Source organism: Callorhinus ursinus, unplaced genomic scaffold (genome assembly GCF_003265705.2).
Source record: "Callorhinus ursinus isolate GAN/ISIS: 27379988/994484 unplaced genomic scaffold, GSC_fseal_2.0 scaffold2, whole genome shotgun sequence".
Lineage (NCBI taxonomy): Eukaryota > Metazoa > Chordata > Mammalia > Carnivora > Otariidae > Callorhinus > Callorhinus ursinus.
In genome coordinates this window covers 3,027,522-3,158,485 of record NW_027397064.1, presented here as the reverse complement: position 1 = coordinate 3,158,485, position 130,964 = coordinate 3,027,522, and the positions used below count along the sequence as shown (strand labels likewise).

The 130,964-nt window shown below is 48.2% G+C and overlaps 2 protein-coding genes and 1 long non-coding RNA gene across 4 annotated transcripts; 1 reads left to right on the top strand and 2 right to left on the bottom strand.

The window, feature by feature from the left end:
- Positions 1-11,916: 11,916 nt before the first annotated feature.
- On the bottom strand, positions 11,917-13,976 carry GBX2 (gastrulation brain homeobox 2). Of its 2 annotated transcripts, none has more exons than XM_025886609.1 (2): positions 13,454-13,976; positions 11,917-12,440 (listed from the first exon to the last, which is right to left on the bottom strand). In XM_025886609.1, exons 1-2 carry the CDS (start codon positions 13,974-13,976, stop codon positions 11,917-11,919), a joined length of 1,047 nt encoding a protein of 348 aa, XP_025742394.1. The 2 variants fall into 2 exon arrangements, with proteins under 2 accessions (XP_025742394.1, XP_025742398.1); XM_025886613.2 differs by having other exon boundaries at positions 12,248-12,440; positions 13,420-13,976.
- An 18,384-nt stretch (positions 13,977-32,360) lies between these two features.
- On the bottom strand, positions 32,361-93,486 carry ASB18 (ankyrin repeat and SOCS box containing 18). The gene is made up of 7 exons (XM_025887824.2): positions 93,220-93,486; positions 83,340-83,346; positions 73,647-73,746; positions 69,850-70,117; positions 50,121-50,625; positions 34,217-34,330; positions 32,361-33,495 (listed from the first exon to the last, which is right to left on the bottom strand). The coding sequence occupies exons 1-7, from the start codon at positions 93,438-93,440 to the stop codon at positions 33,310-33,312; spliced, it is 1,401 nt and encodes a 466-aa protein (XP_025743609.1). The 5' UTR covers positions 93,441-93,486; the 3' UTR covers positions 32,361-33,309.
- Positions 93,487-107,336: 13,850 nt separating this feature from the next.
- Positions 107,337-109,174, top strand: LOC141369986 (uncharacterized). The gene is made up of 3 exons (XR_012373598.1): positions 107,337-107,418; positions 108,184-108,373; positions 109,113-109,174. It is a non-coding gene; the product is annotated as an uncharacterized lncRNA (long non-coding RNA).
- The last annotated feature ends 21,790 nt before the right edge of the window (positions 109,175-130,964 follow it).

Sequence of the window (130,964 nt, the reverse complement as noted above, 5' to 3'; positions counted from 1 at the left end):
ATTTATTTATTTATTTATTTGAGAGAGAGAGAGAGAGAGAGCACAAGCTAGAGGGGGAGAGGCAGAGGGAGAGGAAGAAGTAGACTCCCTGCTGAGCAGGGAGCCCAGTGTGGGGCTTGATCGCAGGACCCTGGGATCATGACCTGAGCCGAAGGCCGACACTTCACTGACTGAGCCACCCAGGCGCCCCTGAGTTTGGCCAATTTTATATGTTTATTAGCAAGTAAAGAAAAAGTATGCATTCCTCTGCCCAAACCCCTCCAGTGGCTTCCTGTATCACTTGAAATAAAATCCAAACTTCTTTCCAGAGCCTCCAGAGCCTTCCACGATCAGATGCTTGGTTAGGACCTCTGGGACCCCAGTGTCCCACCCACCACTCTCCTCTTCCCCAGTTTGCTCCAGGCGCAGTAGTCTCATTGCTGGTCCCTCTGCCTGGATTGTTTTCCCCCCAGATCTGTACATTTCTTGCTCCCTCCTTCTTTCAGGGAGCTACCCACTGTCACCTTATCCACGAGGTTGCCCGTGACCTTCTTATCTAAAATAGCACCTCCCACCCCCGACCTCTTTACCTAGGCTTGTTCTCCTTCCTATCACCTACTTGTCTGCAAAACACCTGGTATTATATGACATTCACTTATTGGCTTGTTTAATGTCACTCTCACCCCCCAGAATGCCAGCTACATCCCAAGACCAGAACAGTGTCTGACAAGTAATGTGTCCGCATAAATATTTGTGGGATCAATGAGTTTGCTTTTCACCTGCCGTGAAAGGCCCATCCACGCCCCTTCCCAACTTCCTTTCCCTTTTACTCTAGTCATTGAAGTGGAAACATGTTTCTGACAAAGTATTTTTCCCAGTTGCTCCTGATATTTTTAATTGTTTTGTCTTTTTAATGAAAAGGAGGTTCCGTTTTTATATGTAGACAGCTTTGCTATTCTTCCCTGTGTCCTCCCCACTCAGCAGATAATTATTTAGCTAATCCTCTTTTCGAGGTTTTGAAGGTTTCCCTTTATACATTGAATTCTGTAATCCATCTGTAATTGATCCATGGTAAGGTGGGAGGTGAAGATCTTCTCTTTTTTCCCAATTAACCAGTTTTAGCAAATACCATATATGTAATAATTCTTCATTTTCCACAGATTTGTGGAACTTTATCATAGATTCAATCTTCATATATTCTAGAGTCTATTTCTGAGTATCTAGTCTGTCAATTATATAATGTAATCTCATGAACCCTAACGCTACGGCCAGTCTGTCTGGATATATATTCTGAATCTACCAATTGCTAGCTGTGTGAACTTGGGACCATTACTTAACCTCTCTGTGCCATGGTTTTGCCATCTGCAAAATGTAGGTGACAATAATACAAAATTGCCACTTTGTAGGTTCAAAATGCTAGCAAATACCAGCCATTTCATATGGTTAAACATAATACCTACCTCATTGAGTTGTTGTGAGGATTCAAGTAATTAATAAATGCCAAGTGCTCAGAGGAGGGCCCATCACCCATGGATGTCAGTTGTTTGCTCTTATTAGAGCAAATGCCCCTCCTCATTATGCTTCTCTTTAAAAATTCCCGTCTTGGGGCACCTGGGTGGCTCAGCGGTTAAGCGTCTGCCTTCAGCTCAGGTCATGATCCCAGGGGCCTGGGGACTGGGCCCCGAGTCAGGCTCCCTGCTCAGCAGCGAGTCTGCTTCTCCCTTTCTCTCTCCCTCTGCCTCTGCCCGTGCTCATGCTCGTGCACTCTCTCTCTCTCTCAAATGAATAAATAAATCTTTTAAAAAAATAAAATAAATAAAATAAAATAAAAATTCCCCAGCCACATTCATCTTTTTGTTTTTTCCAGATGTACGTTGGAATCATTTGCTCACTTTCACGTAAGTCTTCTGCGGCTCTGGTTGGGACTGCATGGAGGTAATCAGTTCATTTGGGGAGCCCTGGCGGCCTTAAGATTCCTGTGCTCTCCCCAGCCACGGGCTGGTCTCCAGCTGACTCCAGTCTCCTCCCATGTTTCTGCACAGAGCTGAGGGAGGAGCAGGATGAAGTACTGGGAACTCTCCCGCCTGGAGGGGGAGTCCGGGGGGGGGGGGGGGGGGGATCTGCCCTAAGGGCGGGGGGGGGGGGGGGAGCACAGGGGGTCATCTTACTAAATCATTATTTCAAGACCAAGGCAACCCTGTCAAGGAGAAATCACGTCAATGAGAAAATTTCCTGAAAGCATCACCGAATTCCTCCCGCTGAGGCAGGTGGAGGCGCAGGGATGTTGGCCTGCTGCAGGCCTCATCTGCTGAATTGCTCAGAATCTGTGGGCTCTGACCTCACCAAGGACTTCGCTAAATGTCTCCATATTAGGCTGTAAACCCCTCCACTTACTTGGCTGCCAGGTGGCTAGAGCAGGGTAATGCGGGGTGGAAGGACCATTATCATTAGTAGTAGTAGTACTGTTATTAGGAGCAGGTGGGGAGCGGGGCCAGCACAGCCCCCAAGAGCTCAGGGCGGCCTGGGGCAGCCCACCATGGAGGCCCTCATGCCCCCAAGACACACCGAGGCCATGGCTGTCCTAAGTCCCAAGAAGTGGGATGCTGAACCAAGTGTGTCTCAACCTTTGGGAGCGGGAGTTGTCTCTGAAGAGAGAGACTGCCCCCGAGGTGGGTTCGTTGTCAGCTCAAAGCCCAGGTGCCCTGAGAGCTGGGTTTCCACAGGAGCTAGCCCAGCTGCTCAGCTCAAATGGGTGATGTTACTCCTACAGCTTCCGAAGCAGGATGCGGCTTATCCGGAGCAGGAACGCTGGAGCCAAGGGGGCATCTGCGTGGAAGAATCGGGTGACCCCTGAGGGCACGGAGCTCTAGGCAGCGAGTCTGGGGGAGGCTTGGACACGAGCCCTGCTCTGTGGATTCCACGGGGGACCTGGAGCTGCCCTGCACAGACTCATTGCCCGGGGAGCTGGGAGAGGTGCTGGTGAATACCTGCTCATCCCACAGCCACTGCCCAGGCTCCTCCCGCCTGTTTACCCTTTTTGTCCATGCTGGCTGGGGATGAGAGCCTTGCCTTTAGCCTCAGGGCACACTGGTCTCTCCACAATCAAAGTTGCTGTCTCACCCTTGGCTCCAAGGGCCCAAGGGCATATACAGCACCCCCGACAGTCCTGTCGGGCCCCCCATGCCTAGCACAGTGCCAACAGAAGTACTCTCAACCAGGGACAGTTCCCCTCTCCTTGAGGGCACTTTTGGCTGTCAAATGATGGGTCACACCTCTGGCGTTCTTGGGACACTCCCACACCACCACAAACAAAGACTGTTGTGCTGGCCAATGTCTGGGGGTGGGGGGGGGGGAGGCGCTCTGCATACAGGTGATGCCGGGGTAGGCAGAGTGCAGCCTCAGGGGCGCCCTCAGGAAGCTGGGACACTACTAGGGTCCTCTCATCTCACCCCCAGGCGGCCTCCACTCCTTCTGGAGGGAGAGAGTAATTAGGGGGAAGAATGGAAATCTCCTGACTTTACAAATGTGACTTTGCAAAATGAGGCAGGAAGACAAATCTGTCTTCACTATTATTCATTAAGGAAAGTCCTTTATAAATCCCAAATTAACAATTTCTCATTTAAAGATGGGCAATTATCATTCTTTTCTGGCAATTTATAGCTTTCAAAATGCCGAAATATGAAAATTATTGGCGAGAAAATTCCAGCCATGGTCATGGAAAATGGGAATCCACTTCAAAACTATTGATAAACATTTAAAAAATGACCCATCCTCTAAAGTCTAAAACCAAAAATCACATGCCTACCCGTGAAAGGACTGCTTTAGTATATTTCAGATGACCCCATGAAGGTCGACACACTGGATGGCACAGAGCTCCCCGTTCCTGGAAAACGAGTCTAGCCAGATGGTATACAACCCGGAGATTCACTGACCAAGGATTGTGACACCATGGCGTTTGCATTCTGAGTTTTTCAATGCTCAGGCTCCTACCAGCTTTCTAAATAATCCCTCCAGACACCTCTGGAGGGAGATGGGTGTCTGTGCAAAGGAGTAACGGCAAATATTAGAAATGATGAAGGCCTTTCTGAAATGAGACTTCACGTCATTAGTCATGATTTACACATCCACCGAGACCTCCCCTGCCGGTGTCCTGCTGAAGACTAAGAACAAGCCAGAGGAGGACTCCCGTGGACAGCCATGCCTCTCTCCCCCAGGGGCTCCTGACTCTGGGGGGGGCTAAGGTATCCCTGCACATGCTGAGATGGTCTCCGTGGGTTAACAGAAGAGGCAGCCTGCTGAGGTCCGAGACTTCATTGGCCAAGGATGGGAGCCCAGGCGGTCTGAGCTTGAGGCTGTGTACCTGGCCCTCCGTGGGCTGCTACCGTGGCAGGACGTTACTATTCACCTCATCTGAGTTATATCATTAACCTCCCCAGAAACCAAGACATCTTGAAGGTTGTGACCCTTGTGCCAGGTCATCAGGTGAAGAGACAACGGTTCAGATGGGTGAACTGGTTTGATCCAGTCCAGCTAAGGGGAGTGTCTACAAGGATCTGCCCCCCCCCTTCCTGTGCCCTTTGCACTGTTCTGTGCTCCATCTCCCCCAAGATCTAGCCAATCCCAAGGAAAGATGCTGGACTCTGTGAAGAAAAAGGGAAACTTGAAACAGGACCAAAGTGCCCCCAGCACCCACCCCACCATCCCAGATCCACCAGCAAGAGTGCCGTCTGGAAGCCCTTTCCTTCCACCGGCCTCCTCTTCTCCCACCTCATCTCCAGCAGGCCTATGGCTCTGCCTCCGCCCCTGACTGGGGGGCCGACGGCCTTGTCCTCAGCCCCCAAGGCTTGTGCAGAGACAGAGATCAGGTTTTGCAGTGATCCCAGGACAGACCCCACTGCAAGCACCACCCAGCTGGAGGCGCCTTTCTTGTGGCCTAGCTACTACTGCAGACAGGCGGCCTCACCCCTGCCTCCCCCAGCAGCTGTGAGATCTGAGCGGGCAGGGACAAGCGCTGAGTACAGGGTGGTGTCATTCCTGATTCTATTTGCACTCTAGGCCCCAGCTACCCTGGCTGGAGCCCTGGGAGCGGTGTCGTGGAAGCTAAGAGGCTGAACCACCCAGCTTGGGTTCAGACAGGCTGGGCTGGGCTGACCCTGCCTGCAGGGAGGCCAGTCCAAGGCCTGGTGGGGTCACCCCCGCCCCCCACCACCGCTGGTTTCCATCGCCATGTGGCCGGGCTCGGTTTTTGTCATTCAGAGCCAGGGCCATGCTCCTACCCTGGGGTCAAGCGGCCACTTCCAAACCCCCAAGGCGCTCAGCTCCCTGCAGGGTCGCCACACCAGGTGCTTGGGCAGAAGTCGGGTTGGGGGCGGGGAGAGAGGGAAGGGGCAGGGGATCTGAGTCCGCCGGAACCCGGGCCCTCCGGCCGGGCTTGGGGAAGCCAGGGTGGGGGAGGGAGGCTTAATGGGATCAGGTTGGTGTAATCCCATTTCAGTCTTTGTCGTTCAGGCGGCCGCGGAGACCAAGCTGGGGGGCCGGGCCCTTTAAGACGACGTGCGGCCACACCAGAGACAGACCAGCACGACAAAGGCCCCGAGGGATCCAGTGGCGGGAAATCAGGAGAGGAAGGCGGGTGGAGGAGGGAGGGTGGGCACCCAGCATGACGTCTGCCTCCGAGGCTGGGCTCTGCAGCCTGGACACCAGGCCGCTCTCTCCAGCCTTGGGCGCGCCTTTGGGCAGGCCCTGCAGTATTGGGCGCAGGGCCCGGGAGAGTTACCCCAGCAAGGTCGGTTAGGGTCGAGAATGAGAATCACAGCGGGATGGGCGGCCGCGTCCACGGACGGCCTCCCGGGCTCCATCAAGCTCTGAGCTGCGGGGGCCCCGGGGTTAACAGATCTGCTCCTCTCTCCTTTAGGGCCCATGGGGTGCACGATGGATGGTTCGGGCAGAACAGCCTCTCCTCGTGGTCTGAGGACCCCTCCCTGAGCTGCCCTGACCTTGGCTTTCCCCCTCCTTAGCCCAGCGCATCGCGCAGCTCCGGGGTGGACACGTGGAGTCGTTGGGATCTGTTCCAGGAAGAGCACAGTGGGAAGGAGTAGGCCAGGGTCCGAGCACTGGTGGAGGTGGGGGTGTTGGTGGTGGGCTGCCAGGTTGGGAAGGAGGGACAGCCCAGAGGCCACACTCGGGGCTAGCTCAAAGGCCAGAGGGGATGTGATGGAGCAGGACATGGACCTCAGAGGGGGTCATCCCAGAGACTAGAAGGGGGGGGTTGGTGCCTGCATCGTGGAGGTCAGGGATGTGTGGGAGAGCACAGAGGCCAAATGCAGTGAGGGGACCTGGACTCTGGGGTAGGGGGGCCAGAGACCAGACTCTGCGCCTCCAGTGGGAAAGAAATAGGGTGGAGCACAGAGGTGCAGGCCCCTCCAGTGGGCTTATGGCGGTGGACAGTGTGGTCCACGAGTCGGAGGAGCCCCAAGGCCAGGCTCGAGTGCACAGTGGGCGCTCAGCTTCGATGGGCGCCTCTGAACGGCGTTTTTGGTTCCTCCAGTGGGGTGGTTCTCTTGGCCGTTGGGGATCCAGGAAAACGGAGAAGCACGGCAAGGCGGGTAGAGACGTAGCAGGGAATTGCACGACTCCACACGCTCACACCCCCACCCATACGCACTCACACCCGCGCTCACCAAAGAGCCCACTCCGTGGGGAGGGAGCACTCGCAGGGACCGCCGGTCCGAGCTAGAAATCGAGCGGCCTCAGGGCAGCTAGAGCAGCACGCGCGGGGGGCGGAGGGGGCCGTGGGGTCCTGGGACCCAGACGGGGCGGTAAGCCACTGCAGCCCCACCGGCACCGTGCCTCGCAGGGCGTCCATGGTTGCGGGCCTGTCCCCTTCCTGGGGCGCGGAGCTGGAGTGTGCGCCCTGCATCAAGTGCGCTTCCCACCCTGGTGCCCCCAAGCCGGTCCGCAGCTCCCGCAGGAGACTCTAGGCCCAGTCACCAGGTCCGCGGCCAGTCGGGGGGGAAATGCGCTCCCTGACCTTAAACCAAAGCCACGGAGGGCAGAAGTCAGCTGAGGTCTCTCACTTCTGAACTATTCAAAGAGGCAATCCATTTTTATGATGTAATTTATAATTTATGCAGGTTGTCTTCATACATATGGTGTTGCTTTTGTGTGTCGGGGTTTCAGGTGCTTTATTACTCTGACGCTGTGATTTGCATTCATGTTAGGTTACCAAGATCGTATTTCTCCTGTTTACACCATAAGGGCCCAAAATGAAGATTAATGCCTCCTCCCTTCGCCCGGGGCCGCTCCCCGTAGACCCTAGACCGCAGCTTCCCCCCTCGACCCCAGAGCCTGGCTCCCCGAGAGCCCCGGTGCTGAGCTTCCGGAGAAAGAGGCCCTGGCCTCAGGGTCTTCCAGGAAGCCCTGCCCTGCAGAGGGTCCAAGCAGGCCACCTGCTTAGGCTGTGCACGCTGGAGCAGAGGCCTGGGGTCTCCGGGGACAGAAAACAGGGGGGCGCATACAGGAGCCTCCTTCCCAGGGAGGCCATAGCTGGGCGTGGGCAGGCCATTTGGCTGCGTGGTCACTCCAGTATCCCACAGAGCCAGTCGAGGTGGACTCTACTGCTGGGCCGCCAGAACCACCCCACCCCCCCCCCACCCCCCCGCCGCCAGCCGCAGATGGCAGATGAGATCTGGGAAGGCCTAGGATCAGGGAAGGTGGTGACCAGATCCTGAGGTTCACCGGAGTGACCCACCTGACTTCCAGTACATCCAGAAGCCCCTACCAAGGGTGGGGGTGGGGAGGACAGCGGACGCCTCCACTTGGGACAGACCCAGGCGGAGGGAGCCGCCTTGGGGGCCCTCTGCCAGGCTTGCCCGACACAGCTGAAATGATTAAGCCAATTAAGCTCAAACAAACAGACGCTAGGCTAAGCGGGCTTTGACCCCGAGAGAAACCGCAGTCTTGGAATGCAGGTGCTTGGGCCAGCCATAGGCCGAGAGGGAACTGCAAAGGCTCAGGCAGCCATAGACTCGGGATGCTCTTGGGAGGCACACCAGACCTGGAGGGCCCCCACCCCACCCCAGTCCACCCCAGTTAGCTGAAAAGCTCCTGTGAAAGAATAATCCAGGGGGCTGAAGACTAGGAGGCAAAAGCTGGATGTAGAAGCATGTGCTAAATCTCAAAAATTCCCTCCGGAATGGGGTTGGGGGAGGATCCAAGCGCTGGTGGCCCAGGCTGCCCCAAGGATGTCCCCAGCCCCTGAAGAGAGGGGTGGGAGGGGTTGCTTGGGGGCCTAAGACCAATCTCAAAAGGGCTCTGCTCAAGAAAGTGTAGATGTGTTTTCAAAGTACCCTTGGTTCTCCAAAAGGCGGGGGGGGGGGGGGTTCACCCAACTCCCTGGGGAGCTAGGGCAGAGGGTCCCCGTTAGTGTGGCGGTTCCTTCACCCCCCTGCTACATACCCCTGTCCAGGTTGGTGGACAAGGGGTGCCGGCAGCCCCGGGGGGCTCTAGCGGATGGCTGGGGGCGCAGGGCCGGGAGCTCCCAAGCGTAATTATTTGATCTGCAGATGTAAGTGGAATTTATTGTAACAACAAATATAGTGATGTCAAAACCCAACCTTGGATTAAAGCCGGCAGCCAAAGGGGAAGTGTATTAATTTCCAACAGCATCTCAGGCCAGAGCCTATTAGAACAAGCTATTCTTCAGGCCCCCCCATCAGAATTAATCATTGGGAGTTAATTTGAAGCTCAGACAAGTTGCTGTTAATTTAGTGCAGGGAGGACGGGATGGAATAAAAAGCTGAGGTGCTGGCCGAGCCTCGTGGGTCTCATTAATCAGCCAGCTGAGACGGCCTGGCTTGATTACAATTTGCAAAAAAATTCATTAGGGCCCGGGCGATTGACAATTTTTCTCTCTGCCTGTGATGTGACTCATTAGGCAGCCAAATGAAAGCCATGATGACGGCCATGATGACAGCGGCCATCAAGGGCTGCTTGTTTATCTTCCTCCCCTCGGCCTGTCTCTCGGGCCTCGGCCTCCGCACCGAGCTCTCGGGGGCGCCCCGGCATTCAGGGGTTGGGGGGAGCAGCTTCCCGAGAGCGCAGAGGGGCTCCGCATCCATCCGCAGGCTGGGGGAGCCCTGGCCCTCTCCTTGTGCTTCCAAAGGGCGGGAGGGCCGGGCAACTTGGTGCCCCCGCACCCCCCAGCGGGGTGGGGATTCCTGAAGGTGGCCCCCAGTTTCTAGGGAGCTTCATTTTCCCGCGGGGTCCGTGTAGCCAAGGCTCTGGGTCCCTCTGTGCCTTCTATCCCTACCTTGGGCTTCTGGAGAAGATGAGTAGGAGTTACACCTGTTATGGTGTCAAGGTGTACGGGAAGTGAGGACACTCCAGGATCTGCCGCGGGTACGGGGCTCTCCATACCCAGGGTTCTTCCCGCAGGCCCAGAGTGCCGAGTGGGGGCGCCCCCGCCCGGGAGGCCGCCGCTCCTTCGGCTGGGACTCCACACCACCAGCCACAGTTCCGCCGGGGGCGCCTATCCATCCCGCCCCGGGACCAGCGGGCTCAGGGGTGTGGGGTGGGGGTGGGGGGGACGGGACGCGGTGGGGGCAGCGTCTCCGCTAGCCTCGAATGCGCGGTAGCGGCGTGTGGCCGGGGCAACCTGCCTCGAGCACATGACGCCAACGCGCGATCCGGGTGCGCTCGCCCGAGGGCCACTGGCGGGATCCCGGCGGGCGGCCGGGCCTGGCGGACCGGGCGCCGGGGCCTTTGCCCCCGGGCAGTGGCCCTCCGGCGCGGAGGTCAGCAAAAGGCCCCGGCGCAGCCCCCAACCGCAGGACCCAGGGCCCTGGGGGGAGGGACCTCAAGGAGCCCTGGAGTTCTCCGCGCCCCGCAGAGCCGGCTGAGGCCTTCGGAGGTCTGGCCACTCCGTCCTATTGTGCTCGAAAACCAAGTCTGGGCCATTTTCCGCCCCTGGAAATCTCGGGAACACGGTGGGAAACGCTGCCTTGGTCGCCTCCGTCCCTCACCTTGCGCGTCAAGTGCCGGCGGAGGCCTCAGGCCCCATGGCCCTCCGGCGCGGGGAGGTGACGGGCTGTAAGCCGTGTAAATTAAGTCAATACCAGTATTGACCAAGGGCGACATGTCTCCCCTTCTAGGGCTGAGATCCGTGGTGGGCACCGCGCGCGGCTGCTTTGGAACCTGCTCCCCACGCGGAAGGCCGAGGTTGGCGAAGCCTCTGGCTTCTTTCTCTTCGCCCTTCAGCCTGCAGGTTAGCGGGCCGCGCTCACTCTCGCTCGCTCGCTCCACGCCCCTAGAGCAACCCCGGGCCCGTCCACGACAATCTCCAGTGGGCCTGGCCCCGCGCTTCGGGGTCGGGAAAGGAGCGGGCGTTCTGGGCTGGGCTCGGGGGCGCGGTGCCCGGGGGTGAGGGCAGTGGGACTTGGGGGGTCGGGGCACGCCCTTCCCGCGCCCGGTGGGCCGCCCCGCCGAGGCGGGAAGCTGCCCAGCTCTCGGGCACCCTTGCGGACCCGGCCGCCACCCCGCCGGCGTTCCTCTCCCCTACCCTCTTTGTGCGGCCGACGGCCCCAGAGCCCTTGGGGTGGGGCGGTGGCCGGGGCCCGCCCCTCCGACCCCGCCCGGAGAGGGAGGTGCCCGGCCCGCCTGTGCTCGCTGCTCGCCTCCTCCTTCGAGCTGAGCGCGGCCGGCCAGCCCAGCTCGCTTGGGTGGGTTCCTGCTCCCGTTGCAAGATAACGCCCGGAGCCTGATTTATGGGCGCTTGGCCCAGCTTGGGGAGCGAGCACAGCTCCTTTTCCGACCGGGGATGTTGGTAAGAAAACGCGTTTCCTCCCTGGCAGGGGTCGGTTTAGAACATCAGGAGTTTGTGAAAAGCCGCCAATACCCGCACTCGCTTTCTCTCCTCCGGGCGCCCGCCTCCTCCTCTGGCCGAAGTTTGCCAGCCTTCTAGGTATTGATTAGATCATGCAAAAGGGGAGATGTTAGCTTTCTAAGATGAAAATTAGGTTTCCTTAAATTTATAACTCAAGTAGAGCTCTTGCTCTTCACTTGAAAACCTGGTAAGGTGCAGGGTGGCTAGTGTCCAGCCAGCCTGCAGAGACCAGGACAGCAGACCTTTATCCACTACTGGCCCCAGACCAGCCACCTGGTCATACCCTAGTAGTAGCCTCTAAACAGTCAAATCTGGACACACTTATGAGACCCAGAGATTGGTCCTTTTTTCCCCTTCTCTCTCTCTCCTTTTTATTATTCACAAGACTGCGATTGTTTAAATGTCATAACTTATAAGAAAATAAGCTACATTGAAATAAATTAAACACAACGGAGACGTGCTTCAAACATGGCTCAGATAGGATGTGCAACCCCAGGAAAGAAAGCCAGGCAAAACCAAAGCAAAGCAAATTTCCAGGCTGCCCAAAAACATCTGCTTTTCAGTCAACTAAAAAAAAACAAAAAACAAAAAAAACAAAAACAAAAACCAAGATAGAAACAAAAATGAGCGTAAAACCCATGGTTCGTTCTTGAGTGTCATGTTTACCTTTGGAAAAGTATGGAAAGGAGGCTGCTATGCATGGCGGATTACAGCAGAGGTTTTGTTTTCTTCTGGAATGTGAGTGGAGAATATTACTGGGTAGTTTGGTCCTATAACTTTCAAAATACTGCAGCTGAGATCCAGTTTATATAGATATATATGTACAAAGTAGGATAGTATAATAAATATTTAGTGTGTCTTCAGGTGTAGCTGTAGCCCCTTCAAAAGCAGTCTTTTAAGCCTTTTTAATGAATATACTCTCAATGTGCTTGGGATGTCCAAAGTTGAGGGGGGGTGACTTTGAGTTTTGCTTCAAACGTGGCAGAGGCCACCGCGGTTTCCTCCAGAGCTATGGCTTCTCCACGGTGGTCCAGGCCCTGGCTCTCCCTGCGCCCTCAGGGTCGGGCCTGCTCCAGCTGCTGATGCTGACTTCTGATAGCGAACCTGCTGACGTGGACGGGGATGGGGACGACGATCTTGGGGTTCCTGGAGGGCTCCCCTGTCTTGGAATTGGCATTGCCAGCCTTCACGCGTTTCCACTTGGCCCGGCGGTTCTGAAACCAGATTTTCACTTGCACCTCGCTGAGTTTGAGGGCGTGGGCGATCTGAGAGCGCTCGGTCAGCGAGAGGTACTTTTTGCAGTGGAACTCCTTCTCCAGCTCGAGCAGCTGCTCACTGGTGAAGGCAGTCCGCCGCCGCCGGTTCTTGCCGGTGGACGTGGTGCTGCCCGCGGCGCCGCCGCTCGGCGGGGTCTCCTCCAGCGCATGGCCGGGGTCTTCCTCCTTGTGAGCCGCCTGGCCAGTCAGATTGTCATCCGAGCTGTAGTCCAGATCACTCTCCAGCGAGAAACTCTCCTCCTTGCCCTTCGGGTCGTCTTCCACCTTTGACTCGTCTTTCCCTTGCCCTCTGACAGCCCCGACTGAAAGCAAAACCAAACGGCGTTTTATTACATTTCGCACACTGGCCTTCCTTTCCCCTTCCCACCCTCACTTGGGCCTTTTCCCCCCTTAGCGGATTGTCTTTCTATGACATTAACACATTGTGATTTCCTGGCCTTTGAGGGGCAAAGAAGGGGGGGGCGTGAGAAAGCTCAAAGGAGGAAAGAAGACAGTACAGACGACGGCCCTTTGCCCAGAACCATCACTCAAGGGGCCGCCAGGCCACGTCTGCACCCTCCCAGCCTCCGGCAGCTTAAGGCAGAAGTAACAGGAGGCGTGAGGCCCAAGAGAGCGTCCCCTTTGTCCCCAGGGTGGGGGCTGGGTGAGGACGGAGGGGGAAATTCATGATCCATCTTGTGCCCCCCAATGAAAATTTAGTGAACCTCAATTTACATCGCAGTCAAAGTGGGGACACAGGGAGGTACAGATCCCAGACCGTGTCTTTTTTTTGAGACAGATAATGTTGGTAAAAGGGAAGTTCTGTAGCCTTAGGAGAAGTTCCCACCAGACACCCCAACACACAGGCAGACGCACAACCTCCCAGGAATCCGCTTCTCCCGGGCAAGCCCAGTGAAGGGGTTTAATAGGTCTGGGCGCCCCCTTCCCCCCCCCCCAGCACACGCACTGCTGAGACGCACAGCCCAACCCACCACCCCTAAGGGCTGAAACCTATCCAGGATCCCAGGTCTAGGCACGCGGGAGGGGGGACAGACTCATCCAAATTCGCCTCGAGACATCAGCCGCCCCGCGCAGCAGCTGGCCCCGGGAGCTAAATGCCACCCCACCCCCTAGCTTGTTGCTCGGCTCTAAATGCCCCCCGGAGGCCTCGCGGCACGGCTCCGCCGCGTCCTCCTGCTGCTCAGGAGGGGGGAAGCCGGGGCGGGGGTCGGGAGGGGGCTCGGCCTCGCCCCCTCGGCCCCAGCGGGAACCCGGAGCTGGCTCGCCCCCGCCCCCTCCCGCCCCCGCGCCCGGGTCGCGCGCGCCGCCGACTCACCGAGCGACGCCTGCACAGCCTCGGCCGCGGAGAAGGCAAGCAACGAGCCCTCCTTGGCCAGGAAGCCTTTGCCGTCCTCAGTGTCGGCTTGCAGCGCCTCCGCCTTGTCGAAGTTGCCGCCACCCGGCAGCGGCTGCGGCGCGAACTTGCGGGCGGCCGCCGCCTCCTGGTGCTGGGGAGACGCGGAGAAGCCTCCGGGCAGCGTAGCCATGAGCGTGGAGGTGAGCGCCATGCCCTGCGCCAGGCTGGAGCAGAAGCCGGTGGGCAGGCTAGGGATCTGGTGGTGAGGGTGCGCGGGCGGCAGCGCGGGCTGCAGCGCGGCCTGGGGCAGCGCGGGTGGCGGCGGCGGTGGTGGCGGCAGCACCACCGGCCGGTAGGGCATAAACATGGGGTAGCCGGTGTAGACGAAGTGGCCAGGGCTGGGCTGCGGCGGGCTGCCGATCAGCGAGTCTATGCTGAAGGCGGTACTACTCCCCAGCGGGCGCTGCATCATCATCAGCGACGGCGGGAACGCTGCGCTCATAGACGCGCTCGGGAGAGGCCAGCGAGAGGCGAAAAGTCCCCGCGCCGCGCCGCCGCCAGGAAGCCCGCCGGGCGCCGGGAGCACAGCCGGGTGCGCCGGGCAGGGACCGGCTGGGACCCTGAAAGCAGGCGCCGCCGACCCTCAGTCCTGGGCGGGTTGCATGCCCGGCGGGAGCGCGTGTGGGCGGTGCGCGGGGTGAGGCCGTGCGCCCGGGAGTGGAGAGGGCACCCGGGCCCCGCGGGCACGCTGAAGCCGCTGCCCGCCGCCTGCCCGTCGGAGCCCGCGCGCGTCTCGTCTGCCACCCTCGGCCCCGGCTCGCAGCCGTCGGTGCGTCCGTCTGTCGGATCCGCAGTCCGTCGCCTCCCGCGGGCCGCTGGGGAGCGCGCGAAGCTGGCGCACTTGTCTTCGGCGGGCGCCGCCAGCACCTTTAAATCGCGCTCCTCTTTCTCATTCACATTTTGCCTGCTGCCAGGCCGGGCTTACCTCACGTGGGGCCGGGCGCCACCGCCTATTGGCTGCGCCAGGAGGGGGCGGTGGCGAAATCGGGACTCCGCCCCTTCCACCAGGGCTGGCGGAGAGCGGGCTGCGGGCGCCACCGGCGGAGCGCGCGGGCCCGAGAGCCGGAACCTGCGCCCCGAGCCCGCGCCGCGCAAACTTGAAAGGGGGCTGTTGGTTCCAAAGCTCCACGGCTCGAACCCCGCGGCCCGACAGCCTTGTCGAGGCCTCCTCCCAGGGCAGCTTCCGGAGTTAGGACGCGGCTGGGCCAAGGGCGTTTTATTTCTTCCTCAAATGCACTGGAACAAACCTGCCCGCGGCTCACCCTAGCGTTGGGTGCTGCTGCTGCGCCCGTGGTCCAGAAGAGGTTCCCGGAGTTGGGAACAAGGTCCTGCCCCTTCACATCCGCCCCTAGGGCCCTGGTCGGGAACTGGAAGGCCCCGGCCACCGGCGGGAGCTGGCCGGGTTGCTCGCTGCGCCCCCCGCGCTCCCAGGCGGGGCGGGGAGGCTGCTGGTTCCCCCATCCCGACCTGGGCCCTCCTGTGAGCGATCCCTTCTCATTTTTCATGACATTCTTAATCATCGCACCTATTTACACACTTTGCCTGCGCGCACCAAAATAACAGCCACGATAATTATGATAATAAAGCGAGTCCTTTATCTGCTCCATCCTCGGGGAGGAAGGGGGAGTTGCTGTGCCTCCAGATTGTATAACGTGAGATTATCCTGATGAAAGCTTTATGATGTTTGCTCAAATAAAAGCTGCGTTTTGTAAATAGGCGCTAATTAAGCACGTTGAGAACGGAGGGAGCGCTCACCCCGGCGCCGCCACCCGGTTTCCTGAGCGAAGACTCGAGCGCGCGCCGTTCCCCTTTGCCTACTGCAGGATGGAGCCAATTCCCTCAAGATGTTTCCCCTGTCTCAACAATGGTAAAACCCCAGAATTTGGGAGTAAGGGAACTGGCGGGGAGGGAGTGGGAGCTAGGGAGGTGCTTATCCTCTTCTCTATGACAAAAACAAAAACTTCCAGGGCTTGAATTTCTCTTTAAAAATGGAATCGTTCGTGGCAAAGGCAGCCCGCGCAATGCGCGCCAGCGCGCGCGGGGCTTCCACGCGCCTCCGGGGCCTGGGCTCCAACTTCCCGGGTCTAGACGTTCGCCCCGAACCGCTGACAAGCACCTGGCTCGCGAGGAGAGGAGAGAAGGGCATTGTTATGTCAGTCATTAAAAATCAGCTCACGCCGAGGAGCTAGTGGTTGGGGAGTTGGCCCGTGTTGGACGTGTGTTATGTATCACTTACAAGCACATTTAATTGGGAGATAAAGATAAATCGATCTTTATGAATTTATCGACCCTATTCTTTGAAGCTCTTCTTTCTCGCTCTTCTTTCTCCCGCTCTAACCCCAAGGCCCCCAGGGGGACGTCTTAATTCCAGACCGCCTCTTCAGCCAGGAACCCACTGCCCACCCAAAGGGGCCCGGAGGAAAGAGAGGAGGGTGCATCCCCGGTGCCCCAGAGTGCTGGGAAAACTCGCCGGCCCCGCCGCCAGCCGGCCTCCCCCTGCTCGCCGCCTCCCCCCGCGCCCCGGACAAAGACGTCTCGAGCGCGTTTCCCCACTCCAGGCCGCAGTAATAGATGGCTCCGGCAGCAGGCGGTTTAAAAGGAATTCATTAGGACGCTGCTGACTGCACCGCCTGCACTCCCTTCACGCCCAGACCCCGAGGTGGCTTAGGCGGCGTGAGGGGGAATCGTTGGAATCCGCGGGGCAGGAGGTGTCTGTGGGGTCTCTAAGCTCTATCCCTCTTTCTCCACTCCTACAAAAGAAGAAAAAGAAGAAAAGGAAAAGAAAAAAAAAATCGAAGCCCAGGGCAAAAGGCTGGTTTCTTTATGGGCATAATAAATACTCCATCTCATTATGAGATAGTTAACAGACACAGAGTCTCTGGTATGGTTACCTTGTTTTTTGAATACTAAGAAAAAATGTTCGACTCCTTGCTTGATTTACGTTGCTACAGCCGGGTCTTTTCGCCGCTTGACACTGGGCCTGTGTAAGCTGTTACTCATTTTACCTAGGCAGATTTGCCATTCACTTTGCTATTTCGCCGGAAAAATATTGTTCTAGGGACTTCCGTCGCCTGATTACCCTCCGAGAGAGACAGGGATTCCTTTGATTATTTTGGTGATAATTCTACATTTAAAGTTCAGCAAGAAGATTTAGGTCCGTTGAATTATAGCTACACTTGAAATAATTTGATGGCATATTATTTGCATCCATAAATTGCTGTGGAAAGTATTGACTGCGGGGGTTACAATACTAATCTTCTTTTATTAGTGAGTTCAGAGAATTCTCATCAATATGAATTTTATTTACTAGTGTGCTTTTTCTCGAATGCAATGCAGTGATATTTTCTCATCTAATGCTTAACTGCTCAGAAAACGACTGTTGGCGTCAAAAAAGGATTCTTGTGCTTCGCCGTGATTAACAAGATTCATTCGGGGCACCTCAGCTACCTGCAAAGCGTTCAGAGCGCGGGGACTGCGTATAATAAAAGCCCCTAGAGTTCTTCCTCGTCTCCTCGGAGAGATTTATGGGTAGCGAGCGACAGGTACATGGTTTATCCATCCTTTGGATTCCTACCTGCTTACCTCGGAACTGCCTCAAACTGCAGAGCCCTTGGGGTGACTGGGCTCAGCCCAGGCTGCGCAGGAAAACCACCGGGCGCAGATCTTTGCAACTTTGCCTTAAGAGGTCCCCCACCCCCAGCTCCCTGGGATTAGGAAAAAGGAAGGACACAACCGCAGGCACCTCTAGGTCCTCCAACTCTAGTTAACTTCTGCGAACCCCCCCACCCCCCCGCAAGGCTCCCGCGGGGATGAAGGTGGCCCACCCCCTGGGCACTTTCCTTGGCCGGTGCCAAGCTGGTGTCAAGATCGTATTAAGGCACTTAAAATCTCAGACGTCAGTAATACTGAGGGTAATTAAGTTGTATCCACGCTTCGGGGCTGTCCCAGTCAACGTTTGCATGCAGGTGTATGGAGGCTGAGTATAAAATGCTAAATGCACAAGTAAATGAATATTCATGTGGCAAACTTGCGTTGGCCCACCGAGTCCAGCACCGAGGAGGAAGCACCGCGAACCGCGCCTTTTCACGCCGCCGCCAGGGTGGAGGTCGTGGGCGGTCGTGGAGAAGGGGCAGCGTGGGCGCCCCAGGTCTCCGTGGGTGCGGAGACACCCGCAGACCTAGCGGGCCGGGTGCTCCCACCCGCCGCCCAGTCCCAGGAGACAGGGTGGTTTCTCTGGCAACCGTGTTGTTTTTATTTATAGAGACTTTGAGTGGCCTGATCATTCGGTCATTGCAGCAGCTCTTGCTCCTGGCAATCGTTGGGAAATAGCTTGGGATGGGTTTTATTTATGGAAGGGCAATTGGGATTCACACCCAGCAAACCCACAACAGTCCCTCCCAAGCCCAAGACGCACTTACAAAGGGGTGCTTGTGTAAAATTCCCCATCAGACACACCAATTTGCAAGTAGCAGAAAGCATTGAAGCCTCATCTTTTTTAACTATTTTATTCAGTCTTTTTTTTTTTTTTTTTTTAAATCTGAAAGCCCAAAATAGACTCCATGTGGTTCTAAGTGAAGTCAGCCCTTGGCTGGCTTTGAAATAGCTCCTGCAATTATGTAAAAGAGCCATTCACTAACAGGACGGAATTAAAAGGGATCTCGCCCGCTTCCCTTTCATTGCCAACTTCTCCTGTTTGGCTTTTCAAAGCACTTCCAACACGATGTCTTTCTCCAGGACAAAAGGCAGAACAAAAAAGTCTCCAAACTTGTAAATTGAACGTCAAGGGAACTTTAAACAATTTAAAGCCCATAAATAATGATAAAGGGGACTGGCAAAAAAGGCAAACCCATTCAATTAATAGAGTTTCCCAAGCAAAGATCAAGTGGTTTATAAAATGAAAGTCTTTGGTTTCATTATCCTCCTCCTTGACCATGCAGAAAGCAGGACAGGGGGTTTTTCTAAAGCGCCCTGAAGAAGAAACACTTTACGGGACTGTGTGTGCTGCGACATTCTTATGTAGAAAGTTTTGCTTTTTGTCCCCCACCCTCAAAGTAGCAGAAACAAAACCGCAAACCAGAAACGTGAGGGGGAGGAGACTTTTTTTTCCTGGTGCATTTTCTTGGGGTAGTTGGAAGATGTTCCCAGCAGGCCTGAAGGCCGGGAAACCTGACCCTTAACACCTGCGCCGCCCTCCACACCCCAGTGCAGAGCAACACGCGGAGCCACGGCCCTCTGGCCTGCGAGCGGTGCCCTCGTGGGATCTAGGGGCCGGGGTGAGGGGGTTCCTGCACCGCCCAGGAGCCTGGGGGCTGCGGGCCTGGACTCGCCGACCTGTCACCCTATCCTGGGCTCGGCTGCAGACCCCGGGCCTAGGCGTTCCAGGGTCACTTTTGGGAATAGTCGTACAGGTTGGAGTGGGGAGTGCGTGACCACTGGGGGTACTGGATGGCCCGGGAAGCCCCGCGCCCGCGCTCAACGCTAATCGCCCCGGGAATACCCAGCCCGGGGCTGGGGGGAGTGGGTAGTGTGGGGAGAAGGGGGATCTTCTGCAGGGACTGAGCCCGGCCGCCCCGGGGTTCCCAGCATGGGAAGAGGGCGCTCCAGGCGGAGGCCCGGCGCAAGCCGGGGCCCCAGGGCTGCAGCTGGGGGACGGAGGCCGAGGCGCAGACGACAAGGGACGGCGAGGGCTCTGGCTGGGCTGCACAGGAGGAGCGTCCACTTGGGTCCGGCCCGGGGCTGGCTGCTCGCGGGGTCCGGGAGGCCGTGCGGTCTGCGAAACCCCGGCCCTGGGGCACTGAGGGAGGGAGGCGCAGGCCGCGGGGCGTTTCTCACCTGGCTCTATCTCCTCGCATCTGCCCCCTCGGATTCCCGCGGCCCCACCTTTCAGGGACTTCAAACGACCCCCTGCCACCCGGCGCCCGACTTTCATCTCCCCGCACAGCGGGCATTGTTTGCGGGACTTCACAGATATGCTAATCCCGGGGCCGCGAAACAGGCGGCCTGGGAGGCGGGCAGAGGGCACGGAGGGGTGAGGAGGGGCGCAGCCCGGACTGGGGCCTCGGGGACCGCCTGTCGAGCAGCCCTCCTGGGGACGCCGGGGTCCACTACCGTCCGCGCTGCCCGTCCGGCCCGCCTTCTCCTGGAAGGCCCCGGGCTGGACACGGCCGACTTCCGATGGACGCTGAAGTCGGAAGCGTCGGGCTCAGCCGTGCGCCCTGCGAGCTTCCAGCTCCCGAGACGAGACCGTGGGTCGGGGAAGAGGCCGGCCAAGGACTCGCGCGCGTCTCCCCGATGGCTGGGAGTCGGGAGACCCCCCTCCCCCAGGTTCTCGCCAAGCAGGGCCCCTGCCGCCGCCCCTCGGTAGCCCAGACTCCTGTAGGCGGGTTGTCTTTTTAAAAAGACACGGTTTACCGCGACTTCATCCATTTAACCCTTTCGAACCCACCCTGGAGGGAGCAAGAGAGTGTTTGGGTCAACAGCTACCCGCATCTGGGGCGGCGCTCCCACTTTAACTTCTGCGGGGACCGAACAAAAAGCAGCCATGGCTTTTAGGCGGAACTCCGCTTCCCCTTCTTCCAGAAATACTTGCAAAGCGGAGCCCGCGCTTGCATTGGTTACCGCCCCTTCCGATTGGAAAACAGAACCTAGAGAAGAGGTCTCCAGACTGGGGCGAGCCATTGGGTGTAAACACAGGGGAGAGAAGTTGGCTAACCGGGGAGGGAGCATGAGAATGGCCTCTGTGCCTCCTGTGGATTTCCGGGGGAAAGGTCTTTGTAAAAGTGCGCTTAGCAGTAAGCTCATCTAGAAAAACTCCAGGTGGGTATGTGTGTACCTGACCAACCTCGCTCCGCTGAGGGTTCCCAGGAGGACAGTTGTGACTAGTAGGGACAGCAACTCAAGGAGGGCCACCTTAAATGTCAGGCTTTCCCAAGGAGAGGGTGGAAGGGATGTGTGCTGAGGAGGGCTGGGGAGAACCCTTCTATTAGTCCACAATTGGAGGACGCTAACAATAGATACCAACCCCTTCTCAAAAGGCAGGCGGGGACACTTGGCTTACAATAGAGCACCCAGCTTACAGAACCAGGGAAAAGACACGTGCTTGTTCCAAAGCCACTGGGATGGACGCATTCCACATTGGAGGAAGATCCCAGGGTAGATCTTTGACTCTTGTTTGAGGGACTAAAAAGACATTGAGCAGCACAGCCAGTGAGGAGGGCAGTTGGTAGAGACTGGCCACAGGACTTAGTACTCTCTCCACCCCCTTGCCTCTCCGATCGGAGGTTAGCTGTAGGCCATTGCCCGTAGGGAGTGAGCCAATTTCCTTCAGTGAGGTTTGAGAAGTGAAAATCTAAGTAGCCACCTGCATTTGCCAGGCGGGGACAATCTAAAACCATTCCCTAGTTAATCATACGTACTCACCATCTTGACTGCTCTCTGCTACTGCATGAGAAGCTTGCAGTGGTACAGGAAGGAGACCGTCCTTGTTTTTAGGCCTCTTAATTCCCTGCTGCCGCAGGTCCCCGAAATATACAGTCCCTCATTGGTGGGGTGATGGCAGAAATGATTGGAGATGCTGACCTGCCAGGCCTTGGAAACAAGAATCTCAGTATTCCCCCTCCCCGCCCCCCCGCTTGTCATCTGAAAAAATGCAAGGGAACTGAATTTGCCTGACTTTGCTGCCGACAGTGATCTCCCTTATGGGAAGAGTTCTGGAACTTTAGGGAAAGAAGGAACCGAGAGCAAGGATGGAGAGCGAACTCTGACATCCCAGAGTATTTTCAGCTAGGGGCCAACCTGCTAGAGCACCTGTGGATCACACAGGAGAAAAGGGGAATGAGGAGAGAGGAGCTCTTAGAGGCCCAGCAGGAAAAAATCCAGAAAACTCGAATGCTGACCCCATACTGTCCTAGGGGACACTTCTGGGTTTTGTAGGAAATGAATTTTTTTGTGTGGGGGGGGCATGTTGCCCTTGTGTGTGTGTGTGTGTTGAGAGTGTGCCTGCTTTTCCTCCCCCCTCCCTCCTTCCTTCCTTCCCCCTTTCCTTCTGTCCTTCCCTCCCTCTTTTCCTCCTTCAATCCCTCCCACTTCCCTTCCTTCCTTCCTTCCTTCCTTCCGTCCTTCCTTCCTTCCTTCCAACAGAGAGTTAAAGAAAGCCTGCTGTTCCTCATACCTTACTATCTAGTGTTTATTCTGCACAGTGACTTTGAAACACCCTTTGAAGGGAAGTTATTCACGTGGGTGTCCACACTGAGGGTGACGGCTGCCTTCAGGGACATTGCCACAGACACCAGGAGAGGGGTTCAGAGGCTGCTTCTGGGGGCCCCTGTGGGTGTCCGATGCCTGTTCAAACCAGCCCACAGCAGAGCAGCAGTCCAGCGCGGTGACAGACCTGGCGATGGGGCAGGGGCAGGGCTGGGGGAGAGGGCCTCCTGCAGGCCTCTGCCTCAGGCTCTCCTTCCCCCCCAGGCAAGTGTGAAAAACTAGGTTCTGCTGGGAAATGAACCAAAGCCAGAAGCCATCCTGCTCATCTCCACCCGGACAAACCTTCTGTTCTCTGAAGTCTGGGACAATAATGAACGGGAAGCTTCAGAACTAGCAGAAATTGATCATGATGGCTCAGAGAGTGAGGGTGATTGGCATCATGTGACCAATTTGATGCATTCACTGAGTTCAGGGACCTCCCCCCACCCTGCCCTGCTTGCTCACCATGTCCTCTCCTTCTAGTCATTTTGTTTTTGAGAAGATGAGTATTTTAGAATCTGTTTGTTATTGTGCTGTGGATAGTCCTAGCTTATCTTTTGTTTATTATAATTTCCCCCGTTCTAAGTTTCTCTCAGACCCACTTAAATTGCGACAAACACCCACCACCACCATCACCACCACCAACAAAACCCAAGAAAACCTCAGGACACTTTAAGAAATGAGAGACTTTTTAAAAGTTCAACTTCATTCTAACCCAAAAAACATTCAAATTCAGTTCATTCCATATTACTGAATGTTATTTGGAAATTTATACTTTAAAATGTAATGAACTGAATACGTTCTTGTATTTTGCAACACAAATTTCACATGGCACATTTTCAATTTAATGATGTAACAAGGCTATTTCCTGTCTGTAAACAGAACTCAAATGTGTATTATGTATTTTAATAAATTAATGAGGGAATGACAGGAAACATTTTTATTTGAGGCTTCCACAATTTCCAAAGGATTAACAGCCTGAAAAGACGTGGGTGTGCAGAGCGCTCAGGGATCCGCATCGCCCCCTATGGGCCATGGAAGTAATGGCATGTGCTATAGAGCCTGTTTGGGCTCCGCTGTTCCAGGGGAGTAGACCGATCCCCGGCTCCCCTTCTCGGAGATAAGAATGCCTGAGACGTCTGTTTTTTTTCATGCCTACAATTACATAAGAAAAAGATTCCCAATTTCTTTTCATTATAAACGTCCAGGGCACAAGAGAAGCTTTTGTGACAAACGAAGGGGGAAAATCAGAGGCACGAAGTACTAGGAAATATGATCCGATTTTGGATGTGATAATAGAAACCCCACCTCGGCTCTGTTTAAAACCCAAATTTTCCTGACTCTGACTCATCCTGAGCAGTCTCATCCAGGAAGTGGTTGGATAAGAAACCCTGTAACATCTGGGCCTGACTGGCATGGGCGCACCGCCGAGCTCACCGCGGCCTCAGTTGCTCCATCTGCGTAATGGGCGGGCTCTCTCCCACCAGCGGCCCGACTGCGTTTCTAAAACGGGGGTAATTAATAAAGCTCCTGCCACGGGTTGTCGCGGAACCGAATTAGATCACGTAGCACTCCTTGGCAGGGGGCCCGGCCCAGAGTGGTTGCTCTCAGTAGGGTGGCTGCACTGGGCACCCGACTGCCAGCCCGGGGCGTCGCAGAGTGCTGGATGGATGTGGGGCAGCCAGGGCCGCAAGCCTGTGCGCTCAGAGGGAGAGTGTCAACTTGAGGGCAAGCCTCTGCTCACAAGACTCTCGAGCATTTCAAGACAAACCACAGGCCACCAATCGAACACGATACTGTGTAGTATTTAACACACAGGACTACTGGGGGTGGGGGTGGGGGTTGCAGGTCCCAAAGCACCGCCCCCGGGTCGGCTCAGTGTCAGCCCCTCCGCACGCACTGAGACAGGTGCAGAGGCAGTTCCCCGCCCTGGGAGCTTCCTCTGCAATGGGCTCTCATCACCAAGTTGAGCACCAGAAGGGCATAAAGCACCATCTTCCTAGGGAGATGGCCTCTATCTCATTTTAGATTATTTTATTTTAAATAAAAGCTCTGTAAATTCTGTTAACGAGCTAAATAAACAAAGAGACCCTAAATCCTCAACTCTTTGGGGAGGGAGTAGGCAACCCGTGCTCTTTGCCCTCTTGCTCCCCCCCCCCCAATCCATGTCCTCAGGGCTCCCATCGCGATCTCACCGTCGGAGTTTTGAACGTGGCTGGGGTACTGGGGTGGACGAAGCTGGGGGGCCGGACGCGGGTGCGCGACCAGGACCAAGGGCTGACCGCTGCTTTCCTCTCCTGGGCTCCGTTTTCGCTGCAGGACCCTGACTCGAGGGCGCCCCCTGCGGGCCGCGGTCGGGATCGGTCCCTCGGAGCGGGGGAGCCCCGCTGTGGCTATTCCGACCTGAGGGGCGCCCCGCCAAGGTCCCGGCAAGCTGGAGTCCCCCGCACTCCCGCACTTCTGGTCTCTGAGCAGCAGGGGACTCGAGTCCTCGTTTCGGGTGTGTGTGCTGGGGGCGCTTTTACCGACCCCCTCCCCCGGGTTTTTTTTTTTTTTTTGGAAAGGAGCAAACATCTCCAGTTTTAATGTGGCCCAATTATCTCGTTTAAACGACTTAAAATGTTTCTCTTTAACTCATTTCAATCTAGTAAATATGCTTCAGCAAGTAGCTAATTTCTCAGGGATGGCTTCGCCTCGCCATTTGCATATAAAGCGCGTCGGGGGCCGGCCCTCTCTTGGGGTGCCCAGGTCGCAGGCAGCTGGGCCATCTCCTGGCGTTGGTGGGGGGACGCCTGGGTTTGGCCCGGGAAGGCGGAGGCCGCGGTGGGCGATTGGGCCCGGGGACCAGAGCAGCAGCGGGGGCGGGGCACCTAGGCCCCTGGGAGGGGGCGTCCCCTCCTCTGAGCGAGCGGCCCCCTCCGCGCCTGCGGCCTCTGCATCAACCCGCGGGGCCCCGCCTGCTCCCGTCCCAGGGAGGGGCAGCCCCTTGGATGCCACTAGGGCGCGAGGGTCGGGGGCGCATTTATCCCCAAGTGCGTTTATTAAATCGCGTCTGGAGAGAGATGGACGTGGATACGGGAGAGGAAATCGCAGCGCTCAGTTGAGCAATCTTCTGGCTTTAAATTCCGAATAAAAGTCTCAAATATTCCCGGGTCAGGGGGGCACTGTCTCATTAAAACCACTCTCGTCCTGAAACTGCAATGCAGACATTAAAGTGCAGTATTTTTCAATTAGAGCTGACGAATTCAATCAAAATTCCATAGATTAGGATGAAATGAGGCATGGGTCATTTACAGGGGAATTTAATTGCCGAGCCATTAGACAAATAGTATATTTGCCATTCCCGCGTTATCCATCATTTTCGACATCAATACCGGGGCCGCATCTCCCCGTCCGCAGCCGCCCAGCGTCGGCTGTAAACACTCCCTTCCCTGTATCTTCTGATTATATCTGATTTCATTTAGGGCCATGGGGGATTATAAATGTTCACGCAATCAAGTTCATTAGGACTTGAAATCGCATTTCTGATTGGGATCGCTCTGCCGCTGTCCTCGGTGCGCCTTTCAAACCCCAGGACGAGGCTTTCAAAAACATCTTTTTTGAATTTAAAGCTGCACATCCTTTTGTCTTCCGACGTCCCCTCCCGCCTCCCCCTCCCCCGGGGCGGCCCCCACGCCCCTCTGTCCTCCTTCACCCGGGAGCAGTCCCGAACCCCATCGCCCCGCGGGCTGGACCCCCGCGCCCCCCAGACCCGCCTTCGAGACCCCCAAGTCTGGGCGACAAACCCCCCGCGCGGCCGCGGGGCGCTCAGGACCCCCAAAGCATGAGCGGGGCGCAGGGGGGGTCGGACCCCAGGCGCTGGCGGATCACGGGTGGGTACCCGGCCCCGCTGCTCGTGCCCGGGTCGGTCGCCGCGGGGAGCGAGTGGGGCGCCGGGCCCCTTGGGGTCTCGGGGCCGCAGGCCTCTTGGTGGCGATTGGGCCCGACCCTAGGGACCGACACATGGGACCCCTTTCCTGGCAGGCCTCTTTGACTCCAGAAAGGAGGGCGGGGGCGGGCCCCAGCAATTCTCTCTTCCTCTTAGCACACCCAAGAAACAAAGGAGCAGACTCTTCTGGGGAGAGCTCGGCAAGGAAGGCTTGAGACATCCCTTCCAGCACAGTTGAAAAATAACAGCTTAATATTAACTGCTTCTCATAAAAATATACTTTCACAGTGATACAGTTACAAGAAGAAACCCTCATTTTACCCCCGTACTTTGTGCTCATCGCTGTTAGCTGCCTCAGTAATTTAATTGGAATGAAACGTGAGAAATGTGTCATTTTTGAAGAATTTATGCATCACTTCCTAGAAATCTCATTGTGTTAACTAGGAGCCTACTGCGTTCTGTTTAGAACCCATAATCACATTTTTATGTGTCTGTATTACGAGTTAATGTGACTCCTGTCTTTAGCAGATAAAAAAATATTCTTTTTCCATAACATCTACATCCAACTCCGGTTTGCATAAAGTACCTGGAAACCGTTTCCCCAGTGTTCTGCAAACTTATCAACTTTCTCTAGAGCAGGGCAAAGACATGTGTATGGAAAAAGTACCTACTAAATGAATAATTACACACCAAATTAAAACCCTGCATTAAACATAGTCGACAGCAAATACTGCATTCTCAATCATGTTTATTGCTTACAAATTGCATTACAAAGAAATCTACTCTTTTTATTGGCGTGATTAAGCAGAGTGTTAGGACTGCAGAAATACCATTCTGTTAGATTAGATGGAGGCTGAAGCCGGGCTCATTCCATTGCCATGGTGAATGTATAATTTTGTTAAAGAACACGTTTAACACACAAATGAGGATTGGCTGTCATTACGGCATCATAAAAGAGTCCTCTTAAAGTTATATTTATTTATAAACACATCGCCTATAAAACGTGCACATTTAATACAAAAGAAGTAGGCAATTCCATAATCAATATTTTAATTACTGAATTTTTTATTATAGCAGCGCAATTCTATATGATACGTCACAATTCTGTAGCTTTTCTACATCCTCCTCCCCTTTTTGCTGTGAGCTAAAACCTTGTTTTCTTCTCTTCAATTCTGGGGAGAGTGGGTTGGTGGTCGTGGGGAAGACGTTTGCTTATGGCGCCACCTGCAGGATTCTATGGAAATGAGTTTCAATCCTTGCAATCCTCCGCGGGGCTCTAGGAATGTAACCTCAGGCTTGTTGTAGCAATTCAGTGAAATTAATTTTTGTTTTAAAATAGAACGATGTTGACAGTTTCAAGACAAAAATCCTGGGGTTTGAAAAGTATACTTACATCCACAAGTAAGATGCGGTAGTGATCAGAGCTGATACTTTGGGGTTTCTGAATATCCCAGGGGCACATCGAAAATTTGAGTAAGGAATGGTTTATTCTTGAAATAATGGGATAAAAGGTGCAATATTCCTGGCTTATCACTTGGTCCTTGGGCAGCCCTTAAGAGATGAAAAGCACTTGGCAAGCTAATAATATCTGCGATTGCAGTGATTAAGCTCACCCTCAGTTGCCCCGCATCAGGACCAAGTCACTGGAGCAGACCAGCTCATTCTCCAAGCCTATATTTTATACCATTTTTGTAGAGGGTTAAGTGTTCTTTGCAGAAGTTCAACAGCGTGCCCCATCAGTGTGTGTCTAAAGGGTTATTTCAGAGATTGGAAAATGTGACAATTGTATATAGTTACTGCGATTAGCAAATGCTTCCTAAGGAGTCAGTCGTTTTGATTTTCTTCAAAACATGCTGCACTGTGGCAGCTGGTGGCTCAGTCGGTGAAGCGCCTGCCTTCGGCTCAGGTCATGATCCCGGGGTCCTGGGATCGAGCCCCGCATTGGGCTCCCTGCTCAGCGGAGAGTCTGCTTCTCCCTCTCCCTCTGCCTGTCACTCCCACTGCTTGTTCTCTCTATCAAATAAATAAATAAAATCTTAAAAAAACAAAAACAAAAAACCATGCTGCATTGATGATTATCATGTAACTTAAAATTAAACAAAGACACTAAGAGACCGGTCCAATGCTGTATTCAGAATTTTAGACATGACACGTCCCAGGGCGCCATGTCCACATACTGACCGCCTGTGGACTGTGGATTGTGTCTGGCCATCCCGCTGTGCTGTGGACAGTTCAGCCTGTGTGGGGCAAAGCCAGGACGCGTGGAGGCGGACCTCCTCAGGACCGCTGCTGGTGGAGAACCTCACTTGTGTAGTTTTGAACTCTCAGGGGTCGGATGACAAGTAGTATCGTCAAAGACACTCAATAAAAGCGGAAGGAAACTATTCCTCTGTTATCTTTTTTTAGTGGAAACAGCATTTACTCTTTTGTTACCTTCTGATTCTTGAGCCGTGTGAGTCCATCATTAAAAACTAAATATGAAGTTAAAAAAAAAACAGTTTCGGTCTTAGGGAATTGAGTTTATGTAATATACTCAAAGGGAAAAGTAATGATGTCATAGGAACCGTTTAAGAATGGAAAACATTTTTAGATCCTTTAATAAAAATATACCAGGGTACATTGTGTTCACTGGAAGAGAAGTCAGCCAGGATAATTCTAGCTTTAAAGTAGAACGTCTTGGGGCGCCTGGCTGGCTCAGTCGGAGGAGCATGTGACTCTTGATCTCGGGGCTGTGCGTTGGAGCCCCACGTTGGGTGTGGAGATTACTTAAAAATAAAAAAAGTAAAGTAGAATGTCTTTTTGGACATTTATTTCACCTAGCTTGCTTCTCTCCCTCCCCCCTCTCCTTAGTCCTACCCCCACCCCCGTTTCTCTTTCTTGTCCTTGTAGACTTGGCCAGTCCCCTTGATATGAGAACCTCCTAACACCTGTAGTGCATGCTAGACACAGTCATCAAAACAACAAGTTTTTTTTTTAAATACAGATTTTATTTATTTGTCAGAGAGAGAGAGCAGTAGCAGGGGGAATGGCAGAGGGAGAGGGAGAAGCAGACTCCCCTGCTGAGCAAGGAGCCCCATGCAGGACTCGATCCCAGGACCCGAGCTGAAGGCAGACGCTTAACCCACTGAGCCGCCCAGGCGTCCCAAAACAAGTTTTTTGACAGGTATTTTATTTTTGGTCAAACAAAGCAAATTGCTAGCAGTAATTGCATTCTGAAAAACTATGAATGACTTCCATGGGATTTGATGATTAAGATAGCCCCAACCAACCCCATGAGGCATTTTTGTCCCATACAGTCATGACCATCATTCGGGAGCAAATGGGTGGCTGTGGATGGCCACTAGAACCCAGGGGATTTGAATGAATCTCTAGTGCCAGTGTATTTTCTGCCTTTTCTCGTGAAGCCGTGATGTCATGTTCCCCATGAGCGGAAGTACTCCTGATATCGTTGCTAGTTTCCTGTCGTGCATGGGTGCAGGCTGACCAAGAGTGTGGGACTGGCTGGTGGAGTGGGCTGAGGGTGCTTCTCATGGAAGTTTCCCGATGGTGTGTAGGACACAGTGGGGAGAGTGAGGGGTGGGGCGGTGCCTGAGCTTCCACCTAACCTGGGACTAAATAAGCATCTCTCATTCGATGCAGAGCCGAAGCCAGGGAGAAAGTGGCCCAGAAGGGGACCCTTCCTCTCCACAGCCCACTCCACCATGTGCCAGGTCTGTCCAGCAGCCAGGCTGACAAGTGGGTCTTCTTTGCTTGGCTGTGAGCTGCCCAAGGAGGAGGAGCCTGTGAGCCTGTCTTGTTGATGACGGGCCCTCAGCCCCAAGCTGAGCAGGCTCAGTCAGGGTGGGTTAAAGCAATGAGCAAAGGACTTAATCGGTGAGTGAACGATTAAACCCAAGGACCTTTTTTTTTTTTTTTTAAAGATTTTATTTATTTATTTGAGAGAGAGAGCACACAAGCAGGGGGAGCGGCAGGCAGAGGGAGAGGGAGAAGCAGACTCCCTGCTGGGCAGGGAGCCCCATGCGGGGCTCGATCACAGGACCCTGGGACCATGACCTGAGCGGAAGGCAGACGCTTAAATGACTGAGCCACCCAGGCGCCCCACCCTGCAGAAAAATGAAACCCGAGGAACTTTAGGGATTAGCTCTTGTGGGAACATCTACATGTTCTAAGAAAGTTCTTGGAGGTGAAAACAATGAAAAAGGATGAATTTCCTCCAGGCTGCTATAGGGAGCCATCTGGGCTTCCCGGTGAGAATCCTGTTGTCATTTTAAGCTGTTATTTGGGGGAAAAACATGTTTTGGGAAACCCAATAATTGATCATCATTTATCAGAGTTTTAGAAATATAAAGTCAGTATGTTTTAAGGGAGTTCTGCTTTGTTCCAGGACTCTAAGACCTCTGTAAATGTTAGTGCATTTCAGAAATACAACTGAACTGTTTTCTATGGTGGGTGGGCTGGGGAGGGTGGCTGGAGAAGCCGTCCTGTAAGGACAGCATGTTTGCTCAGCTTCTCATTTGCAAAATCCAGTGAGGACAGGGCTCCCTGGGGGCTGCTGCAGCTGTTTCTTACCCTGTACTCTTGTCCTTACTGTTTGTTCTTATAAGTAACATGACTTTGCTTTTCCACTTTTTATCCCTTTCTCGGGCCATTTTCTTCTCCTCCTCCTCCCCCTCCTCCTCTTCTTCTTTTCTTCTTCTTCTTCTTCTTCTTCTTCTTCTTCTTCAAGATTTTATTTATTTATTTGACAGAGAGAGAGACACAGCGAGAGAGGGAACACAAGCAGGGGGAGTGGGAGAGGGAGAAGCAGGCTTCCTACAGAGCAGGGAGCCCGATGCGGGGCTCGATCCCAGGACCCTGGGATCATGACCTGAGCCGAAGGCAGACACTTAACGACTGAGCCACCCAGGCACCCCTAGGGCCATTTTCTTCTAATAATAATGCAATCATATAACAGAAAGAACCATTTATCGAGTTTCTACTTGGGGCTGGCTCTGGATCTGGGGCTTTGCGGTCTGTGTACTCAGTGGGGACAGCCCACCAGGAGCCGGGGTGTCACCCATGCTTGTGACCCACACAACCTGCCCCCCCCCCCCCCCCCCCTACCTCCAGAGTCAGAATCTGCAATTCAGCAAGATCATTTTAGAGTTGGAGAAGCCCTGCCTTCCATCAGTTCTCTCATGGAATTCTGATCCAACAAGAGGGGTGCAGATACTTGCACCTTCCAGCTGAGCAAATCACATCCGATTTCGGTTAAGTAACTGTTCTTGCTCCATGGGGCAGCCCCATCTCTGGGGGGTCACTGTGGGCTCCCACCTGTCCTGCAGTGTGCTGCATGCCTTTCCAGGACAAACCCATCTCCCCAGAGTCCCACTGTGACCACATCTACTCACCTGCTCTGTGGATCCTCATGGCTTCTCCAGTGAAGTTCAGAATCCCTAGTCTGGAAGCCAAGGCCCTCCTAGTCAGCCCCCCTGCTGTCCAGCCCTTTCTTCTAGTTGCCAAAGCGTGGGGACCTTCCCCTCAAGGAGGACGAATCTCTCTTCCTCCATCATGCCCTGTACCTTCTGGCATCTCCCTGGGAGGAAGGGTGTGAGGAGTCCTGAAGCCATGTGCACGCAGGCCTTTTCTAGGTCAGGTGAGTTGTCTGTCTTAGGGATGTGGGCGGGGGCGCCTGGGTGGCATCCGACTCTGGGTTTCAGCTCAGGTCATGATCTCAGGGTCATGAGATCAAGCCCCACATCTGGCTCCATGCTCAGCAGGGAGTCTGCTTGGGATTCTCTCTCTCCCTCTGCCTGACCTCCACTGTCTCTCTCAAATAAAAATAAATAAATACAATTTTTTAAAAAAAGGGTGGGATGTGGGTGGGTCAGCTGCAGGTGCTGGGGGATGTTGTCCTATCACCCCCTTGGCCCACTGTGTTGAAATCAAGGCTCAGCCTGGCTACCTGCTTTGGGATGTCTGTTTGGGATGTCTGCTCACACTGGGGCCCTGTCTGGCCCCCTTTCCAGCTCTGCTGTAGGCTTCGTCATGGTGCACACACGGTCCCACCTCTGGGGCAGGTGTTTGCGAGGCTGTCCGCTCCTTTCCAGATTGCAGCAATGGGACGCACGCCCTGCCCCACTAGGTGTGTCTGAGCAGCACCTGGCACAGGCTCAAAGAGGAGAAAATGGACTCACTGCTTATCCACAGAGGATGATCATAAAGAGCTCTCGTTTTAGGGGCGCCTGGTTGGCTCAGTCAGCTAAGTGTCTGACTCTTAATTTAGATGCAGGTCATGATCTCAGGGTCATGAGATTGAGCCCCGTGTTGGGCTCTGCACTGAAGGTGGGGGCTGCTTAAGATTCTCTCCTTCTGCCCCTTCCCTGCTTGTGCTCTCTAAAAAAATATGGCATATTAATAGAAAATTTGAGGTCTAGTAAGGCCAACAGATCGAGACAATTGCCATGGAAAAGATAGTTTATTACTCACCATTCCCAAGAGAAGGGGCATATCATACCATGGGGGGGGGCACATGGGGACGTACCAGGGTTGGTCAGGAGGTCGGGGGAGGGGATGCGGTCAGAAGCCTTTATTGTGGTTTTCATGGATGGAACAGACCAGGCAGGATAGATGGTCTGAATAATTTCAGCAGGCTCTGGGGTATAAAGGCTGTCTCTACCTCTCTGGCACCTCGCCCTGGGACAGTTAGGACTGGTGGAAGGTAGCCCAGAGTGTGACAGCCCTGGAAAGGTGGTGTTTAAGGGGGTGGTGTGTCCTCTGGATTGGTTGGTTTGCATTTGAAAAGCATGTTTGGGGGTGAGCTGTCTCTAGGAATTGGCTGACCCTGGGAGGGGCAGTCCCTCCAGCGTCAGCAAGGCCCCGGATGTCAAAGCACCAGAATACAGAAAGTAAAAGATAGGGTTTATACCTTGACCCTTAGAACGTCTCTCTTGTTATGTGATGCTCAGGCTGATGGCAACCTCCACCAACCCGTCTATTCCTGGCATCTGTCTTCCTGGACTATTGGCCGCAGCTGAATCCGTTGGGGTTCGGTGAAGGTGTCAGATAGAAGACTCACATGGCATCACAATGTTGGGCTCACCACCTCTCCCATGTCCTTTAGGGAGTTCTGGGCTGTAATGAGCTGGGAAGCACCGGTGGGCTGCAGAAGGGCACACTTGTTACAGAAACAGGTGTCCTCTCTCAATATGTTGTCATGTGTTGGGGACAGAGCCTTTCTAGGTGACCAGGCTCCAGGAAGGGTGGGGTGCTCCTGTGAGGCAGTCTGAAGGCTGAGGGGCAGCATGGATGTTGTTTACCCTTTGCAGGAAAATGTGTATACCTTTTAGCTCAACTTCTGTTGAAAAATACTTTCTGATCCAAATACTATATTTGCAATCTTGATCCTCATAAGCAACCCGGAGGGGCAGAAAGGCCTTTTATTACCAGTTCCATTCCAAAGCGACGGTGAAGCTCAGTGAGGCCGCTGCATCGGCCAGGGGATGTGGGAGGTGCCATCCAGGTCTGCCCGTCTTTGCCCGCGGTGCTCTCCTCAACACACAGCCTCCATGGACGGCAGCCTTACTACCCCCCCCCCCAGGAAGCCTTAGTCCAAACGCTCTGGTTTTCAGTGCAAAACACCCTCTGGTTCCAAAAGGAGGTAATTTTGCAGGGACTTTGGCAAGGGTAACAGGGGTACGAGGCGAAAGCACTTTTTGCCAAATAACTTCCGAATGGCACAGCGACAAAGATGCTGCAGACAGCGTGGGGTGTGGGCCAAGGCGAAGAAAGACTGGTAGAAGGCCTGGTGCATCTGGAAGGAAGGCAGATGGAACATAAACCCGAGCACATGGACCCGACAGCCAGAAGCCCCCATGTGTGCAGTGCCCTCCACCAAGAGGGTGTGTATATTTTTCGGAGGTGCAGTTCCTGTGGGGGTCCAAGGGAAGTCCGTTTTGGGTGGTAAGACAGATAACACAGGTTAATCTCCTCACATCCCTCTCTGCTCTGCAACCCCCCACCCCCTGCACAGTGCATTTGCTGTTGAGCCATGTGCACAGAACTCAAGTCAATGAGACATGAGGGGAAATCTTCTAGAGGCTTCTGGGAAAAAAATGCCCTCACTGTTTCTTAATCGACAGTGACTGTGGACTCTTTTGGGTACATATGTGGTGCCTGCTGCTGCGTCGGCCACATCTAAGCTCTCACGGGGAGGCAGACACATAGGAGCAGAGCCTGTGGATTCAGGTGGCTCGGGCGGCGCCCACCCTTCTCTGGGGCTCTCTCAAGCCGAGCCGGGTGGGTCAGGTTTCTGCTCCTTGCAGCCAATAGCATCCCAACTGTAATAACAGCTCTTGGCTGCATGATTCCTCCCGAGGAAAACCAGTGATGCTCGGCTATGCTTCCACACTTTCCCTTTCTCTGTCCTTCTTCAGATGCTCTACGCTTCCCTGGGGATAGTGCCTAGGCGCACACGGCGGTGAGCAGAAGCACAAGGCTCTTGTACTGAGGGGAAGGAAGGGCGGCTCCCTTACCTGAGATACTTCCTCAGGAATCACTTCCCTCCAGGACTCGGACACGCGGAGCTGAGGGTAGGCGTTGAACAGAGTCTCAATAACCATGGGAGCCGGGGCACAAGTCTTCAGCACCTGGTTGGAAGTGGTGGGAGACCAAGCTCACGTTGACTGGGTTTTGGGTCCAGGTAGGGGAAGGGCCAGCAGATACGGCGGTGTATTTGGGTCTTACTTCTGTCACCTCCTGGCCGTGGGACTGAGGACAGTGGGGCCATGAGAGTTAGTTCCCAAAAAGCACAAGGCAGCGCTCTGGGAGGGGGCCTGTCTTAGCACCATGATGGCTGCAGGTCCCAAGTCTGGGCTTAGGAATGGCTTGCTCATTCCTGTGTCCAGGAGCAGAGTCCCCACAGCTCCATGGGCTCTCCTGGTCTCTGCATTGCTGCTCAGAGCAAAGGGGAAAGTTTGGTCCAAGGATGGTGTTTGTAATTTCTTATCTCAACTTTCTAATATGTCAGGATAATGAGGGAGAAGAATTGCTTTGCTGTTGAATTTCCTCCCGGCTTGGCCTTTCTATTTTCTTTTCTGTCCCCACTGGCAAAGGATTCCTGTTTTCTTATTAGCAAGTTTTACAATTCAGGCTCATCAGTTTCATCATGAAGATGAGAACACTATTTGCTTTTTTTCAAAAATAAATTTCTTGTGATGGTGAATGTCAGTGAGCACAAAAGTAGACCCAATGGTATGATGACCTCCGTGTACCCACCATCAACCTGTGACCAGTCCTGTGCCATCCACACCCCCGTCACCTCCCCCAGGATTATTTTAAAGCCAGTGCAATGGGTCCTGTCATTTCATCTCTAAATATTTCAGTGGGACTCTTATAGGACACTTTAGGAGAAACACAACATCATTATAAGACTTGAGAAATTAACAAGTTTCTTAGCATCTTCAAATATATGGCCAGTGTTTAAATTCACAAATTTCTCTTAAATGCCATTATACGAAAAAAAATTGTTTGAATAAGAACTCAAGTAAAGGCCAACAGGGTTGAGACTGGTCAATGTATTATCAGATCTCTCATTTTTGTGTCATGTTACTTATTTGTTGAAGAAACTGGGTTATTTGTCCAGCAGAGTTTCTCAGTGTTAGGATTTTGCTCCTGGTATTCCTGTAGGGTTTTGGAACATGATGCTCTTTATCTACTTTTTATAAATTCATAGTTGGATTGGGAAGATTGATCAAATTCAGATTTGATTTTGGGGAGGGGCAGGGCAGCTTTATAGTCTTCTGTTTTTGAGGTTAAAGACTTACCAAGTGTTGTAAAATTAGTATTTCTTCATTGAGAAAACTGAGGTTAGGCAATTTTCTTAAGATCAGGCACCAAATATCCACAGCAGACAATTAACAGGCAGGCCCAACAGCTGAGCACGCTGGGGCTCTCTGAACAAAGTCAAATAGAAGACAGACCTAAATCACTCAGTATGGTTGCTCCATTCACAACTTGCTGAGTTCCCTTCAGATATGAAACCCCTTTTAAATATATTAAAACAAAACAGGAAATTAATTATCTCTGTGTTTAGGCATAAACACTATTGGCATTTTGTATATACTAATGTTTTACGCATTTAGACAAAAAATTAATATATACAGTAAAAGTGGACTAATATTTTGCCTATTATTTTGAAACTTGATTTTTGTCCACTCAAAATCAATTGTGAACAATTCAGAAATTACAAATGAGCATTTCAACATCATTTCAGGAGCCATATATTTTATGAATATATTATAACGTATTCAATGGAGTGACTAAGGTAAATGGATGTTATAAACAATGAACACTCTTGAATATAATTCTATCTCTTTCTGCCTCCAACAATTCTTATTTAGATAACAAGATAAATCTGTCCCCTTCTGACACGGAATTCCTGGAAGTAGAAATGTAGTGTCAAGGATTATGTACATTTTAAAGGTTTTAAAACATACTGTCAATTGTAAGTTTGTAAATGATCACAACTTTTTGAAGAAATGAGTATGAGAGTGTCTCTTTCTCCCCTACCCAAATCATCTCATTAATTATTTAAATTTGATAGATACAATATGGAATATTTACATTTTTGTTGACCATTTGTCTTCCTTTATAAATTGCTAAATTATGTCTTTTGCTGTTTTTCTATAGTATGTTCATTTTCTTTAGTGATTTGTAAATACACTTTATTAAGGTTATTTTTTAGTCAGCTAGTCATATTTTTTTTAGATTTTATTTATTTATTTGACGCTTAACAACTGAGCCACCCAGGCGCCCCACAGATAGTCATTTTTACAAATAACAGTATTTTCTCCTCTCAGTATAAATATTTCACATTTATTTTTCTTATCTTATTACACTGACCAGAGCTTTAAAGTTCAGTGTTAAAGATTTGTTTGTTTATGAGAGAGAGAGATATATCAAGCACATGTGTGTGCGGGGAGAGGGGCAGTGGGAGAGAATCTTTAAACAGACTCCCCACTGAGCTTGGAGCCCGGCCAGGGGCTCCATCTCACAACCCTGAGATCATGACCTGAGCCAAAACCAAGAGTCAGATGCTTAACCAAATGAACCACCCAGGTGCTCCTAAAGTTCAATGTTAAATAACAATACTGATAGCAGGCATCATCATCTTATTCCTAATTTTTTAGAAGATTTTATTTATTTATTTGACAGAAAGAGACACAGTGAGAGAGGAAATACAAGCAGGAGGAGTGGGAGAGGGAGAAGCAGGCTTCCGCGGAGCACGGAGCCCAAAGTGGGGGCCCGATCCCAGGACCCTGGGATCATGAACTGAGCTGAAGGCAGATGCTTAACAACTGAGCCACCCAGGCGCCCCAATTTGCTAAGATTTCTGTATTTAAGAACTAAATATGGTTTGTCATCTCACTTTTTTAACCTACTTTTGTCAGGTTTTAATGTGACTTTATGCCAACTTAGTCAATTTAGAAAATTTCTATCTTTTTAACACCCTGGAAGATTTTAAAAGTACATACTTATTGGAATTAAGAAGGCACAACAGATCTTGCATTTAACTCTGTCTAAGCCTGGCCTTAAGCTGCAGGTAATATCAAATTATCATCACTTTCTCTTCCATGGTTATTGGTATACTTTGTTTTGATTTTTTCTTTTTTGAAAAAGATTTTATTTTTAAGTAATCTCTACACTCAACATGGGGCTTGAACTCACAACCCCAAGATCAAGAGTTGTATGCTCTACTGACTGAGCCAGCCAGGTGCCCCTTGATTTGTTCTTGAATCAATTTTGTTAATGTATATTTCCTGAAAAACAATCATTTTATTTTATTTATTTTTAAAAAAATTAATTCCAGTATAGTTAACATACAGTGTTATATTAGTTTCAGGTATACAGTATGGTGATTCAACAATTCTGTACTCAATGCTCATCATGATGAGTGCACCCTTAGTCCCCTTCACCTACTTCACCCAACCCTCCTCACTGCCCCTCTGGTAACCACCAGTTTGTTCTCTAGAGTTAAGAGTCTGGGTTTTGTTTTGTTTTGTTTTTTGTCTCTTTTCTTCTTTGTCCATTTGTCTTATTTCTTAAATCCACATATGAGTTAGATCATATGGTATTTGTCTTTCTCTGACTGATTTATTTCACTTAGCATTACACTCTCTAGCTCCATCCATGTTTTTGCAAATGGCAACAATCTTCATTTTAAAGAAATTTAGCATTGCATATGTATCCATCAGGGTTCTAATAGGAAATATATGACACGTTGATATAGGATCCTTCTGGAAGGAATTTATTTTTTATTGATTTTTGTTTTATTATTTTATTTTATTGATACAAGGGCTATTCAGCCAGGTGTGAGTATGGGAGAAGTCAAGGGACAGTGCACTAATGTGGAGCTGGTTTCACAGCTATTTCCACCTCTGGGCCTAAAGAGTGGAGAGTCAAGTGGGCTGTCTGGCAAGAGTAGTGATCTTGGGTTGGGGACACATAGCCAGCCTGAGGCAGAGAGGGGTCCAAGCGGAGACATCCTCTGACCTCACCCTCCTCTGGTTGTCTGCTGGGAGACTATACTGGTGAAACCCAGGAAGGCAGAAGGCCCAGAGCCTTGTCAATGTGTCCATGCAGGTGTAGAGCAAATCTGGATGGGAGATATCCCCACTATATCTAGAAATAAGCACACTTCTTCATTTGAAGTGAAATTATATATATATATATATATATTCACTATAATTGTATTTCCAATGTTCTTCCTTGTTTAATCTTGCTGGAATTTCACTAATTAGTTTTTTTTTCAAGGAATCCCCTATTGGCTTTTGGTGACCTGTTCTCTTTTAAAATATTCTAACTCATCGATTATTGTGTTTATTGTTGTTAATATTCCTTTGTCTCTTTCTGACTCCTTGGATTGACTGCTCAGTTAATTTAGTAACCTTTTCGGGGCACCTGGGTGGCTCAGTCATTAAGTGTCTGCCTTCAGCTCAGGTCATGACCCCAGGGTCCTGGGATCAAGCCCCGCATCGGGCTCCCTGCTCAGCGGGAAGCCTGCTTCTCCCTCTCCCACTCCCCCTGCTTGTGTTCCCTCTCTCACTGTGTCTCTCTCTGTCAAATAAATAAATAAAATCTTTAAAAAAAAATTTCGTAACCTTTTCTCCCCTTGAGTCATAATACAAGCAACTTCGAAAATGGTGTGGATTTTCCTTTGAACATAGGTATGGTTATAGCCCTAAGTTTTGAGGCACAGTGTTCTATCTTTCCTAAATATTCTGCGATTCTATACCCATTGACGCAGTAATTATTTGGGTGTTTGCCATGCAATTTTCAAAAGATTATTTTGTAAAAATTAGCTGTTTGCTATTAATCTCCTGGTGTATTGTATTACGGCTTTAAATGATGCCTGCTTTTGGAGTACCAAAAGTTGTACTCTGTTTGCAGGTTCAAAATTCAACATGCACTTGTCTCATTTACCATTTGAAGCTTCTACTTTGCCCACTTGATCTGTGAAAGACTGAGATATGAATTAAAAATCACCCAGAATTATTATTTTTTGTTAGTTTCTCCATTTTAACATAATGTTTCTTTGGCAGATAGGTTCCTAATGGTTATGTCTTCACTGTAGCCTGTATTTTTTATCTCTGTCAGTGAATCTTCTCTTCCCTTCAGTCTGTGTCTCTCCCAGGAATTCTTCTATGTTGCATATTAATATTGATCCATCATTTTATTTTTCATTTGTTTTTGCTACAATTACCTCTGCCTGCTCTCTAATTTTAACCTTTTTAAAATTCGTTTTGTTTTAAAGTGTTTGAGAGTCTCTGTATTGGTAATAGGGCAGTTTAAGAAATTTATAAGAAATTTATATTTATTGTTATAAACAGTCTATTTGGGTTTACTTCTGTTTAACTTTATTCTTTTTAAAAAAATGTTTAAAAGATTTTATTTATTTATTTGAGAGAGAGAGAGAGCAAGAGAGAGAGCACAAGCTTGGGGAGAGGCAGAAGGAGAGGGAGAAGCAGACTTCCCACTGAGCAGGGAGCCCGACACGGGGCTCGATCCCAGGACCCCGGGATCATGACTTGAGTCGAAGGCAGACATTCAACAGACTGAGCCACCCAGGCGCCCCTGTTGTCTGATTTATGTTATACAGATTTGTATTTTCCTTGTGTTTATTTTTATATTTTGGAAGTATGTATCCTATTTAAAATTCTACTAGTGCTTACCTTCAAAATAAAAAATGATGGCCTATATTTTCTAAACATCAAAATTGTATCTTTTGTGTTCTAGATGTGCCATTATCTCTACTCTCCCGTTCCTCTCATAATCAATTCTTCTCCTTCCTTAATAACATCTGGAGTTTTTGTCCTGGATTATGATTATTACAAGATCGTATTTTATGTTATGTATCTCCTCCAGAAATAATTTTTGGTGTTAGCGTTTAGTTTTACAACCTGCCTTTCAATTACTGAAGTTGTTTCTATTTCTATCCCAAGCTCCTACTAGAAGCTGGGGATTGTGCTATGTCAGCGTGATACAGTGACAAGATCTGCCCTCACAGAATTTTACAGTCCCAAATAATAAAAGAATAAAAAAAGAAACAATAGAAAACAGGTGCCACAGTACTGTGGTGGGGGAATCATAAGGTACTAGAAATGGTACCTAAGTCAGACCTGGATTTGCAGTGGGTGGTGAGTTGGTTGGTCAGGGAAGATTTCTGGAGGAGGTGACATTGGAGCTAAGACCTGGCTAAGGAGGAGGAGTTACATAAGGAGAGTTCTGAAGACAGGAGTGTTCCAGGTGAACCAGCCTGGGAGGTGAGGAGGAGCTGAAAAATGTTGGCCGGGTACGAAGCCTGACGTGGGAAGTGCGAGCCGGAGACTGGGGACGAAGGCAGGGCATGGGCAGGAGGAGCGCCAACCACTGTGATGAGGCTGGACACGACCTTGAGGACACAAGGGAGCCCTGGGACAACAAGCGAGTTGGGGAGTGACAGGATCAGATTTTAATTTCAAAAGCATCACCATGGCTACAACATTGAGAACAGTTTCCAGGGGCCATATTGGAGGCACAGAGTGCAGCTTAGGGGACATCTCCACAGGCTAGGAGAGATGGTGGCAGTCAGGATGGAAGGAGGAGGAAGATCCTGAAAGACAGTTAGGAGGTGGAGTTGAGGGAATCTGCAGACTTGAGTTTCCCATCCCTGAGATGGTCTTTCACCTCATCTCTTTGGCAGTTGGGGCATGTCCACTCCACGGGCCTTCAGCCCAGGGCACCCGAGACAAGCTGCCCTTGCTAAGAGCACCCACGGGCTCCTACATCCGATGGTGAGTGCTCTGCCTTGCCTTGTGCTGCATCGGCCACATCTGACACAGTTAGTCAGGTCCTCCTCTATATGTTCTTCACTTGGTTTCTAGGAAGCCATGCTCTCATTCCACCTCCCTCACTGGCCCCTCCTGTTTCCTTGGTGGTCTTCTCATTGCTCCCTCTTCTTGATGTTGGCACACCCCTGCATTCAGTCCTTGTTCCTCTTCGTTTTCTATATATTCTCACTTCCTGGTGATCCCATCCAGTCTCCTGGCTTTAAATACCATGTGTATGTAAAGAAGGTGTGGGACATATGCACGATGGAATGTTGCTCAGCCATAAAAAAGACCGAAGTCTTGCCATTGGCAACGACGTGGATGGGGCTAGAGAGTATAATGCTAAGTGAAATAAGTCAGGCAGAGAAAGACACATATCATACGATCTCACTTATATGTGGAATTTAAGAAACAAAACAAATGAGCAAAGAGGAAAAGACACAAACAAAAAAACCCCAGACTCTTAACTCTAGAGAACAAACTGGTGGTTGCCAGAGGGGATGCGAGGGGGGATGGGTGAAGTTTGTGAAGGGGACGAAGAGTGCAGTCATCGTGCTGAGCACTGAGGAATGTACAGAATTGTGGAATCACTGTATTGTACACCTGAGACTAACGTAACACTGGGTGTTGATTCTACTTGACTAAAAATAAATAAATACCACCCACATGCCCCTGGCACTCAAAAGTGTATCTCCAGGTCAGTCAAATCCTTCCCTCAAGCTCTGGACTGGAACAGCCTACTGCTTCCTTGGTATCAAAACAAGCCCCAAGTTCTGTTACTTACTCTACCCACAACCTTCCCACGTCAGCTGATGGCAAACCCATCTAACCAGCCTCTCGGGCTGAATGCCTTGGAGTCATCTTTGACCCCTCTCTCTCATGTCGCACATCCAATTTGCCAAGATATCCTGGTGGTTCCACCTCCAAAATACATCCAGAATCAGAGCGCCTCCCTCACGCTTGCCGCCAGCGCCCCTCACGTGGATTCTGGCAACAGCCCCCTAACTTGTCCCTCCACTTCTGTACTCCTCCTCCTGACGTATTTCCTCAGCACAGAGGCCAGAGCGTCCCCATCAAATGTTAGTGGGTCCCGCCACTCTGCTCATGCCCCTCCCATGGGCAAAGTCATGACAGTGCCTTATAAGACCCCATACCATCTGAGCCTCTCCTCCACCGCTGGTCTCATCTCCTACTGTCACCAGCTCTCTCCACCATCAGCCACACTGGTCCCCTCATTCTGCACACAGGTCAGGCCCACTCTAGTCTCAGGTTGCATACTGGCTGCTGGTTGGCTGGCCCCTTCCCCCCTAGATACTTGCAATGCCCACATCCTCACCTCTCTCAAGCCTTGACTCAAAGCCACCCACCCTTGCTACTGCACTGACAACTGCAACTGCTCACCCTTTCCCCCACTTTTTCTCTCTCTAGCCCTTATCATCTTATTGGCCCATTTTTTATGCTCATGGTTTAAAGACTGTCTTCCCCTTAGACTATAAGCCCCACGAAGGCAGGAATACTTCTTTCCCGCTTGAACTGTTCACTCATATATCCAAAGCACCTAGTATGTTGCTGACACATGGCTGGTGCTCAATAAATATCTGTTGACTAAATAATCAAATAAGTAGCAGTATTTTTTTGATGCATTAGGAAGGCATATCTTATGAGCCCCTGATATCTAAAAGTGTTTTACTTTTGCCATCAAAATGAAAACCACCCTGGATGAGTCTAAAATTCTAGCATCCAAACTTTTTCTTTAAAAATCTGAAGATGGTATTTCCTTATCTCATGATACTGTGGCAGCAGAGAAATCAGAGTCCAGCCTGAGTTTTATCCCTTTATGAATAACTGTTTTCTGCTCGGATGCGTGGCAAGATTTTTCCGTGCTTTTTTAGAACACTTTTGCTAGAATGTATATAGGAATGTGTCTCCCAGGACGCCTTGCTGGCTCTGCCGGTAGAGCACGAGACTCTTGATCTCAGGGTTGTAAGTTCAAGTCCCATGTTGGGCATAGAAATTACTTAAAAATAAAATCCTAAAAAAAAAAAAGAAATTAAAAAGAAGGAATGTGTCTCTCATCACTGATTTGCAGAGAATATCCATTCAAATTCTAAGAGTTAAGACTTCTAGTGCAGCTAAGTTTTCTTCTATTATGTCTTTAATTACTATTTTTGATCCATTTGCTCTAGGCTCTTCTTCAGTAACATCACTTTTCTGTAGGTTGGCTTTCTACCCTCTGCTCTTCATGACCACCACTTTTTCTTCTATTTCTTCATTCTTTTTTTTTTTTCTTTTGCACTTAGGAAATGCTTTTAACATTAGTCCTCCTTGTAGTGAACACACTGTGGTTGATTTTCCAACACTCCAAAGGGTTAGTATAATTCAGTCGGGGTAACTCCATTTTCCTTGTCATCTCTGGTTTGGGAAAGTGCATGTTTAAGTCAGCCTGGGCCAGTGAAACACAGGAGGGCCACCTCAGGGCTTCCAGAGAAAAGCAATTGGACTTGAAGCTGGCTGGCCCAGTTGTTGCTGGAAGCCATCTTATGACCAAGAGGTGAGACATTCTGAGGATAAAGCTGACTCACTGAGGTTGGAAAAATCTGGTTCCTTGATGGCACCATGGGACACAGAAACAACCAATCCCAAAGCCTGCCTTGCTTCTCCATTTCTTGTTATTGGAGACACAGTGGAGGCTGGAACTAAGTCAGGAGCTGCCCAGCGGGGGCTGTGACCATGAGGAGGAGCCGTCAGGGTGCCAGAGCCTTGGAGATGCAGGTGCTGCTGGCAAAGCTACCAAGGCAGAGAAAGAGGAGAAACACCCTGGCTTCATTTTCCTTCCACACCTAGTTTTCCATGGTGTCACCTTCTGCTGAAGCTGGCCAGAAGCCAGCTGGTATGGGACTTTGAGCTCAGCTTGAAAGGTCTAGCTGCGCTGCCCGCCTCCCCTCAACATGCAGAGTAGACTGTGGGGACACCAGGGAGGGGATCTGAAGGCACACGTGCCAACAGCACAGCTCCCTCACTTACATCCCTGGCTCTGTGCCCTTTATGAATCGGTTCTGCTTTTTGCTTCCTTTCATGTGCTCTCCACCCTCCCACTGTATAACCTTGCGTCCTCCATCTTCCCTTTCACGCCATTCTACTGCCTTGTCCCCGTAACCGGCTCTGTTTTAGGGACTTAGAGGCTATGTCTTGCACTCTGTAGATGAGGCACCCATGGCACACGGTTTCTGATTTTCTTCTGGATCTTCTGATGGGAGGTATGGGTCTCCTTTCTAGTCTCTGGATGCTGTCTCCGTTATTCGTTTTTCTGCCCCCCTTTCCCTGTCATGGATCCATTTATTTATCTCCCTATTCATCTGTGATTAAGGCAAGATCAGACACGAGGTCTGTTAAAATGCAGGAGAAGTCCGTGGTGCCGTTCTCATTCCACTTGGGAGACTGTGGAGGGGCCGCGTGGAGGAAGGCTCGCGGGGACGACGCCCAGCCCCGTTCCACTTCCACATTCACCTGGTAACTGTGCCCCACCGGGAAGTCTCTTCTCCTACCCTCTTCCCAGCAGAGTCAGCTGGTTGCTATGCAACCCGGGTTCCTCGGTTTCCACCTCTGCACTTTGCTGCATCTCCTAGAATGCACTGCATCTCCAAAGGCATCCCGTATGGCCTGGTCGACTTTAAAAACATTTTTGTAATGTCTGCCTGATTGCCTGAAAACTTAGGGCAGCGTGGCAGAGGAGCGGGGCTCCCTGACTCCGACATGAGGTCATCGTGTTGGTGCTGCAGATTTGCTCTTTCTCCCCGCTCCCTTCCTATCTCCCTTCCCTCCTCTTGCCTGTCTTTGCAGACGTGACAGTACGAAGACAGGAACAGCTGCCCTTCAAAAGCTGGTACTCACATTACCACTGTAAGAATGATCACCACTGGGCCCCTCCCTACCCGAAATTTGTTTTTTGTTTTTTGTTTTTTTTCCCAATCCATTACTGTTTTGAAGTCAGATGTAAGCGGGCTTTGGAGCAGGAGAGAGACGGAATGGCAGAGCGAGAGCCAGGCAGGCAAGCGTCTTCCTACCTAAGCCTTGCCCAACCTTATCCTTTCACCATTGCACAGTGTGCCCCCGAAGTGTGGATATTTCTGGCTTCCACGAGCCACCACTAACATGCAATTTTCTGGAGCACGGCAGTCTCTGATTTCAGTTGTCCCCCTTGTGCGCTGGGAGGAAACCTGGCCATGAAGAGGAGCGGTTCACACTGGACCCCTCCAGATCTAGTCTCCTAAGCCATTCCTGCTTCTTCAGACCTTCCCCCAGCTACCCTCACCCAGCCAGTGACCCTGCGTTGGCCCCCTCCCTTCTCTCTGCAAAAATGTTAAATGGTCCCCAGGGACTGCACGCGACAGGGAGGCCTCTCCCGCACTGTCCCCCCAGGAAGAGCTGCCCTCCCTCGGCAGATGCGCCCCCTCCTCCCTGGGGCCCCTCCTCCCTGGGTCACAGACTGTGACCAAGTCTTATTGCCTGTCTCTGGGAATTCATTTCCTGTCTCTCCTCTGTTCCACTTCTCTGGGGCTCCGCGGCCCTCCCCAATCCCCCGGCACTGTGCCCCCTCATGTTTGCCAGGCAGCTGGCTGCTTTCATTATTTTTATGCCAACACAGTTTAAAAATCTCGGCTGCCTCCTTGCTGTCTGCAGAGATGCAGACTGACATCCTGGTGTCATTAGGGTCCACGCACACTCTCCTCAGCTAATGAGGCGGCAGAAAGAAAATTAAGGGGAAAAAAAATCACACAGGCACATTGCTCTATATGTAGATGGAGAAATAAAACAAGAGCAAGAAAAACAGAGGTGCACCATTTACGAGGGCTCGCCTGCCTCCTCTCCCCTGGGGAGGGGTGCACATGCAGCTCGGGTGGAGACAGGAAACGCAGTCTGGTTTTTGACTACTGCAACCCCAAGATTCTCCCACTAAAAAGCTTGTGAAATTGGGAGTACCGTGAAGTCACTTTACCTAATTCTGTATGTAGGTAAAACGGAATCGCAAAAACTTGAGGTCCATCCTTCCAGCGTGGTCAGTGCCCAGAAAGTGAGGAAAGACTAGAGCTCTGCAGATGTTTCTAGAATCTGTCATTCTCGCCGCCAACCTTCATTTCCCATTGTGGAAGCTATCTGCATGCCTCACCTAGATCGCCAAGGCGGTCTGTGCTTTTCCACCAGTCCCCTGCCCTGGCACGTTCTCTACACTGCAGCAGAAAAATCAACCCCGGTACTCATTTGATTATATGCCACCTCTCCTGCTGCAAATGATGTAATACATTCCCATTGTTCTTAAGACAAAGGCTAAAACCCTTAACCCCTGAAGGCTCTTCCTCTGGCCCCCTCTCACCACTTCCTCCCAGCTACTGGGGCATCTTTCAACTGCACCCATTACAGTGCTCCTTCCGCCCTAGGACACTTGCCCGTGCTGTTCCTTCTGCCCCCAACGGTCCTTCCTCTCTTCACAGGGCTGAGTCTTCAGCCTTCAGGTCTGGGCTCACTCCACACGTGCTTGGAGGGGCCTTTCACCCCATCCTCTGCCCCAGCCAGCTCAGGCCCCCTGTTTGGCACTTTCCAGCTGCAGAGGGCCTTGTTCGAACAGCTCTCTGACTGTGGCAACTTCACCCTGAGTGTGTGGTGGTCTAAGTCAAAGCTGGCCTCCACTCAGGTGGCAGGCAGCTCCAGGAGGGCAGGACATACGCATGCTGTGGTCCAACACGAACTCCTGCCCTGAGCACAGGAGTTCCGAGAAGCGTCTGCAGAAGGAGTAAGAAAGTGCGGGTGGGACACACAGCCCGTGGGTGTGGTTCGGGGACGAAGGTTCACCGCTGCTGCTGTCCCTGCACGTCCCCCGCTCCTGGACCCGGTCCGAGCCACTCAGACGGCCCAGGCCAGGGGCACAAGGAGCAAGAAACGTGAGCAAAACCCTTTATTCCAGACCAAGCATCCGACCCCCAGTCAACTAGTGACAGTTGCAAAACAAATTCGGGTCCCCAGGTGTGTGTTTCCCTGCCCTCCTGCCTGCTCTCCTGCAGGCCGGGCCCCCGCCTACGCTGACAACTCTCAGGATTCAAACCCGGCTGCAGCCTGCCACTGCGCCTGCACCTGCCCTCGCGCCCCGACGTCTGACTCCGGTGTTAACTAGCGGGCAGCCGGGCAGAAAGGCCTGGCACTGTCAACATGCTCGCTTCCCAAGCCGTGACACCACTTTGATTTTCGGGGCAGAGCACTGCGCACGGCTCCGATGGATGCTTCGAGTCCGCCTGCCGCGGTGACGGTGCCTTTGTCTGGGCATGGGGGAGCTGTGATTTATGTCATAAGCTCGCTGTGAAACCTTTGCCTCAGTAATTCTGAGCTCCGTGGGTGTCTCTTTACATCTATTTAAAGCACGGCTGCTGCCCACGGGCGGCGTGCTCTGTGACATTCCCCGGTGCCTCTGCGTACGCCCCGCCATGGCGCTGAGTCTTGCCAGCAGAGCATCTTTGTGGCTCGTTTCAGTGTTGGCTGCGCACTCCAAGTCTGCTGAGCAGAGTCGGATGTGTCCCTTTGATGTCCTGCGTGGTGATTAGACCCGTTCCCTGGTGGACCACGTGCAGGGGGCTGGGGGGAGGGGCATGCTGCTGCCTGATTTCCAGAGTTTGCCCTGTTTGTCTTGGGGCGGCTAGTACAAACACGGGCGCTTGTATCTGTGTTTACAGGATTCTCAGCGGGGTGGTAAATGCGTTCCCCTTTGCAACCTGCCCCAGATCGGAGCGCCAGGAGCTGGTGGCTGTGGACCCGTGGGCACTCCTCCGTGGGGTGCCCCCTAGAGGTGTGGGGGACCTCAGCGTAAGAAGTCAGATCCCCATTTCCAGAGATCTAACCTGCAGGCCACTGGGCCCTGGAGTTGCTGGAATCCCCTTCATTCATTCAACAACACTGAGGAGTTGCAGGTGTAGGCACTGCCCTACGTGTGTGTGTGTGTGTGGGGGGGGGGGGTGACAAGGTGGCAATGCTTTATTGTGAACGCTTCCTAGTATTAAGATTTCTCAAGGAAGCTCCAATCTCTTCCCGAATGGTGTGAAATTGCTAAGAGATTCATTGTCACTTTTAGGAGCCAGGCGCTTCTCACGGCCTCTTGGTCCCTGCTATATAATAAACGGCCTCCAAATTCAAACCTACCTGCAGCTTGCACCCCCAGTGATGATGCTCTAGTGTCATGTGGCTGATGAAGTATGTGGGCATCCCAGGAGAGGGCACTTGGAGGCCCAGACGGGAGACACTGTGCCTTCCCCTGCATCTTGAGGTGAAGGCAGGGTAATTCTTATAGCTCTGAAGACAGTTCAGGTGCTAGAGGCCCTGTCCCCAGGGATGATGTTCGTGGGGCTGCACCTAGGACTTGGAAACCTATAGAGATCACTCAGATCGCATGACTCCAAGGCTAACAGCAGATTATGACTAGTCACTACTGAAATATATTGACTTTTTTTTCTTTTAAAGAATTTGCCCCAAATATTTTTCACTTTTGGCCCATTGCGTAAAGCCATTTGTGTGTTTCTTGTTCCTTCTGTACGCAGTTTCATGCTGGGAGGGGTGAAGTGAGTAATGCAAACATGGTGTGACCTGGAGGGGCAGCAGGGGTGTCCTGTTTCCACTGTACTGGCTGATGAACTAAGACTGCTAATATTGGGACACATTGCAATGTAAATGATGACTATAATATTATACATAATATAAATGCTGGTGTTCCCTTTCCAGAATCTGCCATACTGAAATCCTGCAGTAGTGGAGTGTAATGGAGAACAATTCAAAATACTGTGAGAGGTAGGGGAAGAACCTGGTCACAGTGTTTGTGAGGTAAGGACACACCCAGGGAGTTGTGTGGGTGGATTTCCCCCCTTTCACCCATGTTTTAATAGACACAGCGTTACTCAGCACGCATCTACAAGGCAAAGTTGGCATTTGAGAGAGATGTGTGGATTTCACTATTTCAGACCACTTAGAGTGCTGTCCCCCCCCCTTTTTTTATTGTTATTAGAGTGCTGTCCTTTTAAAGTAGAAGCTTTTTAGCTATTTGTTCAAAACTTACCTGGCCAAAGTATGTCTCCTGCATATGATCAGTGAGTCTGGGGATGATTTTTAAGTCAAGCACACTCAATTTATACCTAATGGAATGACTTCTCTTCTAATGGAGTCTTTTTAGGAGGACGAGCCCTTATTCCAACCAATATTTGGGGGACTTTTTTTTTGGGAAATATTTTCCATCTTCTAAGTACTTTCTCTGATGGGCAATCTTTACTCTTTATCTTTGTCACTTCAGGGTAGATCTGACACGTGGAAAAAGCGGCAGGCTGCTCAGAGTCAAGTCTGCAAAGTGGGGCTGAAGTCCCAACACAGCCCTGACCCTGAACTGGGCATTTCACCTGGTTGAAACCCAGGTAGGAGAATCTCATGTGCCTGGGTCATGTGCCTGGCGTATTTTGCAGGAGTGTGGTTTGTACTGAATGACAGAGATCTGCACCACGTGTCAAGTGCTTTCATTAATGTCATCAGTAAGGTAGGTGGTCAGATTGGGTATTTCGTTTCAGATCAAACACTGGACTGACTTTCATTGTTTACCAATTAGATAAGCTGCCAAAATATTTTGAGCCATGATGGCGTCATCCAACTAAGTGCCCAGGGTCCCCAGTGTAACCAGTTTTCTTTCTTTCTTTTTCTTTTAAAAATTATTCTTTAAGTCGGCTCCATACCCAAGATGGGGCTTGAACTCACAACCCTGGAATTAAGAGTTGCATGCTCCACCAGCCAGGCACTCGGGCAACTGAATTTTCTAGCAACTCTGGCCAGGAGGCTTCGGGGCCCTGCCCTTCCAAGTGTGGGTCCCAGTCCAGCAGCCTCGGCCTCACCTGGGAACCTGGTAGAGCTGCACTCCCCCACCTCCTGCACCTGGGCATCGGGAGCTGCATTTTGCCTGGTCCCCCGGGGGGGGGGGTGAGTTGCGGGGCCCCTTAAAGTTTAGGAAGCGCATGGAGCCCCGGCTGCAGGCTTGTCCCTGGGGCCCTCTTCTTACCTTGGGGAAGGCGTCGGGCCACACGGTGGGGGAGCCGTGGTTGAGCAGCGCCTGCACCGTGCGCTGCGGCGCGGCCTCGGGCGCGCAGGCGGCCGTCTGCAGGGCGCGGGCCAGCGGCGAGGCCCCGCCATAGTCGAGCGCGCCCGCGTCGGCGCCGTGCCGCAGCAGGAGGCGCGCCAGCTCTGGGCACGCGCGGCCGCAGGCCTTGTGCAGTGGGCTGCTCTCGTCCTCGTCGCGCGCGTCCGCCGCCGCCCCGCGCCGCAGCAGGAGCGCGCACAGGCGCAGGCAGCGCGCGTGCTCGTCGGGCCGCCGCGCCGGGCCGCACGCCGCGCTCAGGGGCGTCTCGCCGCGGCCGTTCCTCGCGTCCACGCGCGCGCCGCAGCGCAGGTAGAGGCGCGCGTGCTCGTCCAGGCCGCGCTGCGCCGCCACGTGCAGCGGCGTGTCCCGGCCCGCGCCGCTCGCGCGGTGCACCGAAGCGCCGTGCACCAGCAGCGCCTGCGCGCACCTGCGGGGGGGTCGAGGGGGGGCGGCGGGGGGGGGGCGGGGGGGGGGGGGGGGGGGGGGGGGGGGGGGGGGGGGGGGGGGTGGTGGCGACCTCCAGACAGCCTCGCCCGGCCGCCCCCGACCGCCGCTCCGCTCCACCCCTCGGGACGAGTTGGCTCCCTGGAAAGCAGGGGCGGCTCTCAGTTCAGCTTTTCCGTTCCCGGGCGGGGGGGAGTTCGGACTGAGCGGGGGAGAAAACGAGATTATGGCCAACCCTGGGGGCCACAAATGGTGGAAGTAGCTAGGAACGTTTCCGAAGAATCGCCGTGCGGAGTAGGACCTTAGGAGGAATTGGTAAGGGGCTTGGTGCTACTTTGCAAGGTAATGTGGTTCAAGTGGCAGTGCTCGAAGCACTCGTTACCGGAGCTCTTTGTCACAGCTGGCAGTCACAGAGGGCCTAGGAGTCCTGGTTCTAAAGAGGGGCCCTTAGACTGTCAGGCTCTTTCTCCTCCCGCAGGTATCTCTGCCGTAAACTGTTTGGCTTTGGTGATGGTGTGGACTCTGCCTCTTCAAGGCACTGACACAGATTGGCACTGGGGTGTCCTCAGGACTGGAAGAAGGGGGTGGAGCACACAACCGTGCCTAATTGTGGGGCTACCTTTGTTTCAATCGGACTTTCCTTGGAGACTGTGAATCTTGGCTGGGCCCATCTGGGTACAGACCCCAGTGGTTTCCTTGGGGGGGGGGGTCCCAGACTCCCATGGGACCCTGTGGTTTCCCCCCCCCAGAGGTGGGAGTCTTCTGCTGCCTCGAGGTCCACCAGCTGGAACCCCAAGACCAGTGCCTCTCTCAGGAGCGCGGCTTCCGCAGAGCCTCTCGACACCTGGGAGAACGCTCACACAACTACCGAAGCGCAGATGGCGGGCTGCTGACCAGGCCAGGCTCACGTTGGGCCTTGGGCCTCAGACCCCGGTGGGAAACTCTAGGCTGGAGGCAGGAGGCCCGCCGCACAGATCCTCCGCCATGGGGCCAGCCCTTGTCCTTCGTGGGCACTGCCAAAACACCAGCCCCACTTCAGAGCCCCGCTCCCGGGTCACCGTCTGGACAAGCCATGAGTGTGCTTGCCTCACCCGTGGAGCCTCTGGCCGCGCCTGTTGGTCCCCTTCTCATCTCCGCCCTGTTGGGACTTGAGTCGTAGGCCCCCTCATCCCTCAGCCCCCCCTGGCATCCTTCTTTCCCCGGGCGGCACTGTGGTCACTCTTCTCGGCATCCCGGCCCCTGGAACTGGGGGGACGTGGCCGTCCCCCACGCCAGATGGCCGCGTCTTCCATGCGGAGCCCGGTGGTCATCCACCTGCTCTTCCCCACTTGGCTGCTGAGTGCCCTGAGAGGAAACGCCGTTCTTGGACCCTAGCCTCCGGCCTCCCTGGGCCCCGGGGAGCTCGCGTTTGCCCGGCAGTCCACTTTTGAAGGCCAGTTCCTCCCTCCTTGCCCTTTGATAGCAACTCCAATTGTGGGTCCTTAGCCTCCGCTGCCTATTTCTCCCGTCTGCTCCATCCGCCCTCTCGTCCTGCTTCCTTCAGAGCTCCGGCTCTCTCAGGAGCGGCCGCCGGTCCTGCCTTCTGCCCACGAGTCCACCCTGACACCCACTAAGATCTGTTTCTGCAGCAAGCATTCTGTCCTTGCCCCATATGTCTGGGGAAGGGAGCCCCGTCTCCATCAGCTGCCCCCAGATTCAATCCTCTTCTGCCTCCCTGGGGGTCTTGTTCTGTGAGTTACTTGTTCTTTGCCTTTTCCTTGTCACCCAGCTGCCCCGCATTTCAACTGGTCACTCGGCCCCGGGGACTGCACCTGGTCAATGGTCACCGGAAATGCCTCCTCCCTCCACTCCCACTTTCACTGCCCTTTGCGGAGGCCCACATCATTTCTAGCCTGAGCCTTAGCCACGGACCCCTACTCTGCCCCCTGCTCTAATCTAATAAGCTCCATACTACCTGGAAAGAGCCTTTCCAGTGTGACTTAAGACATGCGCCAGCTGAAAACCCGAGGGCTCCTCCTGCCCACTGCACAAAGCCTGTGCCCCTCCCCCCCCGCCCCCACGGGACACGGCCTGACGCAGCTCCCGTGGGCCTCCCTGGCTTTATTTCCTGGAGCTCCACCTTGTGCTTCAGTCCTGCCTGGCCAGGTTCTTAGAACACACTTGCTGTGTCGTGCCCTCACACCTTCTGCATGCTGCTCCTTCCTGAGGGCGGTGCACACATTCCTAACTTCCCCTCCTCTTATTCCGTGTCGACTTCCCTGTGTCATACCCCTGTGTTGTACTATTCCGTGTACATGAAGTGCCCGGGCATCGCATTTATCACCCCAGGTTTCAAACGTTCACTAGCACGTCTGACTCCTCTCTTAAGACCGTTGGCTCCTTGAGTGTAGAATCAGGGGTTTTATTGGTCTCTGCACATTGGTGCCTGGGGCAGAGCTAGACCACCATGGGTATTTTCCGAAAGCACGGTGCACCAAGGCATCTGGCTAATGAACATCTTTCAGCTCTCCTTCCTGCGGCTGCTGTTTTTCCTGTTATTTACCTGGCTGGGGCTCCGAACGAGATCCCCCATTGAGGGTGTCCAGGCTGGAGGTGGTTGCTGCCCTTTGATCCGTTCATGTCTCCACCCCAGGTCTCTCAGTATTTTTAATTCTGTCTATTTCTCTAGCCTCCCGATAGCAGTATCTGGAGAAGTGGTCTGTCTTGGGGGAAAAATCTTTACAAATAAGTACAGTTTGATGTGAAATGTCCTTTGGGACAATAACCAGCTAAGAGAGGATGCAAATTTCACAATCAGAGTGCTTCACATTTGCTTCCTCCTTGCCTCTCTGGGAGGCATTTTGAACAGTGCAGCAGGAGGTGACAAATCAAGGGTTCTGTCTCATTTTGCCGCTGAGCCTGTGTGTGCTCACAAACAATCACAAAACATTTTCTTCTACTATTTTTTTTTTTTTTTAAAAAGCGCCCAGCCACTCCAAAGAAGTCTGCTGGGAAATACAGCTGGGCCTCTTTTCCCCGTCCAGAGCCTAACTGGCGGATGGCCAGGTTGTTGTTTGCAACAAGGATACCCTTCAGAAGAATGAGGGCACTGGCCCAACCTCCGGAGGGCTGCAGGTGCCCTTTTTTGTTTTTAATGAAGAGCCTCTAATTGGTTAAACCTTGGCACTTCCTTCGAGCAGGTAATGATGTAAGTTGCAGACCACAGGCACAAGAGAAACAACACAAACAATTCACTGAGGCAGATCTCTGCTGGTGCACACTGGGCAGTCATCAAAAATGAAGGTGTGGGAGCCTGTTTAATGACATGGAAAGCTATTTGCAGTGTTATGTGAAAAGACTAGGTACAAAACAGCACTGAACAGTCTTGTTTAAAAAAAAAAGCAGAGACGTAGGCATCGAGAGCAAGCAAGCTCAGAATTCGAGAGGCCGATGTGTGTTTACCTATGGCTGATGGGGTGAGGGGTGCTTTGATTTCCTTTTGGCTTGCCTGTATTTTTCAAAATGTCCGTAATGAATCAGAGTTACAGTTTGAGAAGGGAGCAAGAGAGGCTGATAATAACAAACCCATTCCCCGTCGGCTGTTGCGACAGTTCCTGGATTCTAAGAGTGTCAGCTGAGTTTTCCAGGTTCCCAGAATGAGCTCAAAGTTTCCACTGCTCTGTCCAGGTCCAAGCCGTGCTCCCAGAAAGTATGTATGGCAATACCCCCGAGAAGGTGAGCCTGAAGGTGGGCAGGGGCTGTGAGAAGCAGAGTGATAAGTGATAACAGTCTTGGGGACCTCCTAGACCTGACCTTGTAGGTGTCAAGGTCTCCAGTGGAAGAGGAAATGGCCCAGCAAGGAAAGCCCCACCCAAGCTTTTGCACGAGTCTGTGGGCAACTCAGCTTTGGCTGAGTCCTTTCCTTGGGGGTAGGTTTTGTGAGGTTTCCTGCTATCCTGATAGGCAAGTCAGGAAGGCCTGGAGCTAGTGTCCAACAGTCACTGTCAGGACCCAAGGGTACGTTCCCATCTAAGCATGTCAGAACCAACTTGTCTCTGTTTTACAGGAATTCAGGAGACACTGTGCTGTCTGAACAGCCTCTGATCCAAAGCAGCTGGGGTGAACACTAACGTCCCCTATTCCTCGTCGCTGTCTTTGATAATGATCGTGGTGACAGGTTGTTACAGTGGCCCAAGGTTCACAGTACACGGAAAAAGTAGCTTGAGCCAAAAGGCAGGAGTTAATAGAGATGAGCCTATTAAGGGCTGTTGAATCAGTGTCATCTTAACTTATTTCTAAGTGGGGAAGTAGGACTCTGAGCCCACATCCCCCACACGGCTCCCATCTACCTTCCAGTGTCTTCCTGGGGCACTGCCTAGTTACCTCCCAGGTGCAGAAGTCCACACCAGTCCTTCACCTGGGCTTTTCTGCTGTTTCCTCGCTCCTGTACCGTTTGATACCACCTGCCAAGCCTCCCTGCATCCTGTGAGGCAGTGCCTACTCCAGGCTTTCCTTCTTCCATCCTCCCTCCTCCTCATTATTCGGTTTACACAAAGCCCTCAACAGTGGGATTTCAGAGCCTCTGGACCTGAGCTGAGAGGTCCCCAGTACTTGATTTTTAAATTTATTTTTAAAAAATGTTATCTGCGGTTTTTGCAACAAATCTGCACTGTGGGTGGAATTTGCAGGTGGGAAAATTGAGGCTTAAAGGACCAGTGACTTGCATAAGGACATACAGCCAAGGTCTTCCTCCTCTAGCTTCAAAGCTCTCAGCCATGCCACCCATCTGCTGCCTGTTCCCATCGGTATCATCTGTTAGGCACTCTCTCCGAGCAAGGCACTGTGCGACGAATTTTCCGTAAGTTATTTCTGGACTTTTCTGCCAGTGCTTCATGCATTCACTTGCTCATTCAATAAGTGGGGGGGACACTGTCCGTGCTGTGTTCAGTACTGCCCTCAAGGCAGGGAGAAGTGTGTCTTGTCTGAGCACTTCATAAGAATTTCTGGACAGACTTGCAGCAGGACAAGGCAGGGGAGGTCACCGGCCTTGGGGACTTGGTGCTGAGGCCACAGCAGCCCGCTTCTCATCCAGTTACGCCAGCAGCTCTGCATGCAAGATCTCGTTCCCCCCAGCTGGACTCAGTTTTTGAGGTTTGGGCAATGATCTCAAGGGTAGGGACGTGGGAGATGAAGGTGAGCCCACGGCCAGCAAATCTTGCTTGGGATGGGAACCCCAGCTATCACTGGATAATAGCATGACTCAGCAACCACCAAGAACCGGTACTGAAAGAGCAATGCAGCAAACAGTGAGAAGGAACTATTCAAAATCACATGAAATTCAAGATTCAGAAACCTCGCTTCATCTTTTTTGTGGGGAAACAGACATGGCTCCTAAGCACTCTGTTCGCGTGTTGAGCATCTGCCTCCTGAGCAGCGTTTCCTATGGCTGGAGATCGCCAGCATCCTTGGACAACCCCGACTGCCCTTCACCATTCTCCTTACATGACTGCTGCCCAATCCCTCTGACAGGCAGAAGGGGTTTCACGCTCGATGATGTGCACAGTGAGTGTTATGAACCCCTCTCCTTGGATCATCGTTGCTACTGTGTTTCCTCCTCAGAGCTGACATGCAGGCTGATGGGCTGGAGACAGGTCCCCGGGGCAGGGTGGCTGGAGCCCCAAGACTGGGGTGGAAGCCACCATCTGAGCCCTGGGCAAGAGCCAGCCTGTGGGGGGCAGGGGACATGGGGGAGAGACTGAGGAGGAAAATACAGCCCTGTTTTCTTAATGAAGCCATTGCAAGAAGTTTCCCTCCTGTGATTAGACTCCCCAGCTGGCTCCGAATGAGGGACGGGGAAGCCACTGCCCCAAGACTTTGATGGAGGAGCAGTTCCACTTTATTTCCCTGGACCTTCTGCTGAGGTTCTCCTCTGGGGACTTGCCACCTGCCCTTTTCTGTTCTGTCTTTCTTCTCTTTCTCTTTCTTCAAGGATGCTAAGCTGCGAGACTAAACAAGCATACATGTTTACAGTTGAAATGGCTGATGTGAATGGACAAATCCTTCAGGGTAGGGGGAAGATGGAGAGAGAAATTGGCCGGCCATTTCCATCCGTATGGTTTCTCTCGGAGCAGTGGCCATCACTTACATTTTTTCTGAAGTGAATGATGGCTGTGGCTGGTGATGCTATCTTGGGCAAATTCTCCCCAGATTGCAAGTGAAACCCTGCATTTTGGTGAACTGAGAAATGATTTAAGGAACAAACTGTGAATTCTGCTTCGCTTGCCCCTGAAGTAGTATCTGACTTTTTAGAAGCTTCACTAGTGTCCCTTCCTCAACAAGAAATGGACAACCTCTCTCTCCTCCCAATATACTGAAGAGGAAGACCCAGAAGCATCAGAATGATAAGCAAAATGAAGAATGAGCACAAGAAGAAGGAAAGACTCAACTCCCTTTTTAAGCAGGTGTAGGGATAAGGTGGGGGGGGGCTTTGAATTGGATGAGAGAAAAGTTTTATGTATGTATGCATGCGTGAATGCACGTATGTATGGATTTTAAAGTGAGGGAAACTTTGCAGACAGAGGAATGCACAGGACTTAAGACTAGAGTTGTATACATTTAGACAAAGGAATACACCTGTGTAAGTAACATCCCAGTCAAGATGTCGAATATTTCTATTTCTCCAAGAAGTTCCCTTGTATTTGCTACCAGTCAGTCATCACCCCCATAGGCAACCACTGTTCTGATTTCTCTCATGATTTAATTTTGTCTTTTATAGAATTTTCTCCTTTTTGGTATCTGCCGTCTTTTGCCCAGCATAATGTCTGCGACGTTCATCCATATTGTTGCATGCATGAGTAACATTCATTTTTATTTCGGAGTCGTATTTAATTGTATGGATATGCCACAATTTTCAAATTCCCTCTTCTATTGAGATTGACAGACATTTGGGCATTCCTGTTTTTTTGGCTATTATGAATGAAGCTGCTATGAACATCGTTTTTAAAAAAATATTTTATTTATTTGAGAGAGAGCACGAGCAGGGGGAGGAGCAGAGGGAGAGGGAGAAGCAGACTTCTCACTGAGCAGGGAGCCTGATGTGGGACTTGATCCCAGGACCCTGTAATCATGACCAGGGCCTAAGGCAGATGCTTAACCTACTGAGCCACTCAGGTGCCCTGCTATGAACATCTTTGTGTAAATCTTCTTGAGGACGTATTTTCTGATTTCTCTTGGGTAAATATTTAGAAGTGGAATTGCTGGCAGGTGTATATTTAACTCTAAAAGAAACTGCCAAACATTTTTTGAAGTGATTATATTTTTATACACTCCCAACAACAGTGTACATGAGTTCTGGTTGTTCGGCATTCTTGCTGATGTTCAGTATTTGTCAGGGGTTTTGACTTTAGCCATTCCAATGGGTGTGAAACAGTGAATTTTTCCTTGTGGTTTTAATTTGCATTTCCCCGATGACTAATGATGTTGAGCACCTTTTCATTTGCTTATTGGCCATTTGTATATCTTTCTTCAAGTGTCTGATCAAAGCTTTTGCCCTGAGGGTAAAGGTTTGATTCAGCCTGTATTACCTCTTTTCATTCCTGACAATGAGTTGTAGATGTTCAAATAGGACTTGGCAAGTGACCAGAAAGCGGACACATCTGCCTGAGAGGCCGTCCAGGGTCGAGGGAGGGGATACACCTGTGATAGTACGTGTCTGAAAGGTGGTGGCTAGATAACAGAGTTTTTGAAAAGAACTTAGGTGGGGACGCCTGGGTGGCTCAGTCGTTAAGCGTCTGCCTTAGGCTCAAGGGAGAGGGGATCTTTCAGCGTTGGTCCTTCTTACAACACTTGGCTTTTGACAGTTTCCACTGTGTGCCACCTTACTAGCAAAACATGGGCCTTCGATGAGCCTCAGTTTCCTGATCTGCAGACTGGGGATAACCATGCCTTGAAGGTCTGCTGGAGGACTGTAGGAAGTAAGTCAGTTGCAAGTGCTCAGGAATGTGTGATGTTCTGCACATAATCAAATCACCCGATGGGGTCATCCCCTCTCTGACACCTTGCTCTTCAGTAGCCTTCTGCTGCTTCAAACTCCTCTTGGATCAGACCGTGTTTTCTCCCCTCAATAAATCACTCACTCCTCTAGGGTGTGGAAAGTGTGGACAGTTTTCTGGATTATGTATCAATGCCCGAGAGCCTGGCACCTTATGCAGGTAACTCTTCCTGTTATTCGGTGGAGACTTTTGGGGTTGGTGTGGGGACTTTGAACAGTTTTCCGCGCTTGAACCTGACCAGAGTGTGCCTTTCTTGCCTCAGGAAACATAATACCCTCTTTCTCTCTGCTCAGATTTCAGCCTGCCTGGTCTGAACTAGAAAAGCATTGTCCAGTGATTTTCTTCAATGATTTTAAAGGTAATTAGCTGCTTTCTCAGGTCCAACGCTGGCTTATGAATTATTTTTTATTAAGTTAAATTAATCCAGCTGGGACAAAAAAAGTAAACACGCGTGCTTTTTACTCATGTCCGTGAAGGAAGCGAGTCCTCCTCCCTTCTATTTAAGTCAAGATAACTTTACATGAAAAAAAGAATCAGGACTCTACTAATTCTTTTCTCATTTTAATTATTTCAGAATTTAAAAAAGGGTCACAAGAGGAGTCTGATAATAAATAGGGCGAGGCTGACATGCAGGCTACTAACGTGAAGAGAGTAACTTTACTGGAAGTTTTCTTTTTGGGAAAATCTCTTCAAAAGGCTCCTAGATTAAAGCTTCGATATCCCTTTTTGTGTGTTGAATTCTGAATTCTGAAGCTTGCTGGTTGGAAGGAAGCACAGATAATTTTTCTTTTTTAATCCCAGGAACTCAGAGATTCAAAGGTTTTAAAGTCCTGCACCCATGGTGAATTGCTGACTAAAAGGGGTTGGAGCAGAAGTGGGTCCCTAGGTGTGGAGACCATTGTCATCAAGAGTAAGAAAATGAAATGGCTCTGTATGTAGGTCAACGACCCCCTCTCTACTGTAAGGTAAAAAAATTAAGGATGACCTAAAATCTACTATGTATAAAAAGATTCTGGAGAAAGTAGCTCTTTCTTGTCAAAGTGATAATATGTTTATACTACCTGAAGCCAGACCTCCTCGGAGTCTAACTTTAGGGGGACTCTTTAGAGCTGAAAAGCTGTGGTCGAAACCCCAAGCCCTTTCTGACATCTATTACCTTTTTATCCTTCAAGGTAGTTGGCTATGTTATTGTAGAGGTGTTCAATGGAATCCACCAGCATTTCCCATTATAATCATTGATATCGAAGGGATTCTCAGTCAGCTGTTGCATAGTTCAGCCTGAACTTCTGGTATATTCATCACTTATCTCAAACTTTCCCCCACTAACCAGGACTTAAATAAGTCAAGACTGTCAAATGAAAGCGCCAGGGAGAAATAGTCACATAGAGAGATACGTAGAGGCAGAAGAGAAATGAGAAGAAGAGGAGGAGAAAGAGGAAGACAAAAGAAAAGAGATTTAAAAAGCTCCACATTAATACAGAGGCATTTTAAAAGTCCTTATTAAACCATCTTCTGGACCTGTATGATTTCTGAAAAGCCAACTCAAGCCAGGAAATTAGTTCTTATCACACAGTGTATAAGCTGCAGCTCTAGTGATCTGCATACATCTCAGATCTTTATGATATCCAAATGTGAGCTTGGTGGCTTATTGGAAGAGCTATTGATGGGAGTCACAATAATTTGTACTCTGAGTAGGTGTTTCTATCTCATTTCTTAGTAAAAAGCAATACTTTTCTAATATTGTAAAATGGGAGGTTGGAGCCTAGGGTGTAAAGCCAACTTGGTTTTAAAAACTCTTCTTATTTTAAAATTATTTTAGATTTATAGAAGAGTTGCAAAGGTAGCACAGAGAATTTCCAAATGCCTCTCACCCAGCTTCCCCTAAAGTTAAGCTAGAAAGTGGAGAATGCCTGCAGCTGAGGACAGAAATGGATCACAGGGTTTGAACTTACCAACATGATTGGCAAACACTGAACTGCTTGACCTCTCAAAGGACCTCTGGGCTCCCAGACTGGGGCTCAGTGAAGGGGTCCTAGACAGAGCCCAGTGGACTCAGAATTGAGGAGCTGGATCTAGGAGTCTGGGGAAGCCAAGGCAGGTGGCGTTTGCAACGCAAAGTACCTGGCAGGGGTGTCTTCACAGAGAAAGAACTTTGCAGAGGGTCCCCCTGAGTATGCATTTGAGCACTGATTAGTGTATGTGTGTGAGGGAACTGCTCAAGACTGGGGAAATAGCCCCCCAAAAGGGCTAGAGGGAATTGTGCTCATCGCATGTACGGGTTCAGGAATAGTGCCTGTTCTCAACAACCAGAGTGTAAAACCTCAGAAATAATGGGGCATGGATTAGAGTACTAAGAAGGGTGTTGTCTCAGTAGTGGGGAAAAAAAATTAACCTTAGACTAAATACTGCTCTGATCAAGACCCAGAAAGATTATAAAGTTTTTCAAAATAACTTTACATTCCAGGGCAGAGATCAAGAATATTGATAGGGATACAAAAATATCCAGCACCCGGTGAAATAAACAAAGGAAAAAAAAAAGAAACTGACCTAGATGACAGAATTAGTAGATAGGTAAAACAGTTATTACAATTATTTCCATATATTTGAGAAGCTAGAGGAAAGACAGAACACATTAATGTTTGGAAAGATGTGTTCCATCTTCCACAAATGTGTGGAAGATAGAAAAGAGACTTAACATTGGACTTCTAAAGTGGGAAACCATGACTGAGATGAAAAATACACTGGATGGAAATAATGGTAGATTAGGTATTTTAGAAAAAAAGATAAACTGAGTACAGAAGAAAAAAATGAACAGAGCATCAGTGAGCTGTGCAACAACTTTGAATGGTCTCACACACATGTAATTGGAGTCCCCGAAAGAGAGGAGGGGATGGTACAGAAAACATGTGAAGAAATAATTGCCAAAAATTTTCCCAATTTGATCAAAAGTATAAGCCCACAGATGCAAGAAACTCACTGAATCTCGAGGACAAGAAACATGAACATCGAAACACATTATTATCAAATTGCTTATAATCAGTGATAAGGAGAAAAGAGTTAAGCTAGGAAAAGGGCATTATTACAAAAGAACAAACGTAAAAAAGACAGATTTCTCATTTAAAAATGGAAGTTAAAATATAGTGGAGCTGTGTCACTGAAGGAAAAAAACTCTGCCAACCCAGAATTCTCTACCTAAAAAAGCACCTTTCAAACACTCAGGGGAAATAAAGACCTTTTCAAACATACAACATACACTGCAAGGATTCACCACCAGCATATCTTCCCTATAAGAACTATTAAAGATAGCCCTTCAAGCAGAAGGAAAATGATACTAGATGAAATCTTTGATCTATACAAAAGGATGAAGGAAACTGGAAATGGGAACTCCCTGGGTAAGCATAAAAACTTTTTTCTTACTATTTCAATATATTTAAAAAATTATTGACTAGTTGAACAAAAACAGTAACAAGTTATTGTGGGACTTATACGTAGAAGTAAAATACGTGATACCAATAGCACAAAGGCTAGGAGGAGAGAACTGGAAGTATACTGTTGTACTATATGTGAAGTAGTATGGCATTACTTGAGTGCAGACTGATAAGGTAAAGATGTATACTATAAACCAAAGCAACTACTAAAATAACACAACAAAATATTGTATAGGTTAAGCCAAAACAGGAGATACAACGGAATCACAAAAAATCCTCAATTTTTTAAAAAAGATTTTATTTATTTATTTGAGAGAGAGAGAGAGAGAGAGAGAGAGCAGGGGCAGGAGAGAGGGACAGAGGGAGAGGGAGAGCAGATTCCCCGCTGAGCAGGGAGTCTGATGTGGGGCTTGGTCACAGGACTCCGGGATCATGACCTGAGCTGAAGACAGAGCTTAACCAACTGAGCCACTCAGGTGCTCCCCAAAATCCTCAATTAATACAGAAGAAGGTGGAAAAAAAGAAGATAAAGGGAACAAAGAATGGATAGAAAAAAAAATAGCAAGATGTTTGATTCAAACCTAGCCATGTCAAATCACAGTAGATGTAAATGCTTTAGGCATCCCATTAAAAGGCAGAGACTATCAGACTGGATTTAAAGAAAGATCCAATTATAAGCTGCCTACAAGAAATCCACTTTAAAAATTCAGACACAAAGTGAGATTGGCCTTCAATCAATTGTCAGCAAGAAACTGAGACCCTCAGGGGCGCCTGGGTGGCACAGTCAGTTAAGCATTGGACTTTTGGTTTCGGCTCAGGTTGTGATCTTGGGGTTGTGGGATGGAGCCCTGTGTTGGGCTTCTTGCTCAATGCAGAGTCTGCTTAAGTTTCTCTCTCCCTCTCCCTCTGCCCCCACCAAGCACTCTCTCTCTCTAAAATAAATAAATAAAGCTTAAAAAAGACCCCTGAGACCTTCAGTCCACAGTCCCTGAGGAAATGAATCCTGCTGATGACCCTATGAGTTTGGCAGCAGATTATTTTCCAATTGATTCTTCAGATGAAACCCCAGGCCTTGATGACATCTTGATTGCAGTCTTGTGAGTGACTCTGAAGTAGAGAACCCAGCTAAGCCATTCCCAAACTTTTCACCCACAGAAACTTTGAGGTAATAAATGTGTGTTGTTTCAAGTCTCTAAGTTTGTGGTGATTTTTTTTTTTAAGTAGGCTCCAAGTCCAACATGGGGCCTGAACTCATGACCCTGAGATTAAGACCTGAGCTGAAATCAAGAGTTGGGGGCTTAAATGATTGAGCCACCTTGGCGCCCCTGTGGTGATGTTATGCAGCAATAGAGAACTAATATAGATGGAAAAAGATATACTAATGATAACACTGTTCAGAAGCAATTTATATTAACACCAGACTAGATATATTAATATGAGACTAAGTAGTTTTTATTTTATTTTATTTATTTTATTATTTTTAAAGATTTCATGTATTTGACAGAGAGAGACACAGTGAGAGAGGGAACACAAGCAGGGGGAATGGGAGAGGGAGAAGCAGGCCTCCTGTGGAGCAGGGAGCACAATGTGGGGCTCCATCCCAGGGCCCCAGGATCATGACCTGAGCCGAAGGCAGACGCTTAATGACTGAGCCACCCAGGCACCCAAGACTAAGTAGTTTTTAAAAAATTAATTTATTTTATTTTTAAAAGATTATTTATTTGAGAGAGAGAGAGCAAGAGAGTGCAGGGTGGGGAGGGGCAGAAGGAGAGGGAGAAAAGAATCTCAAGCAGACTCCACACCAAGCATGGAGCTGACATGGGGCTCGATCTCATGATCCTGAGATCACGACCTGAGCAGAGTTGGATGCCTCACAGACTGAGCCACCCAGGCGCCCCAAGACTAAGTAGATCTTAGAGCAAAGAATATTACTGGGTGTCATATGCAACTGATGAATCACTAAATACTACCCCTGAAACTAATCATACACTATATGTTAACTAACTTGAATTTAAATAAAATCTAAAAAAAATGATAGAGGCCAGTTCTTCAAGAGGACATAACTGCTAAACATCCATGTATCTAATAACAGGGCTTCAACATATTTGAAGCAAAAACTGATAGAACTGTAGAGAGAAACAGACAAATCCACGATTGTAGTTAGAGATTTCAACACCTCTCTTTCAATAACTTGTAAAATAAGTGCGCAGAAAATCAGTAAGGATATAGAAGACTTAACACTAGGCAACTTGACTCAGTTGACATTTATAGACTACTTCTCCCAACAACAATTCCTTTCTGGTGTACATGGAACATTTGCTAAGACCGAATATATTTTGTATAATAAAAGAAGACTCAAATTTAAAAGGAGCAAAGTGATACAAAGTAAGTTCTCTAATCACATGGAGTTAAATTAGAAATCAATACTAGGTATCTGGAAAATACCCAAATATTTGAAAACTAAATAACACACTTCTACATAATTATGGCTCAAAGAAAAAAAATAAAAAGAAATTAGAAAGAATTTAAAACTAATTGAAAGTGAAAATATGACATTAAAATTTGTGAGATTTTGCTAAAGTAACACATAGGGGGACATGTATAGCACCAGAAACATATATTAGAAAATTAAAAAAAAATCATCAAATCAATGACATTAGTTTTTATCTTCAGAAATTAGAAAAAGGAGAGCAAATGAAATTCAAGATAATCAAAGAATGGAGGGTAATGAAGGCCACCAGGGAAGTTAGTGAAATAGAAAACAGTAAAACCAACCAACCAACCAATGAAATCAAAAGCAAGACTGATCAGGGAAGAAAATAAAAGAAACGATATAATGAATTCCAATATCATGAATAAGAGTGGTGATATTACTATAGGGTCTACAGATTAAAAGGATGATAAGAACAATTTATGCCAATAAATTCAACAATGTAGATGAAAGAGCTAAATCTTTTCAAAGACACAAGCTATCAAAGCTCACTCAAAAAGAAAGAAATATTTTGAGAAGTACTATAGCTATTAAAGAAATTGAATTAGTAGTTAAAAAGCCTCACAAAGAAAACTCCAGGCCCAGATAGCCTCACTGATGGATTCTACTAAACATTTAAGAAAGAAATAACAATTTTATACTAGCTCTTCAAGAAAATAGATAAGGAAGAGACACTTTCCAACTCATTTTTGAGACCAGCATTACTCTGACACCAAGACCAGAAAAAGACATTACAAGAAAAGAAAATTATGGACAAATATCTTCCATGAACACAGATACAGATTAAATTTTTTTCCATCTAATGAAACTCAAGAATTTATTAAAAAGGATAATACTCATAGACTGTAGTTTATCTCAAGAAGGCAAGGTTGGTTTAACATTTGAAAAACAATCACTGTAAATCATCATCATATTAACAGACTAAAAAAACACACCATATGATCATCTCTGAATGTGCAGAAAAGGCATTTGAGAAAATTCTATATCCATTCTTAATAAAAACTCTCAGCAAGCTAGGAATAGAAGGGAGCTCCCTCGATCTGAAAAAGTTCAGCTACAAAATCCAACATCTAATATCATACTTAATGGGGGAAGACGTAAGGCTTTCCTCTAAGATCAGGAATAAGAAAAGTTTTCTGTCCCTTACTACGTCTATTCATCATTGCAATGGAGGCTTTAGCCAATGCTATAAAGCCAGAAAAGGAATAAAATGCATCAATAGGAAAAGAAGTAAAACTGTTTATTCAAAGATCACATGGCTGCCTACATAGAAATCTTATGGAATTTACAATGAGTTATGAGAACAATTAGTGAGTTTAACAAGGCTGCAAGATACAAGATCAATATGCAAAAAGAAATTATTATTTTATATAATAGCTACATATGATAAAAATTTAAATTTAAAAAATACCATTTACAAAGCACCAAAAAAATAAAAAAAAATATTTAGGGATAAATCTGACAAATATGCACTAGTCCCATACACTGAAAACTAAGAAACAGCAGAGAGAAATTAAAGACGTAAAGAAATGGAGAGCTTTATTGTGTTTGTTATATCAATTCTCCCCAAATCTATAGATTGATCCACAGATTCATAGCAATCCCAGTGAAAACCTTGCAGCCTTTTTTGTAGAAGCTGACAAACTGGTTTTTAAAATTTATATGGAAATGCAAAGAGCTAGGATAGCCAAGAACAACTTTGACAATGAACAGTGCCTGAGAACTTCTACTACCCGACTTCGAGATTTCTTCTAGAGCTATAGTATGTAATACAAGTGGTACTGGTGTCAACATTGACAAAGAGATCAATGAAATAGAATACAAATTCTGTCATGGAGCCCCGGCAACCTTGTATGTATCCACATAGGCCATGCAAGCGAAAGTCTTGACCCACTGCTGATCTAAGTCTTGGCAGGACACTCTGTGATCTTTAGGGATGGGAAGGTTGTAAGGTGCTGCTGTAAGGCCATTGTCCACTTGCCTCCCTATCATAAGAGTTTTTCATCATCTTTTGGGTTCTGATGAGGCTTGGGACTTCCTGCCTTGCCTCCTCAGAGTGGAGCTGCAGACTATAGAGCCATTCAGCTCAAGTCTATAGTTGGCTGCTTGGCAACTGGATATCCTACAACTCACACAGCTAATCATCTGGCCCCTTTCATTTAGGTGTTGGCCTTCCTGATGTGTGGGGGGAAGAGTTGGCACCTTTGGCTATTCCTCTCTTCACTGCTTCTATAGGTGATAAATGGTCTGAATTTAAGGGTGGCTCTTTGGGTCTTTACCAACTGAAACAGTCAGACCTTGTCCTGTCCTGTGTGTACAGGACAAGAGAGTCCAGAAAGAAACCCACACATATAGTCAGTTGATTTTAGACAAAAGTACAAAGGCAATTCAGTGGAGAAAGGAAAGGCTTTTTGACAAATGGTGCTGGAACAATCGGACATCCATGTGCGGAGAAAAAAGCTTCAATCCATACCTCACACCATATCCAGAAATTAACTAAAAATGGATCACAGACTTAAATGTAAAATATACAATTATTAAATTTATAGAGGAAAATGCAGGAGGAAATGTTTGTGACCCTAGGTTAGGCAAAGACTTTTCTTTTAACGTATAATAACCCAAGATAATCCCCAAAAGAAAAAATTGATAAGCTGGATTCCACCAACATTAAGAATCGCTGTTCTTCAAAACACACTTTTTAAAAATATTTTATTTATTTATTCATGAGAGACAGAGGGAGAGAGAGAGAGAGAGAGAAGCAGAGGGAGAAGCAGGCTCCCAAGGAGCAGGGAGCCTGATGCGGGACTCGATCCCAGGACCCTGGGATCATGACCTGAGCCGAAGGCAGACGCTTAACCATCTGAGCCACCCAGGCGCCCCAAAACACGCTTTTAAGAGAAGAAAATATAACCCATAGATCAGAAGATAATATTAACAAATTACATGTCTGATGAGGGACTTGCAGCCAGAATATATAAAGAAATCTCGAAATTTAAGAAGAAAACAGCCCAATTTAAAAACACGGGCACAAGGTTTAAACAGATACTTCATTAAAGCGAATATATGGATGTCAAATAGGTACATGAAAAGCGGCTCAACGTCACTTGTCATTAGGGAATTTGAAATCAAAGCTACAATAGTGTAGCTTTTCTACACACCTATTAAAATGTCCACAATTAAAGAGTGATCATACCAAGGACCACTGAGGATGTGAAGGAACCAGAACACCATTGGAGGGAATGTAACATGACCCAGCCACTTCGGAAATCAGTTTGGCAGTTTCTTAAAAGGTGACCTTTTAATCATATCATAGGAGTCAGACATTCCAATCCTAAGCCTACATCCAGAAGAAAGGAAAGCATACACCCCTACCAAGGCTAGTACACAAATGTTCATAGCAGCTGTATTTGTTATGGCCTCGGACTGGAAACAATCAAATGTCTTTCAACATGTGAATGGATAAACACATTGTGGTATTCCCAGATCACGGAAGACCACGGAGCAATGAAAAGGAGTGAATTGTGGATCCGTGAAACAACATGATGAATCTCGAAGTAATTATGTTGCATGAAAGAGACCAGACAAAATAGAAAAGTCTGGCAAACTCAGACTAAATTAGAGTGACAAAAAAGCAGATCAGCAGGAGAATGGAAGAGGTAACAGTGGGGCAGGGAACCTTCTGATGGGGATGGGTGTGTGCACTATCTGGATTGTGGGGATGGTTTCATGAATGCATATATATGTCCACATTTATCAGATCCCACACTTAAAACGTGCAGTTTACTGTATGCCAATCACACCTGAGTAAAGTTACTTACAAAAATACATTGTTAGAATATTGTTTCCTTCAGTCGCTCTGAAGACCTGGTGGTCCTCGAGCCTTTCTGAGTCCCTGTTCTCTAAAGCGATCCTGGTAGGTGGTGCCCCTCCTTGGGTCACCGAGAGCCCAATAGCCCTCCCTGTCTGCTCTTACAGTGGTGATTTTATTTAATCCTCACCCCAGTGATAGAAGAAATGATAACCCCAAGGGCAGGGACTAGAACATTTTGACTAAAGAAGTGTCAAGATGACAAAATGCAAGCCGAGAAACCCAAGCGTAAGTCCTGTGCTACGACGCAGTGGCCCCCCCCCCCCCCGCGGCGTCTCCCGGGCCCTCGTGGGCCCCTTGGGGACAGACACCCTCCAAGGTCAGCCGCGGGGCTGGACAGGCAGCTGCAGACCTTGCAGAACCCCGGCGCCTGGGCAGGCTGTGGGCTCGGTGGGCTGCGGTGCCCCCGCAAAAGCCGGGGACAGCTCGGCTTCCTGTGGGACTCCGAAGCCCCGCCCGAGGAGCTAACCATTTATGTCACACTGTGACAATTATTCTGCATAAAATTATCATTAAAAACCCTAATTTTTCAGCCTCCAACCCCGCCAGTGGCCTTTTAGCATTCTTCAGCGCCGGCGTCTGCAGGCCTGTGATCACCGCGCTCATTACCTCGGTGTGGCGCCTCCCGCCTCGCGCTCGCAATCAAGCGCTAATTATACCCGCCCGGGGGCCGGGGGCCGGGGGCCGGGGGCCGGGAGGTCTGGGTCCGGGGTCCGGGGTCCCGGGCCCTGGGCCGGGAGGAGGATCAGTACAGTCCCGGGGCGTGGCGGGGGCTGGGTCTGGGGTCTTAGGAGTTCGGGTCTGAGTCGCGAGGCAGGGGCAGGGGTAGGGGCTCAGGTCGGTCCGGGGTCCCGGGTCAAGGATCAGGGGTTCAGGGTCTGGGTGGGGTGGTGGGGGCCGGGGTAGGGACCAAGGGCGGGTCGCGGTCCGCGGTCAGGGCGGGTGACCAGATGGAGCGGGCCATGTGGCCGCTGCGGGGTCCCGCGTCTGGGTGGGGTCAGGACTCAGGAGGTGTCTGAGGTCCGCGGCCAGGGCCCGGGACCAGCTGGGTTCTGCAGCGGTGTTGGGGGGGGGGGGCGGCCACAGGGTCTGGGGGCGGAGTCTGGAGGTGGGGTGGGGCTGGCTGGGTTCCGGAATGGCGACAGCGGCCCGGGTCCGGATTCGGGGTAGGGTGAGGACGCGGGGTGTGCCCGTGTCCTGGGGCATGGGCCGAGGCTGGATGCAGGGTCCAGGGATGGGGCGGGGAGCCGTTGGGTCCTGAGGCGGGACCTGCGGGGCCTGGGGGCGGACCCAGGAGGCGGAGCCAGGGGCGGAGGGGCGTGGCCGGCTTCTGGAGCAACGGCCCAGGTCCGGTCCGGGTCTGGTGCCGGGCCGGGCCGCGTGTCCTTACCCGAGCGAGGCGGCCGTGCGGCAGAGGTGCAGGGGCGTCAGGCCCTCGGCGCTGAGCAGGTCGGGGTCGGCGCCGTGCTGCAGGAGCAGCTGGGCGCAGGCGGTGTGGCCCCCCAGGCAGGCCTCGTGCAGGGCTCCCTGGCCGCTGGGGCTGGCGTCGGGGTCCGCGCCGCGGCTGAGCAGGTGGCGCACGCAGGCCGTGTGGCCACGGGCCGCAGCGATGCACAGGGGCGTGGTGAGCTCGCGCTTGTACTCTAGGGTCCAGAGGCCTGGGGGAGAGGAGAGGTAAAGTGAGTGGGGGTACCGGTTGGGCGCGGTGTCCATTAAGGCCGAAATAGGGTGAAACCATCTCTTAGAAGTAGCTACCAGGTGGGCATGTAGATACATAAAGATACACATAGACCATATAGAGGTATATAAAGATGCGGAGGGTTGGGACCAAGAAACCCAGTGAAACCCAGTGAGTTCCACAAATGTGGGAGGGGGGTGGATATCTTCTACCCTAGGGAGATGGAGGTGGGAAGACAGAGGCAGAGTGAGGCAGAGAAAGATCTTGAGGGAAAACGGGGTATGAAGTTGGAAGAAGGAGAGTCAGGAGGCCCAGGGGAGGCCTGGGGAGGGAGGTGGAGACGCAAGGGGGAGAAAAGGAATAAAAAAGAGATTGATAGGGGCCACGACTGAGCCAGAGGGAATGGAGGGTATTGAGAAGCAAGAGGGTCTTGCCCAATATGGGGGTAACTGGGGACTTGGCTAGGATTTGAGGAGTGAAGGGCTGACCCAGTGGGTGGATGGTGGGAGAATGTAAGGCAAGAATTCACATTTTCCAGGCTCTGAATTAGGGACAGCTTGAGGCAGGGAAGTGAGCTGTGGATTTTTCGGAATCCAGCTTTCTCTCATTGAACCCCAAACTTATCCCTTTATCATTAACAGGAGAAGACAGCAGACAGAATAAACTGACCCGCTGAGCCAAGGTTGCTCAAGGAAAGGCCTTAGAAAGTTTAGTCCTCTTGGAAGCGCTGGGTTTCAGAGGCTCTCTTTGATGTGGTGTCCACATTCAGCACAATTCTGGTTTGTTTCTTTGCGCTTTTTAGGGTTGTGTGTGTGTGTGTGTGTGTGTGTGTGTGTGTGTGTTAGGTTGCTCTTTCTTGGTGGATGAATGAAGCAGGTGCTATACATTGTACTTGTCTGAAAACTTGGGGCTTTCAAAAGGCCCGTGGAAGGTTGTTAGCGGCCAGGAGCGCTCGTGGAAATGGGGAAGCAGTCCCCGGTGAATACACTTCAAGGGACAGGATTTCACATGGCAGGAATGCCTTCTGATAATGATGGAAGAATCGATACCATGGCTGTAATGAGCTGCAGAGGAGACCCTTTTCACAGGCCACCTCCTTCCTGGGACCCATGCTGAGCAGGTTTTGAAAGACCACTCATAATTACCTACCTGCATGTGGTGCGGAGTTCCAGCCTGCCCTGTGTCCCCAAGGCCCAGCTCTGTGGGCTGTTGCACACTCGGTGGGGGATGTGGGGCCTATTGTCCTGGTAGTGGATGATGTTGGCCAGAGGCCCTGGGGATGTGGGCCTGCATGGGTTTGATCTCCCCTTCTCAGGGAAGCCCAGGGCTGATTTGGAGGGGGATGGATGCATATAGTTCTTGGTGATAGCAGTGGTCTACATTCCTAGAGGGGCCAGCTCCTGGTTTTGACTGTACTCATTTTCCTGAGCTAGGAAGTCTACTTACTGGGTGGGTAGGGGGCTATAGGAAGGAGGTGCTCCATTCTCCAGGGCACACCAAGTTCCCAGCCCAACTCTGCCCATGCCAGCAGCCCTGTTCACCCAGCCTGGATTCCTGAGACTTCCCGTGGCCTGATGGAAGGGGTCTCTGGTGGACCTTTAGCTCAGCCACTGTGTATGGCCAGCACCCCTGTCCAGGTCCTGGGAGACGGTGATAAGCTTCCACAAGGCCTTCAGGAAAACCTGACTTCTGAGGCAGCTGTCTGGATCAGAAAGCTTGAACCTGCTGCCTATAATCCCCACTCCCCGGTCTAGGTTCTGCCACCAGGAGGAACAGGGACATAGGATTCTCTCCATGTGGCACATCCCTCTAAACATCAGCTGCTCATGCCAACGCTCTCCTTGGACTGTGAGCTGGATGAGGCCAGCATCGCATCCTGGATGTACTGAGGTACTGGGGGGCTGCTAGTGTTACCCCCTTGCCCACGGCCCCCTTCAGGGGGAGCTGTAACTGGCCACCAGCAAGTCCTCATATGAGAGAGGGCACTGTTCCCAAGCTGAGTTTGGTCATTTCTGTGGCTTGGGTGAGCTGCAGGGAAAGCAGAGTGGCTGAGCAGAAAAGAGCAGGGAATGCAGCAGTCCCCAGTGCCACCCACCTTCTCTTCCCAGTCTGCATGGAGGCCACAGGTCAGCACCGGCTCTCAGGGCTGCCCCTTCCACGGCAACAGCTTATCGCCTTGGTGGGCAGCATGTCCTAACTTTCTGTGGTTCGGGTATGCTCTAGAAAACCAGCAGAACTCAGGAGTGGAAAGAGTAAGGTGGAGAAAAGGAAGGAGCCTTTGGATTCAGACCATGGGTTAACATTAATACCTATTTGAAATGGCAACATTTGAGTGTGGTGAGTGTGTCCAGGGCTGGGAGGCATGTGATTAAAAAAAACTGACACTGATCGAGCATTTGAGTTGTTGGCATTCTTGGTCGAATTACCACCCAGCTCCTTGGAGGAATGTGTGCCCCTGTCTGGGACAGATGAAGGAGGGGAGGCCCAGAAAAGCTCCGGGACCCCCTGAATTGGGGGGTGGTGTGGCCCCAGACCACAACTGCACTTGCCTCCCCTGAAGCCCCCGCCGCCTCACTGGTTGCTCTGAGCTGCTTAGCCCTTTGACAGTTTTGGGTTTATTTCCTTCTCCCCGTGGGGGGTATAAACGGGATGATGTCCGTTCTTTGGAAGCTGACCTTCTGATTCTTTGCCTGCCTGAACCCACAAGGTAGGTACATGGGACACGGGACATTGGCCGTTGGCCCACTGACCCCAGGGTCTCAAATCCTTTTGGTCTGGCAGAGCTGCAGTGGATTCCAACACATGAGCCCTCTTGGTAAATGTCTTGCATCTGGACACCCCAGGGAAAGAGTGCCCAATGCAGAGTGTCAGCTGAGAAAGCCCTGGCTGCAGCCTGGTGGTCAGCAAGTCTCTTTATCCCAGGTTGGGGGGTTAGGGGAGTATCTCTCTCCTTGGCGGCGCTCTTGCCAGCCCAGCACGTAGTGGTGTTCAGGCTGCAAGAATGCACTCAGACATATGACCTAGGGGACCTCTGATTTCTTCCCCCTCCCTCCCCCACTCTCAGGCTCCCCTGGGTTCCTGGAGGAGCACCAGCTGAGTGCTCTCCCTCTGTTGATGCTGGCTGTGCCCGAGCCACCCTGCTGTAGCTGTGGTGTTCACAGGTTCATGGAAGGACCTCGAGCAGAGCTGCGTGCCAGGAGACCTGCCTCCTTGGCTGCCAGACACAGACACTAGCAGATCAGCACCCAAACCAGTGTTCTCTTTTAAAGACAAGAAGAACCTTCCAGCCTCAGGTGGCCACTTCTCACCCACATTTTGGCCTAATTTGATTTCCCGCATCTCATCATCTAAAACATTGTGCGGACCAAATTTCATTTATAGACGTCCCTCGCTCGTGTATGTTAAGTGCGGCGCTTATGTGAGCAGTCTGCACACCAGAGTTACACATCCAGAGGAGTGTTAGTGGCTCCTTAAACATAAATAGCTGAGCTTTAAAGGAAAAAGGGTACCTGACAGTCCAAATGTGGCTAGGGATTTCACCTGCCACTCCATCTCATCCTTCTTGATCTCAAACACCGCGTTGGCATCCTGGAAGAACCGGTTCATGAGCTGCTCCAGACGGCTCAGATCTCCCGTGACCAAGGCAGCATGGTACTCGAGCACTGGGGACCCAGCTCTAGCTTGAGGCTCTTTTTGCATCTTCTGAAAGATTTGAAGTTCTCCTCTAACTGGCTCTGGCCATCTCTCCATTGTAATGCTGTTGGTTTCAGAAAAGTTCTCCAGGAAGGGGAAAGATGGTCTTACGGAGTGTGAGCTATTTCTATTGTCATTACTCAATTGTCATCCAGTTGGGGCTTGGTGGTGGTGTATTTATAACTCCTGCGGGCCCCGGTGTGATCATGGTTACTTGATATGACCAGCATCGTGTGACCACTGACATGCCAGAGTGCTCAGCCACCCTGTTGTGATTATATCGATTCGACTTCCAGAGACAGACACATCTGTTTATCTCCACAACAGCTCTCCACACAAGGGCAGACACCCAAAGATGGGTGGGGCTTCTTTTCCTGCTCTGTAGGGTGTCTTCTTGTTGGCCTATCACTTTCTTTGCTGCTGTGAACAAGAGTGGGCGGACGTATGTTCTGAGGGCTGTGTCAGCCCTGAGCATGTATAAGGGAGCCCCAGCTGGATGTTGCAAATGACCAGGCTCTCTGCAAGTGTCCCTGGGTGGGAGGCTCCACAGGGCAGACCAGCGATTCCCAAAGGCATCATCTGGGGCCCCTGGTGGCCTGTGAGTTCCTTCCAGTTGTTGAGAACTCATCCCCAAAAGTGCATCCCTTGCTGAAGATGGGAAATGCCACAATTTCTGTTTCCTAAATGAATGGTAACAGCTTTTTATTGGCAACTTACTAGTTATTTGTTACAGTTTAGTTCAGGGCTTTATTTTATTGTCTAAAAGTTAATAAAGTCATCTTTTTCTCATAATATAGGTAATACACAATTCTTACATCTTTTTTCCCAATTCTTGTTTTTCTCCTACTAGGAAGTTGGGACGGGCCACTGTGGTTGGGCAATCACATCCTTTGCCATGTCCGGTGTCAGTGATGATAAAATGTGTGACCAGAGGCTAGAGGGAGGACGGAGGCTCAGGGAGGGTGCTGCCTGGATGGGCCAAAGGGGACATGCTGGAGCACGTGCCTGGGGCAGTTACGCACAGAGCTGCTGAGAGAGGGTAAGAACAGGAGCCACCACCCACAGGGTACCAGCGTTGGACACGCACCTGTGGGATCCTGTCGCTATACGGTGTTGCAGTCAAAGGAACGACAGAGACGACAGGAAGAAAGACTTGAAGTCAAGGAATAGGGGTCACGGAGGAAGCACATCTTTCACAGCCACACTTCTTAAGCACCCTCTTCCCCCATGTTCCTGTTTCTTGATCTCCTCTGTACCTCAAAGCACCCCTTGACTCGCTCTGTTCTTCTAAGCACGCTCCCCCCATACCCCAGCCTGAGCATGCTCTCCGTGTTGGCTCTTTGTTTTGAACCGTAATTTGGCCCCTGGAGGGCCCCTTTCACCAAGACTTTCCACAACAATAGGGGGCCCAGCAGAGTACCCTCAATCTTCCTTAGAAGAGGTAAAGGGTGAAGGTGAAATCACCTGCATTTATCATTTAATAACGATATGTTCCCACCCTGGTTGTATATGCCTACCCTACAGGCGTAAATGTACATGCATGGACTGATCCAAAGCCTGGCGTTTCCCTCGCATGGTAGAACTCACATCTCCTCTGCAGAAGAGGGCTGCAGGGTTCCTGGGAAGAGGGAGATGTGCTCATCTGTCTGGTCACTGTGATGCCTTCATGCAGGCAGATAAGCAGTGTTGACCGTGTCCCCAAAGTTGAAGGGCTCTCATTGGTGACAGACAGCTTGGGGGTGGGAGGGAATTGGTCACTGCCTGAGCTGGCTGCCATGGGGACTGGGTCTATTATCCTCACTGTGGTTGTCTGACGCCTGGACCGAGGCTCAGTACAGAGGATGCAGAAGGGCCCATGGAGTTCGGCTCTTAGGGCATGGGGTGAGCTGCAGGAGGAGGCTCCTTCTACCCAAACATCCCCAGCAAGTGGCTCTCTGTCCAGGGGCCCCATAGGTGGACAACCTTGGTGCCATATGCAGAAGAGGAAACCGGGACTCCGAGATTCAGGTTACTTGCTCAAGGTTTCTGGATCCTGAGATGGTCAGCACCCAAACACCTCCTGTGAGCACAAAGACTTCCTACCTCACCCTCACTGCTGTTGTTGACCGTGACACATTTTAGCACAGGGATCAGTAGTCCCCTGATGGTGTGTGGTGTCTCGGGCCTCCAGGTGTATGCACAGCTGTCCCCTGTGCCTGGCATTCTGGTGTTTCCCTTGTCACCTGTCTGGTGCCACCCATTCTTCAACGCTCAGCTTAGATTCCCTTCACCTCTATGGCTAGTCCTGATGTCTGTCCTGGCACTCTGTCCATGGTACCCGGCTCACTGTTGGTTACTGCTCTCGTCTGTGCCCCTACTTGACCATGAGCTTCTGCTTCTTAGTACCTAGCACAGTGTTGTCACTGTGGTCCTCATCTGGTCCTCAGTGCAGATGGTGAAAGAATGAATGGACTGATCTCTTTGAAATTTGCTCAAGTGCATTGAAATTCCTCTTGTTCCTGGCCACCTGCTACCTTTATCCCTTAGGGAATTTAGATGGTAACCTGGCCCCTTGGCTGGCCAAGGACAGGGCCTCAGATGCTGGGGCTGAGGTTCTACCTCAGATCTGTGACCTTCACTGTACACCCTACCTTTCCCCACATGTCAAGATGCCTTACCAAATTTCACAGGACTGTCTATTGAATGCTTCATGGGGGCTCTTTGTTTTTTTATTCCAGTATAGTTAACACATGGCATTATATTAGTTTCCAGTGTACAATACAACGATTCAATAATTCTATACATTTCTCAGTGCTCATCTCGGTAAGTGCTCATCACGGTAAGTGCGCTGTTAATCCCCTTCACCTATTTCAGCCATCCCCCATCCACCTTCCCTCTGGCGACTACCAGTTTGTTTTCTGTCTTTAAGAGTCTCTTTTGGGGGTCTCTTTTTTCTTTGTTCGTTTTGTTTCTTAAATTCCACATATGAGTGAAATCATGTGGTATTTATCTTCCTCTAACTGACTTATTTCACTTAGCATTATACTGTCTGGGTCCACCTGTTGTACCCATCAATGGGTACCTGGGTTGCTTCCATATCTTTTGTACATAATGCTGCAATGAACATAGGGGTGTATATGTCTTCTTGAATTAATGTTTTTGTTTTCTTTGGGTAAATACCCAAGTGGAATTACTGGATCAAATGGTAAATCTATTTTTAATTTTTTGAGGAAACTCCATACTATTTTCCACAGTGGTTGCACCCATTTGCATTCCCACCAACAGTGCATGAGGGATGCTTTTTCTTTACATCCTTGCCAACACTTGTTATTTTTTGTGTTTTTGATTTTAGCCATTCTGACAAGTGTAAAGTGATATTACTTTGTGGTTTTAATTTGCATTTCCTAATGATTAGTGATGTTGAGCATCTTTTCGTGTGTTTGTTGGCCATCTGTATGTTTTTGAAAAAATGTCTATTCAGGTCCTCTGCTCATTTTTAATTGAGTTATTATTATTATTTTTTGGTGTTGAGTTGTGTAAGTTCTTTATATATTTTGGATTTTAACCCCTTATAGGATATATCATTTGCAAATATCTTCTCCCATTCAGTAGGTTGCCCTTTTGTTTATTGATGGTTTCCTTTGCTGTGCAGAAGCTTTTTATTTTGGTGTAATCCCAATAGTTTAATTTTGCTTTTATTTCCCTTGCCAAAGAAGACATATCTAGAAGAATGTTTCTATGATTGATATCAAAGAAATTACTGCCCATGTTTTCTTCTCGGGATTTTATGGTTTCAGGTCTCACATTTAGGTCTTTAATCCGTTTTGACTTTATTTTTGTGTATGGTGTAAGAAAGTGGCCCAGTTTCATTCTTTTGCATGTTGCTGTCTGGTTTGGTGGAGACTGTCTCTTTCCCATTGGATATTCTTGCCTTCTTTGTCATAGATTAATTAACCATATAAGCATGGGTTTACTTCTGGACTCTCTATTCCGTTCCATTGATCTATGTGTCTATTTTTGTGCCACTACCATACTGTTTTGATTACTACAGTTTTCTAATGTATCTTGAAATCTGGGATTGTGATACCTCCACTTCAGCTTTGTTTTTCTTTTTCAAGACGTCTTTGGCTATTTTTTTTTCAGTTCTCTTTATATTTTGGGATTATTTGTTCTAGTTCTGTAAAAAATGTTGTTGGTATTGGGATTGCATTAAATCTGTAGATTGCTTTGGGTGGTATGGACATTTTAACAATATTGGTTCTCCCAACCCATGATAATGGATCCATGAGGGCTCTTTAAAACCTCATTTCACATGTTTTAAATTTTACCTCCCTTGTCTCCATCAGCAGCGGCAAAGACAGAATCAGTGTCATCAATGGAACAGCTGAGATTTTTTTCAAGGCCCCCCTGTGTGCCTAAAACACTGCTGGGTGCTATGGACAATGCAGTGGTAAAGAATATAACCACATTTGCAAGGAACGCACATCCTCCATCAGACATTAAGAGGCTTGTGCATACAGAAAATGATGAAAGGCAACACTACATAGACCATATCCCATATCAGTTGTACACTAAAATAAAGCCAACCACTCTCCCCACTTCATTCACATATTATGCAGTTACTCTATTAGTTCTTTGGATTTTTCATTTCTATAACCTTAGCCATTTTGCCATGTTATTTTTCTCAGATTGACTGTGATTAGATTCATTTCTGAAGGACTTATTCATACACAACTATAAAATGATCCAACTTGGACTTCACTTTAAACCAGAGAATTCCTTTGTTCCTGATATATTTTGTCATGGGTTATTTTTAAAAGGGGTGGGAAAATTGGAGGTGAGTCCAGGGATAAGAGCCATTCTGGCCTGTGTTCTGTGGTAAATTTAGCTTTCCATGCATTATATTTGTCAACAGTGCCCTAAATATCCAAGCTTGATTTCGGTGGGTAGGGAGTAGTAGTCCGGAAACAGACACGGTTCTTTGTGAGAGCTTTAAAAATAGCTTGTGGTAGACAGCGTTGATTTTACAAGTAGGACATGTAGATTACTTCAGGAGCATGATAGAGGCGTCTTGTTTTTGTTTTTTTAAAGAGCAATAATAGCCATATGTGTGATTATTACATTAAAAAACAAAATAAAACCCAAAAGACCCTACAAACACATAAACCAATCCATTCGTTCATCTATTCATTCCATAAGCATTCATGGAATATTATGCTCTAGGGTGTGTGGTTAGGTGTTGGGGATACAGAGACAAAACATACAATAATTCTGCCCCCAAGGGTCACACAGGAAAGAGCAGTGACCACAAGACCCTAACACACAGGGTCCTCCTTCCCACCAGCCGAATGATGTCCTTAAGTGACAGGTGAACGGCACTGTTTCCTGATCCAGCACTGGGCTCCTTCTTGCCCATTGTACAACAGTTCTCTCCATCCATACCTTGCTTGGGTCAGGCCATTTTATTTCATTTTCATTGTCCTTACCCTTCTCAGCTTAGTCAGAGCCAATGCATAAGCTTCAAGATATGACTCGAATCTTATCTTCTCTGCCTATTTCAGTCCATATGAAAACTCAACTTCTTCCAGGAGTGAATTTGTATATGGTGTTGCTGAGCAATTACCAAAATCCTTGAGGAATTGTGATAAAACAGAAGGACCAGAAAGACTAGAGTTTTAGTTTTCAGATAAGTAAAGAATTTGCTTCCTCAAAGTCTGAATTGACATCAATGCTGGGCAAGATCCCTAAAAAGGATGAAAAAGATGGTCTGGGAACATTTAGAAAAGGGAGTGGGGGTACTTGGAGCTCTCTGGGTCACTAGGAACAAGTCACGGTGGATAAAAGAGTTTTCCTTTGCAACATGGAATTATTCATTAATAGGTAGAGGGGGTGTAGGCATGGGGTATAGTTCTACCTGCAGTGGAAAGTTTCCTGGAAACCTTTTAGAGAAGGTGGAAAAAAATATGGGTCTTTTTTTAGGAAAGTCTTGCTAAAAACTCCAACTCGAGAAATAATACACATGGTACGTGCAGAGCGATGGTTCAAATCTTGGCTGTAAAGTGGAACCACCTGGGGAGCATTAAAAAGATAAGGATGTCTGGATCCCAACCCGAGAGGACCTGGTGTCACGGGTTGGGGAGTGCAGCCTGGCCACCAGGTCTGTTAGACACCCGCCCCCCCTGCCCCACTGGTGCTTCTAATGTGCAGACAAGGTTTTCATTCTGATCCCGTAGGATATATGCTTATGGATGATTTAACTGAACATATAGAATATAGATGCCCCAAGGTGACATTAAAACCCCAGTCACATAGGATCCCATTGTCCTCTGGGTCAAGTGGCTGAGACCCTTGCACAATGCTGCGGGCTCCCGTTTATGGTACTAGACTTTTCTTCTTGATTTTAGGGTCAGAGGTTAGTGGTGCTATTGTTGATATTTATACCCAAATTTAGGTGACATAAATGCAGCAGATTATTTGACGGTATTTTAAGCCATTCAGAGAGCATATCGGTACAGAGTAACTTGTGTCAGTCAGGTGTCAGTTTGAGTTCCCTTCCTCCCTGGGACCCTGACCGCACCTGGACTTTGCCTCCTCGTGTTTTTCTTGACCCCCCTGTCTGCTCAGGCTGTGTATGCGCTGCCCTGCCCCCACGCTGGGGCACAAAATTAGCTCCTTAGTTTTTTGGTTTGGTTTGTTTGCTTTTAAGCCCAATACCAACATTATGTAGGAGTTTGGCGACTCTCCTGAAGATATGAAGGGCCTGGCACCATGTGCACAGTCTTACCCCTCCTCTCTCCTCCATGGGCACTTCCTCTGTCTCCGGCACAACCACCAAAGTCCGCTCCCCTCCCCCCTTCCCCTTCACCGTGGTTCCACGCATTCTCAGAACCTGCCAGTTTCAGCTTCTCCTCCAGGGACCTGGTCCAAGGAAATTCTTCTGAGCAAATACAGCACACTTCTTGACAGAGGGGGATTCTGATGAAAATAATCTTCTCCAAATCGGTATGCTTACTGGTTTTAGTTCCTCAGAAGAACTATCAAATTGTACCTATTTGATGGAGGAACTTCCCTTGTATCTGTGGACCACTTCAGAGTACTAAACAAACTTGATTGTGGTGGCCTTTTATTGCATATGGTGGAGTAATCTTGGGAAAAGAAGGACAAAAATCCAAATAGGGGTGGACACCCAGCTTCTATCTGGACAACTCAGTGAATGGACTAAATATCTCCAATAACTACCCAGGTAGTCAACTGGATTTAAATATAATTTTGCAAAGAATATTTTTGGGACTTAAATGATAAACATAATGTTTTATCCATAGGAGACACAAAAACTGAAGGGTAGGTAGCTAATGAGAGGGAGTTCTGGCCTCGGGATCAAATGAGACGAAAAAGTGAAATCCACCTTAAAATTATAATGAGATATACAAATGGTAAGTGTTTGAATGAATTATAGTTATTATTCTCAAGTGATGTCAGGATCTTTGTATCCTACCATTGAACTGACGAATGATTTTCTTTTGCTCAGAAGTGTCTGAGGATGAGCTCTGCTGGTAGTTGGTGGAAGAATCTAGTTGAGCTAGAAATGTGGGTTTTATTACAGGCTCAGGCTGTTGTTTCTCCAGGACAGAGACTTTACATGTGCTCAGGCCACGAGGTAGAGTTTCCAGGCTGCAAGATGCTCTGCCATTTCTTTGTGTTCTTGGAGAGAGCCAAACATATGGATTCTTTCCTGGGTCATTGGGCAAATGTCTGCTTCCTTCTGGGATCAAGTATCCAAGTAAATGGACAAGCTAGGACAGCAAGTCATTCCCCAGGTGGACATTGTGAGATTCTGAGCACTTTCTCAAATATGTGAGTGTGTATTGTTAGCCTGGTCAATTCATACTTCCTACATGAATCGTTTCTATAAATGGCCATGTATGAAATCTGATCAGACCCTAGGATACTCACATCACTACTGCTTGGCCAATAGCTAAGGTCTTACAGTGAACTACTTTCATTGTAAATCATTTTTTCTTGTTTTGGTCCTCACTCTCCCATTTAATTTCTAAAACCCACTCCTCCTTCATCCCCACTCCCTGTAGCTTTTTCAAATAAAAAAAAAGTTTTTAGAATAATAAGCTAGGCGGGTGTTTAAGGCTCTGCTTTTAAGAGCTCCAGGACACATTCACCCATCTACCAGAGTTAGTCACACAGACATTAATATAAAAAATGTTAAAATATCTCAACCTTTTCTCTGAATAACAATGTTAGCACAGCACACCTCATTTAACAAAACATTAAAACATTTTACTTCCTCAGATCAAGTGTATCTATTAATAATGACTTAAATTGTCTGTACTGATTTCACATTATTAAGAAATCTCATTCCCATCATATGGAAGAACACAATATGGCGGGGGGGTGGTGGTGGTGCAGCGGGAACACCTCGCTAACCTATTTTCCTGACATTGCTACCCAGCCCAACGAGGATCACACCAAACAACAGAGTCTCCTTACGAATGTGGTCTTATCCAAAGGTCAAGTGCTGCTTTCATCCATTGCCCAGGAGGGTTTTTTTGGAAGCTCAGAAACAAAGGTGCCCTTGGATGCCGCATAGCCACTGTGGTGGAGTGTGGGACAGAACAGCCAGATCCTCAGCATGCACAGCCACGAGTAAATAGCCCTGGAAGCACATTTATAGACTCTGGGGACGTTGCTGGAAAGCATATTATCGAAGCTTTCCCTGATAAAGGTGACAAAGTTTCTTTACGACTGTCATGGGGATTTAATTACATGATAAAATTGCAGCTCCTGCCCTCTTGAGACAAATTGCATGTTAAGACTGATTGTTTTTTTATGAATCTCACACAGGGAGCAAAATACTTCTCTCTTGAAGTTGCTTTGATCTGATCGTTATACCCCGTCAGCCTTCATATCCCTTCTAGAAATGAGAGCTTGGCTGATCCTGCAGTTGAGGAGGGAGGGCTCCTGGTGGGCTTACTTGGTTCCTTTGCAACTCTGCATGGAGCAGAGTGGGGCCAGTTTTTACCTGATGGATTTAAAGTCGACTTCACTTATTTTTCTGTTGGTAAAAGATGAGAACTTTGGGCTTCCAACAGAAAGATAGGAAAAAGACATTCTAAGACATGTAAATGATTATTAAAGACATACACAATATACAATTTTACTAATTTCAAATGCAAGTTAAAAATAACACGATTTTTTAAAAGTCAAATTTTGGAAAACTTTGGTGAAACTGATGCTTCTTAGTTTGCAGGTGGAAGGGTAAATTTCTGTGCAATTTGGAAATATTCTATGTTGAGCTTATACGTACAGGGGATTTTTTTCAGGTGCCAGCAGCCTAGCAGCCTACAGAAGCAAAGAGTAGAAGTCTTTGCCTGTAAGAAGTGTTGCACTCCGTGGGTGAGATAGATGACGCAACCAGTAACTAGTGAGCGGGATGAGGTCACTGCCATCAAGAGGCACAGGTCCGACGGGGAGAATGCATCACAGAGCATTACAGTGATAGGAAGTAGGGATGGGACAGGCTTTCTCCACAGGTGGCATCCGAGCAAAGCACAGAAGGGGTCGAGGGATAAGGCTGGCTCATGTCCCCTGGAGGGTGTCTGTTTCCTTTCCTTGGCCTATGGTGGGGGTGAGGAACTGTATCCTATTATTTTTGGCTGAGTAAGAGGCAAGGTGTAGCCTTAGTGCTGCATCACATGGGGCCATGGGTGCTGTCTGGAAGGGGGGTCAGGCAGAGGGGTGGATGTGGGTAGGAAAGAAGCAGTGGCCAGTGGGCCCAGGGGGTCAGAGCCAAGGTAAGTGGCAGGGACTAGACCTTTAGTGGACATGAAGATGGGCCGCCCAGACCCCAATGTTAGGGAAGACTTGTCGCCCCAGATGGTAACTCCTTCGGGGTTTGCCTCAGCTGCAGAGAGCCTCCTCACTCTAGAATACACTGTGAGAGGGGTCTCAGCTCCCGAGCTCCCCCAGGGCTGGCCACGCATGGCACTGTGGGGTCCGTGTCACAGATCAACTTCTCCTCTGCCAGTCTGATTTTCTCCCTCTCTTCATAGGTGTTCACGCCCTGCAAATATCCTGTGAGGCAAACTCCACGCAGCGTCAGACTGTGAGCCCCTGAGGCTCTTGGGCCCTCTGGAAGGATGGGGGGGATGTGTTGTTAGAGTAGATGAAGACAGGAGAGCAGAGACATGGCCTGCCCAAGAGCCAAGAAGGGTGTAAGGGATTGATGGTATCATTCGGGTATGGTTTTGACCACAGTTTCTAACCACTGGTAAAGGACCTGGGAATTTTTTTTTTTTTTTTTTTTTGGTCTCAATTTGCCATGGGCTGATTCTTTTTTTAAAATACAATTAAACTTAATTACAAGAAAAAACATAATAGAAAAAAGCCCAGTAATCACACACTGTCGTATTGTCAAGTTGCTGTCAATATTTTTTAAAAGCTTACTGTCAATTTCCATGGCAAACACTTGCCAGAGCATCATCTGCCTCCTGCTGTGCTCTGACTAGTGCTGTTATCCATCACTCACTGGGGTACAGGGTGGGTGAAAGGGCGCTGGCAGAAGTTGTGGGGTAAGTTAGCTCCTGGCACATCTTTCAGGCCCTTGAACACTTGCTATAAAATTTCAACAGGAAGTTGTTGGACAGGGGTCACCAGGCTTTTTCCGTAAAGTGCCAGATAGCAAATATTGTTGATTTTGTAGGTCATATGGTCCTTGTGGCAACCAATCAGCTCTGCCATGATAGCATGAAAATAGTCATTGACAATATGTAAGTGAATGAGCATGGCCAATCAAACTTTACTTGTAAAAACAGGCAGCCAGCCCTCAGTCCCTAGTTTGCTGACCTTTGCTGTAGACAGTAGGGAGCTACTGCAGGTTTGTGGGAAGGGGAGAGACATGTGCTTCCAAGTAGGAAACTGTCGTTGTACCCTTTTCTCTGTGTGCCTTTCTCACCCCTCACTCCAGTGGAACCTGCTCTCTATTCTCAAGGCAAACTTGACTCAACAACAGTCAGCAGAGCATACAGGTACCCTGGCAGACATTTGGCTTATTTCCCTCACCTATATCCGGTTCCAGTTTGCGGAACTTCTTGAATCTGTAAATTTATGTCTTTCATCAAATTTGGGAAATGTTTGGTATCTATTTCTTTAAATATTTTTTCTGCTCCATTATCTTCCTTCTCTCTTTCTTGGACTCTGGTTGGGTGTTAGATCTTCTCAATTGTCCCTCAGTCTCTGTTCATCTTATTTTCTATCATTTTACTTGCTGTTCTTCAGGTTGGATAGTGATCTATTTTCAAATTCACAGACCTTCCTCTGTTAAGCCCGTTGTTGACTAGAACAAAGCTGAACAAGGCCAACTCTAGCTTCAAGGGTGGTGGGCACATTATATTGCCTCAGGGACTCAATTAGTAAAGAAGGAGGCACCTTCTCGGCACCAGTCTCTCCACTGCCATCCTTCCTATGTAAAAAGAGTTTTTGTTTTTTCCAACTCCGGTGATCTCATTCCACTGCTGAATGGATCCTCACTGCCTTTCCAGATAAGTGTAAACACCTGTCTAGAATTTGTAGTCTCACAAAGTACTGTCCCAACTTACTTACCTTGACTTTCCTCCCTCTGCTCTGATTTACACACCCCCATTTCCAGGCAGGTCCCTCTTCCTTGCACAGGGTGGTATGCCCCTGTGTGCTCCACGTTTGCTCCCTCTGCTCCCTCTATTTGGATTCCCTTCCTTTCGATCGTAGCCTGTTAAGAACAAGTCCATCTATCAAGAGCCAACCCAAGAGAATTTTAATGTCCCCCATATGCTTTTTTTGGTCTAATTAATATTTATTATGTGCCTGGTGTGTGCCAGGATATGGTGAATAGGACAAACCCAGGCCCTGTTCATATCCAGTTGCTGACTTTGGTATTGGAAATTAATGGGCAATGGGACGGAGAAGTAGAGCCAGGCTACAGGTAGTGAATTTGCCACTTCCAATTAGTGCCTTAGGAATGTTTTTCCTGAGTAGAGCACACTGTTGCAGGAACCATAATCCTCCTGGGAAGGAGAAAAGCCTCTTTGCTATCATCCTCATTTCTTTTTGTTCTTTCAAAACTCTCTAGTGTGCTTGGGAGTGATGCTAATAGAAGTATGTCATCAGCATACATTATTTCTTTATTAGGCTGTTTCTCAATTTTGATTCTGAAAATATCCTGATTTAGTCTAATTGCAATTTCACTGTGTTCCACAGGCAGTGACAATTCATACTGGGGGGAGCTGAGACGTGACCCTGTAGGATTTTTCTTCCTGCCCCATATGAGCTGAAGCTGGACCATTAGCTCTAAGACATGCATCTCATCTCATCACAGTGATTCAACCTGCTTCTGGGAAAGAAGAGAGCCTAGCGTGTGTATCTGGTTGAAAGAAAAGAAATATCTTTATTCTAGGTGGTGAGAGATATTTTTCTGTATCTAAAGCAAAAGCTGGAGCCATTTTATTCCTAAATAATTTAACTATATTCAAAGATAATCTGATGTTATTGTAGGAAAGTGTATTTCTAATAAATTCCACTTGATCTGGGTGAATCAATTCAGGCAGCGCATAATTGAGTCTGTTAGCAAGGACTTTAGCAAGAATTTTGCAATCAGTGTTAATTAAGAAGATGGGACAATAATTTGTGCATAATTCCGGATCTTTTCCTGGCTTGTGAATCAAAGTAATAAGAGCAATGCTCCGGCTGGTGGTGGGATAGTGTCATTAGGTGCTGATTTATAAGTACTTAGAAAGGTTTAATTTCATTTTGCTTCGAGCAGGGTCTCCCTGCCCCCACACTGTTGGCTCAGGGTGTGCAGCCAAGATGGCGGAGTGTTTCCTCTCTATGCTTCCCTGTCGCCGCTGACCTCCTGCTTTCCATTTCTATTTTATTCGGCAGCGAAAGATCCCACTTACTCATCCGTGTTTTTTCTTAATACTCTTATTTGAATTATTTGAAATCAGAGACTCCATGCTGTTGATGTGTGTGGGTATGAGTATATGTGTGTGTAAGGTAAAGTAAAAAGGTTGTATGCAGCTTCCGTGGGGAAATTTGTTCGTGGATCTTCCTGCAAAATGTGTCTGGGTGGGTAAGTATCAAGAGCCCTTGACAAAAACTCAGGAAACATACCTTGTTTACACACTGCTGCTAACTGGCTATTGACCAGTGGAGGAACAAATGTGAGCCTCAGTGTCCCCATCTGTAAAATGCAGCCGTAAGACAGACGAACTACAGGCATCATGGAATGCTGGGAAGAGCATTGGATCGATACTTTCTACCAGCTGTGGGACCTTGGGCGTGTAACGTCACCTCTTAGAGCCTCGTTTTCCTCAGCTGGGTAAGTGGGAAAGACAAAAGCTCTTGGGAAATGCATACTTCATGAAGGTCCTTGCTAACTGTGATTCCTCTCTCTTTGCCTCCACTTAGAGCTGGTTCCAATCCTAGCATGTTCTGGTTTGGTGACATATTCTTCCTAACAATTAGAACAGGCTGGTCCTGTGCCAAGCTGCTGCTTATTTGGTGCATTCAAGTTCACAAACCAGTCTCCCACCAGCCCTCCAGGAGATACCTTCCTTCCCTCACTGGAATAAGCCATCTCTTTGGCCTCTGTTAGGATGCACCACACTTCCGAAGGCAATGGGGTTTTGTTAATGTCCTCCACAAACACAAGTCATTGGTCTCAAAACCTCAGCGCAATTTGTAAAGACCCTGAGAGATGACCTGACCAATCCCATTTTTTTTAAAGGGAGGATATTAAGGTTCAGAGAGATGGACTGACAAGTTCGAGACCACAGAGGCAGTGGTAGAGCCAAGGCAAGAACCAGGGTCATCTCACCGTTAGTCTCTTGCCGTTCCCAATACACCCCGTCTCAGAGCCACCAGCAGCATGCATGCTTCTGTCTTTAGTTCAAATGTGACTCCTACAAGGGAGGGGCTGTGCTCATTTAACTGACATTTGACTGTTGGGTTTGTCCTGGATGATATTCTCCTCCATGCGTGGTGGAGGGGTGGCGGATGTGGCCCTAAAGTGATGGCAGATTCAGTGTTAAGCCTGCAGGGGTGCTGGTTGGATGAGAAGTTGAATTCCACAAATAGACCCCATCTTGACATGTATGCACATGCCTATCACACGTTCCCCACACTCATTCCCCACATATATACATGCTGCCGGATGCGATCTCTTAATAAAAACCCAATTAGTATTTCTTTAACTTGCCTCCAGATGCTTAAATACCATTACCCCAAACACAACATAATGTCTCTAGTTTTCTGTTTCAATCAAGAATTCAAGTAGCATCTTGACTTGTATATAATATATCAGCAGCAAAATCATGGAATGCTGACATCCTTAATAATAGCAATTAGTAATCAGTTGTTTCTTAAGTAGTTTGATTACGCCAGTTACCAAATTGTACAGTTGATGCATTTGGGGGCAAGAAGGGTCTCGCCAGCCCTCCCCCAGCCATCCTTCCTCCCTTCCCATGCCTTGGTGGTTAGTGAGCTGATAGGCATTGAAGAGAGGCAAGGACAAATGATACAAATGTCACCAATATTAAACAGCAGAGACTAGGTTTTGGCCGAAAGTAGAATTAAATATTTCTTTGCAGAAAGACTAACCCCAGTAGTATCTATGGGAAGGCAATCTGTGCCCACCCACCTAATGTCAGCAAAGGAGCTTAGCCTGTCTGTGCCAGGCAGGATGCACAGAGTTTGAGCTCCTTCCCAGGGCAGAGACCCTGTGCTAGGCTCTGGATACCAATAAGCATTCAGCAAGGATCTCAGCTTCAAGGAGTTGTTTTTAAGTTTTAAATATCTGGTGGGTATAACAGTTAGCCCAGCAAGGCCATGTGTTTCAGTAACCAATGGAGACTGAGGGCATTTTGTCCTCGTGGAGGGAGGAGAGTCTCCAGCGGAGGCCATCCACCAAGCAGGGTCTGGAAGAAAGGGGTGGCCTGAGCAGAGGAGGTCCTCACGTGCCTCAGAATTTGGGTGCAGCCCTGGTGGGGAGGTTCCTATTGGAATGGGGTGGATGGCATAAATGGGGGAGCTGGTTATGGGGGATCTGTGTGCTCAGCCCTGTTCAGCTTATCACACACACACACACAGAGAGAGAGAGAGAGAGAGAGAGAGAGAGAGAGCATGCCCCACTCCCAGTCCATCCCAGTCCATCTTTGCAGGGGCAGGTGGCTCTGCAGGGGACACGTGAATTGTGTCTTTAGGGAAATCCCAGTCGATGACCATTCCCCTGACTCTCTACCAACTGTGTAGGGAGGATCCATGCTGTACTTTGCCCCATGATTTGCTAGGGCTTAAAATTTCAAGTTCCTCTGACCGCTGCCCTCATCAAGGGGGGACATGTACACCTGGGGAGGCTTCTCCAGAAAAAGCCATTCCCACCATTTTCTCAGCTGGTGCCTCTTTTTCTCTATGCTTTTATTGTGACACTGACGTGGATGCATCAGAATAGATTATTATTATTTTTTGTGTTCCCTTTGGTGGAATAATAAGTTCACAGTGCAATGAACACGGGGATTTCACTGACAGATAAAAGGTCCTTGTGTGTTCATAATGACAAGAACATAGGAGAGAACGGTTACTTTTCTTTGTCTTATTTCTGCAAATCGTCATCTTTGAACAGTACTCAGAAACCTGTCAACCAGGGTTGTCCTTGGGATGGAGACTTTCCTCCTCTCCCCCAAATGCACTTGCCAGCATGCTGCTTGGCTCCTGCCTCTCCTGGTCTGAGTGGGCATTCCCCGTGTTGGTCCTCGCTGCCCAGCCCCATTCCCCATCGGTTCTTCACAGTATCCATTCCTAGTATGGGCTGCATTTCAAGGTATTGCCATAAGTTCTGACCACTCTTCAAACATTCTAAAGACCCCACATGTATATTTAAATCCAAACAGCTCTTGTTCCTGCCAAGCATGGTCCCCAAGGACTCACAGTGGCCTTGAGAAAGATCTCATTTGCTCCCACACTCAGCACAAAGGAATCCATGCTCCATTGCAGGCTGTGACAATGAGTGTTTGGGGTCGTAGCCTCAGAGCAGCGCAGAGATGGACGGGACCTCAACAGTGAATCAAGTCAGCGTTTCCCAAAAAGCATCTACAAACTACCAATTCCCCCGGTGGCAAAACCACAACGAGCCTTTATCATACGATTGTGTCGAACTCCAAGCGTATGATTCTGCAGGAAGCATCTCCCAAGCTCATTCCACCATGGACCTCTGTTTGGGAAGCCCCAATTGAATTTCATGTCACTGGCCCAGAAAGGGGAAGAGACTTTCCTAAGGTCACACAGCTCATTGGTGGCAGAGCCCAAGTTTCCTTCTGGAACATCCCACTCCACAAACGGAGCTTCTCCAGGCCCCTGATAACTGCCCGGTACTGATGTTGCCTGGGCTGTGAGCCTGGGAGGCATCATGCGTGTTACTCCTGTTTGCCTTCTCCACTCTCCATGCTGCCAGGCACACAGCACAGGCTCAGCACACTGTCACCATCAGGTCCCTCTGTTTTCAGTCTCCGTTGGTGGCACCAGCCTCTACTTGTTACTGAGACCTTCCCATGGACCCACCCATGCAGTTCTCATCTTTGTCACTGATCTTTGTGTTTATTCTGCTCTCTTGGTTGAGACCCTTGTCATCTCTCACCTGGAAACTGCCTTCAGTCACCTTCTAAATAGGGTCTCCTCCCCTCTCTTGTTTCCTTCAAATCCTGCTTTCACATTGTGCCGAGAGCAGCATACCCAGAACACAAGACAGCATACCGCACTCTCTGCCTCAGCCTGCTTTCCCTATAATAGAGCCACTGGTAACAAGATGTGCCTTAATCATTCAGGGTACAATCGCCCTGAAAGGAAAACAACCCTGAGCTAACCCAAGCCCTTAAAACATGTCATCAGCAACGAACTTTTCTTGCCCTTCTGAATGGTGCAGTTCGGCGGGGAGAAGTATACACATATGTGATCTAGAATGTAATGGGTTCATCGTGGGAAGGAATGAAACTCTCTTAACACAAATGTCATTGCTTTCAAGTGTTCAGCAAAGTTGTGGCGCGGGGACAGTAAAGATGGTGCTGGGCAATGAGTCATGTGGAAAGAATGATATTTTAAATTGGGGATTTCAAATACACAGATCCCCAACCAGCTTCGATGGCTTTGTAAAGGGGGATGTGGAGAGGGGGGACTTGCTTTTAAGCATAGCAGAAAAAGGAGGGCTTAACCACGGGGTGAAACAAAGGTAGGCGGGGTTCAGGGAAGCCAACTAGGGGTGGCATAGCCAGAGTGGGCACCCTCATCCCTGTGTCTGAAGGGGCAGGCAGGGAGGTGAGAACTGTCAGCCAGGAGCTGGGCCTTCGGCACCAGGATCAAGTCAAATCACAGCAGAGATCCAGCAGGGAGGGGTCCCTGGAGCAAATACCCCACTTTCCCTGCTCCTCTTAGCACTTTCCCTTAGCTGCCTCCAACAAGAGTCAGAGTGCTTGAGGCAGGTGATGGAGTTCATAAGGTCAGCTTCACAGGTGGGCACAGGGCAGGCAGTGTGCAGCGGGAAGGGTGGCAAATGCAAAACATAGAGCTCAATGCTCCTGGTGAAACTGCAGTTTATGATGACAATTTCCCTCCTCACAACCCAGTGCGATCTCCTGCACTGGGGAGCGTACCAGGCGTTGGCTTGGCGAGACTGCAGTGCCTGTCTGCGTAAAGCTAAGGTCAGAACAAAGGCGTGTTGTTCTTTGGGCTCGTGGCTCCTGGGCCCTCACCCTGATCGTGGCCACAGATATTAGGAAAACCAAGGAAAGAAGGAGCAGGAGACGGTTGCTCCCTAAAGCCTAATGCAGCTTGCTTAAGTCCCCAGTGAAAGGCAGCTGAGGGGGTACACGCACGCCGTGAGGGAGCAGAAGGATTGTCACCCCCTTGCAGGACTGATCTGGATCTCCCTCTTCATCACATGAAAGCCCCACTGGCTAGCACCAGTGCCCCATGCACACTCCCTTTTGATATACTTTCTGCACGTGGGAGCATGTGTTTGTGTGTGTGTATGTGCTGGTGTACGTGTGTGTGCACGCACCCATGTATGTCAGGAGGGACTCAGTCTAGTGGGTGGGAAGAGCCTTCTGTACACCTTGTAGGGGCCAAGCACATCTGACGAGCTAGAACACAGCAAATATGGAACATAAGGTAAAGCATGGAGGTCATTAGGAGAAGGAAGGGAAAACTGAAGGGGGGCGGAATCGGAGGGGGAGACGAACCATGAAAGACTGTGGACTCTGGGAAACAAACTGAGGGTTTCAGAGGGGATGGGGGTGGGGGGATGGGTTAGCCCGGTGATGGGTATTAAGGAGGGCACGTACTGCAGTGGGCATTGGGTGTTATACGCAAACAACGAACCATGGAACACTGCATCAAAACTAACGAAGAGTACTTCATTACAGTAGTATGGTGACTAACATAACATAATAAAAAAAATAAAGTAAATCTTGCACCAGGGCAAATAGTTCCATTTGTTATACAAAGAAGTTCCGCAAAAGTTTTGACCAAAAAAAAAAAAAAAATAGAAATGGGGAGAGATTGCCCATCTGAATAGACAGGTCCCATGTGAAGAGGTCTACAAAGAAAAACAAAGCCTTGTGGCTAAGACTTTGTCCCGAGCAGCAAAGGAAGGACGGGTGGGCAGGCGGTGGACAAGGGCCAGCGCTCACTTTTTCAGCTGGTGGCTCAAGGATAAATACTCATCACCAGCAATGTTCAGGGTGTGGTGAGACACACACACACTGTCAGAGGAAATAGAAAACCTTTCAGAAAACAGTCGGGTGACGTTTCTGTCCTTGTTTTTTGTCCTTGGAATTCTGCTCTTAGGAATTTATTTTAAGGATATAACCTGAATAGGAAAAAAAAAGCCATAGGAATGCTAATAAAGATGCTAATTACGGCATTACTGATAGTAGTAAAAATGTAAACAAATATTCTTCTCTTGTAGGCATTTGGTTTAAGTATTTTGTGATTAATCACCTCAATAGGTGATTGGAATTAAGAAGACTATGCAGCATCACGGAAAATACTTTAGATATATTAACTCAACAGAACAGAACACAAAATTATATCGAAGGCATGGCTGTGGGGGAGGGGGATTTACACATGCATTAGAAGTGGAGAAATGGAAACAGGGGCTGTGGGAGGGCAGTGGCACCACGGAGTGCTTTCCCTCTGTTTAAGCTGTTTGTAGCTCGGGCCAGGGGTTACATAGCAACACACGCAGTATATGCAGCCTGTGTGTCGGGATATAAACAGGCAAGCATCCAGCAGGTGGGTTTTTCACGCATTCACCCTTCCACCTCCAGGAATGGCCCGCCTCTGACACGCGCTCATGATGGGGAATTCGGCGACAGATCATTCTGGTTACCTGTGAGCACGCTGGCGGGCAGCTGAGCCGAGGGGTCCTTCATCCAGTCATCATTGGCCAGTTCTATCACGGCGTCCACGTGCCCCACTTCGGTGCAGATCAAGTGGCTCACTCTCTCCTCATCCCTGGCGTCCAGTGCAGACTTTAATCTCCTCACCAAATCTGAGTGGAGCGGGTAATCCGGAAGGCGGTCAGAGCCGGACATTGTGATGTTGTTTGTGCATTGACCAAACTTCTCTTCTCAACGGAGTCCAAAGGTAGCAGCTGCGCCGCGCAGGGCACTGTGGGCGTTGTTATAAATAGAACAAACCTGGCTCGAGTCTCAGGGGCTGGGGAGGGCCACTGGCTGGCGGCCTTTTTCTTCACGGGGCCCTGGGAATCAGTCTTCCTGAAGGTCTCGGTTAAAGATTATTCTAGAGATGGGGCAGTAGACATTTTGCTAAGTGGGGGAGGAAAAAAAGGGGACAGCATTGTAAAAGAGAACTCTCATAGGTACTGTTGAACAAGGACTTCTTTTAGCAAACGTGAGATTCTGTCCTGAAACGGATTGAAAGGAGAAGTAGTAGCTGGAGCTCCCCTTTCCTTCTTTCCTTGAACATGACCGTGATGTGTGGAGATGTGGCAGCCATTTTATAGCCATGAGGTAACAGTCAAGAGTGAAGGATTAACATACTGAGGAGAATGGAATAGAAGGAGGGGAAGAGATGGCTTCTCAGTGACATTTCTGGACCTTTGCTTTAGCTCTCGGTCGCCAACTACCAGACTTCCCGTCTTTATTCCTTAAGCACTGTTCACGAGTTTTCAAGGACTTGCAGCTCAGAGTGTTCCTGGTTGATGTAGGTAGTGTATTCAGTCTACCTCTAAAGTCATGGGAATGTCCTGGTTCGGTCTACAGAGATGTAGCAGAAGTGGCTCAGCCTGTCATAAAGAATGTGGATGATCTCCCCAAGCCTTCTGGTCTTTGGCAATTGAACTCTTGCCTTCCTTAGATAAAATCCCACTGTATATTGCTTGGACAGCAGCCAACCCCAAAGTCCTTGAAGGAGGGGCAGTGGCATGGTGGGCTTGCTCATCAATGAGCAAGTAGCCAAGGCCACTTAATGGACTGCCTTCCAGGGTCACAGGAACTGAAAGTGGACCTTGCTGGAGACGTTCTGGGAATCCTGGGCAATGTGTTTTTGAGGTCTTAACTCAGTGGATCAGTCTTCAGTTCAGATGTCTGACCAACTTGCAGAGAGGGTGGTTGGCCTCTGATTCTTCCTTCCACCAAAGAATTATGAGTTTTGAGGGAGATTTTTGAACGTGAATTTCCACGCACAAATGCTTGACACTATCAAATGCCTTATGTTTAGGAAGAAATATAACAACACCAGCACCATTTGTGTGAATACAAAGAGAGGGAGGGTAGTGGCCATAGGAAAATTATCGGAATTTGGGTAAGGTAATTTAAAGAAAAAACCCAAGAATTATTGAGATTGCTATTAAACTTCAAATCAGAAGGGAGGTAAAGATGAAGCACTTGTTAGGCAGATAATAAGATGACAAAGCCTCAAAATATGGCACTCACTGATCTTAATTACCAAGCTATCTGCTGGGTGTTTAATCAGTAGCACATATACTATGCTAATTATTCTGGCTAATTTTGTTATAATGTAATTCTTTATCAACCCTGCTATGTATGAATTAGGAATTGAATTGTAACTAACACAAATTATATTTAAGGCAACATGAATTTCTTTATTTCAGTGTGAAATCTTCTAATCTTTATTTCTTTGTCTTTCCTTTTTTTTTGATTAGCCCATGTGAACCGCCCCCTCCACTGCCCACCCTGCCTCAGTGCCCAACAACCTGACTATTATTTGAGGAGAAAGGAGCCCAGCACCAATATCCTCCCCCTAACTTCTTGGAAATCTTATATGTGACTATCTCCTTCAGTGATTGTCCTTGAAAGGTGCAGAACGTATTTAAGCAATCAGTGGTAGACAGACACTGGCTTTCTCTGAATCAGATAAAGGTTGCTTCATTGTTCTACCTTAATGTTTAAATAATCACGAGAGGGTACCATAATTCACGTATTTTCAGTGATATATTGTATGTGACTTATGTCAGTTTGTTTACAAATGTGTTTAGTTGAGAACTAATAACACAGATCCTCACAGAAAAGCACAAACATTATCTAGAGGTTTTTTTTTTTTTTTTTTTTTTTGTCATTCAAGCTTGCAACCAAATGAGGTCAGGCTGGTACAGAAATTGGTGGAGCTGTGCAGAGCACACTGGCATGCCTTCAGAGACTGCGGGGCCATAGAGCTTTTTAAAAAAATCAGTATTTTTGGTTTTGAATTATTTTGCAGCAAAATAACAATGCTTGTTGAATCAGTGGGTCCAGTGTGGGTCTAATTTAGTCTCAACACCATCAGTGAGAGTCAGTTGCCAATGGAGGATCGTGGTCTGGGAGAAATGGCTAGTCCCAAATACTCATACCCCACTGTGACCTCAGGGTAAGGGACAAGCACTGGGCCTATTTGGATTAACTCAAAGTGACCATGAAGAGGATCCATTTCTGAGACTGATTTTCTTCTTTGACCCTGAAATGCCCCTGCTATTTCCTGAGATTCTAGAGAGCTGCTCCTTTGACATATAGGTTCCCCACTATTGGCCCCTGAGTGCTCTTAGCTCATACCTCACCTTTAAATCCAGCTGCAGAGGCTTCCAGCTTGGGGCTGCTCTGGGGCTCCCTTCCCAAGCCATGCTCCTATCTCTCATGATTCTGTCTTCTCTCTGGTTCCTGCAGCTCGAGTCCAGAGTCTCCCACTTCCCTGCTCCAGCAACATAGATCTTCTCCCTGTGGTCAGAAGCTTTTTGATTTGGCTGAAGTTTCCTCTAAATCCCTTTTTAATGGGTCTCTGATAGCTTTTCAGTCCTGATGGTTTCAACCAGGACATTTGTGTGAATGTATTTACCATTGTGTGGCTGGACTGGCTTGCCCATCAACCTACTAGGCCACGGGGAGCCACTTTGTGAAGTGGCATTGTTAGGTGGTCTTTATGGGCAGCTCTTTGTGCAAGGAGAAAACAGAAGCCCCTTTCATTCCCTTTGTATTTTCCAAGGCTTGAAACAACACAATGGGATGTGGGCACAAACGAGATGTGATGAAAGCCATTTACAACTTTTGCAAGTTTTTTTTTTTTTTCCATTGGGGCATGATTTATGATGGCACAAGGATGGAGTTGTACAATTGGAGATGCAGACATTTCCATTAATAAAACCCTCAAAGACAAAATAACAAATGAGTTTCATTCAATGAACACTTTTTGAGCCCTAGCATATGCCAGGCACTTCTCCATGTGCTGGGAGTATAAGATACTATATACTGCATACTGATTACATGGTTCGTGACACACCAGGCACTCTTCTAAAGGTATTGTGTATTCAAACTCTTTTTCTCCTCACAACAATCTTGTGAGGTAGTGCTATCACTGCCACTTGACAGAAGGAGAAACTGAGTAGTGAGACAATTTGTTTGCAGTCACACGGCTGCTAAGTGGCAAAGCTAAGATGCAAATATGTGCAGTCTAAGTGTGCTCCTTAAAACTCCGGGTCGAGCTTCTCACTGTCTGATCCCTCCCTGCAGTTCCCGTTCTGCTCTCTTGTCATGTTTCTTCCTCATCCTTCCTTTCTGTTTTTTTTTGCCTTTTTTGAGATGGAGTCTTATGAGAAAAAATGAAGAAACAGAGGGAGGAAGGAGAAAGGCACAAGGGCAAGGTAGGGACTGAGAGTATTTGGGGGAACTTTGGGAGAAAAAGGAGTTGGAACAACTTTCACGAATGCAGGAAGTGGACAAAGAAGGAAGGAATCTTTGGTTGCTGGATGGTGTTCCCTTAAGCCAGACATTGTGTTGAGACTGGACCACCAGGGCATGGCTTTTTACGAGTCTTACCAGCTAATTATGTGTTATCAGTGCCACTGACTGGGAGACAGACAGTGAAGCATCCATCAGGCACAATGATGGGAGGTGAGAAGTTTGCCTTCTGAGGAGTGAACGTGAAAATCAACAGATAGTGCCGTCTTTGGGGATGCCGAAGAACTGTTTGAGGGCAGTAATCTGCTTTCAAATTTAACTCTTCCCATTTCAGATAATATTAGCAATAAAGGAAAAGGAGAAAAATGGAGAAAATCTATGTCAGTGGTTGAACTGAGGGCAGAGGGCATCACCATGACAAAAATGCTGAGAAATTCCTGTGAGAAATAGCACAGGCAAGATTGAGAAAGGGCTGACCAGTTCACCGTTGGCGTAACTGGAAGGAAATGCAGAGAGGAGCCCTGGGGTGAGTATGGGGCTAATCTTGCCTCATCAGCAGGTTCAGAGAGGGGCCCTGAGAACCACAGTACTTCCAGAACACCAGCGTCTCATGTCACATTCCATTCCTGTGCCCGGCACACGCAGGCAGAAGCAGCAGTGGTTTCTCAGGGGGACAGTCATGCATGTTTCAGAAAGGGGCCCCACATTGGCCATTTCAAACTAGGAACAATCCAAATGTCATCGACAGTAGAATGGATAGATAAAATGTGGTATGTTCCCGCAGGGGAAGAGTTAGAGTAACGAGGAGGAATATTCCACGGTTACTTGTAACAAGTGCTTGACTCTCACAAATATAATATTGAATAAATGAAAGTTGCCAGACACAAAAGAATAAATGCTGTAGGACATCATTTACGTAAAGTTTTATAAAACAGGCAAAGGTAAACTATAGGGATAGAGGTCAAGACAGTGATGACTTTTTCCAGAGAAAGTGGAGGTAGTGAGTGGGAAGGGACGTGGAGGAATTTCAGGCAGTGTTTTCCTTCTTGAACTGCTTGATGGTTACAGGGGTGTTTCTGATAATTCATTGGACTGTTACGTCGTCTGTGTATGTGTGAACTTTTCCATATGCATCTTGTACCTCATAATATAAAAAAGATAGACATAGACTGTTTCAAATAAAAAAGCAGCTGACATAAATACAAGACAGAAATAGTCTGAAGCGCTTTTGTTGAGAGTTTCTTCATACTTTGAAACCAAAAAATGATGGGCTAGGAGAGGTGGAGTATGGATGACAGTATCCCCCTCCCCCCCCCGCCACGACAGATGGAGACCTGGACTTTCCATTATGAATACCAGGGAGGTCCATGGGGGCTGATTCAGGGCTGAAGGGTCCCTTAGCTCATCTTCTAGACCCAGTGTTTCAGAGGTCAACCTGTCAACCAATCAACATCTGGTTTGGATGATATGTGTTGTTTCCAAGATTGTCCAGTTTCTTCTTCTCCCTCTCATTGACTTGTCACTTGTGGGAAACTCACTCTTGTGGTCTAAATGCTCAGAATCCTAGTTTCAATTAGAAAAAGGTAGGCAGCCGAGTGGAAAAGTGGACGAAAGACTTGTGGTGGAATTGTGCTGTGAAGATAAATACTTCTGATCCAAGATGAGATGGGATGGTAATCAGTAGGAAACAGCCCAATGTTCTGGGTGGTCCACTATTATATGATAGATAGATGTAGAAGATACATATTGTACTTTGCAGTATGTTAATCAATAGCACATAGTTTTTTCAAATGTCCTTGCAATGTTTGTTGATGCACAGACATTTGTTCTTATCCAAAGCCATACAGAAAGTATTAATAAATTTCCAGAGAAACATATTTATATTATCTGACCATAAGTGTATAAATTGAAAATATAACAATATCTTTAGGACAAGCAAAGACCATCAAAGCACTTGGGTATTAAAAACAAACAAAAACATTTTTTAAAAAAGATTTTATTTATTTATTTGACAGAGAGAGACACAGCGAGAGAGGGAACGTAAGCAGGGGGAGTGGGAGAGGGAGAAGCAGGTTTCCTGTAGAGCAGGGAGCCCGATGCTGGGCTCGATCCCAGGATGCTGGGATCATGACCTGAGCTGAAGGCAGACGCTTAACGACTGAGCCACCCAGGTGCCCCAAACAAAAACATTTTTTAATGGGGAGCTCAGAGGTTATAAGATAAATCAGTGATAAGAAATTGTTTCACGACAGATGTTGACGAGGATGCGGAGAAAGGGGAACCCTCCTACACTGTTGGTGGGAATGCAAGCTGGTGCAACCACTCTGGAAAACAGTATGGAGGTTCCTCAAAAAGTTGAAAATAGAGCTACCATACGATCCAGCAATTGCACTACTGGGTATTTACCACAAAGATACAAATGTAGGGATCCGAAGGGATACGTGCACTCCAATGTTTATAGCAGCAATGTCCACAATAGCCAAACTCTGGAAAGAGCCAAGATGTCCATCGACAGATGAATGGATAAAGAAGATGTGGTATATATACACAATTGAATATTATGCAGCCAACAAAAAGAATGAGAGCTTGCCATTTGCAACGACGTGAATGGAACTGGAGGGTGTTATGCTGAGTGAAGTAAGTCAATCAGAGAAAGACATGTATCATATGACCTCACTGATATGAAGAATTCTTAGTCTCAGGAAACTAACTGAGGGTTGCTGGAGTGGGGGGGGGGTGGAATGGATGGGAAGAATGGGTGATAGACACTGGGGAGGGTATGTGCTATGGTGAGCGCTGTGAATTGTGCAAGACTGTTGAATCACAGATCTGCACTTCTGAAACAAATAATGCAACGTATGTTAAGAAAAAAGATAAAGAAGAAGATAGCAGGAGGGGAAGAATGAAGGGGGGAAAACGGAGGGGGGACGAACCATGAGAGACGATGGACTCTGAAAAACAAACTGAGGGTTCTAGAGGGGAGGGGGGTGGGGGGATGGGTTAGCCTGGTGATGGGTATTAAAGAGGGCACGTTCTGCGTGGAGCACTGCATGTTATGCACAATGAATCATGGAACACTACATCAAAAACTAATGATGTAATACATGGTGATTAACATAACAATAAAAAATTTAAAAAAAGAAATTGTTTCAGATGAATGACAATGAGGGCAAAGTATAACAAAATTTACCAGAGATGGCCAAAGCCATCCTCAGAAGAAAATTCATAGCCTTCAATGTTTTTATTATGAAACAAGAAAAAAGGGAAATAGAAGGAAAAGCGTTCACCTCAACAGCAATATAAAGGTAAAACCAAGAAGGCAAGAATGTAGGACTAATAGATTTAGAAAAGAATGACACAGAATAAATAGAAAAATAATCAAGATAATTTAAAAAGGCAATATTTTGAAAAGAAAATATTAAAAAAGCTTCTAGCAAGATCAATAAAATACTAAGAGAACAAGCACAAATACTTAATCTTAGGGAAAAAGAGCTCTCTCTAGATAAAGAACATAGTTTCAAATCTTCAAGAAAAATATTTTTTAACTTATCTGAAAGTCTTAATGAAATGAGTGATTTTTCAGGAAGATGAAAAGAAATAAAGATGAAATAAAGGGCAGAAAACCAAAGTACATCAGTTTTGTTGAGGAAACTAAAAAATTCTATCAAAGAAATAGTCACAAAAGGCCCAGGTAAAACACAACAAATCCACCAATGTATTGAAAGAATAATACATGTGACCAGCAGTGTTTACTGTGGGATTGCAAAATTTAACTTTAAAAAATCTACTGATATGTTTTATCTCATAATATGTCAAAGGAGAAACAATATAGTTATCTCAATAGATGCTAAAATAACATTTAATGGCATCTAACACCCATTTCTTTTTTTAAAAAAACTTTTATTTATTTATTTATTTTAAGTAATCTCTACACTCAATACGGGGCTTGAACTCAGGACCCTGAGATCAAGAGTCACATGCTCTATCAACTGAGTCAGCCAGGCACCACCTAACACACATTTCTTATTAAAACTCCTAGTAAGCTAGAATTAAAGGATGTTCTCCTACATGATAGAGGTTATCTTTCTAAAAGTAACAACTAACCTCATATTTAATGCTGAAACAGAGATATTTTTACTATGATCAAGAACAAAACAGGCAAGCTCACTATTGTCACTTCTTCCCTGTCTCAGTTAGGAATCAATTGAGTGGAGGCATCAAACAGATGTGGCTCAAAAGGTCAGCTTCATTATGATAAAGCCAACTGAAGAAGGTGGCTTCAGATCTGAAGCCAGAGAAGCTGGCTAGCAATCTCTGAATTAGGCAAGATGCATAGTCACTGGCAGCTCTGACCTTCCTTTCCCCACCCACACCCGACTAGGACTGACTCTTTCCAGGAAGCAGAGAGATCAGAGAGTACCCTCTCAGATGGGCAGACCCATAGAGAATCCAGAAGGGGCTGAGCCATGGGAGCTAATTCTTTTTTCCCAAAGATACCAATAAAAGGTTCCCAAGGTGAAAAGATAGGAGATGAGAGGGAAGCCAGGAGCTCTATAAAAGTTCAAGTTCTACATATGGCAGCATGAGGCCAAGGGGACCTCTGACAGTATTCTATGCTCCCCGATAAGTTTTAGCTAGTGTGATAAGCAGAAAAAGAAATAAGAATAAATATCTTTAAATAAATCAGAATGACCAATTATTATCTGCAGATGACGCAGCTCTTTGGAAAACCCAAGTGAATTAACTGAAAAAAATATTCATTTGAACTTCTAAAAATGTTCTGTAAGCTGGCCTATTACCCTTCCAAAATGAAAAAATTAATAGCTTTTTTATATATTACAGCAAAGTTAGAAAATTGGGCAAGGTGTGGGGGAGGGAATCCTGGAAAAATAAATTAATTCCAATGTCCAACAAGCTACAGTAATTTTTAAAGTGTGGTTGTGGCAGAAGAATCTAAGGAAGATCAATGGAAGAGAATAGAAAGTTCAGAAACAGAACCAATAAGGTTTTGAATATGAAATCAGGCATTTAAGTCATCAGGAAAGGAAAGATTTCAATAAATAGAGCTGAGATAATTGGAAAAATAAAATGTCAAATTTGTCATATTATACACCAAAAGAAATCCCAGATGATTTAAAAATTTATTTATTTATTTATTTTAAAGAAAGATTTTATTTATTTATTTATTTGAGAGAGAGAGAGAGAGAGAGAGAGAGCATGAGCAGGGAGGAGAGGAAGAAGCAGACTTCCGGATGAGCCGGGAGCCAGATGTGGGGCTCGAGTCCAGGCTCCCAGGATCGTGACCTGAGCCAAAGGCAGATGCCTAACTGACTGGGCCACCCGATTGCCCCTAAAAATTTAAATAAGGAAATAAAACCATGTAACCATTAAAGGAGAATATAGATGCATACTTTCATTACTTTGGGATGAAAACGATCTCTCTAAATATTAAAATAAAGGCAGAATCTGAAAGAAGACAGATTTGTCCAAACAAATAAGAACTTTTAAATATCAATAGCCCTAAAAGCAAATGGGAAGAGCACTTGTGAGAAATATGAAAGATGATCAACCTTCAGATGTAAAGGTCTTCTTAGCAGTCAATAAGCACAACTCCAACTCTCCAATGGCAAAAAAAGGCCAAGAATATTTATGGATGTTTCACAAAAAATAAGTTAACATGCCAATAAATTGCTTAAAGTAATGCTAAACTTCACGAACGTTCAGAACAATGCAAATTAAAACAAGATATTAAACTGACAAGGTTTCAAAAACATGTTTATTTGTGTGTTGAAGTGACTGTAAGAAAAGGGGCATTTACAAACACTTCTGGTGGGTATAAAATTTCTGGAGGTCGGAATGCATAGTGTGATTTTATTTTTGGTACAGTATCTATGATAGTATGCTTAGAGAAAGACTGGAAAGACGGATTTCAAATACTAACAGTGGTTATCTCTAAATGAGTATTTTAGATTTTTATCTGTACTTTCTGTTTTCCACAATGAAATGATTACTTTTGTAATCATGCTGAAAAAGCTAATTTCTTTAAAGACAAGAATACATATGTGTGCTAGTTCAGGAAACTTTGAGGAACGAGTGAAAGACGAGAGCTTCCCCAGAAGGTACACAGGGACAGTGATTAGAAGTGTGGTGCAGTGTGGGAATTAACAGACCAACGGAGCAGGGGAGATGGTGGAGAAATAGTCCTCAGTGGATATTAGATCTTAAAATTGTTGAAGCTGAAATACTCTCACTGGGAGGATTGCAAGCCATTTCTATGGTGGGATTTTTCTCTGGAAGGGTCCATTTGGCTAACCTCTGCAAGTTGGAAACAACCCAAATATCCAACAATAGGGATTTGGGTAAATAAATTATGGTACGTTGATTCAGTGGAGTTGTACAAAGCCATAAAAATGCTGTGATGGTAGAATATTTAATGGCATGGAAATTTGTTTACAGTTTATTGTTAGTAAAAATCTTGTTTCAAAGCAACACATATTGTGAACCAATATTTATAAAAACACGCGTTTATTTAAAGACTTGAAGAACGTATTTTATTCTGCTCACTTAATTGCGGTTTTTTTTTTTTTTGGTATAATGAGCATCTATTTCTTTCAGAGAGAACACACGATAGATAGAGTTTATATAAAAATGTAAAAAGGTAGAATTGTTTTCCGGTCAGCAAATTCAACTCTAAAATGACTGGATGAATAAACACATCCAAGAAGGAATCAGTTAGAAGAGGGTTGATCAGCAGAAGACAAGAGGAAAATGCTAATGTCGAGTCCTGCTCAAGGGAGAAGACCTCTGGCCTCTGGACCCCAAATAGTAAAGACCCACAGGTCATTCCATCTACTTTTCAAGGTGGAAGTTTGAGGGCACCCTAGCCTGGTGCCGTGACACGTTCCAATCATCACATCTTTAGTTCTCTAGATTTGGTGCAGGGAGTTGATTCGCATGATTATGGAGACTGAAAAGCCCCACAGTCTGTGGTCTGCAAACTGGAGATCCAGGAAGGCTGGTGGTGTGTTTCCAGTCGGTTTGAAGTCCTGAGAACCAGGAGGACCACTGGGGCAAATTCCAGACTGATGGCGGGGGCAAGACCAACGTCCCAGCTCAACCACTCCAATGGGCCCAATCAAGTCGACACATAAAATTAACCTTCACGAGGATGAACCTGTAATTGTGAGATGCAGAGATCTGAGCATTTTATATTCTAGGAGGTAAAACCTTATATAGAGAGGAATATTGAAAATTCTCCGGAAAGGGGAAGAAAGTGATGGAATTAGGGCTGGTGACCGAGCAGTGGGGCTGGTGAGGGGCCTGAGTTGGGGCCGGTGATGAACACAAGGGCTGGTGACAGGAGTGAATGTAAGGCTCAGGCTGCAGAAGAGCCGGAACATGCCTGATGCTAAGGGAGGGAGGATGGGACAGGTGTCCTAAAGACAAGGTAAGTTTGTCCCCAGAGTCCAGATTCTTGTGGGAAGAGGTCTAATGGTGTCTTGTCTTCGGTGAAATTAAGAGGGAGAGTCTGTGGCTGAGAGGGGGAAGAGGGGTTTGGGAAGGGAGTGTGAACACAGCAGTGGAAATTAGAAATATATGTTGTGGCTAATGGAAGAGGTTGGTCAGGAGCAAAGAGAAAATTGGTGGATGGCACTGCAAGCCCGTGAGTTTTGGCGGCACCTACAGTGGAGGAAGCGTCCGGCTCTGAACTCATCATGTCTTATTCTTCTTTCATCCGTCAGGAAGGGTTAAGGAGGGACATGGTCTCTCTCTCAGTAATCTTTAATCCAAAAGCATCGGCTCAGGGAACTCCTATTTTAGGCTACAGAAAGGCTTGCAGAGCAAGGCTCCTGGTTCTGGGCCAGCTAGACAGAACGCATACTATGGAACTTGATCAGCCCAACCAGTAATGGTGGGGAGATGACTTCTTGTTGTAATCATCAGAGAATTTATGGGCAGGTGGCATTTGAATGGATTCTTATGGAACGGGGAAGCTTTTGATAGATGGCAAGTTTCCCTCCCAGATGGAGGAAGAGAGTGAGCAAAGGGATGTGGAGGGACCACTTGGTGTGTAGACCAGGCCAGCAGGGGTGGGCATGGTGTCACGGGAAGGGGGCATGTGTGTGTGGGCATGGTGTCACGGGAAGGGGGCATGGGTCAGCATGCGGGGTCCTAAGTGCCAGGGATAGGCTGTTATGAACTGTTCTTCAATTACTTGGAGGATGTTTGCGAAATGACCAGAGTGGTGCTTTAAGCAGATTAATTTGGCGTAGTTTATAGGAAGGAGAGGAAGGAGAGCCTCGGAATAGGGGGCAGGCCCCGTGTCAGCGACATCTAAAAAGAGTGGCTAATGAGTGGCAAAACAATGAGATTAAACAATCCATGTGATTATGCATTTATACTTCTAATTTTAAATCCAGCACCCTAATTAAGCATAAATTATTTTGCCATTCAAATGTATTCTGGCTTGAAGCCCCCTCTCTGTTGGTGGCAAGAGGGGAGGAGGGTGGAGGGGAAGTGAGCACAAGCCAACAATCAGGGTCTCCATGTCTGGGGGAAATCAGAGGCCCAGGATCACCAAGAAGAATTTCCAGGCACCAACCGGGGTCATCTAGGACATCTTTCCATCAGGGAGGGGACGTCCACACCCAGCTGGGGGTGGGGGCGATGAGCAGCACCATTGAACTTCTATGGGTGCTTCAGACTCTCTGAAGGGAAAGTTGGGTAGAATCAGAGAGGGAACACAGCAAGGAGGGGACACTGGTTTCATATAAATGTGCAAGAGCCTCCGGTGCGTGTGAGAACTTGTGGTTCTGCCCCTTTGCTGCTTCCCTGCAGACTGATGGGCCAGGGGGCTAATCTGTCATGCAGTGGGAATCCCGTGGCCTCACCCGTTCTACCCCTGCAGGGAGAAATGTGTGGAGGTCAGGGCAAAAGAGTTACCACCTTTCATGAGTCTGCGCTCAATGCCTTCTCTGTTCCTGACCCTGTAAGAGGGTGGAGACAGTAACCACACAGTCTCTCCTCCCTAGGTTTTCTAACACGTTGACAAGACAGCTAGACAACTAGTCATGAATCTAGGGAATGTTTTTAATAGACTACGTCAAAGGGAAAGGTGGTAGAGATGATGTGTAAGTGAAGGAGTTCATAGGAAGAAAGATTAATGTGATTTTGGGATTTTTTTCTGAGGACTTCCTGGAGGAGGAGAGAGTGAACCTGGCCTTAGAGCAGAGCATGATTTGGAGAGACAGGGGAGGGCTTCCTGGTCGGGACACCACGACAGAAGCAGGGCCAGGGTGGAGGGCAAAGGAGGGACCAGGACTGACTGATCAGTTTATGAACTCCACCAGTGATCCTCTGGTCCAGCCCCGTGGGTGGAGGCACAGCCGTGAACCAAAGCAGCAAGGACCCCACCCTCCGCAAGTGTCCACCGCGTGGAGACAGAGGGTGCAGGGTGCCCCGGAGGAAAATAACAGGGTGGGAAACGTGGGTATCCAGGATGGTTTCTGTTTGCTGTGGGTGATTAGGACAGCTCCTTCAGTGAGGTGACATTGAGCAACGCGGAGGGCGGGTGGGGGGTGGGGGAGAGAGAGCCTTGCGGACGGCGGAGGGAAGAGCGTCCCAGGCTAGCGGAACGGCAGGTGCGAAGGTCCCTGAGCAAGGAACACACTAGGTGTGTGCGAGAAGCAGCCAGGACGCCGCGGGCTGCAGTGCCACGAGAGAGTGAATGGGACCTGAGTCCCGGAGGCGCTTGTTGGTCATTGTACGGATGCCGGCTGCTCTGTGGGGAGCGATGGGATGCGGCTGGAGCGTCTGGAGCAGAGCGGAGCCTCACTGTCTCGGTTGCGGAGCTCAGGGCAGGTTGCGGCGACGAGGGTAGAACCAGGGAGACAAGTAGGAACTTACTGCTGCAATCCAGGGGAGAGTCGATGGCGTGGACCGGGGCATTGGCAGTGGAGGGCATGGCAGGAATTGGGGATCTGGATATAAGCGGAAGATGGAGGAGACGTGAGGTGGAAACCCTTCCCCAGGATGAACGAGAGCTCCCGTCCAGGGCTCCCTGAGAGGGGCCGACCTCAGTGGGGGGCTGGGGAGCATGTCGTCAGGGTGCTCTGAAATCCGCTCACAGCTCCTTCACCCATTCCCTGGCAGGCCTCGGGCCAACAGTGGGGACAGATGACTCCCCCCATCCCTGGCCACACGCAGACCTGCCTCCAGCCGCTCACTCCTGCTGTGGGCCCCCCCCCCCCCCGCCCCGAGGTCGTGGCTGCTGAGCCCAGGCCGCCCAGCAGGGGGCAGCAGCGGCCAGCGGTCAGTCCTCGGGCTGCTACCGGCCGACCGCCCGGCTCACGCCCAGGCTCAGAAGGTTCAGCACAAAGGCCTGGTAGGAGAGGCTCTTGAGGTGGGGACCGGGTACACCCAGCAGGATACTGTCTGTCCGTCTGAAGGAGGAGTGGGATTAGCTGTAGGAGTTGGAACCACAAGGACCTGGGATTTAAATCAGTCAACTTGAGATGGGGCAGAACCCCCTTGCCATCTTAGTTAGTCTTTGGAGCCAGTCCAGGTTCAGTTTACCAGCCAGGTGCCTTGGGCGGTTAACTGATTTCTCTGTGCCTTCGTTGTCTCACCCATAAAATGGAGGAATGTAGTGCTTTCTTGTTCTGATACACAAACAGTGCTGGCCCATGACAAGGACTCAGTGAATGTTCCTTTATGGTTCTGTGAACGTTGTTCGGTGAGGCATGAACGTGGCACCCTCTGTGTACGGTGGGCATATGAGGACCTTTAGGGGCACAGGAGCCTCTCCTTCCTTGCAGGGGACAGTGGATCTATTCAGCTCATAGCTCCTGTGCACGACAGTGCTCCGTACTTACCCCCGGGCGGCCCCAGGTGAGAAGTCCAGGCCCTGTCCTCCCGGGGTTCTTGGACTGTAGTGACAACCTCACCAGGGCGGAGGGGGTGGCGTAACAGACAGCACAAACTATCCAAGGCTGGCTGCAGGACACGGGGTGGTGGCCCGCGTCTGTCCCTTCCTTCTGTGATGTGTGGTCTGCTTCCCCAGGTGGGCTTGGATGAAATGATCTCTAGGGTCCATTTTAGTTCAGAAACCCTTGATGTCTGAACAAGTTCGTACTTCGCATCCCCCAAGGCAGGTATGGCGAAGATAAAAAAAATCAGCGAACATCTCCTCAGCCAACAGGACCTGAATTTCCGTTAAATCCCTGCTCCAAAGCCAGCTTTTCCTGCTGCTCCGAAGGCCGGAGGAGTGTTGCCAGGTGGACCTAACTTGCCAAGCTGGACCCAACTGCTGGCAAATAGAACAAGCTTCACTTTGTAAGGTAATGAGAAGTGGTTGCCAGGTTGTTCCACTTTACTCTTTCCTGGAGGTTTGGGGAATCGACACAAGGCTGTAACCGAGAAGAGCAGATCAGAGTGTGTTTGAAAGGAAATAGCCCATTTAAAAAAATTATAGTAAAATATACATAACGTAAAATTTGCCATTTTAACCAATTTGAAGTGTATGGTTCAGTGGCTTTCAGTATATCCTCACTGTTATGCAACCATCCCCACCACCCCTCTCAGACTGAAACTTCCCAGACTGAGACTTTGTACGCAGTAAACTCTAGCTCCCTATTGCTCCTCCCCAGCCCCTGGTGACCACCTTTCTACTTTCTATGTGACCTTGACTATGCTAGGATCTCATATGAGTGGAATCATATTTGCCTGTTTGTGATTGGCTTATTTCATTTAGTATAAGGTCTCCAAGGCCCATCCATATTGTAGCATAGACAGAATTTCCTTCCTTTGTAAGGCTGAATACTATTCCATTGTATGGATAGACCGCATTTGTTTATCCACTCATCTGTTGATGGGCACTTGGGTTACTTCTACATCTCAGCTCTCATGAATATTGCTGTTGTAAACACGGGTGTGGACATGCCAGGAGCCCATCTTGCTCCTTCCTTTCACCATGGGCCCTTACCCCTGCTCAGAGGGGTTGCAGAAGTTCCTATCCCCAGAGCTGGGGCTTCTTGCAAACAAAGTGATTCCAATCTGCTTACTTTCTCAAACATCCAGGTGTCTTCCGAAATGCTGCAACATAGAACAGAGAAGAAATGAGTGTGGTCTGGAAAATTGTAAGCCAAGAATTCCTTAATGTCCACTTCTACCAAAATAGAGTCTTACTATGCTGCTGATAGCACTGTGTATTAGAGTCAGCCCTGGGTATTAGGATTAGGACCGCATCCTAATGGAGCCTCCAGGACACATTAGCCACGTTATGAACACACCCATCCCCCTTCAAATAAGTACAGACATGAATCTGTTGAAGAGCATTGTATAGAAATATCTTCCAGAGCCTTCAGAGATCTGGCAGAAGCAACTGAGGTTTTGGCTTGTGTGTTTGGATGCTCTTCTTGATAATAGTTGTCCAGTAAGTGCAGCTTATTCTAAAGGCTGTTTCTGTAGGTCTTTCTGTGAATGTTTGAGCATGCACATCTCCTGATGTTTTTTTTTTCCTGGCAGGGATGCATGCTTTCTATTCCTCTAAAAACAGCACCGAGTTTTTTAGTTAATTAAATTTAGTTAAAAGGAGGGAAAGTGGGCAAAAGATGCGAACAGACATTTCCCTGAAGAGGAGATGCAGATGGCAAATAAGCCCACGAAAAGAGGTTCAACATCATTAGCCATCAGGGAAACGCAAATTACAATGACAATGAGATATCGTTGCCCACGTAATCCGGAGGGCTAAAGTAAGAAATAGTGACAACACCAAATGCTGGCGAGGCTGCAGAGAGGCTGGATCCTTCAGCCATCGCTGCTGAGAATTTAAAACGATGCAGCCACTCTGGGAAACAGAATGACAATTTCCTGTAAAACTAAACATGACATTTTCACAGACCCAGAGATTTCATTCCTGGGGCATGTATCCCAGAGAAATGAAAACTTGTGTTCACACAAAAACCTGTGCACAAATATTCACAGCAGCTCTTTTTGGGGGGAGGTAACAACCTCAACTAGAATAACCTAAATGTCCTTCAACAGGTAGGTGGTAAGCAAACTGTGGTACATCCACACCACGGAGCCCTACTCAGCAATAAAAAGGAATGAACCGTTGACACAGGTAGCGTAATTGTTGATTCATTGTTGCCAGGGGTTAGGTGTGGAGGAGGCAGTGGAGAGGGGGTTGGGACGACTCGAGGGATGGTTGCGATGGAAACGTGCTGGGTCCTGAGTGTGGTAGTGGACGCAGCAACGTGAATGTGAAAAAATTGCATAGAAATACACGACACACACACACACACACACACACACACGGCTACAAGTGAAGCTGGAGAAATCTGAATAGGAGCAGTGCAGTGTGTGTGTCTTTGTCAGTGTTCTTGTTGTGACATGGTACGTTGTGCTATAATTTTGCAAGACGTTAACACTGGGGGAGACCCGGTGGAGGGTGCACATGATCTGTCTGTATTATTTATTAAAACTGCTTGTGAATTTACAATTATCCCAAAGTAGAAAGGCTAATTAAAAAAAAAAAAAAGGAGAGGGCTGAGCTGTCAGACTTTGTTTACTACCTTTAAGATGGACGTTTGCTCTACCCGAGGGTGGCCCCCGCCCATTCTGATGCTTACGGTGCCCGTAAATTCACCAAGGAATTGGGACAAGCCTGGTCAGCAACAGCAATTGACTTAATAGACAAGGAAACACTTATGGGCAGGTTGCACCAATGGGTAAAACTTCCAGGGACCAGGTCTTTTCTCTCTGGGATCTGCAGATGTTTTGGGAGAAAAGGAAAAACACAACTATCCACACGCAAGCATGGTGTGTAGGGTCTTGAACATAGTTTAATTTGCAAGTGGAGCCATGCGATTGTATTTGCAGTCAAAGCTCTAGCACGTGTCTGGTTACCTGAGCAAAAGAAGATTGCAGAAGGAAGACACATAAGGGTAGAGAATACATTAGAGAAAGAATATGAAACAGTAGTGCGGGTGTTGTCTTCACTGTTGTTCTATGCGAAACAGGGAAGCTGTCCATAAACAGACTTGTAACAAGAGCAGAGGTTTATGAGGGCTGTGTTTATCACTTCTGCAGGGGCTGGAGCCTTTTTGTCCACTTACTTAGCCTTTTGATGACCTCAATTAATGCAGAGGAAGATCCTGGAGAACCTTGGGGATCGTTTCATGTTCTTGGTGAAGTTGTTTATAATACTCTATCAATTGGGGTTGGCCATAGACTGCAAGTCTGTGTCCCCCCAGAATTCCTATGTTGAGATCTACCCCCTCAATGTGATGGTATTGGGAGGTGGGGGTCTTTGGGGGGTGATTAGTTCATAAGGGTGTTGTTTATTAGCCACTGAATCTGTGATACCTTTGTTGTAACAGCCCAGATGGATGAGTACAGGGTTAAAAAAAAAGAATATGGCAAATAGCAAGCTCAAAACAATGACAACAAACCACACACACACACACACACACACACACACACACACACACACACACGTAATCCTAGTGTAGCTAAGAGTACAGAGCACCCGAAACTCGGATACTTTGCTGGTCAAGCGTAAATTGCAGTAATCACGTTGGAAAACTGTTTGGCAAATATCTAACACTGAAAACATAGAATAGAGCATACACCCAGCAATTCTACTCCTGGGTATATGTCCATCTTATATACATACACTCTTTAACTGAACGTCTTCTACAAGAATGCTCTTCGTGACATGAAGAAGGAACTGGAAATCATGCAGACACATACCACCAGTAGCGTAGTTAAAAAATCATGTTCCCATAATGGGATAGTCTGTAGCAGTGGGAATGAACAATCTGCAGCTATATGCACAGAATGGATGAACCCTGCAGAAGGCTTGAGTAGAAGAAGCCAGAAACAAGAGTACACAGAGTGTGATTTTATATAAGGTTCAAAACAAAGCAAAAGTAAGTGGCGGTGTTAGAAGTCATGACAGCAGTTATGCTTGGAAGGAGGGTAACTGGAGAGGGGCACAGTGGCTTCTGGATGCTCCTTACACAGGGAGCTTCGGCTGGTGAAAACTCATTGAGTTGTCCATTCATCACATGGCTCCTTTCTCGTTACGTGTTCTATGCCGATTCAAAATAGATATAGGGGTTTCGTGGCATTCTTTCATTCATAAACAGGTTTATTGAGATATGTTTATTAGTATAAATAGATAAGTGATAGTATAACATTGTGAAAAAATTGGGGAGAAAAGCCACCACAATATAAGAGTGATTACCTTCCACAGTGCCTCATTACTTCTTGTTTAATATAATGTCAAAGTGGTTGAGGATAGCCTATCGAATAGGGTTCAACCTAATAAGTTTTTAATTGCACAATTTCCAGATATAACCATTCCTTGAACTTCACAGTATCCTCTTTAAGTGAAGTGTATAAAAAGAGATTTATAACTTAGGCCTATTTCCAGTAAAGTTTTCCATAGTTTTTCATGTTACCTAGAGACAAATAGCCACATGCAAGTTAAGGTTGTATACTTGTTTTGAATCATAAAAAATGTGTTGCTCATTATCAAATTCAACAAGGAGCCTATAGATTGTTTTCAAACCTTTGACCTCATGTATTTCCAGCTGGGAGAAAGGCAGGGGAAGAACACGTGCCACGAGGTATATTGTACGTGGGAGTGGAGACAGGTGGCCTTAAGCCGGCAGCCCAGGGCTCAGAGGACAGGGCGTTTTGCCAGCCCTGCAGCTTTTGTGCTAGGGGAGGCCAAGCAGAACTTATACCTTCATGAGGTATAAGTGACATATAATGTTCTGTTAATTTCAGGTGCGTAGCATAATGACTTGATGTTTGCAAAATGATCACCACAGTAAGACCAGTAAACATTGGTCATCATACATAGTTAGAAAGTTTTTTTCTTCTGATGGTAACTTTTAAGATTTACTTTCTTAGCAACTTTCAAATACACAATACAATAGTATTATTAACTAGCATTACCATGCTATGCACTGATCTCCAAGATGTCTTATTTATACCTGGGAGCTTGTACCTTTTGAGCCCCTTTACTCATTTCCACCATTTCTTTGGCACATTCTGTAACATTTCTTAATCATGAAAGTAATCATCAGCTCTTAGCTCCACCAGGCAGAATCACCAAGTCTCCTTTAAGCCGTTGGTCATCGCGGCCACACAGGCCAGTGGCCTCTAGCACCTTGTCACCTGTCACAGCCTGCAACGCTGCCCCACCTGTTTTATTCCCCACAGTGGCGATCTTTGGGAAGATCTGAGCACTCTGAGGGTTGTCTTTGAAAGTCAGAATCTTTCTGAGTAGAACGTCAGTTTCCTGCAGGCCCTGCCACCTGGAAAACCCGTCTTCAATGTCAGGTGGTACCCAGCTTGGCAGAACGCGCTTCCTCTTGGCCACTGATCCATCTCCATTGGGTGCCAGTTACTGTCTTCACTCTAGCAAATGCCTGAGCACTCATGACTTGGTCCCTCTGAAACAAGCGAACTGTGGGACCGTATGCACCATTATCATGACATTTCTTCTGTCAGGGAGTGAGTCCATCATCCCGAAGATGCTGCTGCGCAGATGACGTCTAACTGGACATGGATAGGCAGGGCACCTGGTTATATATTTTGTCTCAGGTGCTCCCGGGTGTAGCCCACTCATGTGGTCATTTGGCTATTTATCTAATGGCAATAATGCCCACAACGATCTCTGGTTTGCCCCCTTTCTGATTCCCAGTGCATAAGTGGTGCCTAGAACAGAACTCCTGAAACTTTATGTGTATTTGAGTCACCTGGGGCATAATAAACTGCAGGTTCTGATTTAGTAGGTCTGGGGTGGAGCCCAAGATGATGTATTTCTAATAACTTTTTTGGGGACCAGCTGCATCAGTATCATCTGAGAGCTTGTCATAGATGCAGAATCTTGGGCCCCAATCCTGACCTGCAGATGAAGAATCTGCATATTAACAAGATTCATAGGAGATTCAAGTGCATAAACTAACATGAAGAGGCGCTGCTCAGGGATGCAGCAGTGCAGGCCACTGTAGGAGGCCTGGTCTGCAGGTGACCCTATACACACAGCAGCTGCCTTAGGTTATGCCGGGAGCCCTCTCATGCTGTGCAAGTCCCTGAAGACCAATCTGGATCATTCCTCCTTTACCTTTCAGGTGACTTTGATGACCCACCACCCTTCCCTACTCTTCCCATCCCTGGTGGTATGTTTCCTATGGCATAAACACTTTCCAAATCTGCCATGGTCCACTATAAACTCTTCCTACTTAATAGGCATCTGTTTTGTGCAGTGGGCCTTCTCCCCACCTTGCTATCTGTGTTCCCTAAAATTCCACAGACCCCAGGCAGAGATGGGGTCTGGTGGGTAGGATCTGAGGACATTTTGTTGACCTGTAGCCACCCTAAGGCACCCTGGAGGCAGCCACATGCCACCAGCATCTAGTTTCAGCTGCCCTTCACAGAAGTCAGGCCCTGGGCTCTGGGGATGATGTGCAGGAAGAAATCTCAGGAGAGTTTATTGACCTAATAATGCCAGCATGACACCTGGGTGAAAGCACCGTGGGGTCCCCTTGTGTCTCCAAGTAGCTAACTTTCAAGATTTTATTGGCCCCAATATACTAATATCCCCTCCACTCTCCTGGTTTGGCTTCCTTCTTATCACCAAGACAAACTCCATTTCAGAGGGATTCATCAAGGCAACCAGGAGGAAGGCTCTGACAAATGTTTCCTATGACAGGGGCCTAAGCTCTTTCCTCCACACTTGATGGAAGTCATTAGGATTTAGCACTTCCAAATTATGTATGTCAGCTGAGATGTGTGTGCATGTGTACACAGGTGCACATGCATCTACATTTGGCAGTGATGGTGGTATGATCAGGTAAATGCAGCGGTCATATTCCAATATAATGGCCAACACAAAAAGAAGATCATGGGCAAACACAGTTATTTGGCTCTGGAGAAGTCCCACAATCCTAGTTCTGACAAGGAGAGAAGGAGAAGGAGCAGATGTCAACTTTTCTATTCTTTGGCATTTCTTCTAACTCTGTTTGAATATTAAGCCCGTCCAGTTAATATTCATGTCTTGAAATATCGGGTCTTTGCAGCCTTAACTTGCTACTATTACTCTGTGTATAAATTATCATAGACGTTAAAATAGGTAATATTCCCTTCCTCACAGCATAACCCCCTCTCATTCCGCACCCCATTCTCTCCACCATTATGACACATGCCCTTGTGATAAAGTGGGGTATCTTTATGAAGATGGGGGACTGAGCTTGCAATGGAATCTTCACTTGAACATCAGAAGTGTTTGTTTTCAGAGGTGAGTCTTGTCTTCCTTCAGCCTTGTGCGCGCAGTACTGCCTACATGAAGCATCTGGTCCCTTAGGGTGTTCGGGACTCAAGGGGAGACATTGAGATGGATTCATCTATTCCTGGATTCTTGGTGCTAAGGATTTGCCCCTTAAGCATCTAGCACAAGAAGAGCCCCTTTAGAGCATCCATCTCCAGCATCCTCTCTCTGTCCTAGGGTGCACCAGTCATAACTGCATGAGGGAAGGTAGAGCGCCACCCAGAGAGCGGGGAGGGGTAAAGGTGGAGGCTGCTTAGTGCGGGCCTCTGCCCCTTGAGCTATGGCAGTGCTTACAAACCTCCACTGGAGGGCACTGTGATCCCAATATTGTTTTGGTGTCCCCTTCACCCGGGCCCTTGGGCTGGTGGCCAGCTGGTCCACCTCTTCATCAAACTCTCAATGTGCTGGTTGAGAAATGAGAGCATTTAACATTTTCCTCAAGGATGGAGGCCTTGAGGCAGGTGACTGGCATGCCCGGTATCTCTGCACAGAGACAATATTGGATGTGAGTGAGAAGAGTTGGTCCAATCTCTGCAGGGGTAGTCAGTTCTCTGGTGCTGCCAATGCAGGGGTGGCTACCCCAGGTTGATCTCTGAGTGGTGGGAGAGGGGCTGGGTCTACCTTCCTCACAGGGCTGAGGACCTGGGTGGAGTGTCCAGCCTCGGAAGCCAGGCCTGAAGTAGCAGCAGAATCCTGTCATCCTGGGGTCATCTCCGTATCAGTTGAGCTCAGGAAGACCTCTCATTCCTTCCCTTCCTGGAGAGAGCAGAAAAACTAGGAATAGGCCTCACCAAGGCCAAATGTACTCCAAATTCAGGTTTTGAACATTTGGAAGAGGGCACAGGCCAGCCTCTGTAGGAGCAATGTGCTCCCCGGCAGTCCTGAAGTTCTCCGCCCACCGGACATGGCACCGCCACGCTCCAGGGACAAACACAAAACCTCAGTAATTCCATTTTCCATCAGCTCATTTCCATAAGCATTATTTAATCCAACGGCACGACAATCCCTCCCTTGTGTGTGCCTGCGTACGTATTACGCAAGATCCAAAGTCACCTGATGCCATGAGGAATATAAAAACTCTGCATAGGGCAGAAATAATTTGCAAGGCTGACTTGGGTAAGAGTCGTTCTCAAATGAACTCCAGTGGACCCACAGCTTTCAGAGGTCCACACAGGCCCCCCTTTGAAGAGCTGTGTAACAAAAGGCCCTGGCTGGGTACATTATAATTTGCTCCAACTAGTTCCAAAGTACTCATATTTTCAATGATGCGAAGAGAAATACTAATGTCCCAGGATGTGGGCATTGTGCTTAGAATAAATACACGCACAAAAGCTAAATGTGGGTATTTTGGATGTCTTGTTGGGGAGGATGTAATTGCATTTACCTTAGAGAACACTTTGAAGTAGGAGGCTAACTGTTTTATATAAAGGTACTGTTCCCCATCAGCTGATCTGCCAGTTGCAGAATTCACACAGGATCAATTAATTTCCATGTGGAGTAAAATCTACCTTTCAAGAGGGACTATGTCATCTTTCTCTGGCTGTTTGATCAAGCACCGACTCACCTGTGGGGATGATGTACTGTGTTCAGAGGGCCTTGGGAGCCCCCAGGACTCCTGTGGGTCTGGGCTGCTGAGCACAGCCCCCCCCCCCCACCCCATGTGTGCTAGGGACACCTAGGTGTTGGGCTGGTATCAGCTTATGTGCAGGCCTGGTGCTGCCGGAGTGCAGCATAGTGAAAGCTCCACACCCTCTGAACCTCATAAACATTGGAGCCTGGCTTGCGGGGTGAAGCACCACATCTCACGGAGGATGGGTTGAAAGTGGTCCATGCTACTCCATACCTAGGGTGAAGTGTTGCTCCCCAGTTTCTCCCTGTCCCAGGTCAGAGGGCTCAGAGCGAGTGTCTTGCACCTGCTTCCTGGCTGGCCCTCCCTTCCAGCCTTCTTGTCAAGGACAAGCTTGTCCTCCATCTTCCCCACATCATTCACATTTCTCCAGACCAGAGCTGAACTGACTACTTTGATCCAATATTCCCACTTTCCTAGGGGTCCCCAAGGCCCAAGGGCTGTGGTGGCAGGTGACAGTGATCACAGTTTAGCAGATATGAGGCTACTGGACTCAGAGTCAAGATAGCACAGAGAACAAAAGGAATGAGGAAGACCAGAGGGACTGCGGGGTTGGCAGATGGGTAGGGATGTGTGTGTGGGGATGGTAACTGGGGCTCCCCTTTGGCTCCCTGGGTCTCTTCTTTGAGGCCAACTCATGCTTGGATGACCAACCACAGGCCTTGGAGTGCGACACAATGCCAAGCCAGGCCCAGAGGGGGCAGTGACTGTTACCTGGGGATGCAGGCGGGGGTTACCAGTAAACTGTGTAGCCCCTCTGTGTCTATTTCTTCTCCTCTAGAATTTCTTTTTAAAAAATTTTTATTGTTATGTTAATCACCATACATTACATTTAGTTTTGGATGTAGTGTTCCATGATTCATTGTTTGTGCATAACACCCAGTGCTCCACGCAGGACGTGCCCTCTTTCATACCCATCACCAGGCTAACCCATCCCCCCACCCCCTCCCCTCTAGAACCCTCAGTTTGTTTTTCAGAGTCCATCGTCTCTCATGGTTCGTCTCCCCCTCCAGTTTCCCCCCTTCATTCTTCCCCTCCTGCTATCTTCTTCTTTTTTTTTCTTAACATATATTGCATTATTTGTTTCAGAAGTACAGATCTGTGATTCAACAGTCTTGCACAATTCACAGCACTCACCATAGCACATACGCTCCCCAAAGTCTATCACCCAGCCACCCCCTCCATCCCACTCCCCACCACTCCAGCAACCCTCAGTTAGTTTCCTGAGATTAAGAATTCCTCATATCAGTGAGGTCCTATGATACATGTCTTTCTCTGATTGACTTATTTCACTCAGCATAACACCCTCCAGTTCCATCCACGTTGTTGCAAATGGCAAGATCTCATTCCTTTTGATGGCTGCATAATATTCCATTGTGTATATATACCACTGCTTCTTTATCCATTCATCTGTCGATGGACATCTTGGCTCTTTCCAGAGTTTGGCTATTGTGGACATTGCTGCTATAAACATTGGGGTGCACGTACCCCTTCGGATCCCTACATTTGCATCTTTGGGGTAAATACCCAGTAGTGCAGTTGCTGGATCGTATGGTAGCGCTATTTTCAACTGTTGGAGGAACCTTCATACTGTTTTCCAGAGTGGTTGCACCAGCTTGCATTCCCACCAACAGTGTAGGAGGGTTCCCCTTTCTCCGCATCCCCGCCAACATCTGTCATTTCCTGACTTGTTAATTTTAGCCATTCTGACGGGTGTGAGGTGGTATCTCATTGAGGTTTTGATTTGGATTTCCCTGATGCCGAGCGATGTTGAGCACTTTTTCATGTGTCTGTTGTCCATTTGGATGTCTTCTTTGGAAAAAAATGTCTGTTCATGTCTTCTGCCCATTTCTTGATTGGATTATTTGTTCTTTTGGTGGTGAGTTTGATAAGTTCTTTATAGATTTTGGATACTAGCCCTTTATCTGATATGTCATTTGCAAATATTTTCTCCCCTCTGTCGGTTGTCTTTTGGTTTTGTGGACTGTTTCTTTTGCTGTGCACAAGCTTTTTATCTTGATGAAATTCCAATAGTTCATTTTTCCCCTTGCTTCCCTTGCCTTTGGCGATGTTTCTAGGAAGAAGTTGTTGCGGCTGAGGTCAAAGAGGTTGCTACCTGTGTTGTCCTTTAGGATTTTGATGGACTCCTGTCTCACGTTTAGGTCTTTCAACCATTTGGATTCTATTTTTGTGTGTGGTGTAAGGAAATGGTCCAGTTTCATTCTTCTGCATGGGGCTGTCCAATTTTCCCAACACCATTTGTTGAAGAGACTGTCTTTTTGCCATTGGACATTCTTTCCTGCTTTGTCAAAGATGAGTTGACCATAGAGTTGAGGGTCCATTTCTGGGCTCTCGATTCTGTTCCATTGATCTATGTGTCTGTTTTTGTGCCAGTACCATACTGTCTTGATGATGACAGCTTTGTAATAGAGCTGGAAGTCCGGAATTCTGATGCCACCAGCTTTGCTTTTCTTTTTCAATATTCCTCTGGCTATTCGGGATCTCTTCTGGTTCCATACAAATTTTAGCATTATTTGTTCCATTTCTTTGAAAAAAGTGGATGGTATTTTGATGGGGATTGCATTGAATGTGTCGATTGCTCTAGGTAGCATTGACATCTTCACAATGTTTGTTCTTCCAATCCATGAGCATGGAACATTTTTCCATTTCTTTGTGTCTTCTTCAATTTCTTTCCTGAGTATTTTATAGTTTTCTGAGTACAGATCCTTTGCCTCTTTGGTTAAATTTATTCCTAGGTATCTTATGGTTTTGGGTGCAATTGTAAATGGGATCGACTCCTTGGTTTGTCTCTCTTCTGTCTTGTTGTCGGTGTATAGGAATGCCACTGATTTCTGTGCATTGATTTTATATCCTGCTACTTGACTGAATTCCTGTAGGAGTTCTAGGAGTTTTGGGGTGGAATCTTTTGGGTTTTCCACATACAGTATCATATTGTCTGCAAAGAGTGAGAGTTTGACTTCCTCTTTGCCGATTTGGATGCCTTTGATTTCTTTTTGTTGTCTGATTGCTGTGGCTAGGACTTCTAATACTATGTTGAATAGCAGTGGTGATAGTGGACATCCCTGCCGCGTTCCTGACCTTAGGGGAAAAGCTCTCAGCTTTTCCCCATTGAGTTGATATTCGCTGTGGGTTTTTCATAGATGGCTTTTATGATATTGAGGTATGTACCCTCTATCCCTATACTCTGAAGAGTTTTTTTTTTTTTTAAGATTTTATTTATTTATTTGACAGAGAGAGACACAGTGAGAGAGGGAACACAAGCAGGGGGAGTGGGAGAGGGAGAAGTAGGTTTCCCACAGAGCAGGGAGCCCGACGTGGGGCTCGATCCCAGGACCCTGGGATCATGACCTGAGCCGAAGGCAGACACTTAACGACTGAGCCACCCAGGCGCCCCTGAAGAGTTTTGATCAAGAAAGGATGCTGTACTTTGTCAAATGCTTTTTCTGCATCTATTGAGAGGATCATATGATTCTCGTTCTTTCTTTTGTTAATGTATTGTATCACGTTGATTGATTTGCGGATGTTGAACCATTCTTGCGGCCCAGGGCTAAATCCCACTTGGTCATGATGAATAATCCTTTTAATGGACTGTTGGATCCTATTGGCTAGTACTTTGGTGAGAATTTTTGCATCCATGTTCATCAAGGATATTGGTCTGTAATTCTCCTTTTTGATGGGGTCTTTGTCTGGTTTTGGGATCAAGGTAATGGTGGCCTCATAAAATGAGTTTGGAAGTTTTCCTTCCATTTCTATTTTTTGGAACAGCTTCAGGAGAATAGGTATGAATTCTTCTTTAAATGTTTGGTAGAATCCCCCTGGGAAGCCATCTGGCCCTGGGCTTTTGTTTGTTGGGAGATTTTTGATGACTGCTTCAATTTCCTGAGTGGTTATAGGTCTGTTCAGGTTTTCTATGTCTTCCTGGTTCAATTTTGGTAGTTGATACATCTCTAGGAATGTACCCATTTCTTCCAGGTTATCTAATTTGCTGGCATAGAGTTGCTCATAATATGTTCTTATAATTGTTTGTATTCCTTTGGTGTTGGTTGTGATCTCTCCTCTTTCATTCATGATTTTGTTGATTTGGGTCATTTCTCTTTTCTTTTTGATAAGTCTGGTGAGGGGTTTATCAATCTTGTTAATTCTTTCAAAGAATCAGCTCCTAGTTTCGTTGATCTGTTCTACTGTTCTTTGGTTTCTGTTTCATTGATTTCTGCTCTGATCTTTATTATTTCTCTTCTCCTGCTGGGTTTAGGCTTTATTTGCTGTTTCTTCTCTAGCTCCTTTAGGTGTAGGGTTAGGTTGTGTATTTGAGACCTTTCTTGTTTCTTGAGAAAGGCTTGTATTGCTATCTACTTTCCTCTCAGGACTGCCTTTGCTGTATCCCAAAGATTTTGAACAGTTGTGTTTTCATTTTCATTGGTTTCCATGAATTTTTTTAATTCTTCTTTAATTTCCTGGTTGACCCATTCATTCTTTAGTAGGATGCTCTTTAGCCTCCATGTATTTGAGTTCTTTCTGACTTTCCTCTTGTGATTGAGTTCTAGTTTTAAAGCACTGTGGTCTGAAAATATGCAGGGAATGATCCCAATCTTTTGGTACTGGTTGAGACCTGATTTGTGACCTAGGATGTGATCAATTCTGGAGAATGTTCCATGGGCACTAGAGAAGAATGTGTATTCCATTGCCTTGGGATGGAATGTTCTGAATATGTCTGTGAAGTCCATTTGGTCCAGTGTTTCATTTAAAGTCTTTATTTCCTTGTTGATCTTTTGCTTAGATGATCTGTCCGTTTCAGTCAGGGGGGTGTTAAAGTCCCCCACTATTATTGTATTGTCGTCAATGTGTTTCTTTGCTTTTGTTATTAATTGCCTTATCTAATTGGCTGCTCCCATTTTAGGGGCATAGATATTTACAATTGTTAGATCTTCTTGTTGGATAGACACTTTAAGTAGGATATGTTAGATCTTCTTGTTGGATAGACACTTTAAGTAGGATATAGTGTCCTTCCTCATCTCTTATTACAGTCTTTGTTTTAAAATCTAATTTGTCTGATAGAAGGATTGCCACCCCAGCTTTCTTTTGGTGTCCATTAGCATGGTAAATGGTTTTCCACCCCCTCACTTTCAATGTGGGGGTGTCTTTGGGTCTAAAATGAGTCTCTTGCAGACAGCATATCGATGGGTCTTGTTTTTTAATCCAATCTGATAGTCTGTGTCTTTTGATTTGGGTATTTAGCCCATTTACATTCAGGGTAACTATGGAAAGATAATAATTTAGTGCCATTGTATTGTCTGTAAGGTGACTGTTAGTCTATATTGTCTGTGTTCCTTTCTGATCTATGCTGCTTTTAGGCTCTCTCTTTGCTTAGAGGACCCCTTTCAATATTTCTTTTAGGGCTGGGTTCGTGTTTGCAAATTCCTTTAGTTTTTGTTTGTCCTGGAACGTTTTTATCTCTCCTTCAATTTTCAATGACAGCCTAGCTGGATATAGTATTCTTGGCTGCATATTTTTCTCTTTTAGTGCTGTGAAGATATCATGCCAGTCCTTTCGGGCCTGCCAGGTCTCTGTGGATAGGTCTGTTGCCAATCTAATGTTTCTACCATTATAGGTTACATATCTCTTCTCCTGAGCTACTTTCAGGATTTTCTCTTTGTCTCTGAGACTCGTAAGTTTTACTATTAGATGTTGGGGTGTTGACCTATTTTTATTGATTTTGAGAGGGGTTCTCTGTGCCTCCTGGATTTTGATGCCTGTTTCCTTCCCCACATTAGGGAAGTTCTCTGTTATAATTTGCTCCAATATACTTTCTGCTCCTCTCTCTCCTTCTTCTTCTTCTGGGATCCCAATTATTCTAATGTTGTTTTGTCTTTTTGTATCGCTTATCTCTCAAATTCTGCCCTCGTGATCCTGTAGTTGTGTCTCTCTCTTTTTCTCAGCCTCTTTATTTTCCATCATTTGGTCTTCTATATCACTGATTCTCTCTTCTGCCTCATTTATCCTAGCAATTGGTGCCCCCATTTTTGATTGCACCTCATTAATAGCCTTTTTGATTTCGACTTTGTTAGATTTTAGTCTTTTATTTCTCCAGAAAGGGTTTCTCTAATAACTTCCACGCTTTTTTCAAGCCCAGCTAGTATCTTTAAAGTCATGATTCTGAACTCTAGGTCCGACATCATACTAATGTCTGTACTGAGTGAGTCCCTGGCAGACGGTACTACCTCTTGTTCTTTTTGCTGAGGTGATTTCTTTTGTTTTGTCATTTTGTCCAGAGGAGAATTGATGAATGAGGGAACAAAATGCTAAAGGTTAACAATGTCCTCAGCAAATATACTGTATACAAATCAGAAAAGACCTGAAACCAGGGGAAAAGAAAGGGAAAGAAAGAAAAAAGAAAGAGAAAAAAAAAAAGAAAAAGAAAAAGATAAAAACAAACAAAAACAGAACAAAACAAAAAAAAAACAGAATATGATCAAATATGATCAGGCTAGTGCATAGATCATTGCCACACACTAGATTTTGGGCGTATTTTGGTCTTTTAGAAGATAGTGCCTCCTAAAATTTTAAAGGAAGAAAGACTTATATATGTATAAAATAAGGGTTGATACAATGAAGGGATGGAAGATGACTGTAAAGATGAAAATTATAAAAGATTTTATAAAAGGAATTGATAAGAAGCTGTTTGAAAAAAGAAAGAAGATTAAAAAAAAAGAAAAGAAAAAGGGAGTGAATGTGGTCAGGCAGGAGACTAGAACAAAGCCATACACTAGTGATTTAAAGTATATTTTGATCTGTTAGAAGAAACTGTATCTCAAAATTTTAAAGAGAGAACAGCTTATATATATATGCCAAAAATAAGGGTAACTACTATGAAGGGATAAAATATGACTCTAAAAATGAAAAATAAAAACTGGTGTTTTTAAAAAAGGGACTGATAAGATGTTGGTTGAAAAAGGGAAAAAGAGAAATTCAAAAAAAGAAAAAAAACAGTTAAAAAAATTAACTTTGAAAAACTAATGAATCATGGTAAAAAAGCCATGGATTCTATGTGCAGTATTCCCCTAGCGCTGGAGTTCTCCCGTTCTCCTTGATCGGTAAACTTGGTCTTGGCTTGCTGGCTGTTCGTGCTGATCTTCTGGGGGAGGGGCCAGTTGCCGTGGTTCCCAAGTGTCTTTGCCGGAGGCGGAATTGCCCCGCCCTTGTCGGTCCGGGCTAAGCAAGCTGTTCGGGTTTGCTCTCAGGAGCTTTTGTTCCCCGCAAGCTCTCGGTACAGCTTTGGAGGACCAGGGTGAAAATGGTGGCCTCCCAATCTCCGCCCGGAGGAGCTGAGAACTCGGGGCCCCGCTCCTCAGTGCGCCCCCAGAGAAAAGCAGTCACTCCCGTGTCCCCGGTCTCCGGCCGCACTCCGTGCTCACCCGGCCTGTGACTGAGCGTTTCTATCTCTGGCACCCGACCCCGTGTGGAGTCTCCAAACCCAGCAGATCCCTGCGGTGCGCTCCCGCGCCGCTCCTCCCGGGGGAGGAAGGGGAGTCTCCCCGGCTCTGCCGCTTGTTGGGTCCCTGCTGGAGGAGCAGTGGCCCGACTGGGCCGCGGATCACAGTTTATGGCAACCCCGAGCTGAGAGCCCGCGCCTTGGCTCCCTCTCTGCAGCCGGCTTCCCTGCTCCGATACCTGGGAGCTCTGCCGCACTCAGGCACCCCCGGTCTTTCTGTGACCCCGAGGGTCCTGAGACCCCACTGTCCCGCGAGGGTTCCACCCCCTGCTTAGCCACTGCAGCGACGTCCCTCCGCGGAGCCGGCTTCTAAAAGGTCCGATTTTGTGCTCCGCGGCTCTAGCACTTGCCAGAAGCGGCCGGCGGAGGCCCCCTCCCCCGCCTCTATCCTCTCGAATATCGCCTCGGATTCACTTCTCCGCACGTCCTACCTTCCAGTAAGTGGTCGCTTTTCTGTTCAGAGTGTTGTTACTCTTCTTATCTTCGATCTCCTGTTGAGTTCGTAGGTGTTCAGAATGGTTTGATCCCTATTCAGCTGAATTCCTGAGACCAGACGACACCCAGGTCTCCTGCTCCTCCGCCATCTTGCTCTGCCTTTTTTCTCCTCTAGAATTTCTACTCTTCGGATATTGTAAGGTGCTTCTGCCCCCTTACTTCCTGGGCCTCTATTTAGCTGAGTAAAGCATGCTTGTTTCCCATGAATTTTTTCATTGTCAATTGATTCCTTAAAACTTACAGTTTTCATTTCAATGTGATCTGATTTTTGTTTATTTTAAAAGATTTATTTATTTAGAGTGAGAGAGTGTGCGGGCAGGAGGGGCAGAGGGAGAGTGAGAGAGATAATGCCCAAGCAGACTCCCTGCTGAGCATGGAGACCTGTGTGGGGCTTGATGTGGGCCTTGATCCCAAGATCCTGATACCCGATCTGAGCAGAAACCAAGAGTCTGATGGTGAGCCATCTGTGCCACCCAGCTGCCCCTGTTATCTGCTTTTTAAAAACATACCATAGGATTCCAGATGAGCTCCCTAAGGACATATACAGAGATAAGGTTTTTAGCACAAAAATTATAATCAAAATTGACAATAGGGCAGAGATGCTATAGAATGGACTGTACTAATTTTTTTAAATTTATCGCATTTTAGAGCTATTTTCTTTCTAGCCTGCTTTCATACAGAGCCGGATAGAGGCCTGAGCCTCCATTTTTAGACTTCGATCTCATTGGCAATTGATTCCTTAAAATCCTAGTTTTTTAAAAGATATTTTATTCTAATTGCAAATGCATTAGTTAATTAACTGCAGATGTATTTGTTAATTAATTGTGGTATGCAGTAAATGAGAAAAGTCTGGGAAAAACTGCAAGTGGCAAGGGAAATAAGCATTCTTGTACCCCACTTCCTAGAGGTGCCTGCTCTTCTCATTCTATGTATATGTGTGTGCACCCTAAAATGCATCATCCTGATCATATTTCATCTTTGGAGCTGTTTTGTTAAACATGGCAAATACCAAGGGAGATTTTCAGAGGGAAATTTGTAGCTCTAACAGTGTGTATTTAAAAGAAAAAAGGCTAAAATCAATGAGATAATTGTCCTCAAAAAGTTAGAAAAAGAATAGCAAATTAACCCCTAAGAAGTGTGGAAAGGAAGAAGTGGTAAAGATAAGCTCAGAAATTAATACAATAAAAACATTACAAAAGCCAACTCCTTGAAAATGATGAAGCCCTGAAGAGACGAGCCAAGGAAATGGAGAAAATGCGTAAATAACCAACATTAGGGATTCTACTTCAGGTCCTACAGATGTTAAGGATTGTTAGAGGGTACTGGAAACAACTTTATGCCAATAAATGTGAACATTTAGATAAATTAAATGAATTCCTTAAAATATACAACTTACCAAACTGACACAAGAAGAAATAGATTCTGAAGTGCTTTACAATACTTTAAGAAGTAATTTGGAAACTGAAATCCTTTCCACAAAGAAAACTCAACTTGCCTGTAATGCTACCAAAACTTTAAAGAAGATGTAATGCTAATCTTGCACAAATTCTGGCAGATAGAAAAAGAATTCTTTCCTACTGGTTTAATGAGGTGTTGATATGAAAAACCAACAAGAACATTGTGAGAGAAGAAAATTATAGAGCAATTTTATTTAAGAACATAGCTGGAAATATCCTATGCAAAATATTAACAAAGATAATACAATTATTATAAAAAGCACACTTCAAATGCAACCTTTTATTTGAAAATGCAAGGCTGGTTTAACACTCAAAACATCAGTTACTACACATGAGTCAGAACAAGTAAATTATAACATGGTGGAAATAGGACATAAATGGGACAGAAAGACTGTAGCAAAGGACACAAAGAATCAGCTAGTTGTTACATAAACAGAAACAATCAAGTAGCTGTTACATAAGACGCAAAGAGTCAGGTAGCTGTTACGTAGGACGCAAAGAGTCAGGTAGCTGTTACGTAGGTCGCAAAGAGTTAGGTAGCTGTTACATAGGACACAAAGAATCAACTAACCGTTACATAGGACACAAAAAGGTGTAACCACAAAGAAAAAATTGATAAGCTTAGTCACATTCACATTAAGAACTGTTCATCAAGATGCCATGAAGGCAGTGAAAGGGTACCCTGGAGAGTGGGAGACAGTATTTGCAGCCTATATACCTGCAAACAGCTTCTCTCTAAAACATCTAGAAAGAACTCTAAGCCTGGTTAAGGAAAAGATAGACAACCCAGCAGAGAAATGGGCAAGAGACTTATCAGGCACTGTACAAAAGAGTAGATCCAAATGGGTCCCTAAGCATATGAAAAGGTGAGCAACCTCGGCAGTCAGCAGGGAGAAGGAAGTTAAAGCCAGTGTTTGGTGCCACGACACCCACTCCAGAGTGGTGACCACCCAAAGGGCCGGCCACACCATGTTTGGGAAGGTTGTGGAGTGGCATGGGGAAATTGGGACTGCCTCCCACACTTGAGGGTGCTCTGGGGTGAGCAGCTCTGAGCTCTAGCTGTTTGCCTTATTTGTAAGCACTGGGTCTTGCATCTCTTAGGATAAAAACCTTGGCACTCTGGTGCCATTTGCTGTGTATATGCTGAACATTCGGCGGTGTTCCAAGGACATTGTGCTGTGTCTTCTCAAGGATGCATCTGGAGCCCAGTTGTTTGGGAGGCATGGTGAACCTTGCCATGGTCCTTTTATCACAACTGTCCCTGATGACTGTCACAGATTAAGGGTTTACAAACCCCTATCTCTGGAATGCTTCTGTCCTAAGGGCAGTAGGAACTTAGAGCTAGAAGGATCTTTATTTTTTATGGAGTTCACCCCAGGTCTTTTATGGATGAGGAAACACACATGGCACCCCAGGGGCCCACAGGGTGGGTCCCAGATCACCCCATGTTCAGTCACCATCCTACCTCTCTGAGTCATGTGTATGGTCTTGTGGTATTGGGGAGAAGCTCTGTGACTTTGGGAAGATCATTAACCTCTCTGAGCCCTGCTTGTAAAGTGGGGATAACGGTTTTGGTTTTCAGTGGAGATGCACTTCCGACAGGTGACCGTCCATGGTGAACTCCTGGCCTGCAGCAGCGGGCCCTTCCTGCCCTTCCCTGCTCCAGGTGCTGCTGAGTGGGAGCCCTGGGGGCGTCTGCTCAGTCTTTCCTGTTGTGAGGAGCAGGAAGTGGATGTTTTCATGGCAGACTCACTTGGTATAAGCTCACCACCCCCGCCCCTCTGGGCCCAGGAGCGCCTGCCTGGGGATCTCCCCCATTTGCTGCTTCCTGTCCCTGCTGCAGCCCAGGGTGAAGCCTGAGGCTCAAGGGTATGTGGTGCCATCAGCCCTGCTGAGGAAATGTGGACTTGTGGGAGGTGTGTGTAGTATGTATGTGCATGTGTGTGTTTGTGTTGATATGTGTGGGATGTGTGTATACATGCATCTATGTATGTGTGTTTATGTTTATATGTCTAATATGTGTCATGAGCTGTGTGTGTGTGTGTCATGTGTGTTTGTGTGTAGTGTGTACATGTGTTGTATATATGTATGTATGTGTGTGGCTAGACCGGCCCAAGGTCACTCAGCTGGTTTGCGAATTTGGACCCAGCCTAGCCCAGCCTGCACTGCTTCCCAAGAAGCCACGTGCATTCCCAGGCAGGCTAGGGGGAGGCCTGAGGAAGAGTTGGAGCAAGGCTAGCCAAGGACTCTAGAGATGGAGTCGGGGTATCCAAGAGGCAATGCATGGCGGTCTACCAGACGCCAAAACTGGCCCCCAACAAGGGAAACAGAGTTGAGTGAAAGGATTGGAGATGGAGGGTGATGGTGGGACCCTGCAGAGAGTCCCAGACTTCTCATAGGACCCTTTCTTTTCACCCGAGCCCCAAGAAGGTGGGAGCTTCCCAACCCCGTGCCCGCCCCCCCCACCCCGAGCCCTCCTTTGTCACAGCACAGCACTATTATCTCACAAATGTAGAGACCTCCACTACAGAGCCTGCTCTGCTGGGCAGGATCTACCTTGGGCATCAGAAGTCATTGAACAGCAAGCGGATGTTCACGGAGAACATAGGTGGTGCTAGGCACCGTGGCAGGTGCATCGGGCATAGCTGGGTTGCCTCTCCCAGCAGCCCAGTAAGGCAGAAACTAAATGCATGCCCACTGGGAACTTGGACTGTGCACAGCCTGTGATGGCGAGAGCTGGGATGAGACTCTACCCTGGGGTCTGCCCGGGCCTTTGCTCTAAACCACTAGAATTGACTGCAGGGATTTAATTTCTAAGATCGTAATCCCTAGGCCAAAAGAAAGAGTGAGGCACTGTGCCTGGTTGCCATGTGGAGGAACTGGGCTAGTTGCTTCAGGCAAAAAGACAGTGATCTGACAACAAATCAGAGTGTGGGGGAGGCCAGAATGCCCCGCCCCCCGACGCCTGGGCTCCCATTTCCTTCCCCAGAGCCCACTGGGAGAAGTGTACTCCTGAACAGCTATGAGGCAGCAAACCCTGCTGAGGGCATCCCACGTGCCAGGGCCCCGAAACACACTGTCTTAGGTGATTACAGAGGCACAAAGAGCAGCCCTTGGGAAAAGCTAAAGCATCAGACAGACCTGCCACTTCTGCCTGGAGTCTCAGATTCTCCATCCGAGAGGGGTCCCTGCAGGAATGAAGCCAGGCAGTGGCAAGCCTGATCCCGGAGATGAGCTCGGGTTCTCGGTTACACACCCCCATTGTGCCATCTGGCTTTGCACATTCATTGCACAACCATTTTATTCATGTTTCCTCCCCCGCTCGACTGCAAAGCAGCTCGCCCGCCTTGTGTCCTGGTGCCGCACACAGAAGGCGCTCAGTACCAGACTTGAAAGATGAGCAAAGAATGCTGCTTTGCTGGGGCTGTGAATTCTAATGAGATGGAATTGTTCCAGCACCGTGCATTCATGGGCGATTCTAACAGAGGGATTTCAGGGGCTGGGAGTCACGGCTTTGGGCCAAGGTCCTTTTGGTTTTCCAAATCTTGCTGCCTCAGTGGCTGCTCCCTTGGTTCCAAGTCCACTGTCTCTTACTTCCTCTGTTGTCATTAGCATCACCCGATGTGTCTCTTCTAGTTTGGACTTTCAAGGACATCGGAAGCCACTTCTCTCAGAGGTTTGGGTTCCCTAGTGTCATTAGTGGCTGAAAATAGTGTCACTCTTGTGAAATAGCCCTGTGACAACTTCCTCAATGACTGCCTTTGTGTTAGATGTGGACGTGGGCTTAGGAAGAGCCTCCAGATAGCATGAGAGCATTCTAAACTTGCTAGTTCTAAATGGAGGTGTTTGTGTAAGCCCTAATGGTCTCGGGGACACCTTATAGGAAACGCCGTGTTATCAGGCTTCTGAACCTGAAACCTGCGGATTCCTCAGGGCAGGCCAAGTGCAGAGCCACCAAGAGCTTTAATCCCACTTTAATCAGATTCCATTCCATAGAACTCTCCCTTAATGAGGGTTAATGACATTAATTACTGTCCCCTTCACTTAAGAACATGCTCAAGAGGAGCTAAATGTCACATAATGGCCCAGGAATAGCTCAGGCCCCAGCAGAACTCCCCAGAAGAGCCTATTGCTCTTCTTTCCTCCAACCCCACAGCCCTCCACCCCACACACCTCCTCTTTCCCTTTCCTCCCATCATTTCTCCCATGTCTCTGTTAGAAATGGAAGGTTGTGCATTGTTGCATCACCTTTCCTGGGGACTGGGGATTTTTTGCACTGACCACTGACAGGATCATAGTTTGGTAACCTGCCCGGTGGATGATAACATAATAGGCAGTCTCCTGCAGGACAGGTGCGCTGGCTGGGCACCCCTTTCCTTTCTTTCTTTCTTCTTTCTTTCTTTCTTTCTTTCTTTCTTTCTTTCTTTCTTTCTTTCTTTCTTTCTTTCTTTCTTTCTTTCTTTCTTTCTTTCTTTCTTTCTTTCTTTCTTTCTTT

Bases quoted from the DNA above. Each gene is read 5' to 3' on its own strand.
- ASB18 (XM_025887824.2), bottom strand. From the start codon at position 93,440: ATGTCCGGCTCTGACCGCCTTCCGGATTACCCGCTCCACTCAGATTTG. The intron at 50,626-69,849 runs GTAAGGACACGC...ACCCCCCCGCAG, and splicing joins CGCACGGCCGCCTCGCTCGG to GTGCGCGCAGGCGCTGCTGG. The intron at 33,496-34,216 runs GTAAGGGAGCCG...CCTTCCTTCCAG, and splicing joins TTCCTGAGGAAGTATCTCAG to ATGCACCAGGCCTTCTACCA.
- GBX2 (XM_025886609.1), bottom strand. From the start codon at position 13,976: ATGAGCGCAGCGTTCCCGCCGTCGCTGATGATGATGCAGCGCCCGCTG. The intron at 12,441-13,453 runs GTGAGTCGGCGG...TTTTGCTTTCAG, and splicing joins GGCTGTGCAGGCGTCGCTCG to TCGGGGCTGTCAGAGGGCAA.